The 144,179-nt window shown below is 49.1% G+C and overlaps 1 protein-coding gene across 5 annotated transcripts; it reads right to left on the bottom strand.

Moving 5' to 3' along the window:
• Nucleotides 1-66,550: 66,550 nt before the first annotated feature.
• Nucleotides 66,551-120,439, bottom strand: rpl7l1 (ribosomal protein L7-like 1). Of its 5 annotated transcripts, none has more exons than XM_085978560.1 (7): nucleotides 120,334-120,439; nucleotides 108,444-108,552; nucleotides 106,225-106,388; nucleotides 105,981-106,145; nucleotides 77,209-77,318; nucleotides 72,499-72,709; nucleotides 66,551-69,533 (listed from the first exon to the last, which is right to left on the bottom strand). In XM_085978560.1, exons 1-6 carry the CDS (start codon nucleotides 120,345-120,347, stop codon nucleotides 72,501-72,503), a joined length of 771 nt encoding a protein of 256 aa, XP_085834686.1. In that variant the 5' UTR covers nucleotides 120,348-120,439; the 3' UTR covers nucleotides 66,551-69,533; nucleotides 72,499-72,500. The 5 variants fall into 5 exon arrangements, with proteins under 5 accessions (XP_085834686.1, XP_085834669.1, XP_085834693.1 ...); XM_085978543.1 differs by lacking the exon at nucleotides 120,334-120,439 and adding an exon at nucleotides 120,206-120,322; XM_085978567.1 differs by lacking the exon at nucleotides 120,334-120,439 and adding an exon at nucleotides 120,206-120,321 and having other exon boundaries at nucleotides 105,981-106,118.
• Nucleotides 120,440-144,179: the final 23,740 nt, after the last annotated feature.

Raw genomic sequence — 144,179 nt, 5'->3', positions numbered from 1 at the left:
CAGTGCAGCACTCCCTCAGTACAGCCCCTCTCCGACAGTGCAGCACTCCCTCAGTACAGCCCCTCTCCGACAGTGCAGCACTCCCTCAGTACTGACCCTCCGACAGTGCAGCACTCCCTCAGTACTGCCCCTCCGACAGTGCAGCACTCCCTCAGTACTGCCCCTCCGACAGTGCAGCACTCCCTCAGTACTGACCCTCCGACAGTGCAGCACTCCCTCAGTACTGACCCTCCGACAGTGCAGCACTCCCTCAGTAATGACCCTCCGACAGTGCAGCACTCTCTCAGTACTGCCCCTCTCCGACAGTGCAGCGCTCCCTCAGTACTGACCCTCCGACAGTGCAGCACTCTCTCAGTACTGCCCCTCTCCGACAGTGCAGCACTCCCTCAGTACTGCCCCTCCGACAGTGCAGCACTCCCTCAGTACTGACCCTCCGACAGTGCAGCACTCTCTCAGTACTGACCCTCCGACAGTGCAGCACTCTCTCAGTACTGCCCCTCCGACAGTGCGGCGCTCCCTCAGTACTGACCCTCCGACAGTGCGGCGCTCCCTCAGTACTGCCCCTCCGACAGTGCGGCGCTCCCTCAGTACTGACCCTCCGACAGTGCGGCGCTCCCTCAGTACTGCCCCTCCGACAGTGCAGCGCTCCCTCAGTACTGACCCCTCCGACAGTGCAGCACTCACTCAGTACTGACCCTCCGACAGTGCAGCACTCCCTCAGTACTGCCCCTCCGACAGTGCAGCACTCTCTCAGTACTGACCCTCCGACAGTGCAGCACTCACTCAGTACTGCCCCTCCGACAGTGCAGCACTCCCTCAGTACTGACCCTCCGACAGTGCAGCACTCCCTCAGTACTGACCCTCCGACAGTGCAGCACTCACTCAGTACTGACCCTCCGACAGTGCAGCACTCCCTCAGTACTGACCCTCCGACAGTGCAGCACTCCCTCAGTACTGACCCTCCGACAGCGCAGCACTCCCTCAGTACTGCCCCTCTCTGACAGTGCAGCGCTCCCTCAGTACTGACCCTCCGACAGTGCAGCACTCCCTCAGTACTGCCCCTCCGACAGTGCAGCACTCCCTCAGTACTGACCCTCCGACAGTGCAGCACTCTCTCAGTACTGACCCTCCGACAGTGCAGCACTCACTCAGTACTGACCCTCCGACAGTGCAGCACTCCCTCAGTACTGCCCCTCCGACAGTGCAGCACTCCCTCAGTACTGACCCTCTGACAGTGCAGCACTCCCTCAGTACTGCCCCTCCGACAGTGCAGCACTCCCTCAGTACTGCCCCTCCGACAGTGCAGCACTCCCTCAGTACTGCCCCTCCGACAGTGCAGCACTCCCTCAGTACAGCCCCTCTCCGACAGTGCAGCACTCCCTCAGTACTGACCCTCCGACAGTGCGGTGCTCCCTCAGTACTGCCCCTCCGACAGTGCGGCTCTCCCTCAGTACTGCCCCTCCGACAGTGCGGCACTCCCTCAGTACTGACCCTCCGACAGTGCAGCACTCCCTCAGTACTGCCCCTCCGACAGTGCAGCACTCCCTCAGTACTGCCCCTCCGACAGTATAGCACTCCCTCAGTACTGACCCCTCCGACAGTGCAGCACTCCCTCAGTACTGCCCCTCTCCGACAGTGCAGCGCTCCCTCTGTACTGACCCCTCCAACAGTATAGCACTCCCTCAGTACTGCCCCTCCGACAGTGCAGCGCTCCCTCTGTACTGACCCCTCCAACAGTATAGCACTCCCTCAGTACTGCCCCTCTCCGACAGTGCAGCGCTCCCTCTGTACTGACCCCTCCAACAGTATAGCACTCCCTCAGCACTGCCCCTCCGACAGTGCAGCGCTCCCCCTGTACTGACCCCTCCAACAGTGCAGCACTCCCTCCGTACTGACCCGCCGACAGTGCAGCACTCCTTCAGTACTGCCCCTCCGACAGTGCAGCACTCCCTCAGTACTGACCCCTCCAACAGTGCAGCACTCCCTCAGTACTGCCCCTCTCCGACAGTGCAGCACTCCCTCAGTACTGACCCTCCGACAGTGCAACACTCCCTGTACTGACCCCTCCGACAGTGCAGCGCTCCCCCTGTACTGACCCCTCCAACAGTATAGCACTCCCTCAGTACTGCCCCTCCGATAGTGCAGTGCTCAAGTAGTATTGCCCCCCCCACAGTGCAGCGCTCCCTCAGTACTACCCCTCTGACAGTGCACCACTCCTTTAGTACTGACCCTCTGACAGTGCAGTGCTCCCTCAGCACTACCCCTCTGACAGTGCACCACTCCTTTAGTACTGACCCTCTGACAGTGCAGCCCTCCCTCAGTACTGATCCTCTGACAGTGCAGCATTCGCTCAGTACTGATCCTCCAACAGTGCAGCACTCCCTCAGTACTGCCCTTCGACAGTGCAGCACTCCCTCAGTACTGCCTCTCCGACAGTGCAGCACTCCCTTAGGACTGACCCTCTGACAGTGCAGCACTCCCTCAGTACTGCCCCTTCGACAGTGCAGCACGCCCTCAGTACCGACCCTCTGACAGTGCGGCACTCCTTCAGTACTGACCCTCTGAAGGTGCAGCACTCCCTCAGTACTGCCCCTTCGACAGTGCAGCACTCCCTCAGTACCAACCCTCTGACAGTGCGGCACTCCCTCAGTACTGATCCTCCGATAGTGCAGCACTCCCTCAGTACTGTCCCTCCGACAGTGCGGCACTTCCTCAGTACTGCCCTTCGACAGTGCAGCAATCCCTCAGTACTGCCCCTTCGACAGTGCAGCACTCCCTCAGTACTGACCCTCTGACAGTATGGCACTCCCTCAGTACTGACCCTCTGAAGGTGCAGCACTCCCTCAGTACTGCCCCTTCGACAGTGCAGCACTCCCTCAGTACTGACCCTCTGACAGTGCAGCATTCCCTCAGTACTGACTGTAATGTTATCTTAATAACGTAATTACGAGTCTCCCAAGCAGTTGTAGTGGACTGCCATTTATTCAGTCCTGACTCTGTGCCTCATAGTACAGTATTGCCAGCATGGCTAAGATGGCGTCGGATCTTGCCCCCGGATATGATGTCAGCCGCCAACCAGCTGTCAATCAAACCCCGCTGTCTTTACGACAGCTACGGTTATCCGTACATCTTCCCCCTTCAATGAAGACATAACACAGTAACAACATAACATAACATAACACATAGAACACTTGTTAACATCATATAGAAACAGTCAGTGTAACTACACCGTTGAACTAATTGCAGGTAGGTATAAACCTTACCCAGACCCAAGAGTCCATTAACTGTTTACAGTCTTATCAATCCCTGTCAACAGGTCAAGTTTAACTACAGGCTTTCTGGTGCATTGTGACCTGCATGGCTGAACGGGTGTTTGCTGAACCACCCCAGTTGTATCCCTTAAGTTCATGTCTGTACCACACAGGTCCCTTGTCACATTATCACTACTGTGTCCTTCATCACTTTGTGGCATTTCCCTCATCTCGTCTTCCTCTCTGTCCTCCTGAGGCTGAAAGGTCTCTGTGGTTTTTGTTAAGTCTGTGTGTTATAGTGAGAATTACTACACAGACCACAAGAGTAAATTTTAACAGGTCTTTACTAGTCGAAGGTCAGGGCTGAACTGCCCAATAAATCATTACACAGCACTTATATACCGGTGTGGTCACCACCGGTATTACAGTATACAGCAGCCAAGATAAAGTAGTGCATCTCTTAAAATAGTTCTCTTAAAGGTGGAATGGTTACATACACCACAATCCTCCCTTTTTAGCTTAACAGTATATATTCCCCATTAAACATAACATATATACACAACTTCATGTAAAAACAGTTCACAGATTCAGTCTCTCTGGAGGCTTCCTGACTCGGTCCGGATAACGCCTCGGTGGTGTAGTAGTTTTCGGTGGTGTAGTAGGTTCTTTTGGCAAGGTCGATTCGGCTTGAATGCCAGTGTCGGGTTCATCTGCTTCCAGTATCACCGGATCGGAGGTAGATACTATGGGTATCTCTGCTTCATCATTAGGCGTATAGAGTTGTGGTGTAGGTTGTCCCTTTTCGGATGACTCTATGATCTGGTCAGCATGGCGCCTTATTATGCTTTCACCAATGTCCACGGTATACATCAACGGTCCTAGTCGTGTGCAAATAGTTCCAGGCTGCCATTTCTCGGTACGGTAGTCCCGGGCCAAAACTGGTTGACCTATCTGGAAGGTTCTAGTTGGCCTTTCATTCATGCCTTGAAATTGCCGGTTCTCTACGTCCCTTCTGATGTTTGGCTTGATCAAATCCAGCCGGCATCTTAGTCTTCTATTGAAAAACATCATGGCGGGAGTTTGGTTTGTAACCACATGTGTTGCATTCCTGTACGCAAACAAGAAGTTATCTACCTTATGTTGTAGATTTATGTCTTCATTACCCATGGCCTTTATGGCCTTCTTGAAGGTCTGGACAAACCTTTCAGCTAATCCATTGGTGGCGTGATGGTATGGGGCGGACGTGTAGTGCTTAACCCCATTGTTTTTTAAGAACTTCCTGAATTCTTCGGACACAAATTGCGGTCCATTATCAGAACAGATCTGTTCCGGCAGCCCATTCCTGGCAAATATGGTCCTTAATACTGTGATGGTTTTTCCCGTGGTGGTGGAGGACATCTTTATTACCTCCGGCCACTTGGAGTGTGCATCCACCGCGATTAAGAACATTGAGTCCATAAATGGACCAGCAAAGTCGATATGTACCCTTTGCCATGGAGATGAGGGCCACTCCCATGGATGTAGAGGGGCTTGTGGTGGGGCGTTTTGGACCTTCTGGCATCCTAGACAGCTCTTGGTCATTTCTTCGATGTCTCCATCGATACCTGGCCACCACACAAACGCTCTGGCTAGGTTCTTCATTTTCACTCCACCCAGATGCCCCTCGTGAAGCTCCTTTAGCACTTTATACTGGAGTTTGGGTGGAATCACCACTCTGGATCCACACATCAAGGTTCCTCGGCACACTGACAGCTGTTCTCTTCTTTGCGAGAATGCTGGCAACAGTGGTTCGCCATGTGCTGGCCATCCCTTCACCATTAAATCGTAGACTCGTGAGAGAGTCGGGTCATTTCTCGTTTCCTTTTCAATGGTAGAATTTGTTACTGGTAGACATTCCACTATGGTTGAGTGGAACATCTCCACTGGGTCCACTGTAGGCGCCTCTTCTACCGTTGGCAACGGTAGGCGCGATAAACCGTCAGCATTCCCATGCTGTTTTGATCCTTTGTATTCTATGTCATATTGGTGTGCCCCTAGGAAAAGGGACCACCTCTGTAGCCTTTGCGCTGTCATAATGGGAACGCCCTTTTTAGGGTTGAATATGGATACCAACGGCTGGTGGTCTGTCAGCAGTGTAAACTTCTGGCCCTGCAGGTAATGATTAAACTTCTTTACTCCCCACACAAGGCTGAGAGCCTCCCTATCTATCTGAGCATAGTTGCGCTCAGCGGAGGTCAATGATCTGGATGCAAATGCGACTGGCCTTTCCAAGCCATTTGGCAACTTGTGTGAGAGTACTGCTCCAATACCATAAGGAGAAGCATCACAAACTAAACGAATAGGTAGCGTTGGGTTGAAGTGAGCCAACACTTCCTCTGAGGTGATCAATGCCTTGCTTTTGCGAAAGGCCTTCTTACAGTCCTCGCTCCACTTCCATGGTACTTCTTTCTGCAAAAGAGCATTCAGCGGGTGCAGCACCGTGGATAGATTTGGCAGAAACTTATGGTAATAGTTAATCAACCCTAGGAACAACCTCAACTGGGATACATTTTCCGGAGCGGGAGCCTTCACAACAGCTTCGATCTTGTCAGGTGACTTGTGCAGCCCCTCCTGGTCAATGACATGACCACAGTACGAGATCCGTTTCTGAAAGAACTCACATTTCTGGCGATTAACTCGAAGTCCATATTCGTTCAATCTGGTGAGCACCAGTTTCAAATTTGCAAGGTGTTCCTCATCGTCATCTCCTGTAATCAGGATATCGTCCAAGTAACATTGAGTGCTTGGAATTCCCTGTAATACCTGCTCCATGGCACTCTGCCAAATTGCCGGAGCCAAAGCCACTCCAAAAACCAGTCTATTATATCGATACAAGCCTCTGTGCGTGCTGATTGTGAGATGCTGGCGCGACTCTTCCTCAACTTCCATCTGTAAGTACGCTTGCGCCAGGTCTATCTTGGTGAAGCGTTTCCCACCAGACAATGAAGCAAAGATATCCTCAATCCACGGAAGCGGATATTGCACCGTGTGAAGCACCGGATTAACTGTGATCTTGAAGTCTCCACAGATGCGGACCTTCCCCGGTTCCCCTGGCTTGGTACTCGATGAACGCTTCATGACGGGAACAATGGGCGTGGCCCACTCACTCCAGTCCACCTTAGACAGTACTCCTGAACGTTCTAGCCCTTCCAGCTCAGCTTCCACAGCAGGTTGTATCGCATAAGGTACCGGTCTGGCTTTGAAAAATTTTGGGTTTGCATGTTCTGCAATCTTGACTTTTGCCTTAATTCCTCTCAGTGTTCCCAGTCCCTGTTGGAACACCTCTTTAGCCTCATCCAATATTCTGGACAATCGTTCAGGTTTGACATCTTTTTTTCCGGAATCTACCGTTATTGCTTTTAGGGAGTGCCAGTCCATATTTATTTTCCTGATCCACTCCCGTCCCAGAAGTGGTGGACTTCCCTCAGGTAGTACATATAAGTCCATTCCTTGGTGTTCTTTGCCCTTGTGTATCACCTTGACTTTTATCTTTCCGATGGGGTATACTCGTTGCCCCGTGTATGTCTGCAATACTATCTCCGTATCCCGTAGGGGAATATGTGTGAATAACCTTTTGTAATCTTGCTTATTCATGACCGTCAATGCCGATCCGGTGTCCAATTCCATCTTCACTTGGACTCCTGCTATCTGCAGTGTGACCCAGATAGTTTGTAGGTCAGCTTCCTTACTCACATTGTGAATTCTCAGACTACCCAGTTCCTTGCTGTTGGAGTCTGAATCCGAATTCTGTTCATCCGAACTCTTCTCAGCCACCTTATGTACCTTTCTGCACTTTTCCTGCGGTGACTTTTTGTTGCTGGTCTTCTTTCCTGACCGGCATACTTTAGCTATGTGACCAAGCTTGCCACATTTTCTACATTCCTGGTTTTTAAACCAGCATTGGTTCTGATCGTGTGTTGTCTTTCCACAACGATAACATTCCGCTGTACCCAAAGCCATTTGATCTACGCTGAGTACCGCTGCCTTCAGCTGCATTTCCGCAGTGCCTCTCGCTGCGGCTTCGTGCGATGCTGCAAGAGTGACAGCCTTATCCAGTGTAAGATCATTCTCTTCAAGCAGCCGCTTTTGTGTTCCTTCTTTCGGCAATCCACACACGAATTTGTCTCTCAGTGCCTCTGTCAGTCTTTCCCCAAACTGACAGTATTTCGCTAGCTTACGCAGTTCAATTAAATACTCCGCGTTGCTTTCCTCTTTCAGTTGCGTTCTCGCATAAAATTTAAATCGTTCCGCTAACATCAGCGGTGTGGGGTTCAAATGATTTCTCAGGACAGCAACAATATTAGCGAAAGCCTGATCCGCCAGTTTAGCTGGTGATAGAAGATGCTTCAATAGCCCGTATGTCTTCGCACCCATTGAGTTTAGTAAGGTTAGTGCTTTATCTTCATCTGATATTTTATTTGCCTTACAATAAATCTCTATGCGTTCTACATACGTGGCCCAATCTTCAACATCGGGATCGAAATCATTGATGTTACCACGCTTAGGCATCCTCGCAATCTTCTTCAGAAACAAAAAGAAATTTTTCTTTTATTTTTTTTTCAAAATGGCGGTTTCCCGCGCTTGTCTTCTTCCCCCGCCTACGAAAATGGCGGCTTCCCGCATTTGCCTTTCTCCCCCGCTGGCTGTAATGGCGATTGCCGTATTGCTGCATTCGCCCTCCCCAGTGGTTCTCAAATCGTGCCTCCCAGCCCCTCTTGCAGTCCGGTCCTTTCCCCCGGCTGCAGCTGAGTTCTCCGCGGTTTTTTAAATTTATTTTCTCCCGCGCCTTACGCTGTCCCGGTCGCTGCACCTCGCGGCCTCGGTAGCTGCCCGGCCTTTTTTTACCGGTCGCGGTCGAGCTCTCTCTCGACGCTGTTGCGTCTCCCAGCCCGCTTGCAGCCCGGTCTTTTACACTGGCTGCGTTTGCATTCACCGCGGCTCCCGTGCCTTACGCTGCCCCAGTCTCAGCACCTCTGGCCCCCACTTCTGTCCGGCTCTTTTCCCCGGCCGTGGTCGAGTTCTCTGCCCTTATATCCTCCGTTTTTCCCTCCCCTACTTCACAGCCAACGTGGCCGACTTGCTGCTCGTCGCTGATCGGCTTACCCACCACCGTGATAGAAGGGATGATCACTGCCTGTTGCTGATGGAAGGCTTCGTGTCAGGATTCTTCCTTTGCTCTTCAGACCCGCGTCTTTTCTCAGCAGGATGATGAGGGTGGATGCCTCCTCTCAACACCCGTTAAATTGCCTTGGATGTATCTCTGCTGCAGGGTAAGATCGTACTCATCGCCACTGTTAAGTCTGTGTGTTATAGTGAGAATTACTACACAGACCACAAGAGTAAATTTTAACAGGTCTTTACTAGTCGAAGGTCAGGGCTGAACTGCCCAATAAATCATTACACAGCACTTATATACCGGTGTGGTCACCACCGGTATTACAGTATACAGCAGCCAAGATAAAGTAGTGCATCTCTTAAAATAGTTCTCTTAAAGGTGGAACGGTTACATACACCACAGTTTTCAGTAGGTGCCTCCTGTTTCTGCGAAACACATTGCCGTTCTCTGTCATGACACTGTATGACCTGGGGGCGACCTGTTGTAGAACGGTGGCTCTTTTAGGCCATGACTCAGGCCCTTCAATGCGAACTATATCCTGCTCCTGTAGAGGCACTAGTGTAGTGGCTGTGCAGTCATGAAGTGTTTTTTGTTTCTGTTGTAGTTTCCGAGCCTTGTCTGCCCACACCTGATCTCTGTGGTCAGGTGTGACATAACTGGGAAGTCGTGTACGGACTTTCCGACCCAGTAAGAGCTCAGCTGGAGACTTGCCACTTGCTAGCAGGCCCGCCCTGTACGACATCAGGGCCAGATATGGGTCAGTGTTGCTGTGTGCTGCTTTCTTTAATAGTCTTTTCACAATCTGTACCCCCTTCTCCGCTTTTCCATTAGCCTGAGGATAGAGCGGACTGGAGGTTACATGATTAAACTCATACTCTGAAGCAAATGACTGAAACTCATGACTGGCATAGGGAGGGCCATTATCAGAGACCAGGGTTAGAGGGATGCCCTGCCTGGCAAAGATTGACTTCAGGTGAGTTATCACAGCTCTTGATGTGGTACTGGACAAGAGAGCCATCTCCGGATAATTGGAATAATAATCAATAACTAACAAATAGTCTTTTCCTTCATAGTGAAATATATCAGTTCCGACCTTTTCCCAAGGTTGTGATGGGAGCTCTGTGGTAATGAGGGGCTCTTTTGTTTGCTTGTAGTGATACTCCTGACATGCAGCACACTCGCTGATCAACTGGTCAATATCAGAGTTCATGTTTGGCCAGTAGAGTGCCTCACGTGCTCTCCTTTTTGACTTTTCTGCACCCAGGTGCCCTTCATGTATCCTGTTGAGCATTTCTCATCGCCTAGAGGTGGGCACTACTATCCTGTCACACTTAAGCAGTAGTCCATTGACCACAGAGAGCTCAGACTAAATGTGTATTGTTTACATGACCCTTTCTTCCAGCCCTCTTGAAGATTTCTCATTACTTTACTCAGGACTGGGTCCTTTGATGTCATAGAGTCATAGAGTCATAGAGTTATACAGCATGGATAGAGGCCCTTCGGCCCATCGTGTCCGCGCCGGCCATCACGCCCTGTCTAATCTAATCCCATATTCCAGCATTTGGTCCGTAGCCTTGTATGCTATGGCATTTCAAGTGCTCATCCAAATGCGTCTTGAATGTTGTGAGGGTTCCAGCCTCCACAACACTTCCGGGCAGTGAGTTCCAGACTCCAACCACCCTCTGGGTGAAAAAGTTCTTTCTCAAATCCCCTCTAAACCTCCCGCCCTTTACCTTGAATCTGTGCCCCCTAGTTATTGACCCTCCCTCATAATTTTGTACACCTCAATCATGTCCCCCCTCAGCCTCCTCTGCTCCAAGGAAAACAAACCCAATCTGCCCAGTCTCTCTTCATAGCTGAAGCGTTCCAGCCATGGTAGCATCCTGGTGAATCTCCTCTGCACCCTCTCCAAAGCTATCACATCCTTCCTGTAGTGTGGCGACCAGAACTGCACACAGTATTCCAGCTGTGGCCTAACCAGTGTTTTATACAGCTCCATCATAACCTCCTTGCTCATATATTCTATGCCTCGGCTAATGAAGGCAAGTATCCCATATGCCTTTTTTACCACCTTATCCACCTGTTCCGCCGCCTTCAGGGATCTGTGTACTTGCACACCCAGATCCCTCTGACCCTCCGTCTTGCCTAGGGTCTTACCATTCATTGTGTATTCCCTTGCCTCGTTAGTCCCCCCAAAGTGCATCATCTCGCACTTTTCCAGGTTAAATTCCATTTGCCACTGTTCCGCCCATCTGACCAACCCATCGGTATCGTCCTGCAGACTGAGACTACCCTCCTCGCTATTTACCACCCTACCAATTTTTGTATCATCCGCGAACTTACTGATCATACCTTTTACATTCATATCCAAGTCATTAATATAGACCACAAACAGCAAGGGACCCAGCACCGATCCCTGGGGTACCCCACTGGCCACAGGCTTCCAGTCACAAAAACAACCTTCGACCATCACCCTCTGCCTTCTGCCACTAAGCCAGTTTTGTATCCAACGTGCCAAGGCACCCTGGATTCCATGGGCTCTTACCTTCTTGACCAGTCTCCTGTGCGGGACTTTATCGAAGGCCTTACTGAAATCCATGTATACCACATCCACTGCGTTACCCTCATCCACACACCTAGTCACCCCCTCAAAAAATTCAATCAAATTAGTCAGACATGATCTTCCCTTGACAAAGCCATGTTGACTATCCCTGATTAATCCTTGCCTCTCCAAGTGGAGACTGATTTTGTCCCTCAGAATTTTTTCCAATAATTTTCCCACCACTGATGTTAGGCTCACTGGCCTGTAGTTCCCCGGTTTTTCCCTACTCCCCTTCTTGAATAATGGAACTACATTAGCGGTTCTCCAGTCCTCTGGCACATCCCCTGTGGCCAGAGAGGTTCTGAATATGTGTGTTAGAGCCCCCGCAATCTCTTCCTTTGCCTCACACAGCAGCCTGGGATACATTTCATCCGGGCCTGGGGATTTATCCATTTTTAGGCCTGCTAAAACCGCCAATACCTTCTCCCTCTCGATGTTAATGTGTTTGAGCATATCACAGTCCCCCCGCCCTATTTCTATGTCTACATCGTCCCTCTCCATAGTGAAAACAGATGCAAAAAATTCATTTAGAACCCCTCCTACATCTTCCGGCTCCACACACAGATTGCCACTTTTGTCCCTAATGGGCCCTATTTTTTCCCTAGTTATCCTCTTACCCTTAATATACTTATAAAACATCTTAGGATTTTCCTTTATTTTGCTCGCCAGTGTTATTTCATGGCCCCTCCTTGATCTCCTAATTTCTTTTTTAAGTATCCCCCTGCACTTTTTGTACTCCTCTAGGGCTTCCTCCGTCTTTAGCCTTTTGTATCTGCCATAAGCCCTCCTTTTTTTTCTAATCCATTCTCGTATATCCCCTGACATCCACGGTTCCCTGTGGTTTTTGGAACCACCCTTGACCTTTACGGGAACATGTTGCCATTGTATGATCTCAATCTCCCTTCTGAAAGCCTCCCATTGCTCCGATGCGGATTTTCCTACAAGTAGCTGATCCCAGTCCATTTTGGCCAGATCCTGCCTTATCCTATTAAAATCGGCCTTCCCCCAATTTAGAACCTTTATTTCCGGCCCATCCCTGTCCTTTTCCATGACCACCTTAAATCTCACCATATTATGGTCACTGTCACCAAAGTGCTCACCTACTAGTACTTCTTCCACTTGGCCGGCCACATTCCCTAGAATTAGGTCCAGTACCGCCCCCTCTCTTGTAGGACCTTCTACATGCTGGCTCAAAAAGCTCTCCTGGATGCACTTTGAGAATTCTACACCCTCTGTGCCTTTCACACTCTGACTATCCCAGTTAATATTGGGGAAGTTGAAATCCCCCATTATTATTACCCTATTATTTGCACATTTCTCTGAGATGTGCCTACATATCTGTTCCTCTATCTCCCCCTGACTGTTTGGAGGCCTATAGTACACTCCCAGCAAAGTGCTTGCCCCCTTCTTGTTTTTAAGCTCCACCCATATGGCCTCATTAGAGGAACCTGCTAATATGTCATCCCTCCTTACTGCAGTAATTGACTCCTTAATTAATATTGCTACACACCCTCCTCTTATACCCCCCCCATGTCTCGCCTGAAGATTCTGTACCCCGGAATATTGAGCTGCCAGTCTTGCCCCTCCCTCAACCATGCCTCCGTGATAGCAACAAAGATGTCTCTGTGACTATCACTGACAGTTGTTCCTGTGTGGCGGGCAATGCTGCGTAGACCATATCCACATGAAAAGCCACATCCTCTTCTGATTCACTGTTTTGTGTGGTGTAAGGCGCAGCCCTGGATAGTGTGTCTGCAATGAACATTTGTGTCCCTGGCATATATGTTAGCTCAAAATCGTAATGTTGAAGTCTCATCATTAGGCGTTGTATCCGTGGTGACATGTCACACAGATTCTTCTTTGCGATCCCCAGCAGTGGCTTATGGTCCATTTCTAGGATAAGAACATAAGAACATAAGAAATAGGAGCAGGAGTAGGCCAATCGGCCCCTCGAGCCTGCTCCGCCATTCAATAAGATCATGGCTGATCTGATCCTAACCACCAATCCACTATCACAGAACCATCTCCTGAATCTAACAGAATTAGACACACGAAATAGGAGCAGGATCAGGCTACACGGCCCCTGGGCCCACTCCGCTACCCACAGGGCCATGACCGATCCGAACCTAGACTCATGTCCAAATTCCTGCCCGCTCCCCGTAACCCTTAATTCCCTTTACTTCTAGGAAACTGTCTATTTCTGTTTTAAATTTATGTAATGATGTAGCTTCTACAGCTTTTTGGGGCAGCATATTCCATGGACCTACCACCCTCTGAGTGAAGTAGTTCCTCCTCATCTCAGTTTTGAAAGAGCAGCCCCTTATTCTAAGACTATGCCCCCTAGTTCTAGTTTCACCCATCATCGGGAAGATCCTCCCCGCATCCACCCGATCAAACCCCTTCACAATCTTATATGTTTCAATAAGATCGCCTCTCATTCTTCTGAACTCCAATGAGTAGAGTCCCAATCTACTCAACCTCTCCTCATATGTCCATCCCCTCATCCCCGGGATTAACCGAGTGAACCTTCTTTGTACTGACTCGAGAGCAAGTATGTCCTTTCTTAAGTATGGACACCAAAACTGTACGCAGTATTCCAGGTGCGGTCTCACCAATACCTTGTACAACTGAAGCAATACCTCCCTATTTTTATATTCTATCCCCCTAGCAATGAAAGCCAACATTCCATTGGCCTTCTTAATCACTTGCTGCACCTGCATACTAACCTTTTGAGTTTCGTGCACCAGGACCCCCAGATCCCTTTGTACTTCAGTACTTTCCAGTTTCTTGCCATTAAGATAATAACTTGCTCTACGATTTTTCCTGCCAAAGTGCATAACCTCACACTTTCCAGTATTGTATTCCATCTGCCAAATCTCTGCCCACTTACTTAGCCTGTCTATGTCCCCTTGCAGGTTTTTTATGTCCTCCTCACTCACTACTTTCCCTCCCATCTTAGTATCATCTGCAAACTTTGATATGTTACACTCGGTCCCCTCCTCCAAATCGTTAATATAGATTGTAAAGAGTTGGGGACCCAGCACTGACCCCTGCGGAACACCACTAGTTACTGATTGCCAGTCTGAGAATGAACCATTTATCCCAACTCTCTGCCTTCTGTTAGATAGCCAATCCTCTATCCATGCCAGAATATTACCCCCAATCCCGTGATTTTTTATCTTAAGCAATAATCTTTTGTGTGGCACCTTGTCAAATGCCTTTTGGAAGTCTAAATACACTACGTCCACTGGTTCCCCTTTATCCACCCTATACGTTACTTCCTCAAAGAACTCCAGCAAATTTGTCAAACATGACTTCCCCTTCATAAAACCATGCTGACTTTGTCCTATTAAATTATGATTATCCAAATGTCCTGTTACTGTCTCCTTAATAGTGGACTCCAAAATTTTACCTACCACAGATGTTAGGCTAACCGGTCTATAGTTTCCAGCCTTCTGTCTACTGCCCTTTTTAAATAAGGGTGTTACATTAGCAGTTTTCCAGTCTGCCGGGACCTTTGCCGAGTCCAGGGAGTTTTGGAAAATTATTACCAGTGCATCCACAATCCCTACCGCCACTTCCCTCAAGACCCTAGGACGTAAGCCATCAGGTCCAGGTGATTTATCCGCCTTGAGTCCCATTATTTTACCGAGTACCACTTCCTCAGTGATTTTGATCGTGTTTAGCTCCTCCCCCCCTTTAGCCCCCTGTTTGTCCAGTGTTGGGATATTCTTAGTGTCTTCTACTGTAAAGACTGATATAAAATATTCATTCAGTGTTTTTGCCATCTCCATATTTCCCACCATTAATTTCCCGGTCTCATCCTCTAAGGGACGAACATTTACTTTAGCCACCCTTTTTCTTTTTATATAACTATAAAAACTCTTACTATCTGTTTTTATATTTTTTGCTAATTTACTTTCATAATCTATCTTCCCTTTCTTAATCAATCTTTTTGTTATTTTTTGCTGTCTTTTAAAGTTTTCCCGATCCTCTATCCTCCCACTAGATTTGGCTACCTTATATGCCCTTGTTTTTAGTCGAATACTATCCTTAATTTCTTTACTTAGCCACGGATGGCTGTCTTTTCTTTTACACCCTTTTCTTCTCAGTGGAATATATTTTTTTTGGAAGTTGTAAAATAACTCCTTAAATGTACACCACTGATCATGTATCGTCTTACCCTTTAATCTATTTTCCCAATCCACTCTACTCAATTCCGCTCTCATACCTTCATAGTCTCCTTTATTCAAGCTTAGCACGCTTGTTTGAGATCCAACCTTCTCACCCTCTAATTGAATATGGAATTCAACCATGTTATGGTCACTCATTCCAAGGGGATCCTTTACTAGGACATTTTTAATTAATCCTGTCTCGTTAGGTAAGGTTCCACACAAAAGATTATCATGCAAAATTAAGGCTCATGGGATTGGGGGCAAAGTATTAACGTGGATAGAGAACTGGCTGGCGGATAGAAAACAGAGAGTTGGAATAAACGGCTCGCTTTCGGAGTGGCAGGCAGTGACCAGCGGGGTGCCGCAAGGATCTGTCCTGGGACCCCAGCTGTTCACAATATATATAAATGATCTGGATCAGGGAATTGGATGCAATATTTCCAAATTCGCTGACGACACTAAACTAGGAGGAGGGGTGGGCTCTGATGAGGATGTTAGGAGGCTACAGTGCGATTTGGACAGGTTGGGGGAATGGGCGGTTACGTGGCAGATGCACTATAATGTGGATAAATGCGAGGTTATCCACTTTGGGGGTAAAAACAGGAGGGTAGATTATTATCTAAATGGCAATAGATTGGGAGATGGGGAAGTGCAGAGGGACCTGGGTGTTCTTGTGCACCAGTCACTGAAGGAGAGCATGCAGGTGCAACAGGCGATTAAGAAGGCAAATGGTATGTTGGCCTTCATATCAAGGGGGTTCGAGTATAGGAATAGGGATACCTTACTACAGCTGTACAAGGTGCTGGTGAGACCGCATCTGGAGTATTGTGTACAGTTTTGGTCGCCCCATCTGCAGAAGGATGTTCTTGCCATGGAAAGAGTGCAGCGGCGATTCACCAGGCTGATACCTGGAATGGCGGGAATGACCTACGAGGAGAGATTGAATAGTTTGGGCTTGTACTCACTGGAGTTTAGAAGATTGAGAGGGGATCTCATCGAAACATATAAAATTATGGCAGGCCTGGACAGGCTGAATTCAGAGAGAATGTTTCCAATGGCAGGGGAGCACAGAACCAGGGGCCACAGTCTAAAAATAGCGGGCAAATCATTTAAAACAGAGATGAGGAAGAATTTCTTCACTCAAAGAGTGGTGAGCCTGTGGAATTCCCTGCCACAGAGGGCTGTGAAGGCTAATTCAATAAATATTTTCAAGAGAGAATTGGATATATTTCTGAAGGCTAAGGGGATTAAGGGTTACGGAGAAAAGGCGGGGACGGGGTACTGAACTGGTAAGATCAGCTAAGATCTCAGACGAAGATCAGCCATGATCTCATTGAATGGCGGAGCAGGCTCGAAGGGCCGAATGGCCTACTCCTGTTCCTATCTCTATGTTTCTATGTTTCTATGTTACACAGGACCAGATCTAAGGTTGCTTGCCCCCTGGTCGGTTCAGTTACATACTGCTCAAGAAACCCATCCCTAATACACTCAATGAACTCATCCTCAAGGCAGCCCTGCCCAATTTGATTTGTCCAATTAATATGATAGTTAAAATCCCCCATAATTATAGATGTTCCCTTATTACAAGCCTCAACTATTTCCTGATTGATACTCCGTCCAACAGAGTTGCCACTGTTCGGAGGCCTATAGACTACGCCCACTAGTGTTCTTTTCCCCTTATTATTCCTTACCTCCACCCAAACTGTTTCATCATCCTGATCTTTTGACCCAATATCATTTCTCTGTATTACAGTGATTCCTTCCTTTATTAACATAGCCACCCCACCTCCCCTTCCTTCCTGCCTGCCCTTCCTGATCGTTAAATAACCTGGTATGTTTAATTCCCAGGCATTGTCACCCTGCAGCCATGTTTCTGTAATGGCCACAAGATCATACCCATATGTAGTTATTTGTGCCATTAACTCGTCTATTTTGTTACGAATGCTACGTGCATTCAGATAGAGAACTTTCAAAGATGTTTTGTGACACTTAGTTCCTGCTTTTGCCCTTTCTATTACTTTACCTTTTACTCCATACCTTCTGCCCCTTCCTGACATGCTCTGGTTTTTAATTTCCCCACTGCTACCTAAGTCTATGACCTTCTCTGTTGTCATTTTTATTATTTGCTCTCTAGGAACCTCCCCCCCACTAGTTAGTTTAAAGCCCTCTCTACAGCCCTAGTGATATGATCCGCCAGGACTCTAGTCCCAGCACTGGCCAAGTGAAGCCCGTCCCAACGGAACAGCTCCCTCCTGCCCCAGTACTGGTGCCAGTGTCCCAGGAAGCAAAACCCATTTCTCCCACACCAGTCTTTCAGCCACGCATTTAACTCTCTAATTTTATTTGTCCTAGCCAAATTCGCTAGTGGCTCAGGTAATAATCCAGAGATTATTACCATTGTGGTTCTGCTTTTTAATTTGGCCCCTAGCTGCTCAAACTCCCTCAGCAGAACCTCCTTCCTTGTCCTATCTATGTCGTTGGTACCAACATGGACCATGACAACTGGATCCTCCCCCTCCCACTCCAAGTTTCTCTCCAGTTCAGAGGAGATGTCCTTAACCCTGGCACCGGGCAGGCAACACAGCCTTCGGGACTCTCGCTCTCGGCTGCAAAGAACTCTATCTATCCCCTTAATAATACTATCCCCTACCACTACAACATTTCTTTTAACTCCCCCCACTTGAATGGCCCCCTGCTCCACGGTGCTGTGGCCAGGTTGCTCATCCTCCCCGCAGTCCCTGTTCCCATCCTCACAGGGAGTAAGAGCCTCGAACCTGTTGGACAAGTGCAAGGGCTGCGACTCCTCCAACACTACCTCCTGGATCCCCGTACCTGCCTCACTTCTAGTCACACCATCCTGACCCTGGCCACGGACTACATCTGAATTAATTAATCTAATTGGTGTGAATACCTCGTGATACACAGAGTCCAGGTAACTCTCCCCCTCCCTGATGTGTCTCAGTGTTTGAAGCTCGGACTCCAGCTCTTCAACACGGAGCCGGAATTCCTCGAGCAGCCAACACTTACTGCAAATGTGATCACCGTGAGCATCAGTGGTGTCCACCAGCTCCCACATATTGCAGCAGCAACACATCACCTGATCTCCCATTCTATGTAATTAATTAAATTTATTAATATTATTCTTAAATACCCTCTGCCCCGATTCTAGATGGTGAATATCACACCTTAGAAACTATAAACCAATGAGATTTAAGCTTAAAAAGGGAGAAATACTCACCAACCAATCACTTACCCGCTTTCTGGTGACGTCACACTTGGATTACTTTTTACCTCTCTCCTTCCCTCCGAGTTCCCAGACTGGAGATTGGTTGGACTTACCTGGTCTCTGGGGCCTTTTATAGCCCCGCTCTGCCGCTCAGGATTCCCGCCGACGCTGTGAGGCCTTACCTGGTCTCTGGGGCCATTTATAGCCCCGCTCTGCCACTCGAGATTCCCGCCAACACTGTGAGGCCTTACCTGGTCTCTGGGGCCTTTTATAGCCCCGCTCTGCCACTCGAGATTCCCGCCAACACTGTGAGGACTTACCTGGTCTCTGGAGCCTTTTATAGCCCCGCTCTGCCGCTCGAGATTCCCGCCAACACTGTGAGGCCTTACCTGGTCTCTGGGGCCTTTTATAGCCCCGCTCTGCCGCTCGAGTTTCCCGCCGACACTGTGAGGCCTTACCTGGTCTCTGGGGCCTTTTATAGCCCCGCTCTGCCGCTCGAGTTTCCCGCCGACACTGGGTAACCTTGGGAAGACCATAGATGTAGGTATGAAATTTTTCACACCCAAATGCCAAGCCAAGGCACTCCTTCTCGATTTGCGCGTACCGGCACTCTGTTGCTGTCATGGAGCGTGATGCATACGCCACTGGTCGCCATTCTCCTTCATCTTCCTGTAGAAGGACAGCCCCTAATCCATTCTTAGAGGCATCTATGGACACTTTTGTCCTCTTTTTAGGGCAGAAGAACGTCAGTAGGGGTTCACTTGCTAGAATGTGTAGCAGCCCCTTCCATTCCCTCTCTTGTTCATGTCCCCATTAGAACTCTGTCTCTTGGTGCAGCAGTTTTCTCAGATGAACAGTTTTCACTGCTAGATTTGGAATGAATTTTCCTAGGTAGTTAACCATGCCAAGGGCCCGCTGAACCCCTTTCTTGTCCTTTGGTTTCTCCATGTCATGTATAGCCTTTACCTTTGATTTGTCTGGTTGAATCCCCTCTGTAGAGATCTTGTCTCCGAGGAATGTGATTTCATTGACACTGAACTGACATTTGTCTTTATTTAGTTTGAGTCCATACTGCCGTATTCTCTGAAGTGTTTTCTCCAGTCTGGTGTCGTGCTCCCCGTGAGTGGAGCCCCATACTACCAGATCATCCACGTACACCCGCACTCCCTCCAGGCCCTCGATGATTTGCTCCATTGCTCTGTGAAAGATTTCTGGAGCTAATACCAAAGGGCAGACGCTGGTAGGAGTATCGACCAAGCGGGGTGTTAAAAGTGCACAGCTTAGCACTTTCTTCATCAAGTTTCAACTGCCAGAAACCATGTGAGGCGTCCATCTTGGAGAAGACTTTCGCGTCTGTCATTTCGCTGACTATTTCCTCTCTCTTTGGAATTTGGTAGTGCTCTCTTTTGATATTGGCGTTAAGGTCCTTGGGATCCATGCAGACACACAATTTATCAGTTTTCTTTGAATTGACGCAGACCATGGAATTTACCCAGTCAGTCGGTTCCTCAATCTTCTTTATGACAGCTAGTCCCTCCATGCGGTCTAGCTCTTTCCTCAGTTTTTCACGGAGAGCCACTGGAACTCTCCTGGGTGCGTGAATCACAGGTTGTGCATCCTCTCTCAGTTTGATGGAGTATGTAAAGGGCAGTGCTCCAAAACCCTGAAATACATCTGCATATTTGTGTGCTATAGTCTCATGAGTCAGGTTTGTACTATCTTGGGGGGCACTCTGCACACAGTTCAGTTCATTAATAGTATAGACTCGCTTTACCAAGCCCAAATCCACACAGGCCTTATCCCCCAACAGTGACTCATGTCCTTCAGGCACTATAACAAAGGTCAAAGGGTGAATGTGATTTTTTACCTTAACATTCAGCCTACACGTTCCTTTTGTTTCAATGCTTTGTCCATTGTATGCATTCAAAGACACTGTCTTGTTCAGTATTTTAGGTCGCACTTTGACATTCCGTGCATCACTCCAACTTATGAGGTTTGCCTTAGCACCTGTATCTAGCTTAAAGGGAACAATGGTGCCATTTACCAGCAAGGGAGCTATCCAAACTTCAGTCTGTGGTCCTACAGAGTGCACTTCATTAGCATTTTTGCCCTGTTTTGACTCATTTTGCACCATTCCAACAAACAAAGTCTCTGCTCCTGTCTCTTCAGTCTCAATAGCATGCACTGTCTTTTTACCTTCAGTTTTCTCTTCCCAAAAACACATCTTGGCAAAGTGATTCCTGCCTTTACATTTTGCACAGTTCTTCCCATAAGCAGGACACTGTCTGGCTACGTGTTTATTACCGCACCATCTACATTCGTAAGGCATCATCATCTTGAACTCCGTGGGCCCTCTTGTGTCCCTTTTGTGTACCACATCACTGGCAGGTTTTTCAGCCCCAGGGCGCTCCCGCCCGCTGCTGTGCTGCTCCCTTCGAAAGTTTTTGTGTGCATGGCTGAGAGTTCACTAGCATGACATATTTTCACTGCTGCATCCAAATTTAGGTCATTGTCTCTAAGCATTCTCTCCCTCACCTTCTTGTCGAGTATTCCAAAAATGACTTGATCGCGTATCATCGATTCCTTCAGGTCCCTAAAGTTGCATGTTTGTGCTTTTATGTTCAAGTTCGTCAAAAAAAATCAAAGGATTCTCCTTGCTTTTGCACGCGGGAGCGAAACACGAATCTCTCATACGTTTCATTCTTTTTTGGAGTGCAGTATTCGTCGAACCGTTCTATCACCTTGTCCAGATCATTTTTATCATCTTTGGCTGCAAACGTAAATGTATTAAACAGCTTGATCGCCTGCGAGCCAGCCACTGTTAGCAACAAAGCTACGTTACGTGTTCCAGAGCTAGTCGAAGCGTCAATCGCTGTGAGGTAGAGAAGAAAGCGCTGCTTGAAGACACGCCAATTTTCATCCACATTTCCTTCTAGTTGCAGGCTAGCCGGAGGTTTTATTCCTTCCATTGTTGTAGTGTGTCCTTATCGTGAGTTCTATAAATCCTGGTACCATGTAATGTTATCTTAATAACGTAATTACGAGTCTCCCAAGCAGTTGTAGTGGAGTGCCATTTATTCAGTCCTGACTCTGTGCCTCGTAGTACAGTACTTCAAGCATGGCCAAGATGGCGTCAGATCTCGCCCCCGGATATGACGTCAGCCATCAACCAGCTGTCAATCAAACCCCGCTGTCTTTACGACAGCTACGGTTATCTGTACACTGACCCTCTGACAGTGCAGCACTCCCTCAGTACTGACCCTCTGACAGTGCACCACTCCCTCAGTACTGATCCTCCGACAGTGCAGCACTCCCTCAGTACTGACCCTCTGACAGTGCAGCACTCCCTCTCAATACTGACCCTCTGACAGTGCAGCACTCCATCAGTACTGACCCTCTGACAGTGCAGCACTCCCTCAGTACTGATCCTCTGACAGTGCAGCACTTCCTCAGTACTGACCCTCTGACAGTGCAGCACTCCCTCAGTACTGATCCTCTGACAGTGCAGCACTTCCTCAGTACTGCCACTTCAACAGTGCAGCACTCACTCAGTACTGAACCTCTCGAGTCCATCACACATACAAAACATATATTTTTATTCTTACAGATTCCCTGCCTTGAGGGGAAATATTCTTATTGACCCCTGAAATAAAGAATAGATTTGCCTTTCTAAGCTAGGCTTTATTAACTTAAAAATCCTGTAGCACATCTTCAACACCCAGTCCCAACTAAAGGCTGGAAAGAACTGAATTTAAGATGGCCACCACAAATCACATGACATCAACTACCAATGAGATTACAGCATATATCCCAAGGCAGGAAACAAACAACTAATCACAATACTTCTTACTAAACATAGAGAATAATCACCACATTCACCCCTCCTTTTAAAATATACTCCAACCTAAATAACCGTTACAATTTATAATTAATTATTTACAACTAAAACTATGCACAGACAAAATAAAACTATTCAACATGACACAATACTAAGTGAGCAACAACAAATAGTAACATTGCGCATAAGTATTAAGTATCTCTCAACTAAAACAATATAATATAATATTTCAACAATTTTAAAACATTACTATCAATTTAAAAGTCCATTTTCAATCGGTCGACCGGCTATCTTGTTCGTGTCGACCTTCTTAACCTTGGTGAAATTCCTTGCCCTCCCACACCAGGAGACACAGAAGTATCTTCTGCAGGAAGGCTATCCATATCCCGATTTTCAACGGTTTCCGGATTAGAAATCCCATCAGGAGGTAAACTGGGACGGTCATGAACATCCATCGAGGGCTGACTAATAGAAGTATAATTATCTGCAGTCGGATTGGAAATATTCGTAGTATCTGTAACAGCATCCACATTATCTGAATCATGACTATTGTTAATATCCTCAGAAGAGGGCTGGCCACCACAAGGAGCCAAGTCTTTAATTGAAACGATACTTTCTTTCCCATCTTGGAATCGAATATGAGCATATTGGGAATTTGCCTCCAACAGCTCCACCTCCTCCACTAAAGGATCGTATTTTGACAATCTAACATGGCGTCAAAGCAGCACAGGTCCCTGCATAGTAAGCCATGAAGGTACCGAATATCCCATAGTAGATCTCCGCGGATAGTTAAAGAGCCTTTCATGGGGGGTCACATTAGTAGCCGTTGAAAGCAATGATCTAATGGAATGCAGGGCATCAGGCAGTACCATTTCCCACTGTGTATTCTTAAGGTTCCGGGATGTCAAAGCCAACATAACTGCCTTCCAGATCACCCCATTGTATCGTTCGCACTGTCCATTACCCTGGGGATTATACGGGGTAGTTCTGCTAGTAGAAATTCCCCGACTCTGAAGGTATTCCTTCAACTGGGAAGACATAAAAGAACTTCCCTGATCCGAATGGATATATGCAGGCATCCCAAAGATGACAAAAAGTTGAGTCAGACATTTGATAACTGTAGCAGCTGATACATCTGCGCAAAGAAAAGCAAAAGGGAACCTTGAAAACTCATCCACAACAGTAAATATATATCGGTTTTGAGTAGTTGAAGGAAGAGGCCCCTTGAAATCGACGCTCAAACATTCAAAAGGAGAAGTAGCCTTTATAAGATGAGCTAGTTGAGGCTTAAAGAAATTCGGTTTACACCGAGCACAGATAGAACATGATGAAGTCATCCACTTGACGTCTTCAACTGAAAAGGGCAAATTCTTACTGCGTACGAAGTGTATCATCCTCGTAACCCCAGGATGGCATAAGGCATTGTGAAGATTAATAAGCGTATCTCCGTGAATCACAGAACAATAAGCCCTCGACAGCGCATCAGCAGCAACGTTATCCTTCCCCGGACGATAAACTATATCAAAATGGTAACATGCCAACTCAATCCTCCACCTCATTATTTTATCATTCTTAATCTTTCCAAAATGTTTGACATCAAACATAAAGGACACAGACTTTTGATCAGTTACCAACGTAAAATGTCGCCCCGATAAATAATGTCTCCATTTACGCAGTGCTTCTACTATTGCATACGCCTCTTTCTCTATTGAAGAATGCCTTTTTTCACTATTGTTCAAGGTACGCGAGAAAAAGGCCACAGGTCTTCCATTTTGGTTCAGAGTAGCCCCAATTGCAAAATCAGAAGCGTCCGTCTCAATCACAAAAGGAACCTGCTCATCAATAGAATGCACAACTGCTCCAAGGATATCCTTTTTAAAATTGTCAAAACACGTCCTGGCCTCCCATGATAGAGGATATGTCGTAACCCGAATAAGAGGCCGGATCTTCTGTGAAAAATTTGCAATCCAATTAGAATAGTAAGAAAACAGTCCAACAACTCATTGCAAAGCCTTAGAATTAGTAGGACAAGGTAAATCAATCAATGGTCGCAGACGTTCTGGGTCTGGTTTAATCTTGTTTCCCGAGCTGCGGGTGGATGAGTTTTGGAGCATGCGCGATGCTGAGAGGGTCGTGGATAGCACGTTTAGCGAGTTGTTCACGCCTCAGGGTAGGGCTGCACAGGGGGTGACCATCAGGCGGAGCAACAGAGGCAGGCAGGAAGTGCAGGGGCCCCCTGCGGACATCCCCCTTTCAAACAGGTATACCAAGTTGGATACTGTTGAGGGGGATGACTCACCAGGGGAAGGCAGCAGCAGCCAGCTTCCTGGCACCAGGGACGCGTCTGCTGCTCAGAAAGGGAGGAAATAGAGTGGGAGAGCAATAGTGGTAGGGGATTCTATCGTAAGGGGAACAGATAGGCGTTTCTGTGGCCGCAAACGTGACTCCAGGATGGTTTGTTGCCTCCCTGGGGCCAGGGTCATGGATGTCACTGTGCGGCTACAGGGCATTCTTAAGGGGGAGGGTGAGCAGGCAGAGGTCGTGGTCCACATTGGGACCAACGACATAGGTAGGAAGGGGGATGAGTTCCTGCATCAAGAATTTAGGGAGCTAGGTAACAGATTAAAGAGCAGGACCTCAAAGGTTGTAATCTCTGGATTACTCCCAGTGCCACGTGCTAGTGAGTATAGGAATAGGAGGATAGAGCAGATGAATGCGTGGCTAAAGAGTTGGTGTAGGGGGGAGGGTTTTACTTTCCTGGATCACTGGGCCTGCTTCTGGGGAAGGTGGGACTTGTACAAGTCGGACGGGTTGCACCTGAACCAGAGCAGGACAAATATCCTTGCGGGGAGGTTTGCTAGCACTGTTGGGGGGGATTTAAACTAACTTGGCAGGGGGATGGGATACAGAGGGGAGCTGAAATAGGGGGTGATGTGCTGCCAATTATAGAGAAAAAAACAAGTCAGCTTGGTAGACAGAGCAAATATACAAGGGCAAGGCTGGATGGCATCTATTTTAATGCAAGGAGTCTTGCAAATAAGGTGGATGAACTGAAGGTGTTGATAAACACCTGGGAGTATGATATTGTTGCTATCACGGAGACATGGTTGAGGGAGGGGCAAGACTGGCAGCTCAATATTCCGGGGTACAGAATCTTCAGGCGAGACAGAGGGGGGCGTATAAGAGGAGGGGGTGTAGCAATATTAATTAAGGAGTCAATTACTGCAGTAAGGAGGGATGACATATTAGCAGGTTCCTCTAATGAGGCCATATGGGTGGAGCTTAAAAACAAGAAGGGGGCAAGCACTTTGCTGGGAGTGTACTATAGGCCTCCAAACAGTCAGGGGGAGATAGAGGAACAGATATGTAGGCACATCTCAGAGAAATGTGCAAATAATAGGGTAATAATAATGGGGGATTTCAACTTCCCCAATATTAACTGGGATAGTCAGAGTGTGAAAGGCACAGAGGGTGTAGAATTCTTAAAGTGCATCCAGGAGAGCTTTTTGAGCCAGCATGTAGAAGGTCCTACAAGAGAGGGGGCGGTACTGGACTTAATTCTAGGGAATGTGGCCGGCCAAGTGGAAGAAGTGCTAGTAGGTGAGCACTTTGGTGACAGTGACCATAATATGGTGAGATTTAAGGTGGTCATGGAAAAGGACAGGGATGGGCCGGAAATAAAGGTTCTAAATTGGGGGAAGGCCGATTTTAATAGGATAAGGCAGGATCTGGCCAAAATGGACTGGGATCAGCTACTTGTAGGAAAATCCGCATCGGAGCAATGGGAGGCTTTCAGAAGGGAGATTGAGATCATACAATGGCAACATGTTCCCGTAAAGGTCAAGGGTGGTTCCAAAAACCACAGGGAACCTTGGATGTCAGGGGATATACGAGAATGGATTAGAAAAAAAAGGAGGGCTTTTGGCAGATACAAAAGATGTGCAGGTTAGGTTGATTGGCTATGATAAATTGACCCTTAGTGTTAGGGGGATTAAATACGTGGGGTTACGGGGATCGGGTGGGATATGTGTAGGGATTACGGGGATCGGGTGGGATATGTGTTGGTGCAGGCTCGATGGGCCGAAATGGCCTCTATCTGCACTGTGGGGTTTCTGTGATTCTGTGAAAAGGCTAAAGACGGAGGAAGCCCTAGAGGAGTACAAAAAGTGCAGGGGGATACTTAAAAAAGAAATTAGGAGATCAAGGAGGGGCCATGAAATAACACTGGCGAGCAAAATAAAGGAAAATCCTAAGATGTTTTATAAGTATATTAAGGGTAAGAGGATAACTAGGGAAGAAATAGGGCCCATTAGGGACAAAAGTGGCAATCTGTGTGTGGAGCCGGAAAATGTAGGAGGGGTTCTAAATGAATTTTTTGCATCTGTTTTCACTATGGAGAGGGACGATGTAGACATAGAAATAGGGCGGGGGGACTGTGATATGCTCAAACACATTAACATCGAGAGGGAGAAGGTATTGGCGGTTTTAGCAGGCCTAAAAATGGATAAATCCCCAGGCCCGGACGAAATGTATCCCAGGCTGCTGTGTGAGGCAAAGGAAGAGATTGCGGGGGCTCTAACACACATATTCAGAACCTCTCTGGCCACAGGGGATGTGCCAGAGGACTGGAGAACCGCTAATGTAGTTCCATTATTCAAGAAGGGGAGTAGGGAAAAACCGGGGAACTACAGGCCAGTGAGCCTAACATCAGTGGTGGGAAAATTATTGGAAAAAATTCTGAGGGACAAAATCAGTCTCCACTTGGAGAGGCAAGGATTAATCAGGGATAGTCAACATGGCTTTGTCAAGGGAAGGTCATGTCTGACTAATTTGATTGAATTTTTTGAGGGGGTGACTAGGTGTGTGGATGAGGGCAACGCAGTGGATGTGGTATACATGGATTTCAGTAAGGCCTTCGATAAAGTCCCGCACAGGAGACTGGTCAAGAAGTTAAGAGCCCATGGAATCCAGGGTGCCTTGGCACGTTGGATAAAAAACTGGCTTAGTGGTAGAAGGCAGAGGGTGATGGTCGAAGGTTGTTTTTGTGACTGGAAGCCTGTGGCCAGTGGGGTACCACAGGGATCGGTGCTGGGTCCCTTGCTGTTTGTGGTCTATATTAATGACTTGGATATGAATGTAAAAGGTATGATCAGTAAGTTCGCGGATGATACAAAAATTGGTAGGGTGGTAAATAGCGAGGAGGGTAGTCTCAGTCTGCAGGACAATATCGATGGGTTGGTCAGATGGGCGGAACAGTGGCAAATGGAATTTAACCCGGAAAAGTGCGAGGTGATGCACTTTGGGGGGACTAACAAGGCAAGGGAATACACAATGAATGGTAAGACCCTAGGCAAGACGGAGGGTCAGAGGGATCTGGGTGTGCAAGTACACAGATCCCTGAAGGCGGCGGAACAGGTGGATAAGGTGGTAAAAAAGGCATATGGGATACTTGCCTTCATTAGCCGAGGCATAGAATATAAGAGCAAGGAGGTTATGATGGAGCTGTATAAAACACTGGTTAGGCCACAGCTGGAATACTGTGTGCAGTTCTGGTCGCCACACTACAGGAAGGATGTGATAGCTTTGGAGAGGGTGCAGAGGAGATTCACCAGGATGCTGCCAGGGCTGGAACACTTCAGCTATGAAGAGAGACTGGGCAGATTGGGTTTGTTTTCCTTGGAGCAGAGGAGGCTGAGGGGGGACATGATTGAGGTGTACAAAATTATGAGGGGCATAGATAGGATGGATACTAAGGAGCTTTTTCCCTTAGTAGAAGGGTCAATAACTAGATTCAAGGTAAAGGGCGGGAGGTTTAGAGGGGATTTGAGAAAGAACCTTTTCACCCAGAGGGTGGTTGGAGTCTGGAACTCACTGCCCGAATGGGTTGTGGAGGCTGGAACCCTCACAACATTCAAGAAGCATTTGGATGAGCACTTGAAATGCCATAGCATACAAGGCTACGGACCAAATGCTGGAATATGGGATTAGATTAGACAGGGCGTGATGGCCGGCGTGGACACGATGGGCCGAAGGGCCTCTATTCGTGCTGTATAACTCTATGACTCTATGACCCCAGTAGATTTACCTCAGTGGTCGAAAAGGTAAACTTCTCTTTATTGAAAGTTAAACCAACTTTTTCCGCAGCTTGAAGGAATCTTTCTAAATTAGAATCATGCTCCACCCTTGATTTGCCACACACCGTGATGTCATCTAAGTATGAAAAGGTGTCAGAGAGAGAGTTATCACTTATAAAAGCATCCATTGCCCGTTGAAAACAAGCAACACCATTAGTAACACCAAATGGTATTCGGCAAAACTGATACAGCTTTCCACCAGCCTCAAAGGCCGTATATGGTTGATCCTTCTTAACAATAGGAATCTGATGATAAGCACTCTTTAGGTCAATAGTGCTAAAAACCTTATACTGAGATACTTTATTGATAAGCTCATCAATCTTAGGCAAAGGGTACGCATCTAATTGAGTATACCTATTAATAGTTTGGGAATAGTCTATCACCATTCGTTTCTTATGTCTCTCGTTAGTCGTGACAACTACCTGTGCCCGCCAAGGCGAACAACTAGGTTCAATGATTCCTTCCAATAAGAGACGTTGAACTTCAGAATGAATAAATTCTCTATCCTGACTGCTATACCTTCTTGACTTGGTAGCAATTGGCTTACAATCCGGCATCAAATTGGAAAAAAGTGATAATGGAGAAATGGATAAAGAGGTTAATCCACAAATAGATAAAGGTGGCTTAGTCCCTCCAAATGAAAGACTAAGAGACTCGTGTAACTGAAGCACATCATGACCAATCAAAATATCCACACAGAGATTAGGCAAAACAGATAGGCGTATATCAGTATACGTATTACCTAGAAGAATCAATTTTACACGGCAACAACCAGCTACTTGTGAAGTGAGAGTCGTCTGAGCCATACACACCTGATAGGAAACAGGCGAAATTTTCAAATGCTTCTCCTTTGCAAACTGAAGACTTATAAAACTCTCGGTACTGCCCGTATCTATAAGGGCCTTCACTTCCAACCCATTAACTTGGGCCGTAACTATAGCTTTGTTTAGGCCATGAGCAAATGCAGCAGAAATTGATGCAATAAACGCCCTATCTAAAGGCTGAATAGTCACAGAGGAGGTAATTAAACCTGATGATTTACACACACGTGCGTAATGACCTCTCTTGCCGCATTTACTACACACAGCCTCCCGAGCAGGACACTTCAGACGAGGGTGCCGGATATTCCCACAAAAATAACACTTCTGAATCCTAGAGGCAACAGCCGCTGAAGTAGAAACTGTTTCAGAATCTAGCAAACCACTCCTATTAAGTCCACATAATTCCTTTTCACCCGGAACTGCCGAAACCACAGTCACAGGCCGATTAAAAAGAGCATAAGAATCCGAACTTCTCTGAGCCACATCCAATGTAGAAGCTTGCTCAAAAGCACTTTTAGATCCAAAGTCTTATTTTCTAACAACCGCTGACGAATTGATCTAGACAGTAATCCATTAATAAAAGCATCCCGTACCGATTCTTCCTTATATTCTTCAGCCGTCACGGCCTTATAATTACAGTTAACACTAAGGCACCGAAGTGCTTGTAAATAAGTATCCAAAGATTCTCCCACCTGCTGCTTACGGGCAGATAGAAGGTGACGTGCAAATACCTCATTCTTTGGTTTAACAAAAATCTTTTCCAATGTAGAAATAGCCACTTCGTAAGTTTTACAGTCCAAAATATACTTATACACATCCGGAGCAATGTAGTTGATCAGCATATTCAGCTTATTTAGAGACTCTTGATCCAACACGCCCAAAAAGTTTTTAAATGTACAATACCAATGTTTCCATTTATCATCCACTCCTGCAGAATTAGGGTCAGCATTGAATCGTTCTGGTTGAAGATATCACTCCATTCTGACATAAAGTTAATAAATTGAAATAAAGAATAGATTTGCCTTTCTAATCTAGGCTTTATTAACTTAAAAATCCTGTAGCACATCTTCAACACCCAGTCCCAACTAAAGGCTGGAAAGAACTGAATTTAAGACGGCCACCACAAATCACATGACATGGATAAACCAGGGAATTACAGGCCAGTGAGCCTAACATCTGTGGTAGGGAAATTATTGGAAAAAATTCTGAGGGACAAAATTAGTCTCCACTTGGAGAGGCAAGGATTAATCGGGGATAGTCAGCATGGCTTTGTCAAGGGTAAATCATGTCTGACAAATCTGATTGAATTTTTCGAGGGGGTGACTAGGGAGGTGGATGAGGGAAATGCTGTGGATGTGGTTTACATGGACTTCAGTAAAGCTTTTGACAAAGTCCCGCATAGGAGACTGGTCAAGAAGGTAAGAGCCCATGGGATCCAGGGTGCCTTGGCGCATTGGATCCTAAACTGGCTGAGTGGCAGGAGGCAGAGGGTGATGGTCGAAGGTTGCTTTTGTGACTGGAAGCCTGTGTCCAGTGGGGTACCTCAGGGATCGGTGCTGGGTCCCTTGTTGTTTGTGATCTACATAAATGATTTGGATGAGAATGTAAAAGGTATGATCAGTAAGTTTGCAGATGACACGAAAATTGGTGGGGTGGTAAATTGCAAGGAGGAAAGCCTCAGGCTACAGGACGATATAGACAGGTTGGTCAGTTGGGCGCAAAAGTGGCAAATGGAATTTAACCCTGAAAAGTGCGAGGTGATGCATTTTGGACGGACAAATAAGGCAAGGGAATACACAATGAGTGGTAGGACCCTAGGAAGTACAGAGGGTCAGAGGGACCTTGGTGTACATGTACATAGATCTCTGAAGGCAGCGGAACAGGTAGATAAGGTGGTTAAAAAGGCATATGGGATACTTGCCTTCATTAGCCGAGGCATAGAATATAAGAGCAGGGAGGTTATGATGGAGCTGTACAAAACGCTGGTGAGGCCACAGCTGGAGTACTGTGTGCAGTTCTGATCGCCTCACTATAGGAAGGATGTGATTGCTTTGGAGAGGATGCAGAGAAGATTCACCAGGATGTTACCTGGGATGGAGCGCCTCAGCTATGAAGAAAGACTAAACAGGCTGGGGTTGTTTTCCTTGGAGCAAAGAAGGCTGAGGGGGGACCTGATTGAGGTGTACAAAATGATGAGGGGCATAGATAGGGTAGACAAAGAGGAACTTTTCCCCTTAGTAGGGGGGTCAATAACAAGGGGGCATAGATTCAGGGTAAGGGGCAGGAGATTTAGAGGGGATTTGAGGAGGAACTTTTTCACCCAGAGGGTGGTTGGAATGTGGAACTCAATGCCTAAAAGGGTGGTAGAGGCAGGAACCCTCACAACATTCAAGAAGCATTTGGATGAGCACTTGAAATGCCATTGCATAGAGGGCTATGGACCAAATGCTGGAAAATGGGATTAGACTGGACAGGGGTGGATGGGCGGCGCAGACACGATGGGCCGAAGGGCCTCTTTCTGTGCTGTAAAACTCTATGACTCTATGACTCTATGATCAACTACCAATGAGATTACAGCATATATCCCAAGGCAGGAAACAAACAACCAATCACAATACTTCTTACTAAACATAGAGAATAATCACCACAACCCCTCATTTGGTTTATCTGCTCAGGGCTCGCATATGATGGTTCAGATTTCTGAGGAGTTTTCTCAGGTTGCAGATCATGATGATCCCCACCAGTACAATTATGGCTTGTGCCAGTATCATAAGTATTGAGAGGGTTCTGAGCCAGGGGTTTGTCCTACATTATACATTGTTTCCCACCATGGGCTGGCTCCTAGCTTTTGTATAGCTCTGCTGTGTATGGCATTGTTCTGTGTCATCTGTATCCGTATCATGGTCCTGTGGGAGTCGAGATCAGTGTGGTATTTACTCTTTGGCAGTTTTTAACTGGTTAATATGTTACCATTTCTGGTACTTAACGCCCTTTTTCCCCGGTAACTGAATCAAATAAACCGCGGGGTACAATCGGTCTATAATCGTATGCGGTCCCCACCACCTGGGCTCAAAGACATGCTTCTTTATCCCATAATTTGGAATCATTACGGTGTCCCCCACCTGATACTCAAAGGGACGTACTTTCTTGTCAAAGTACCTTTTAATTTGTCTTTTTGACTTCCCCAATTTCGTGGCCACAAATCGATTCCTCTGATCGGTGTGATCTACCACTTGTTCCAGCCACTTGGAACTACATGGTTCCATTGTCAAGGGGCTCATCCCCGTTAGTGTTTGCTGGCCTGGCATTCTCATGAATCTCCCCGTCATGGCCTGATATAGAGTCATAGAGTTTTACAGCACAGAAAGAGGCCCTTCGGCCCATCGTGTCTGCGCCGCCCATCCATCCCTGTCCAGTCTAATCCCATTTTCCAGCATTTGGTCCATAGCCCTCTATGCAATGGCATTTCAAGTGCTCATCCAAATGCTTCTTGAATGTTGTGAGGGTTCCTGCCTCTACCACCCTTTCAGGCATTGAGTTCCACATTCCAACCACCCTCTGGGTGAAAAAGTTCCTCCTCAAATCCCCTCTAAATCTCCTGCCCCTTACCCTGAATCTATGCCCCCTTGTTATTGACCCCCCCACTAAGGGGAAAAGTTCCTCTTTATCTACCCTATCTATGCCCCTCATTATTTTGTACACCTCAATCAGGTCCCCCCTCAGCCTTCTCTGCTCCAAGGAAAACAACTCCAGCCTGTCCAGCCTCTCTTCATAGCTGAGGCGCTCCATCCCAGGTAACATCCTGGTGAATCTTCTCTGCACCCTCTCCAAAGCAATCACATCCTTCCTATAGTGAGGTGACCAGAACTGCACACAGTACTCCAGCTGTGGCCTCACCAGCGTTTTGTACAGCTCCATCATAACCTCCCTGCTCTTATATTCTATGCCTTGGCTAATGAAGGCAAGTATCCCATATGCCTTTTTAACCACCTTATCTACCTGTTCCGCTGCCTTCAGGGATCTATGTACATGTACACCAAGGTCCCTCTGACCCTCTGTACTTCCTAGGGTCCTACCACTCATTGTGTATTCCCTTGCCTTATTTGTCCGTCCAAAATGCATCACCTTGCACTTTTCAGGGTTAAATTCCATTTGCCACTTTTCCGCCCATCTGACCAACCCGTTTATATCGTCCTGTAGCCGGAGGCTTTCCTCCTCGCAATTTACCACCCCACCAATTTTCGTGTCATCTGCGAACTTACTGATCATACCTTTTACATTCTCATCCAAATCATTTATGTAGATCACAAACAATAAGGGACCCAGCACCGATCCCTGAGGTACCCCACTGGACACAGGCTTCCAGTCACAAAAGCAACCTTCGACCATCACCCTCTGCCTCCTGCCACTCAGCCAGTTTAGGATCCAACACGCCAAGGCACCCTGGATCCCATGGGCTCTTACGTTCTTGACCAGTCTCCTATGCGGGACTTTGTCAAAAGCTTTACTGAAGTCCATGTAAACCACATCCACAGCATTTCCCTCATCCACCCCACTAGTCACCACCTCGAAAAATTCGATCAGATTTGTTAGACATGATTTACCCTTGACAAAGCCATGCTGACTATCCCCGATTAATCCTTGCCTCTCCAAGTGGAGATTAATTTTGTCCCTCAGAATTTTTTCCAATAATTTCCCCACCACAGCTGTTAGACTCACTGGCCTGTAATTCCCTGGTTTATCCCTGCTACCCTTCTTGAATAATGGTACTACGTTAGCTGTTCTCCAGTCCTCTGGTACATCCCCTGTGGCCAGAGAGGTTCTGAAAATTAGTGTCAGAGCCCCTGCAATCTCCTCCCTTGCCTCCCACAGCAGCCTGGGATACATCTCGTCCGGGCCTGGGGATTTATCCACTTTTTGGCCCGCTAAAACCGCTAGCACCTCCTCCCTCTCGATGCTAATATGTTCAAGTATGTCACAGTCCCCTTGCCCGATTTCTATGTCTGCATCGTCTTTCTCCATAGTGAACACAGATGCAAAAAATTCATTTAAAACCCCGCCTACATCCTCTGGCTCTACACACAGATTGCCACTTTGGTCCCTAATGGGCCCTACCCTTTCCCTGGTTATCCTCTTGCCCTTAATATACTTATAAAACATCTTAGGATTTTCCTTTATTTTGCTCGCCAGTGTTATTTCATGGCCCCTCCTCGCCCTCCTAATTTCTTTTTTAAGTATGCCCCTGCACTTTTTATACTCCTCTAGGGCTTCTTCTGTCTTTAGTCTTTTGTAACTGCCAAAAGCCCCCCTTTTATTTCTAATGCATTTTTGTATATCCCTTGTCATCCAAGGTTCCCTTTGCTTGTTGGTCCCACCCTTGACCTTTACAGGAACATGTTGGCGTTGTACTCTCTCTATTTCCCTTCTGAAAGTCTCCCACTGTTTTGATGTGGATTTTCCTATAAGCAGCTGCTCCCAGTCCACTTTGGCCAGATCCTGCCTTATCATATTAAAATCGGCCTTCCCCCAATTTAGAACCATTATTTCCGGGCCGTCTTTGTCTGTTTCCATGACCACCTTAAATCTCACCGAATTATGGTCACTGTCGCCAAAATGCTCTCCTACTGACACTTCCACCACTTGCCCGGCTACATTCCCCAGAATTAGGTCCAGTACCACCCCCTCTCTTGTAGGACTTTCTACATGTTGGCTCAAAAAGCTCTCCTGGATGCACTTTAAGAATTCTGCACCCTCTAAGCCTTTCACACTCTGACTGTCCCAATTTATATTGGGGAAGTTGAAATCCCCCACTATTATTACCCTATTATTTTCACACTTCTCTGAGATTTGCCTACATATCTGTTCCTCTATCTCCCCCTGACTGTTTGGGGGCCTATAGTACACTCCCAGCAAAGTGCTTGACCCTTTTTGTTTTTAAGTTCTACCCATATGGCCTCATTAGAGGAACCCGCTAATAATAAAGCGGCGGCAGATTCAAATCGGCGGCAGTTGAGAGGTGAGGCCCGATCAGAGCATCGGACCTGTGAAGGGGCAGTGACCGGCGGCAGTTAAAAGCGGCGGCAGATTCAAATCGGTGGCAGTTGAGAGGTGAGGCCCGATCAGAGCATCGGACCTGTGAAGGGGCAGTGACCGGCGGCAGTTAAAAGCGGCGGCAGATTCAAATCGGCGGCAGTTGAGAGGTGAGGCCCGATCAGAGCATCGGACCTGTGAAGGGGCAGTGACCGGCGGCAGTTAAAAGCGGCGGCAGATTCAAATCGGCGGCAGTTGAGAGGTGAGGCCCGATCAGAGCATCGGACCTGTGAAGGGGCAGTGACCGGCGGCAATTAAAAGCGGCGGCAGATTCAAATCGGCGGCAGTTGAGAGGTGAGGCCCGATCAGAGCATCGGACCTGTGAAGGGGCAGTGACCGGCGGCAGTTAAAAGCGGCGGCAGATTCAAATCGGCGGCAGTTGAGAGGTGAGGCCCGATCAGAGCATCGGACCTGTGAAGGGGCAGTGACCGGCGGCAGTTAAAAGCGGCGGCAGATTCAAATCGGCGGCAGTTGAGAGGTGAGGCCCGATCAGAGCATCGGACCTGTGAAGGGGCAGTGACCGGCGGCAGTTAAAAGCGGCGGCAGATTCAAATCGGCGGCAGTTGAGAGGTGAGGCCCGATCAGAGCATCGGACCTGTGAAGGGGCAGTGACCGGCGGCAGTTAAAAGCGGCGGCAGATTCAAATCGGCGGCAGTTGAGAGGTGAGGCCCGATCAGAGCATCGGACCTGTGAAGGGGCAGTGACCGGCGGCAGTTAAAAGCGGCGGCAGATTCAAATCGGCGGCAGTTGAGAGGTGAGGCCCGATCAGAGCATCGGACCTGTGAAGGGGCAGTGACCGGCGGCAGTTAAAAGCGGCGGCAGATTCAAATCGGCGGCAGTTGAGAGCTGGTGCAGTCGGGAGAGCAGGAGGCCAGTAACTCTTATATAGGTGGAGCTGTTGCTAAACCCGAAACACTACAGTGTAGTGTCTCCCACCCTTCCACCTCCTCTAACCTTTTAGGGGTTAGGGGAAGTTGAAAAGGTAGGTTCAATTTATTTTATTTCAGGAGCCTAACCTAGGTGGAAAAGGTTCCAGGACAGGAGGCGGCAGTGAAAATACAACACCAGAAAACAGGTAGGTGACTGGTTGGTGAGTACTTTCACAAACTTATTCTAAGTAGAATTCAATAATTAAGCTAAATCGTAGTAAATAAAAGGGTATTGTAAGGGTTAAGTCATGGAAGGGCAGCTCGGACCCGTGTCATGCTCCTCCTGTGCCATGTGGGAAATCAGGGACACTGTCCCTGACAACTATGTGTGCAGGAAGTGTGTCCAGCTGCAGCTCCTAGCGGACCGCATGGCGGCGCTGGAGCTGCGAATGGACTCACTCTGGAGCATACGCGATGCTGAGGATCTTGTGGATAGCACATTCAGTGAGTTGGTCACACCGCAGGTAAAGGCTAGCTCAGACAGTAAATGGGTGACCAAAAGGCAGGGTAAAGGCAGGAAGGTAGTGCAGGAGTCACCTGCGGTCATCTCCCTCCAAAACAGGTTTACCGTTTTGGGTACTGTTGGGGGAGATGACTTATCAGGGGAAGGCACCAGCAGCCAGGTTCAGGGCACCATGACTGGCTCTGCTGCACAGAAGGGCGGGAAAAAGAGGGATAGGGCTATAGTGATAGGGGATTCAATTGTAAGGGGGATAGATAGGAGTTTCTGTGGCCGAGACCGAGACTCCAAGATGGTATGTTGCCTCCCTGGTGCAAGGGTCAAGGATGTCTCGGAGCGGGTGCAGAGCATTCTGAAGGGGGAGGGGGATCAGCCAGTTGTCGTGGTACATGTAGGTACCAACGATGTAGGTAAAAAGAGGGAGGAGGTCCTACAAGCTGAATTTAGGGAGTTAGGAGCTAAATTGAAAAGTAGGACCTCAAAGGTAGTAATCTCTGGATTGCTACCAGTGCCACGAGCTAATAAGTTTAGAGAGAGTAAGATAGATAAGCTAAATACGTGGCTTGAGCAGTGGTGCAAGGGAGAGGGATTTAAATTCTTGAGGCATTGGAACCAGTTCTTGGGGAGGAGTGACCTGTACCAAGGGGACGGTCTACACCTGAACTGTGAGGGAGCCGATGTCCTCGGGGTAATATTTTCTAGGGCGGTTCGGGAGGATTTAAACTAATTTGGCAGGGGGATGGGAACCTAGGTAGTGGAAAAGAGGGAAGTCATATGAAGTCAGAAATAGATGGTAGAAAGGTGAGAAGCAATAAGCAAAGGAGAGAAACACAAAGGGCCAAACTAATTCACAATGAGAGTGTGAAAAAAGCAAGCCTGAAGGCTTTGTATCTTAATGCTAGAAGCATTAGGAACAAGGTGGATGAATTAGTTGTGGAAATAGAGGTAAACAAGTATGATTTGATTGGGATTACAGAAACGTGGCTGCAGGGTGGGCAAGGCTGGGAACTTAACATCCAGGGATATACAATATTTAGGAAGGATCGCCAAAAAGGTAGGGGAGGTGGGGTAGCATTGCTGGTAAAGGAGGGGATTAATGCAATGGAAAGGAAGGATATTAACTCGGATGAAACGGAATCTGTATGGGTAGAAATGAGAAATAGCAAGGGGAGGAAAACGTTAGTGGGTGTGATATATAGGCCTCCAAATAGTAATATGGAGGTGAGGGAAGGCATAAAAAGGGAAATTAGAGAAGCGTGCGATAAGAGCACAGCTGTCATCATGGGTGACTTTAATTTACATATTGATTGGACTACCCAAATTAGTAAAAATTCTGAGGAGGAGGAATTCCTGGAATGTTTTCGGGACGGTTATCTGGACCAATATGTCGAGGAGCCAACTCGAGATCCGGCCATTTTAGACTGGGTATTGTGCAATGAGAAGGGACTTATCAGCAATCTTCTTGTACGAGGCCCCTTGGGTCAGAGCGATCATAATATGATCGAGCTCTCAGTCGAGATGGAGAGTGAGGAAATTGAATCAGAGACTAAGGTCCAGAACTTAAATAAAGGGAATTACGAGGGTATGAGACGGGAATTGGGTAAGATTGATTGGGTGGTGTTTCTGGGGGGATTGACAGTGGATAGACAATGGCAAGCATTCAAAGATAGAATGGAAGAATCCCAGAACATGTTTATACCGGTTTGGCATAAAAATAAACCTAAAAAGGTGACTCAACCGTGGATAATGAGGGAAATTAGGGACAGCATAAAATCAAAAAAAAGGGCATATCAACTGGCAAAAAAAAGCACCAGACCGGAAGATTGGGGGCAGTACAGGATACAGCAAAAGAGGACAAAGGGATTAATCAGGAAGGGGAAAATAGAATACGAAAGTAAACTTGCAGCAAACATAAAGACAGACTGCAAAAGCTTTTATCGGTATATCAGGAGGAAAAGACTGGTAAAATCCCAAGTCGGTCCCTTGCAGTCCGATTCGGGAGAATATATAATGGAGAATAAGGAAATGGCAGACCAATTAAACTCATACTTTGGCTCTGTATTCACAAAGGAGGACACAAATAACCTCCCAGGAATATCGGCAAACATAGGGACTAATGAGAGGGAGGAGCTGACAGAAATTAGTATCTCTAGGGATATGGTGTTGGGTAAGTTGAGGGGACTGAAGGCCGACAAATCCCCGGGGCCTGATAAACTACATCCTAGGGTACTTAAGGAGGTGGCCCTGGAGATAGCAGATGCTCTAAGGATCATCTTCCGGAACTCCATTGACTCGGGAACAGTACCCGTGGATTGGAGGGTAGCTAATGTTACCCCAATATTTAAAAAGGGGGGTAGAGAGAAAGCAGGGAATTATAGACCAGTAAGCCTTACATCGGTTGTGGGCAAAATGCTAGAGTCCATTATTAAGGATAAAATAGCGGAGCACTTGACAAATGGGGAAAGGATCGGACAGAGTCAACATGGATTTACAAAGGGTAAATCGTGTTTGACTAATCTGCTGGAATTTTTTGAGGAAGTAACTGGTAAAATAGATGGGGGAGAGCCAGTGGATGTGGTGTACCTTGACTTCCAGAAAGCCTTCGATAAGGTTCCACACAAAAGATTATCATGCAAAATTAAGGCTCATGGGATTGGGGGCAAAGTATTAACGTGGATAGAGAACTGGCTGGCGGATAGAAAACAGAGAGTTGGAATAAACGGCTCGTTTTCGGAGTGGCAGGCAGTGACCAGCGGGGTGCCGCAAGGATCTGTCCTGGGACCCCAGCTGTTCACAATATATATAAATGATCTGGATCAGGGAATTGGATGCAATATTTCCAAATTCGCTGACGACACTAAACTAGGAGGAGGGGTGGGCTCTGATGAGGATGTCAGGAGGCTACAGTGCGATTTGGACAGGTTGGGGGAATGGGCGGATACGTGGCAGATGCACTATAATGTGGATAAATGCGAGGTTATCCACTTTGGGGGTAAAAACAGGAGGGTAGATTATTATCTAAATGGCAATAGATTGGGAGATGGGGAAGTGCAGAGGGACCTGGGTGTTCTTGTGCACCAGTCACTGAAGGAGAGCATGCAGGTGCAACAGGCGATTAAGAAGGCAAATGGTATGTTGGCCTTCATATCAAGGGGGTTCGAGTATAGGAATAGGGATACCTTACTACAGCTGTACAAGGTGCTGGTGAGACCGCATCTGGAGTATTGTGTACAGTTTTGGTCGCCCCATCTGCGGAAGGATGTTCTTGCCATGGAAAGAGTGCAACGGCGATTCACCAGGCTGATACCTGGAATGGCGGGAATGACCTACGAGGAGAGATTGAGTGGTTTGGGCTTGTACTCACTGGAGTTTAGAAGATTGAGAGGGGATCTCATCGAAACATATAAAATTATGGCAGGCCTGGACAGGCTGAATTCAGAGAGAATGTTTCCAATGGCCGGGGAGCACAGAACCAGGGGCCACAGTCTAAAAATAGCGGGCAAATCATTTAAAACAGAGATGAGGAAGAATTTCTTCACTCAAAGAGTGGTGAGCCTGTGGAATTCCCTGCCACAGAGGGCTGTGAAGGCTAATTCAATAAATATTTTCAAGAGAGAATTGGATATATTTCTGAAGGCTAAGGGGATTAAGGGTTACGGAGAAAAGGCGGGGACGGGGTACTGAACTGGTAAGATCAGCTATGATCTCAGACGAAGATCAGCCATGATCTCATTGAATGGCGGAGCAGGCTCGAAGGGCCGAATGGCCTACTCCTGTTCCTATCTCTATGTTTCTATGTTTCTATATCATCCCTCCTTACAGCAGTAATTGACTCCTTAATTAATATTGCAACACCCCCTCCCCTTTTACACCCCCCTCTGTCTCGCCTGAAGATTCTATACCCCGGAATATTGAGCTGCCCGTCCTGACCCTCCCTCAACCATGTCTCCGTGATAGCAACAATATCGTACTCCCATGTGTTCAACAACAACTTCAGTTCATCCACCTTATTTGCAAGACTCCTTGCATTAAAATAAATGCCTTCCAGCCCTGCCATATTCTCTTTTGCCTTCACATATTTGCTCTGCCTTCCCAGCTGACTTGTTTTTCCCTCTGTATTTGGCCGTAAATCACCCCCTACTATAGCTCCACTCTGTACCCCAACCCCCTGCCAAGTTAGTTTAAACCCTCCCCAGCAGTGCTAGCAAACCTCCCCGCAAGGATATTGGTTCCCCCCTGGTTCAGGTGTAAACCGTCCGACTTGTACAAGTCCCACCTTTCCCAGAAGCAGACCCAGTGATCCAGGAAACTAAAGCCCTCCCCCCTGCACCATCCCTTTAGCCACGCATTCATCTGTTCTATCTTCCTATTCCTATACTTACTAGCACGTGGCACCGGGAGTAATCCAGAGATTACAACCTTTGAGGTCCTGCTCCTTAATCCTTCACCTAGCTCCCTAAATTCTTGCTGCAGGACCTCATCCCTCTTTTTACCTATGTCGTTGGTACCAATGTGGACCACGACCACTGGCTGTTCTCCCTCCCCCTCCAGAATGCCCTGCAGCCGCTCAGGGCATATGGGGAGACTCCTGTTGTTTTATGAGGTGTGGACCACATTGTCATTAAGCACATTGGCAGCATGTTAGCCCATTGAGTGGGGTGGTCCACACACAATTTTCCGGACGACTAGGGGTGGTGAGCAATATGTAGTTTGTGTTTTATCCCCAACATTTCCTGCAGATGGGTAAAAATCTTACCGGTAAAGTGTGAACCTTGATCACTGTCCACTTGTACCGGTACTCCCCACCTACAAAACACATGATTTAATAGTGTTTTGTCTGCCGTGATTGCAGTGTTGGAGCGGCAGGGGAATGCTTCGATCCATTTAGTGAATTGATCCATCACCACTAGGGCATGCTGAAAATTGCCTTGCGCCTGTGGAAGTGGCCCAATGAAGTATATTTTGAGGTGAGTCGTGGCCCTTGAGGTGGGGGCGCGCTTTGAAGCAAGGATCGGTTAGTGAACGTGGGAGGATTGTGCTGCAGGCACGGTAGGCATGGTGCCACATATAGGTTCATGGAAGGCCACCAAGCTGTGGATGCTACCCTATAGAAGGTCACCAGGGCCGAATAGTGCCCTGCCTTGGGGTGGGAGTGAAAGAGGGAGAGCAGTTCCTGACCCACCTCTGGTGGAACATACACCACTGGGCAGGCGTGTGGCTTTCTTTAGAACATCAGCAACTGCTCCACTGAGTCAGGGGCAGTGTCTAGTGTGGTATTGGGGGCCCAGGCTGGTGGTTGGGGAAGGGGTCTGTCAGGGGCAGTGTCTAGTGTGGTATTGGGGGCCCAGGCTGGTGGTTGGGGAAGGGGTCTGTCAGGGGCAGTGTCTAGTGTGGTATTGGGGGCCCAGGCTGGTGGTTGGGGAAGGGCTCTGTCAGGGGCAGTGTCCAGTGTGGTATTGGGGGCCCAGGCTGGTGGTTGAGGAAGGGCTCTGTCAGGGGCAGTGTCTAGTGTGGTATTGGGGGCCCAGGCTGGTGGTTGAGGAAGGGGTCTGTCAGGGGCAGTGTCTAGTGTGGTATTGGGGGCCCAGGCTGGTGGTTGAGGAAGGGGTCTGTCAGGGGCAGTGTCTAGTGTGGTATTGGGGGCCCAGGCTGGTGGTTGAGGAAGGGGTCTGTCAGGGGCAGTGTCTAGTGTGGTATTGGGGGCCCAGGCTGGTGGCTGAGGAAGGGGTCTGTCAGGGGCAGTGTCTAGTGTGGTATTGGGGGCCCAGGCTGGTGGTTGAGGAAGGGGTCTGTCAGGGGCAGTGTCTAGTGTGGTATTGGGGGCCCAGGCTGGTGGTTGAGGAAGGGGTCTGTCAGGGGCAGTGTCTAGTGTGGTATTGGGGGCCCAGGCTGGTGGTTGGGGAAGGGGTCTGTCAGGGGCAGTGTCTAGTGTGGTATTGGGGGCCCAGGCTGGTGGTTGAGGAAGGGGTCTGTCAGGGGCAGTGTCTAGTGTGGTATTGGGGGCCCAGGCTCTCGGTGGAGGAAGGGGTCTGTCAGGGGCAGTGTCTAGTGTGGTATTGGGGGCCCAGGCTGGCGGTTGAGGAAGGGGTCTGTCAGGGGCAGTGTCCAGTGTGGTATTGGGGGCCCAGGCTGGTGGTTGAGGAAGGGCTCTGTCAGGGGCAGTGTCTAGTGTGGTATTGGGGGCCCAGGCTGGTGGTTGAGGAAGGGGTCTGTCAGGGGCAGTGTCTAGTGTGGTATTGGGGGCCCAGGCTGGTGGTTGAGGAAGGGGTCTGTCAGGGGCAGTGTCTAGTGTGGTATTGGGGGCCCAGGCTGGTGGTTGAGGAAGGGGTCTGTCAGGGGCAGTGTCTAGTGTGGTATTGGGGGCCCAGGCTGGTGGCTGAGGAAGGGGTCTGTCAGGGGCAGTGTCTAGTGTGGTATTGGGGGCCCAGGCTGGTGGTTGAGGAAGGGGTCTGTCAGGGGCAGTGTCTAGTGTGGTATTGGGGGCCCAGGCTGGTGGTTGAGGAAGGGGTCTGTCAGGGGCAGTGTCTAGTGTGGTATTGGGGGCCCAGGCTGGTGGTTGGGGAAGGGGTCTGTCAGGGGCAGTGTCTAGTGTGGTATTGGGGGCCCAGGCTGGTGGTTGAGGAAGGGGTCTGTCAGGGGCAGTGTCTAGTGTGGTATTGGGGGCCCAGGCTCTCGGTGGAGGAAGGGGTCTGTCAGGGGCAGTGTCTAGTGTGGTATTGGGGGCCCAGGCTGGCGGTTGAGGAAGGGGTCTGTCAGGGGCAGTGTCCAGTGTGGTATTGGGGGCCCAGGCTGGTGGTTGAGGAAGGGCTCTGTCAGGGGCAGTGTCTAGTGTGGTATTGGGGGCCCAGGCTGTTGGTTGAGGAAGGGCTCTGTCAGGGGCAGTGTCTAGTGTGGTATTGGGGGCCCAGGCTGTCGGTTGGGGAAGGGGTCTGTCAGGGGCAGTGCCTAGTGTGGTATTGGGGGCCCAGGCTGGCGGTTGAGGAAGGGGTCTGTCAGGGGCAGTGTCTAGTGTGGTATTGGGGGCCCAGGCTGTTGGTTGGGGAAGGGGTCTGTCAGGGGCAGTGCCTAGTGTGGTATTGGGGGCCCAGGTTGTCGGTTGGGGAAGGGGTCTGTCAGGGGCAGTGCCTAGTGTGGTATTGGGGGCCCAGGTTGGTGGTTGAGGAAGGGCTCTGTCAGGGGCAGTGTCTAGTGTGGTATTGGGGGCCCAGGCTGTTGGTTGGGGAAGGGGTCTGTCAGGGGCAGTGTCTAGTGTGGTATTGGGGGCCCAGACTGTCGGTTGAGGACGGGGTCTGTCAGGGGCAGTGTCTAGTGTGGTATTGGGGGCCCAGGCTCTCGGTTGGGGACGGGGTCTGTCAGGGGCAGTGTCTAGTGTGGTATTGGGGGCCCAGGCTGTCGGTTGAGGACGGGGTCTGTCAGGGGCAGTGTCTGGTGTGGTATTGGGGGCCCAGGCTGTCGGTTGAGGAAGTGGTCTGTCAGGGGCAGTGCCTAGTGTGGTATTGGGGGCCCAGGCTGTTGGTTGAGGAAGGGGTCTGTCAGGGGCAGTGTCTAGTGTGGTATTGGGGGCCCAGGCTGTTGGTTGGGGAAGGGGTCTGTCAGGGGCAGTGTCTAGTGTGGTATTGGGGGCCCAGACTGTCAGTTGAGGACGGGGTCTGTCAGGGGCAGTGTCTAGTGTGGTATTGGGGGCCCAGGCTCTCGGTTGGGGACGGGTCTGTCAGGGGCAGTGTCTAGTGTGGTATTGGGGGCCCAGGCTCTCGGTTGGGGACGGGGTCTGTCAGGGGCAGTGTCTAGTGTGGTATTGGGGGCCCAGGCTGTCGGTTGAGGACGGGGTCTGTCAGGGGCAGTGTCTGGTGTGGTATTGGGGGCCCAGGCTGTCGGTTGAGGAAGTGGTCTGTCAGGGGCAGTGCCTAGTGTGGTATTGGGGGCCCAGGCTGTTGGTTGAGGAAGGGGTCTGTCAGGGGCAGTGTCTAGTGTGGTATTGGGGGCCCAGGTTGTTGGTTGAGGAAGGGGTCTGTCAGGGGCAGTGTCTAGTGTGGTATTGGGGGCCCAGGCTGTTGGTTGAGGAAGGGGTCTGTCAGGGCCAGTGTCTAGTGTGGTATTGGGGGCCCAGGCTGTCGGTTGGGGACGGGGTCTGCCTTCCTCGTGCCAGGCGCTTACAATGGCGTATGGCCAGTATTGCTGCTGCAGGGATTTTAAATCTAGGTGAACAAGCAAAGGAACCAATGATAGTAGCTGACATACCCTCTGTGCTGAGAAGATCCACACGTGAAGTAAAAAAGCCCAATAGACTTAATCTTTGAGTACAAAGAAAACTACATTGAAAATGTATTGACTGTTGAAGATGTTTATGTTGTTATTGATTGATACTGATTTTGTTTAACCTCAAAGAAAGGGGGATGTAATGATCAGTAACCTGTCATTCTGGAATGGTACACTAGGTGGTGCTGTATGTATATAAGAGTGGGCTACCCACGATGCACTAGGCTACCCACAAGGCAGCAGTCAAGATGGAGGCCTCTACAGATACTGTACCTAGTCCACATGTGCTCAATAAAGTGTCTAGCAAAAGCTAGCTGTTCTTAATAAAAACGACTAGTTATTACTGAACATAACAGATTGGGCTTGTACTCGCTGGAGTTTAGAAGAATGAGAGGGGATCTCATTGAAACTTATAAAATTCTAACAGGACTAGACAGACTAGATGCAGGAAGGATGTTCCCGGTGGTCGGGGAGTCCAGAACCAGGGGTCACAGTCTAAGGATAAGGGGTAAGCCATTTAGGACAGAGATGAGGAGGAATTTCTTCACCCAGAGAGTGGTGAACCTGTGGAATTCTCTACCACAGAAGGCAGTAGAGGCCAATTCATTAAATATATTCAAGAAGGAGTTGGATATATTTCTTAAGGCTAAAGGGATGAAGAGATATGGGGAGAAAGCAGGGACAGGGTACTGAATTTGGATGATCAGCCATGATCGCATTGAATGGCGGAGCAGGCTCGAGGGGCCGAATGGCCTACTCCTGCTCCTATCTTCTATGTTTCTATGTTTCTATGATTTCTGCATATTGTGAGGACTGTCGGTTGCATCGTCGCTGGATGGTTCTCTCTGGCAACACCACAGCAGACCTGGTGTGGGGGGATCCCTCGATGTGATATGAGGACCCATCAGTGTAGACATCTGGGGCTCCCTGTATGGGCTCTTTCTGCATTGGATGGGTCTCAAAGTTAATCAGGGATAGCAGACATTCATGCGGTTCCCCCTCATAAACCAGAAATTGTGGCAGCAATGTGGTGAGTTTGGAGATACCAATGTCTCTTTCCATAAATTCCAATGTCCATTTGCTGAGGTGCTGCGAGAAAACTAGCGAATCTCCAGGTTTCATTAGTAGGTTCAGAGGCGAGTGAGCGATGTGAAGGATGGTCGCTTGTAGCCCAGAAATTAAGATAAAATGTACCGCCCAGAAGATGGCCAGCAGGATTGGAGCCGCCTGTGCAATGGGCTGTAGTCGATCAGCTCACTTTTGGCTCAGAACTGCGGCGAGGCTTTGTTCTGTGGCCCGACCTCCAAATGGAAGGGCTGCGTGGGATCCGGAGGAATCAGACATGCGGCCTGTATCACTGCAGTTTTTAATTTGGCCACGGACTGGGTGTGAGCATCAGTCCATGCCGGGCGTATGTCATCACCCTGCAGTTTTATCAAATCATTCTGGGGCTTTGCGAACTCTGGGATAAAGTTCCTCTGGTCCCCCACCAAACCCAAGAATGATTGTAGGGCTGTTTTGGAAGTGGGTAATGGTAGTCGCTGTGTTATCTCCACCTTGTGGGAGTCGGGGGATGATCCCTCTGGAGAAATGGACACTTCCAGAAAGTTGACCCGTTCTTATACCAACTGAACCTTGCGGGGATTCACCTTTAGTCCCGCCTGAGCCAACAATGTCAACAGTTGGTGCAAAAGGGACAGATGCTCCTCCATGTTAGCGGTTGCCAGCAGTAGATCATCTCCGTACTGTAGCAAGCAGGTAGAGCAGGAAAAGTCTTTTAAAACTACAGCCATTCTTTTGTGGAAGATGGTGGGGGCATTGTGGAACCCCTGAGGCAGGCATGTCCAGGTGTAGCTCTGGTCCTCAAATGTGAACACAAATTTGTCCTGGTCCTCCCTTTTAACAGGGATACTCCAGAATCCATTGGCGATGTCGAGGGTCGAGAAGTACTTTGGAACCAGCAGGAATTTGAGATTGTTAAGTCTGTGTGTTATAATGAGAATTACTACACAGGCCACAAGAGTAAACTTTAACAGGTCTTTACTAGTTGAAGGTCAGGGCGGAACTGCCCAATAAATCATTACACAGCACTTATATACCGGTGTGGTCACCACCGGTATTACAGTATACAGCAGCCAAGATAAAGTAGTGCAACCCTTAAAATAGTTCTCTTAAAGGTGGAACGGTTACATACACTACAATCCTCCCTTTTTAGCTTAACAGTATATATTCCCATTAAACATAACATCATAACATATATACACAACTTAATGTAAAAACAGTTCACAGATTCAGTCTCTCTGGAGGCTTCCTGACTCGGTCCGGATAACGCCTCGGTGGTGTAGTAGTTTTCGGTGGTGTAGTAGGTTCTGTTGGCAAGGTCGATTCGGCTTGAATGTCAGTGTCGGGTTCATCTGGTTCCAGTATCACCGGATCGGAGGTAGATACTATGGGTATCTCTGCTTCATCATTAGGCGTATAGAGTTGTGGTGTAGGTTGTCCCTTTTCGGGTGACGCTATGATCTGGTCAGCATGGCGCCTTATTATGCTTTCACCAATGTCCACGGTATACATCAGCGGTCCTAGTCGTGTGCAAATAGTTCCAGGCTGCCATTTCTCGGTACGGTAGTCCCGGGCCAAAACTTGTTGACCTATCTGGAAGGTTCTAGTTGGCCTTTCATTCATGCCTTGAAATTGCCGGTTCTCTACGTCCCTTCTGATGTTTGGCTTGATCAAATCCAGCCGGCATCTTAGTCTTCTATTGAAAAACATCATGGCGGGAGTTTGGTTTGTGACCGCATGTGTTGCATTCCTGTACGCCAACAAGAAGTTATCTACCTTATGTTGTAGATTTATGTCTTCATTACCCATGGCCTTTATGGCCTTCTTGAAGGTCTGGACAAACCTTTCAGCTAATCCATTGGTGGCGGGATGGTATGGGGCGGACGTGTAGTGCTTAACCCCATTGTTTTTTAAGAACTTCCTGAATTCTTCGGACACAAATTGCGGTCCATTATCAGAACAGATCTGTTCCGGCAGCCCATTCCTGGCAAATATGGTCCTTAATACTGTGATGGTTTTTTCCGTGGTGGTGGAGGACATCTTTATTACCTCCAGCCACTTGGAGTGTGCAGCCACCGCGATTAAGAACATTGAGTCCATAAATGGACCAGCAAAGTCGATATGTACCCTTTGCCATGGAGATGAGGGCCACTCCCATGGATGTAGAGGAGCTTGTGGTGGGGCGTTTTGGACCTTCTGGCATCCTAAACAGCTCTTGGTCATTTCTTCGATGTCTCCATCGATACCTGGCCACCACACGAACGCTCTGGCTAGGTTCTTCATTTTCACTCCACCCAGATGCCCCTCGTGAAGCTCCTTTAGCACTTTATGCTGGAGTTTGGGTGGAATCACCACTCTGGATCCACACATCAAAGTTCCTCGGCACACTGACAGCTGTTCTCTTCTTTGCGAAAATGCTGGCAACAGTGGTTCGCCATGTGCTGGCCATCCCTTCACCATTAAATCGTAGACTCGTGAGAGAGTCGGGTCATTTCTTGTTTCCTTTTCGATCGTAGAATTTGTTACTGGTAGACATTCCACTATGGTTGAGTGGAACATCTCCACTGGGTCCACTGTAGGCGCCTCTTCTACCGTTGGCAACGGTAGGCATGATAAACTGTCAGCATTCCCATGCTGTTTTGATCCTTTGTATTCTATGTCATATTGGTGTGCCCCTAGGAAAAGGGACCACCTCTGTAGCCTTTGCGCTGTCATAATGGAAACGCCCTTTTTAGGGTTGAATATGGATACCAACGGCTGGTGGTCTGTCAGCAGTGTAAACTTCTGGCCCTGCAGGTAATGATTAAACTTCTTTACTCCCCACACCAGGCTGAGAGCCTCCCTATCTATCTGAGCATAGTTGCGCTCAGCGGAGGTCAATGATCTGGATGCAAATGCGACTGGCCTTTCTGAGCCATTTGGCAACTTGTGTGAGAGTACTGCTCCAATACCATAAGGAGAAGCATCACAAGCTAAACGAATAGGTAGCGTTGGGTTGAAGTGAGCCAACACTTCCTCTGAGGTGATCAATGTCTTGCTTTTGCGAAAGGCCTTCTTACAGTCCTCGCTCCACTTCCATGGTACTTCTTTCTGCAAAAGAGCATTCAGCGGGTGCAGCACCGTGGATAGATTTGGCAGAAACTTATGGTAATAGTTAATCAACCCTAGGAACGATCTCAACTGGGATACATTTTCCGGAGCGGGAGCCTTCACAACAGCTTTGATCTTGTCAGGTGACTTGTGCAGCCCCTCCTGGTCAATGACATGACCACAGTACGAGATCCGTTTCTGAAAGAACTCACATTTCTGGCGATTAACTCGAAGGCCATATTCCTTCAACCTGGTGAGCACCAGTTTCAAATTTGCAAGGTGTTCCTCATCGTCATCTCCTGTAATCAGGATATCGTCCAAGTAACATTGAGTGCTTGGAATTCCCTGTAATACCTGCTCCATGGCCCTCTGCCAAATTGCCGGAGCCAAAGCCACTCCAAAAACCAGTCTATTATATCGATACAAGCCTCTGTGCGTGCTGATTGTGAGATACTGGCGCGACTCTTCCTCAACTTCCATCTGTAAGTACGCTTGCGCCAGGTCTATCTTGGTGAAGCATTTCCCACCAGACAATGAAGCAAAGATATCCTCAATCCGCGGAAGCGGATATTGCACCGTGTGAAGCACCGGATTAACTGTGATCTTGAAGTCTCCACAGATGCGGACCTTCCCCGGTTCCCCTGGCTTGTTACTCGATGAATGCTTCATGACGGGAACAATGGGCGTGGCCCACTCACTCCAGTCCACCTTAGACAGTACTCCTGAACGTTCCAGCCCTTCCAGCTCAGCTTCCACAGCAGGTCGTATCGCATACGGTACCGGTCTGGCTTTGAAAAATTTTGGGTTTGCATGTTCTGCAATCTTGATTTTTGCCTTAATTCCTCTCAGTGTTCCCAGTCCCTGTTGGAACACCTCTTTAGCCTCATCCAATATTCTGGACAATCGTTCAGGTTTGACATCTTTTTTCCGGAATCTACCGTTATTGCGTTTAGGGAGTGCCAGTCCATATTTATTTTCATGATCCACTCCCATCCCAGAAGTGGTGGACCTCCCTCAGGTAGTACATATAAGTCCATTCCTTGGTGTTCTTTGCCCTTGTGTATCACCTTGACTTTTATCTTTCCGATGGGGTATACTTTTTGCCCCGTGTATGTCTGCAATACTATCTCCGTATCCCGTAGGGGAATATGTTTGAATAACTTTTTGTAATCTTGCTTTTTCATGACCGTCAACGCCGATCCGGTGTCCAATTCCATCTTCACTTGGACTCCTGCTATCTGCAGTGTGACCCAGATAGTTTGTCGGTCAGCTTCCTTACTCACGTTGTGAATTCTCAGACTACCCAGTTCCTTGCTGTTGGAGTCTGAATCCGAATTCTGTTCATCCGAACTCTTCTCAGCCACCTTAAGTACATTTCTGCACTTTTCCTGTGGTGACTTTTTGTTGCTGGTCTTCTTTCCTGACCGGCATACTTTAGCTATGTGACCAAGCTTGCCACATTTTCTACATTCCTGGTTTTTAAACCAGCATTGGTTCTGATCGTGTGTTGTCTTCGCACAACGATAACATTTCGTTGTACCCGAAGCCATTTGATCTACGCTGAGTACCGCTGCCTTCAGCTGCATTTCCGCGGTGCCTCTCGCTGCGGCTTCGTGCGATGCTGCAATAGTGACAGCCTTATCAAGTGTAAGATCATTCTCTTCAAGCAACTGCTTTTGTGTTCCTTCTTTCGACAATCCACACACGAATTTGTCTCTCAGTGCCTCTGTCAGGCTTTCCCCAAACTGACAGTATTTCGCTAGCTTACGCAGTTCAATTAAATACTCCGCGTTGCTTTCCTCTTTCAGTTGCGTTCTCGCATAAAATTTAAATCGTTCCGCTAACATCAGCGGTGTGGGGTTCAAATGATTCTTCAGGACAGCAACAATATTAGCGAAAGTCTGATCTGCCGGTTTAGCTGGTGATAGAAGATGCTTCACTAGCCCGTATGTCTTCGCACCCATTGAGTTTAGTAAGGTTAGTGCTTTATCTTCATCTGATATTTTATTTGCCTTACAATATATCTCTATGCGTTCTACATACGTGGCCCAATCTTCCACATCGGGATTGAAATCGTTGATGTTACCACGCTTAGGCATCCTCGCGATCTTGAGAAACAAAAGAATTATTTTTTTTTCTTTTACAAAATGGCGGTTTCCCGCGCTTGTCTTCTTCCCCCGCCTCCGAAAATGGCGGCTTCCCGCGTTTGCCTTTCTCCCCCGCTGGCTGTAATGGCGATTGCTGATTTGCTGCGTTCGCCCTCCCCCAGCGGTTTTCAAATCGTGCCTCCCAGCCCCTCTTGCAGTCCGGTCCTTTCCCCCCGGCTGCGGCTGAGTTCTCCGCGTTTTTTTAAAATTTTCTCCCGCGCCTTACGCTGACCCGGTCGCTGCGCCTCGCGGCCTCGGTAGCTGCCCGGCCTTTTTCACCGGTCGCGGTCGAGCTGTCTCTCGACGCTGCTGCGTCTCCCAGCCCGCTTGCAGCCCGGTCTTTCGCACCGGCTGCGTTTGCATTCACCGCGGCTTCCGTGCCTTATGCTGCCCCAGTCTCAGCGCCTCTGGCCCCGACTTCTGTCCGGCTCCTTTCCCCGGCCATGGTCGAGTTCTCCGCCCTTATATCCTCCGTTTTATTTAATTTTTCTCCCCTACTCACAGTCAACGTGGCCGACTTGCTGCTCGTCGCTGATCGGCTTACCCACCACCGTGATAGAAGGGATGATCACTGCCTGTTGCTGATGGAAGGCTTTGTGTCAGAATTCTTCCTTTGCTCTGCAGACTCGAGTCTTCTCTCAGCAGAATGATGAGGGCGGATGCCTCCTCTCGACGCCCGTTAAACTGCCTTGGATGTATCTCTGCCGCAGGGTAAGATCGTACTCGTCGCCACTGTTAAGTCTGTGTGTTATATTGAGAATTACTACACAGACCACAAGAGTAAATTTTAACAGGTCTTTACTAGTTGAAGGTCAGGGCGGAACTGCCCAATAAATCATTACACAGCACTTATATACCGGTGTGGTCACCACCGGTATTACAGTATACAGCAGCCAAGATAAAGTAGTGCAACCCTTAAAATAGTTCTCTTAAAGGTGGAACGGTTACATACACTACAGAGATAATATAGTTGGAGCTTCTCTTGCTACCGGTGAGCAGGCTGGCGTTACAGAATTTAACTTTCTGTAATCAATAGCCAGTCGCCAGCTGCTATCAGGCTTTTTAACCGGCCATGTGAGTGAATTGGTTGTGAAAGTGCCTGTCCTAACAACACCCTGCTCGACTAGGGATCTGATGGTGCCTCGGATGTAAGGGTGACTCTCCCTTGGATTGGGGTACTGTTTGGTCAATGAGTTGGGGGTCCCTCAATACTGTTTGGTCAATGAGTGGGGGGTCCCTCAATAGACTCTTCACCTGCCATTTTTCCACAATCGTGCTTGCACGTGGCAAACACCGCTAGCTGTTCCTGAATTAGTTTTGCCACAGCTTCATTTTCGCTCCCCGGAGGGTCATACTCGGATGGCTTTTTAATAGCAAAAACCGAGTGAGCATCTGAAATTTCTATCACTTTTGCATTATTTCTCAATCCCATCCAAACACAGTCCTGATTGTAATCTGTTACCGCGCCATACTGATCCAACACATCAGTCCCTAAAATTCCCCTTCCGTCGGGGGTGGTCATCAGCCTCGGCGCTGGGACCTTACAGGTGAGGCCTCCCAACTGAGGTTCAGAGGCCTTCCCTGTATACGCGGGGGTTGTATCACCATTAAACCCTTTAAGGGCCGTACAACCCTTGCCTGCCGCTGCATGGTGTTCAGGGTATGGTGTGTGGATGATGGTAACGGCTGAGCCAGAGTCTATCAGCATAATCTGCTGTCGGCCCCCTTTTAAGACAACAAGGACTACTGGTCTCCCGCTACCATCACGTCGACACCCCACTTCTGACCAATCTTTGGGGGCCAAACCCCGTCATAGGGTGGATCCTTGGAGGGGTCCCTCCAATGGGTGTGCATTGACGATAGGATTGTCCATTCCCAATGGGTGTGCATTGACGATAGGATTGTCCATTCCCAATGGGTGTGCATTGACGATAGGATTGTCCATTCCCAATGGGTGTGCATTGACGATAGGATTGTCCATTCCCAATGGGTGTGCATTGACGATAGGATTGTCCATTCCCAATGGGTGTGCATTGATGATAGGATTGTCCATTCCCAATGGGTGTGCATTGGCGATTGCGTGCACCAGTAAATTATTTTGCTTCCCCCCCCCCACCCCGTGACAATTTGGGCTTTCATGAGGGTTATCAACTGGTCCAAACGTTGATCTGTCCCAGAGGGTTTGGATTCATCTTTTTTTAGAAGGGTAACTAACTGAGCCAATTGTTGTTCCATCCCAGAGGGTTTGGGTTCGTCCCTCAGGAGGTATCTATGTGTTGCCTCGTGGGTGTGTGTGTCTGGGTCTCCTGCAGTGTTTTGCCGGGTGACCTTCCTCCTTACAATTAAAGCACTGTCCCCTAAAGGGGTAGTACCTCGATCCCTCCACCGCTGACACTGGTTTCTTTGCGGTGGGTGGTGACTTCACCTTTAACTGGTCTTTTACCATCTCCCAGGCTCTTTGAACGTTAGTCTCTATATTTGTCCACTGATCGGCGGGCCTCACGGCTATGCCCAGGGTGGTTTTAACTAAAGAGTGGAGTTGGGTCAGGAACATCGTTTTGAATTGTTCCTGATTCTTTCCTGCTGCAGCATTTGCGGCTGCCTGGTTCTGGGTACGTTCATAGATATCGTACAGGCGATTACTGAAGGCTCTAGGGCTCTCATCTGTTTGGTCTGACTAAGCACAGCCACTAAGTTAAGTTTTGGATCCCTAAATGGTTTAGGATCTCGGTCACAACTGCATCGGTCACTGTGCTATGTTGGAGGATCGCGTCTGGCAGATGGCCAAGAGGAGGACTTGTGTTAAGTCTCCCTCTTCTAACTTGGAGTGACCCCTCCTGAAATCTGCCTACTTCCTATTAACTACCAGTGGGTCATCCCCATCATTAATGGGCCCCAACTCGTGGCTACACGCCGTGGCGTCAGCACCAGATATGGGCTGAGTCAGTATGGTTACTAGTGATGTGACCATGCACATTACGCCGTAAAGTGGTGGTCACTATTGCTATGGTGGGCCCTTGTGTCTCCAATGTATCCCATCCTTTACCGCCCTCCTGGGGATTATACTGACTGCCTTCCTCTTCCCAATCTGTCTCCCCCTCCTGTTGTCTCTGTTATGGCTCCCCGAGTTACTGCGGATATTAGAGCCTGTTGCTGCCCTAATTTACTCTTTAGCTGCACTATTTCGAGGTGGCACCGGGGAGTGGTCCGCCTCCCTATCTGGCTTCTTAATTGCTCCCCTAAAGTCCTCTACTTCCTGCCGGAGCCCCAGGTTTTCCAATTTATATTTCTTGAGCTCTAACCTCGTTTCATTTGCTGCAGCGATGGCAGCTCCTGCATTTACATTTGAGAGGCTTTGTTGCTGTAGCAACTAAGCTGCCTGCTCAGCTCCTCTTTCTGGTTGCCTGATACTGTGGCTTAATCGATCGATTTCTTGTCTCAAATGCTGGATTTCTCCCTCTAACTGCCAAACAAGCTGGATGCCTTCCTCTTTCTGTTCTTTCATACTTTGAATCTCTTTTTCTTTTAGTTGAATCTCTTTGACTTTTAGTTCTTTTAAATCTTGTATCTCTCCCGTTAAATCTCGAATCTCTTTTGCATCCTGCCTCATTAATTCCTCATCTCTCCAAGCACAGTAATGTGCCCTGAATGCCAAGAGACCGGTTTGCCTGTTTGGGCCTTAGCTTTCCCTCATCTACCCTCTCCTGGATAAATGCCACGAGCTCCCCAAAGGACGCATGTTACATAGAAACATAGAAGATAGGAGCAGGAGTAGGCCATTCGGCCCCTCGAGCCTGCTCCGCCATTCAATGAGATCATGGCTGATCAACCAAATTCAGTACCGTGTCCCTGCTTTCTCTCCATATCCCTTGATCCATTTAGCCTTAAGAAATATATCCAACTCCTTCTTGAATATATTTAATGAATTGGCTTCAACTGCCTTCTGTGGTAGAGAATGCCACAGGTTCACCACTCTCTGTGTGAAGAAATTCCTCCTCATCTCTGTCCTAAATGGCTTACCCCTTATCCTTAGACTGTGACCCCTGGTTCTGGACTCCCCAACCATCGGGAACATCCTTCCTGCATCTAGTCTGTCTAGTCCTGTTAGAATTTTATAAGTTTCAATGAGATCCCCTCTCATTCTTCTAAACTCCAGCGAGTACAAGCCCAATCGACCCAATCTCTCCTCATACGTCATTCCTGCCATCCCAGGTATCAGCCTGGTGCATCTTCGCTGCACTCCTTCCATGGCAAGAACATCCTTCCATAGAAACATAGAAGATAGGAGCAGGAGTAGGCCATTCGGCCCTTCGAGCCTGCTCCGCCATTCAATGCGATCATGGCTGATCATCCAAATTCAGTACCCTGTCCCTGCTTTCTCCCCATATCCCTTGATCCCTTTAGCCTCAAGAAATATATCCAACTCCTTCTTGAATATATTTAATGAATTGGCCTCTACTGCCTTCTGTGATAGAGAATTCCACAGGTTCACCACTCTCTGGGTGAAGAAATTCCTCCTCATCTCTGTCCTAAATGGCTTACCCGTTATCCTTAGACTGTGACCCCTGGTTCTGGACTCCCTGACCATTGGGAGCATCCTTCCTGCATCTAGTCTGTCTAGTCCTGTTAGAATTTTATAAGTTTCAATGAGATCCCCTCGCATTCTTCTAAACTCCAGCGAGACAAGCCCAATCTCTCCTCATACATCATTCCTGCCATCCCAGGTATCAGCCTGGTGAATCTTCGCTGCACTTCCTCCATGGCAAGAACATCCTTCCTCAGATAAGGCGACCAAAACTGCACACAATACTCAAGATGTGGTCTCACCAAGGCCCTGTACAACTGCAGCAAGACATCCTTGTTCCTGTACTCAAACTCTCTCACTACGAAGGCCAACATACCATTTGCCTTCTTAACCGCCTGCTTACCTTCAGCGACTGGTGCACAAGGAAGCCCAGGTCTCATTGCACTTCCCCTTCTCCCAATCTATTGCCATTCAGATAATAATCTGCCTTCTTGTTTTTATCACCAAAGTGGATAATCTCGCATTTATCCACGTTATATTGCATCTGCTATGTTTCTGCCCAATCACCCAACCTGTCCAAATCATACTGGAGTTTCTCGGCATCCTCCTCACAGCACACACGCCCACCCAGCTTTGTGTCGTCTGCAAACTTGGAGATATTACATCGAGTTCCCTCGCCCAGATCATTAATATATATTGTGAATAGCTGGGGTCCAAGGACCGATCCCTGCGGTACCCCACTAGTCACTGCCTGCCACTCAGAAAAAGAGCCGTTTCTTCCAACTCTTTGCTTTCTGTCTACCAACCAGTTATCTATCCAAGTCAATACCTTGCCCCCAATCCCATGTGCCTTAACTTTACACGCTAATCTCTTATGTGGGACCTTATCGAAAGCCTTTCGAAAGTCCAAATACACCACATCCACTGGTTCTCCCTTATCTATTTTACCAGTTACATCCTCAAAAAATTCCAGTAGATTAGTCAAGCATGATTTACCTTTTGTAAATCCATGTTGACTTTGTCCGATCCGGTCACTGTTTTCCAAGTGCTCTGCTATTACATCTTTTATAATGGACTCTAGCATTTTCCCCACTACCGATGTCAGGCTTACCAGTCTGTAATTCCCTGTTTTCTCTCTACCACCTTTTTTGAACAGTGGGTTAACATTAGCTACCTGCCAATCCATGGGTACTGTTCCAGAGTCTATCGAATTTTGGAAGATGACCAGTAATGCATCTACTATTTCTAGGGCCACTTTCTTTAGTACCCTAGGATGTAGACCCATCAGGCCCTGGGGATTTATCGGCCTTCAATCCCATCAATTTCTCTAACACCATTTCCCTACAAATACTGATTTCTATCAGTTCCTCCCTTTCATTAGACCCTATGTTCCCCGACATCACTGGGAGGTTATTTGTGTCCTCCTTTGTGAAGACAGAACCAAAGTATGTATTTAATTAATTGGTCAGCCATTTCTTTGTGCCCCGTTATAAATTCCCCTGATTCTGACTGCAAGGGACATACGCTTGACTTCACCAATCTTTTTCTCTTCACATATCATATATCTGACGTATGAGGAGAGATTGGGTCGATTGGGCTTGTACTCGCTGGAGTTTAGAAGAATGAGAGGGGATCTCATTGAAACTTATAAAATTCTGGCAGGACTGGACAGACTAGATGCACGGAGGATGTTCCCGATGGTCGGGGAACCCAGAACCAGGGGTCACAGTCTAAGGAAAAGGGGTAGGCCTTTGAGGACAGAAATGAGGAGGAATTTCTTCACCCAGAGAGTGGTGAACCTGTGGAATTCTCTACCACAGAAGGCAGTAGAGGCCAATTCATTAAATATATTCAAGAAGGAGTTGGATATATTTCTTAAGGCTAAAGGGATCAAGGGGTATGCGGAGAAAGCAGGGACCGGGTACTGAACTTGGATGATCAGCCATGATCGCATTGAATGGCGGAGCAGGCTCGAGGGGCCGAATAGCCTACTTCTTCTCCTATCTTCTATGTAAAGCTTTTACAGTCAGTTTTTATGTTCCCTGAAAGCTTACTCTCATACTCTATTTTCCCCCTCTTAATTAATCCCTTTGTCTTCCTTTGTTGAATCCTGAACTGCTCCCATTCCTCAGGTTTACTGCTTTTTCTGGCCAATTTATATGTCCTCTCCTTGGATCTTATGCTATCCCTAATTTCCCTTGTTAGTCACGGTTGAGTCACCTTTTTTGTTTTATTTTTATGCCAAACTGGGATGAACAAATTGTGTAGTTCATCCATGCGATCTTTGAATGTTTGCCATTGCCTATCCACCGTCAACCCTTTGAGTGACATTCCCCAATCAATCCTACCCAACACGTGCCTCAGACCATCGTAGTTTCCTTTATTTAAATTCAGGACCCTAGTCTCTTGAGTCAACTACTTCACTCTCCATCTTCATGAAGAATTCTATCATATTATGATCGCTCCGACCCAAGGGGCCTCGCACAACAAGATTGCTAATTAATCCTTTCTCATTACATAATACCCAGTCTAAGATGGCCTGATCTCTAGTTGGTTCCTCGACATATTGGTCCAGGAAACCAGCCCGTATACACTCCTGGAATTCCTCCTCCACAGTATTGTTACTAATTTGGTTAGCCCAATCTATATGTAGATTAAAGTCACCCATTATAACTGCTCTGCCCTTATTGCACGCTTCTCTAATTTCCCTTTTAATGCCATCCCCGACCTCTGCATTACTGTTTGGAGGTCTATATACCACTCCCACTAACGTTTTCTGCCCCTTGGTATTTCTCAGTTCTACCCATACAGTTTCCACATCATCAGAGCTAATATCCTTCCTTACAATTATGTTAATGCCCTCTTTAACCAGCAATGCTACCCCACCTACTTTTCCTTTTTGCCTACCTTTCCTGAATATTGAATACCCCTGGATGTTGAGTTCCCAGCCTCGGCCACCCTGGAGCCATGTTTTCGTAATCCGAATCATATCATATTCGTTTACCTCTATTTGCGCAGCTAATTCATCCACCTTATTACGAATGCTCCTCGCATTAAGACACAAAGGCCTAGAAATTGGGTATAGCCCCGCTTGGGGCGTTAGAATTGGCGGAGCGCAAATTTTATAGCCAGACGCAACTTATCGACACCTCGTGCGATATTGGGTTGCAGCGCCCCAAAGGTGATTGAGGCACGAGTTCAGGCGTTACACGGGGCTCCTAAGGCGCTAACATGCCAGCGCAACCCAATATCGGGGCGTCCAGCCGCAGCGCAGGTGCTCTCAATTACCGATGACCACGAGACTTCCAGGCGCCGGCCAGCTCTTAAAGGGGTGGGTCAGGCAGCTCCAGCATCCACACTCTGCGCCTTGTAGGCCTGCAAATCGGCGCAGGCCCTTCTCTGGCGCAAAAAACTTGGGAGCATATGGAGAGGGTGAGGCAGAGAGCAGAGCGCTTCACCAATGAGTCTCTGGAGGAATTGGTGGCCGCAGTGGAGTGCCGGCGAGATGTCCTCTACCCCGACAATGGCAGGAGGCCTAATCATAAGGACTACCGATGAGCTTGGAGGGATGTTTCTCAGAGGGTCAACTCCAGTAGCATGGCGACCAGGAGCCCTGTGCAGTGCAGGAAGAAATTCAACGACCTCACTTGGGTCGTGAGGTTGAGTGGTGTTTATGTCAACTCATGCATCCCTCCATTAGAACCTGACTTTATGGCTACAGGGTGCGCAATGCCCCAATGGCCATCTGTCAGCAAGCACCCATGGCCCTTTCTGGTCACACACACGCACGTTTAACTCAGGGCATCATGTAAGGGCTGTTCCGCCATGGGGGGCATGAGATGATAACTCAGGGCATCATGTAAGGGCTGTTCCACCATGGGGGGCATGAGATGATAACTCAGGGCATCATGTAAGGGCTGTTCCGCCATGGGGGGCATGAGATGATAACTCAGGGCATCATGTAACATCACTTCCCGTCCTTTCCCCTGCAGGCCAAGCTGGCGAGAAACTGCAAGCAACAGCTTCGCACTGGAGGAGGAAATCCTCAACTGGAGCCTCTGACGGATCTCGAGGGGAGAGTCCACCAGATTGTGGGAGGACGTCTGAGTGGTCCTGTCACCACTGCAGCTGCCGACCCCATTGTCCACAGCGATGGTAAGGTTCTCAACTATTACAGCTGTCACCCTCCAGTTGTTTCCCCCCCCAGCATGCTTTCTCAATGTGGACCCATGTCATAGCATTGCCGCACTGTTGCATCCCTTGCTGCCAAACTGTCCTTTTGCTAAAGCCACTCTTCAACCTCACTGCTTTCAGATGCTGCATCACCAGCTCGAGAGCCGGCCCCTCAAGCTGCCAGTGCCAGTGCCTCCGGAGGCGACGAGCAGGAGGAAGCCGGACCATCCATGGCAGCCTCAGGGGAGCCACCGCATCTGGAGACTGGGGCTAGTAGTTCCCTTGAGGGGAGGGGGGGATGCTTTGATGAGGAGCCAGCTGCAGGAACCAGCGGCCTGCAGCAACGCGCGGGGGGTAGGGACGCTCGTGGGACGTCTCCCCGGAGGGCCAGGCAGGCCACCATGACTGCTGCACAGAGTGCAGAGGAGGTGCATTGCCTTGCCGAAATGAGCGCCCAGGCCCGGCTCAGGCACACTGAGCTTATGGCTGCAGTGGGGAGGATGCCTGAGTTGATCGACACACTGGCAAAGAGTGTGCTGGACTTTGGGGCAGCAATGGAAAGGACTGTCCAGGGCTTCGGGGCAGCAATGGAAAGGTCTGTCCAGGGCTTCGGGGCAGCAATGGAAAGGTCTGTCCAGGGCTTGTCCGAAGCAGTGGAAAGGACTGTTCCGGCCTTGTCCAAAACAGTGGAAAAGACTGTTCCGGCCTTGTCCAAAGCAGTGGAAAGGACTGTCCATGGCTTCTCCGAAGCACTGGATCCAGCCATGCAGGTCCTCACTGCTGCCACGCAGTCACTTGCTGGCCTCGTCCACACACAAATTGAGGCCATGCGAACACTCACTGCTGCCACCCTAGCTGCATCAGGCAGGATCACCCCAGGCCCTTGCAGCACCACAGCAGGCCATGAATCTGTGGAACAGTCGATTGTGGCGGATGATCTGGTGTGGCCCCGTCAGAGTGTTAGTGTGTTGGCCGACCACGGTGCAGGTGTCCTCTCTCTGCATGTGAGCAATCCTGATGCCACCGCTGGCACGTCAGCAGTGCAGCTGCCACCACCTGCGCGGCAGACTGCTACCAGACATGCCCAGTTGGAGCAGCCAGCTTGCGGGCCCTCCAAGCCCAGAGGTCGTCCAGACCATCCCTCAGGGGCTTCAGCGTTTCCAGACACTCAGCAGGCGTCCCCCAGCCTTGACGCTGCCACTGAGGTCCAATTACGGAGGAGCTGCAGGGAGGGAAGGGGCCGACCTGGTAAGAGGAGTTGGTCTCCATCAAGGGGTCACCAGTAGAGGGAGGTGCTAAAATGTCTCTTTTTTCGGATTTAAGGCCGTCCACACCTGCTGTGTTTGTTTGTTATGGTGTGGAGATGCCGGAGTTGGACTGGGGTGGACAAATGTAAAAAGTCACACAACACCAGGTTATAGTCCAACAGCTTTATTTGAAATCACAAGCTTTCGGAGCGCTGCTCCTTCTTCAGGTGAAGTGGAGAAATGCATAAAGACACAGCTTATATAGTCAGAGAATCATGTCAGATGTTTACAGGTAACCTTTCCAACTGCCATTAATCACACCTCGGCAGAGAGATAATCACAGCAGTCAAAGGTGTGAATGGTGTCCAAACAGGTCAGTCAGGGAAACATTACATCAAAGAACAATGAGGTGGGGTCACAAGGGGTCGACCGCTTGTGACCCCACCTCATTGTTCTTTGATGTAGTGTTTCCCTGACTGACCTGTTTGGACACCATTCACACCTTTGACTGCTGTGATTATCTCTCTGCCGAGGTGTGATTAATGGCAGTTGGAAAGGTTACCTGTAAACATCTGACATGATTCTCTGACTATATAAGCTGTGTCTTTATGCATTTCTCCACTTCACCTGAAGAAGGAGCAGCGCTCCGAAAGCTTGTGATTTCAAATAAAGCTGTTGGACTATAACCTGGTGTTGTGTGACTTTTTACATTTGTTTGTTATGGTTTGGTTAGTTTCGCCGGGTTGCCAGACAGTTATCTGTTAGTTTGTTAGTTATGACTTCTGTTACCATTACGTTGTCATGCTGGAAGGAAGCACTTGTTTGAAAATAAAGAAAACTTTTTATTTACAATGGAGCTGTAGACTATTTACAATCATCATGTCCCTCATAGGCTTACTGTGAACCGAAGGGCGCTGTTCGAATCACAGCCACCATTCTGTCCGAGGGGCCTAGAACCGAGTCCTTGTGAGCCTCTGATGAACGGCCCTTCCAGTTTCTGGAGCACTCGCATCTTCCTCCTCCTCCTCCTCCTCCTCGTCCGCATGCTCCTCCTCCTCCTCGTCCGCCTGCTCTGCTGGACCTTGAGGGTCGGCTGGCATTGGCTGGGTGCGTCGAATGGCCAGGTTGTGGAGCATGCAGCAGACAATGACGATGCGCGCCACATGCTCCAGCGAGTACTGTAGGGCGCCCCCCAATTGGTCTAGACAACGGAAACGCTGCTTCAGCACACCAATTGTGTGCTCCACAATGTTCCTGGTCGCCTGATGGCTGTTGTTGTAATGCTCTTCTGCCGGGGTGCTGGGCAAACGGAGCGGGGTCATGAGCCATGGGCAGAGAGGATAGCCCTTGTCGCCAAGAAGCCAGCCTCGTGGGTGAGCCGGGGCCTCAAAAAGGTCAGCCACTGAGGTCTACCGCAGGATGAAGGCGTCATGGCTGCTGCCAAGGAATTGTGCGTTGACCGCCATGATCATCTGCCGGTGATCACAGACCAGCTGCACATTAAGGGAGTGGAACCCCTTGCTGTTGCGGAACTCCTCAGGATTCTGTAATGGCGCCCGCAAAGCCACGTGTGCAATCAATGGCCCCCTGCACCATGCGGAAGTCTGCAATAGCCGCGAAGCCCTGCGCGTGCTCCCCCTGCTTCTCCAAGGTCACAGGGAAGGTGATTAATTCGCGCCTCCTTCTATAGAGGGCAGCTGTCACTTGCTGGATGCAGCAATGCACCGCGAATTGTGAGATATTTGAGATGTCCCCAGTTGCCGCCTGAAACGAGCCGCTGGCGTAAAAGTTGAGGGCAACAGTGACTTTCACGGCCACCGACAGAGAGGTCCTGTACCGTACCCGTGGCTGCAGATCCCCAGCAAGCAGGTGGCACAGCTCAGTCACAACATCCTTACCGAATCTGAGCCTTCGCAGACACTGCTCCTCTGACATGGCAAGGTATGAGACCTGCTGCCTGAAAACCCTGGCAGCGTATGGTCGGATTTGGCGACGTCCATTGGCCCTCCTCCTTCTGGCCAATCCCGGCCCTCTCTCCCTCCGTCTCTGTGCCCTTGCCAGTTGTTCAGCCAGGATGACGTTCCCCTCCAAAGCAGCTCCCATTATTCTGTCAGACGAGTAAGACGCAGTTATCTCGCTGGATGCAACTGTTCTGGACAGGGCTGAAGGTCCCACGGCTCCTCTGGCTCAATGAGAACAACTCTCTGCAACTGAAGGCCTGCAACTCTCTCCAGCAGCAAGCAGGATGGCCAGGCCAAATGGCTGCCGCTTTTATACTAGTGCTGTCCCCTTTAAAGAGCGCCCCCCCGAGTCCGAGAAGGACCTGGTAACGTTCCATGCAACTGTCACTAATAGCGCCAGGCGGGACGGAGGGGGGCGCCAAAAAGGCGTTGCACAATGAAATGACGTCATGATCTGGCTGCGCCCGCTCGCGGGTGCAAAGAGTTAGCGCCGGCGCTAACAGGCTACTCAATATGGCAGGAAACGCTAGGATCACTGTGCCCGGCCAAAAATTGGGTAACGCCCCAAATCTTGGCCTCATTAGGCACTAATCGCTGGCGCAACCAACCGAATTTCTAGGCCAAAGCCTTCAGGTTTGTTTTTTTAACGCTCTTCGACCTTTTAGAATTATTATTTACTGTGGCCATGTTTGATTTAAACCCTTCATTTCTCTGTCTGCCACTTTTCTTTTTCTCCTTCCTGTGTTTTGCTTCTATCCTTGTTTCCCTTTCCTGTCTCCCCGCTCAGGTTCCCAACCCCCCGCTCAGGTTCCCAACCCCCTGCCATTTTAGTTTAAACCCTCCCCCAGAGCACTAGCAAACACTCCCCCTAGGACATTGGTCACGGTCCTGCCCAGGTGCAAACCGTCCGGTTTGTACTGGTCCCACCTCCCCCAGAACCGGTTCCAATGTCCCAGGAATTTGAATCCCTCCCCCTTGCACCATTCCTCTAGCCACGTATTCATCTGAAATATCCTTCTATTTCTACTCTGACTAGCACATGGCACTGGTAGCAATCCTGAGATTACTACCTTTGAGGTCCTATTTTTTAATTTACCTCTTAACTCCCTATATTCAGCTTTTAGGACCTCATCCCGGTTTTTTACCTATATCGTTGGTACCTATATGCACCACGACAACTGGCTGTTCAGCCTCCCCTCTCAAAATTTTCGGCAGCCGCTCTGAGACATCCTTGACCCTTGCACCAGGGAGGCAACACACCATCCTGGAGTCTCGTTTGCAGCCACAGAAATGCCTATCTATTCCCCTTAGAATAGAATCCCCTATTACTATAGCTCTACCCCTCTTTTTCCTCCCGTCCTGTGCAGCAGAACCACCCCTGGTGCCAGGAAGTTGGCTGCTGCTGCCTTCCCCTGGTAAGCCATCCCCCCCATCAGAATCCAAAGTGGTATATCTGTTTGAGAGGGGAATGGCCACAGGGGACCCCTGCACTACCTGCCTGCGCCTACTACTCTGCCTGGTGGTCACCCATTCCCTTTTTGCCTGTGCAACCTTTACCTGCGGTGTGACCAACTGTTTAAGCGTGTTATCTACGATGTCCTCAGCTTCGCGAATGCTCCAGTATGTACCCATTCGCAGCTCCAGCACCGCAATGCGGTCTGTCAGAAGCTGCAGCTGGATACACTTCCTGCACACATGGTCGTCAGAGACACTTGAAGTGTCCCTGATTTCCCACATAGCGCAGGAGCATACCACGGGGCCGAGCTCTCCTGCCATGACTTACCCTTAAATTAATTCAAATCAATACCACCAATTACACTATACTTAAATGCTATATTCAAGGGCCCTTTTTTTTAAACCAGCAGTCCCCGCTACACCACAGAGAGCTTAGAAACTATAAACCAGAATTTAAGTTTGGAAAAAAGGAGAAATACTCACCAACCAATCACTTACCTGCTTTCTGGTGACATCACACTTCGATTACTTTTTACTTCTCTCCCGCTGATTGGTAAACCTACCTGGTCTGCTGCTGCTTTTAACCCCGCCGCTCCCTGTGGGGCCTACCTGGTCTGCTGCTGCCGCTTTTAACCCCGCCGCTCCCTGTGGGGCCTACCTGGTCTGCCGCTCCCTCTGTGGGACCTACCTGGTCTGCTGCTGCCGCTTTTAACCCCGCCGCTCCCTGTGGGGCCTACCTGGTCTACTGCTGCCGCTTTTAACACCGCTGCTCCCTGTGGGGCCTACCTGGTCTACTGCTGCCGCTTTTAACACCGCTGCTCCCTGTGGGGCCTACCTGGTCTACTGCTGCCGCTTTTAACCCCGCCGCTCCCTGTGGGGCCTACCTGGTCTACTGCTGCCGCTTTTAACCCCGCCGCTCCCTGTGGGGCCTACCTGGTCTACTGCTGCCGCTTTTAACACCGCTGCTCCCTGTGGGGCCTACCTGGTCTACTGCTGCTGCTTTTAACACCGCCGCTCCCTGTGGGGCCTACCTGGTCTGCCGCTCCCTGTGGGGCCTACCTGGTCTGCCGCTCCCTCTGTGGGGCCTACCTGGTCTGCTGCTGCTGCTTTTAACAACGCCGCTGCCTCACCCAGGTCCGCCGCCGTTGGCCCTTACAGATGCATCGTGCCCGTAACTCTTGTAAGTCCCTTATGGACACCTTTTCATATATTTTCTCGTGGTAGGCTACAGCTACATCTTTTGCTGGCTTTTGTATGCCCCGATCCCTTCATCCTGTCTTTTGAATTTACTTTTAAACTCCGCACCAAAGGTTAGAATCACAACTCCCGGACTTTCCAATTGTTTAAAAGAATGATCTAAAGCTGTCTCGCCAGATCCCAGACGAGCCCCCAGTTTTGTAAGCTTTTTATTTCAACTGGCATTGAATTGACAGCAAGACCAATTCTTTTGAAACAATTTGGAATAAGTTTATTAAACACACACACTTATGCACATCAAAACAATAGCCTACTGGTATTTATGGACTCTACTCAATTACAACAGGTAAGGTAATGGGTTATATTTACAGACTTGTGCTTCCCCGAGTCAAGCAATGCACGTGGCCTTTTCCCTTACTTCTTGGTCGGGTCTCTAGAGGGAGGGCTTCTTGTTTTTCCATGTGTTCATCCAAAAAAAGAGCAAGCCTTTGGGTTTCTTATTTCATATCTTAAGTCCATTGTCTCTAGTCTAAATTGCTAAGACCCCAAGATTGGGTCTTCGTTTCATGGCAGTGATTGATTGGCTTTCCTTTGAACATGTGTCTGTCTGCAGTGGCTGGTGCCATTTCTTGATTAAGTTAATTGTTTAACACCTTTTAGTGGCTCTTGAGTTTCGATGGTGAGTCTCTGTGGGACTTATCCTGTTATGCAGGTTTCCTTTAAGTTTCACACCGTTGCCTTGAGCAGGGAGATCCATACACATCAAATTCATCTTTATTACATGCATCTTATATTAGTAGTCTCGAGTTCATCACATACAAAACATATATTTTTATTCTTACACAAGGTATTTGTTCAATTTCTCTGCCATTTCCTTATACCCCATTATAATTTCTCCTGTCTCAACCTGTAAGGGACCCACATTTACTTTCGCTAATCTTTTTCTTTTTACATACCTATAGAAGCTTTTAGTCTGTTTTTGTGTCTCTCGCTAGTTTACTCTTATATTCTATTTTCCCTTTCTTTATCAATTTCTTGGTCCTCCTTTGCTGAATTCTAAAATCCTCCCACCTCAGGCTTACAAATCTTTGTCCCTTTATCAATTTTGTTTGATATCATGTTCAGTAATGGGCACCACACTTTAAGAAGGATGTCAAGGTCTTGGAGAGGGTGCAGAAGAGATTTACTTCAATGGTACCAGGGTTGAAAGACATCAGCTATGTGGATGAAGCTAGGATTGTTCTCCTTAGAGCAGAGAAGGTTAAGGAGAGATTTGATGGACGTATTCAAAATCATGAATGGTTTTGATCAGAGTAAATAAGGAGAAACTGTTTCCAGTGACAGAAGGGTCGGTTACCAGAGGACACAGATTTAAGGTCATTGGCAAAAGAACCAGAGGGGACGGAGAATTTTTTTTTAATGCAGCGAGTTATGGTGATCTGGAATGCCTGAAAGGGTGGTGGAAGCAGATTCAATAGTAATTTTCAAAAGGGAATTGGAGAAATACATAAAAAGGAAAACAAATTGCAGTAATATGGCGAAAGAACAGGTGAGTGGGACTAATTGGAGAGCTCTTTTTAAGAGCAGGCACGATTGGCCAAATGACCTCCTCCTGTGGTGTACGATTCTACATCTCAACCTTCTGTTCCAGTGAGAATTTACATAATTGCTCCTCACATTCCAATCCCTCAATCATTCTGGTTGCTCTTCTGTATCCTTTCAATAGCTGCAATATCTTTCTTGTACTGTGGCAACCAGAACTGTACACAGGGAACGGTAGCATAGTGGTTATCACAGAAACCTCACAGTGCAGATAGAGGCCATTTCGGCCCATCGAGCCTGCACCGGCACATATCCCACCCGATCCCCGTAACCCCTACACCAACACATATCCCACCCGATCCCCGTAACCCCTACACCAACACATATCCCACCCTATCCCCGTAACCCCACGTATTTAATCCCCCTAACACTAAGGGTCAATTTATCATAGCCAATCAACCTAACCCGCACATCTTTGGACTGTGGGAGGAAACCGGAGCACCCGGAGGAAACCCACGCAAACACGGGGAGAATGTGCAAACTCCACACAGACAGTCGCCCGAGGCCGGATTTGAACCCGGGTCCCTGGCGCTGTGAGGCAACAGTGCTAACCACTATGTGTCACTGGATTAGTAATCCAGAGGCCCGGATTGGCATAAAAACCCATGATTCACTAATGTCCTTTAGGGAAGGAAATCTGCAGTCTGGTCTATGTGACTCTTAACTGCCCCCTGAAATGGCCTAGCAAGCCACTCAATGGTACCAAACTACTACGGCAAAGTCACTGTGGGAGTACCTTCACAGACTGCAGCGGTTCAAGAAGACGGCCACCACCACCTTCTGAAGGACAATTAGGGATGGGCAATAAATGCTGGCCAGCGACGCCCACATCCCGTGAAGGAATAAAAAAGTGCGGTCACACCAATGATTTATAAAGTGGTAGAGCTACCTCACGGTTTACCTTTATTGCCCAATGTCTCGTCATGCGATAGTGTGCCCCAGGAGCTCCAACACTAAGACCACTCGTGCGCTGGGCACTGCCCCCTATCTCTGGAAGTTGAACTGATCACTTTATTAAGAGGCCATTGTAAACAACAAGTGGTTTATTTTACATGTAATATATAAATGAACATAATGGGTTTGCTCATTGTAATATCAAAAAATAACAAACACTTTACTGCTAACAGGCTAAATTCACTTTATAGACGAGTCACCCCTAAAAGTAACCCGTGCTAATCTTTCTTCCACAAGATATGCATGTTCATCTCAGCCACGACTCTCCATAGTTCAAGGGCTGGTAAGACAGCAGAGCTTTCTGCCCCCGTCCCAAACATGTTCAGACATTCCTCTTCTCCAGCCAGGCAGGAAGCCAAAGATTTGACCGATGGTTAAACAATGACACTTCAGATAACCCGCGTTGACTTCCTGGCTTTCCATTGAAAAACTGCTTTCTGTGACTTTGGTGTTAACCCCTTACAAGCTGTTTCTAGCAATACTAAAATAGAAGTGAAAAATTCAACACGGGCAAAGATACATTTAGAGTAAGCTGGTTGTTTAGTTTAGGTACGCGGGGATATTAGCACAAGTTCTTTGTGGAGTTTCTGGGTTGTTTGGCTGTTGGGTTTATGGCGTCCGCGCTGTCTAGCCTTTAAGGGTTCAGTGCCATTGGGTTGTTTAATGTTCTACTCTACTAATCAATGGATAAATCATTTGAAATAATTGGACTGGGATCAGCTCCTGTGTGGATTTACCTCACCAGACTCTGAAATCTACTCATTGAATCCTGCCAAGCCTGAATTCTACACCTTTAACCATATCTGCACCAAACCAGCCAAGACCCAGTATCAGCCAATGATAGAGGTCCCAATCTATTGGTAATAATCCAAGCCTGAATCTCAATTCATTTAATTACCAAAACAATTGGGAGATTGCCAACCTCCATCTATTTGGAAGTGAATATCAGATTTTAACCAAACACCAAATTGACATTTAACAGAAATCCAAGTCCATTATCAGATTCGATACAAATCTCATATAATCAGAATTTGCTTCCAACAGTTCCAGATTGTAAATTCTTCCATTCCCATATGGTCGGCCCCCCCACCCAAGGCACGGATCACGACCCCCGTTCCCTGGTCTTCAGGTGTTGGTCAGTGAGTGATAGGGTGTCGTCTGATGATCTTGCGTTCCAGTATTGCTGAGATAGAAACATTTTAAAGCTGAATATCAGTCTGTAGAAGTTTACTATACACAGTATAGACAAACAAATCCCATACCAGGTCATTTATTCACACAGGACCTGCAAAAAAAATATATACATCAGGAGCAGTGCTGGATACCCAAGTGGCAGATGGGGGGGGATCAGTGTCAAATGGTTAGTATGGGAGCAAAGGACCAAAAAGAGGACATTTAATTTTTTTTAAACAATTCATTCTTGGGATGTGGGCGTCACAGGCAAGGCCAGCATGTATTGCCCATCCCAAGTTGTCCCGAGCAGGTGGTGGTTAGCCTTGAATTGCTGCAGCGGTTTGATATATTTGAGTGGCCACTTCAAAGGGCAGTTAAAAAGTCAACCACATTGGTGTGGGACTGGAGTCATGCAAGAACCAGGTGAGGGCAACAGGTTTCCTTCCCATAAAGGACATTAGTGAACCAGTCCGGTTTTTACAACAATCAGAAAGCTTCGTGGTCGCTTTTACTGATTCCAGATTTTTAGAAAAAAACAGAATTCAAATTCTCAAACTGCCCATGGCGATTTGTACTGATGTGCTCTGCATTATTAGTCCAGTGTCCACACTACTAGTTAGGATCTGCCCCAAGTCCCCACAGATCTTAAAATCGTGCAGCACAGGAGGCCATTGAAAGAGCTTTCCAATTAGTCCCACTCCTCCTGCTCTTTCCCCAGTCCTGCAAATTTCTACTTTTTCAGTATTTATCCAATTCCCTTTTGAAAGTTACTATTGAATCTGCTTCCACCGCCCTTTCAGACAGCGCATTCCAGATCACAACAACTCGCTGAGTAAAAACTCATCTCACCTCGTTTCTTTTGCCAATCACCATAACTCTGTGTCCTCTGGTTACCGACCCTCCTGCCAGTGGAAACAGTTTCTCCTTATTTACTCCATCAAAACCCTTCATGATTTTGAACACCTCTGTCAAATCTCCTCTTAACCACCTCTGCTGAGAACGACCCAGCTTCTCCACATAACTGAAGTCCCTCATCCCCGATACCATTCTAGTAAATGTTCTCTGCACCCTCTCTAAGGTCTTGGCATCCTTCCTAAAATGTGATAACCAGAATTGAACACAATATTCCAGCTGAGGCCTAACCAGTGTTTTAGAAAGGTTTAGCATAACTTCCTTGCTTTTGCACTCTATGCCTCGATTAATAAAGCCAAGGGTTAGGGTATGTTTTTTTAACAGCCTTCTCAACTTGTCCTGCCACCTTCAAAGATTTGTGTACGTACACCCCCATGTTCCTGCACCCCCTTTAAAATTGTACCATTTAGTTTATATTGCCTCTCCTCATTCTTCCTAACGAAATGTATCACTTCACACTTCTCAATCTTTTACTGTATCTGTCTGTCTATGTCCTCCTGAAGTCTGTTACTATCCTCCACATGGTTTACTACATTTCCAAGTTTTGTGTCATCTGCAAACTTTGAAATTATACCCTGTAAACACAAGTGCACGCCATTAATATATATCAAAAAGAGCAGTGGTCCCAACACCGGCCCCTGGGGAACACCACTGTACACCTCCCTCCAGTCTGAAAAACCACCGTTTACCACTACTCTCTGCTTTCTATCCCTTAACCAATTTCGTATCCACGCAGCCACTGCCCCTTTAATCCCATGGGCGTCAATCAGTGAGGTGGGTCAGAGTCAGAATCAGCTCCGAGTCCCTGGAGGTGGGTCAGAGTCAGAATCAGCTCCGAGTCCCTGGAGGTGGGCAAGAGTCAGAATCAGCTCCGAGTCCCCGGAGGTGGGTCAGAGTCAGAATCAGCTCCGAGTCCCCGGAGGTGGGTCAGAATCAGCTCCGAGTCCCCGGAGGTGGGTCAGAGTCAGAATCAGCTCCGAGTCCCCGGAGGTGGGTCAGAGTCAGAATCAGCTCCGAGTCCCCGGAGGTGGGTCAGAGTCAGAATCAGCTCCGAGTCCCTGGAGGTGGGTCAGAGTCAGAATCAGCTCCGAGTCCCCGGAGGTGGGTCAGAGTCAGAGTCAGAATCAGCTCCGAGTCCCCGGAGGTGGGTCAGAGCCAGAATCAGCTCCGAGTCCCCGGAGGTGGGTCAGAATCAGCTCCGAGTCCCCGGAGGTGGGTCAGAGTCAGAATCAGCTCCGAGTCCCCAGAGGTGGGTCAGAGTCAGAATCAGCTCCGAGTCCCCGGAGGTGGGTCAGAGTCAGAATCAGCTCCGAGTCCCCGGAGGTGGGTCAGAGTCAGAATCAGCTCCGAGTCCCTGGAGGTGGGTCAGAGTCAGAATCAGCTCCGAGTCCCCGGAGGTGGGTCAGAGTCAGAATCAGCTCCGAGTCCCCGGAGGTGAGTCAGAGTCAGAATCAGCTCCGAGTCCCCGGAGGTGGGTCAGAGTCAGAATCAGCTCCGAGTCCCCGGAGGTGAGTCAGAGTCAGAATCAGCTCCGAGTCCCCGGAGGTGGGTAAGAGTCAGAATCAGCTCCGAGTCCCCGGAGGTGGGTCAGAATCAGCTCCGAGTCCCCGGAGGTGGGTCAGAGTCAGAATCAGCTCCGAGTCCCCGGAGGTGAGTCAGAGCCAGAATCAGCTCCGAGTCCCCGGAGGTGGGTCAGAATCAGCTCCGAGTCCCCGGAGGTGGGTCAGAGTCAGAATCAGCTCCGAGTCCCCGGAGGTGAGTCAGAGCCAGAATCAGCTCCGAGTCCCCGGAGGTGAGTCAGAATCAGAATCAGCTCCGAGTCCCCGGAGGTGAGTCAGAATCAGAATCAGCTCCGAGTCCCCGGAGGTGAGTCAGAGTCAGAATCAGCTCCGAGTCCCTGGAGGTGGGTCAGAATCAGCTCCGAGTCCCCGGAGGTGAGTCAGAGTCAGAATCAGCTCAGAGTCCCCGGAGGTGGGTCAGAATCAGCTCCGAGTCCCCGGAGGTGGGTCAGAGTCAGAATCAGCTCCGAGTCCCCGGAGGTGGGTCAGAGTCAGCCCCATTACCTTTAATTGAGCTGCCGGATGAGTTTGTTGATCCCTTCTCCACGGTTGCCAGTCTCTCCGAAGTCGTTGAGAAATCCCACTTTGTTCCTCGCTGCATGTCGAGCCACGGACAGCCTGAAGGGCCAGAGGAAGTTGCTGGCCTCCTTAAAGGATTTTCCCACAGAGTAGATCTCATAGATCAGGTCCTCAAGACAGATCATTCCCCATTTTCCTGTAGGCATAAAGTAAGCCGGTAAAACTGGGCAGAGGGAGGTGTCCAGTGTGTGACTGCCACTAGTTTAAGGTACTGGAGTGCATGTATAGGCTGCAGAAACACAGGCAGTGCCTTCATGAGGGATAGGGACAGGAGAAAAAACTGAAAAGTCTCCAGTGCAGACAGCAGTTCCAATTTAACACCTCCCATGGTGTTTGATCCTCTAGGTTTAAAGTTAGCTTTATAATCTTCAATTTCATTCTTCCACCCCCTTTATTTTGTCAATTTTCTCACTTCCACCCTGCACACCTCCCGAAGGCATTTATTCCTGCTGGGCTACAGGCTCCACAAGAAGTGGCCATTACTGACCGGTGAACCCACATTGAGAGTCAGCCAGCTAGTCAATTCCGGGATGCATAACAGAACCGGATCCCATTCTCATAAATGTCTGAGCGTGTGCAAACACACAGACACACACTCCAGCAGCAGTCACTGCACAGTGATCAGGAACCCTGGCTGATTTCCCCTCTCTCTAACCCAGGGGACACTGGACAGTTGGACTATAACCTGGTGTTGTGTGATTTCTTACATTTGTCCACCCCAGTCCAACTCCGGCATCCCCACACCATCTAACCCAGGGGTCACTGGACAGTGATCAGGAGCAGGAACCCTGACTGATTTCCTCTCTCTCTAACCCAGGGGTCACTGGACAGTGATCAGGAGCAGGAACCCTGGCTGATTCCCCCTCTCTCTAACCCAGGGGTCACTGGACAGTGATCAGGAGCAGGAACCCTGACTGATTTCCCCCTCTCTCTGACCCAGGGGTCACTGGGCAGTGATCAGGAGCAGGAACCCTGGCTGATTTCCTCTCTCTCTAACCCAGGGGTCACTGGACAGTGATCAGGAGCAGGAACCCTGACTGATTTCCCCCTCTCTCTGACCCAGGGGACACTGGACAGTGATCAGGAGCAGGAACCCTGGCTGATTTCCCCTCTCTCTCTAACCCAGGGGTCACTGGGCAGTGATCAGGAGCAGGAACCCTGGCTGATTTCCTCTCTCTCTAACCCAGGGGTCACTGGACAGTGATCAGGAGCAGGAACCCTGGCTGATTTCCTCGCTCTCTAACCCAGGGGTCACTGGACAGTGATCAGGAGCAGGAACCCTGGCTGATTCCCCCTCTCTCTAACCCAGGGGTCACTGGACAGTGATCCAGAGCAGGAACCCTGGCTGATTTCCTCTCTCTCTAACCCAGGGGTCACTGGACAGTGATCAGGAGCAGGAACCCTGGCTGATTTCCTCTCTCTCTAACCCAGGGGTCACTGGACAGTGATCAGGAGCAGGAACCCTGGCTGATTTCCTCTCTCTCTAACCCAGGGGTCACTGGACAGTGATCAGGAGCAGGAACCCTGACTGATTTCCCCCTCTCTCTGACCCAGGGGACACTGGACAGTGATCAGGAGCAGGAACCCTGGCTGATTTCCTCGCTCTCTAACCCAGGGGTCACTGGACAGTGATCAGGAGCAGGAACCCTGGCTGATTCCCCCTCTCTCTAACCCAGGGGTCACTGGACAGTGATCCGGAGCAGAAACCCTGGCTGATTTCCTCTCTCTCTAACCCAGGGGTCACTGGACAGTGATCAGGAGCAGGAACCCTGGCTGATTTCCTCTCTCTCTAACCCAGGGGTCACTGGACAGTGATCAGGAGCAGGAACCCTGGCTGATTCCCCCTCTCTCTAACCCAGGGGTCACTGGACAGTGATCAGGAGCAGGAACCCTGGCTGATTTCCCCTCTCTCTAACCCAGGGCTCACTGGACAGTGATCAGGAGCAGGAACCCTGGCTGATTCCCCCTCTCTCTAACCCAGGGGTCACTGGACAGTGGTCAGGAGCAGGAACCCTGGCTGATTTCCCCTCTCTCTAACCCAGGGGTCACTGGACAGTGATCAGGAGCAGGAACCCTGGCTGATTTCCTCTCTCTCTAACCCAGGGGTCACTGGACAGTGATCAGGAGCAGGAACCCTGGCTGATTTCCCCTCTCTCTAACCCAGGGGTCACTGGGCAGTGATCAGGAGCAGGAACCCTGGCTGATTTCCTCTCTCTCTAACCCAGGGGTCACTGGACAGTGATCAGGAGCAGGAACCCTGGCTGATTTCCTCTCTCTCTAACCCAGGGGTCAGTGGACAGTGATCAGGAGCAGGAACCCTGGCTGATTCCCCCTCTCTCTAACCCAGGGGTCACTGGACAGTGATCAGGAGCAGGAACCCTGGCTGATTTCCCCTCTCTCTAACCCAGGGGTCACTGGACAGTGATCAGGAGCAGGAACCCTGGCTGATTCCCCCTCTCTCTAACCCAGGGGTCACTGGACAGTGATCAGGAGCAGGAACCCTGGCTGATTCCCCCTCTCTCTAACTCAGGAATCACTGGATAGTGATCAGGAGCAGGAATTTTCCCTCTTTAACCCTCGGACACCAAAGCCAATTGTAGAGCCACGAAGTCAGGTAACTTAGCACAGGCCGGGGATGGAGCCTGGGCCTTTCTTGCTCCGAGTAGCCGAGTTACCAGCTAAGTCATCAGAGGAGTCCTTTAATTTCACTCTTAACCAGATAATTGCACGACTCCTTTTCAAAAAAGTTTATGAATGGAACATTCGAGCCGATAGCCGTGTATTGCCACCGGGGGTGGGGCTATGTCCGGGGAACCCAACGCAGGATCACTAACATCCCACAACGAGCATAGAATCTTACAATCATTCGGCCTGTCGTGCCTGTGCCGGCTCATTGAAAGAGCTGTCCAGTTAGTCCCACTCCCCAGCCTTTCCCCAAACCCTGCAAATTAGTCCTTTTCAAGTACATGTCCAATTGCCTTTTGAAAGTTCCTATGAAATCTGATTTCACCGCCCTTTCAAGTAGTGCGTTCCAGATCTTAACAACCCTCTAAGAAAAAACCCCATCTCCTCTCTAGTTCTTTTGCCAATTATTTTAAATCTCTGACCTCTGGTTACTGACCCACTTGCCAGAGGAATCAGTTTCTCCCAATTGCTCCTTCAAAACCCCTCATAATTTTGAGCACGTCTATTAGATCTCCCCATAACCTTCTTGGCTCCAAGGAGAACAATCCCAGCTACTCTAATCTCTCCACATAACTGAACTCCCTCAGATTTATTTATAAATGTCCTGGACTTGGGTATAGGGAGTACAATTTTGAAGTTTGCAGATCATACAAAACTTGGCAGTGTAGTAAATAGTCAGCAGGATAGTGGCAGACTTCAGGAGGACATCGACAGACTGGTGAAATGGACAGACACATGGCAGATGAAATTTAATGCGGATAAGTGAAGTGATGCACTTTGGGAGAAACAACATAGAATCGTAGAACAGTCTAGCACAGAAGGAGGCCATTCACCCCATCCAGTCTGCGCCGGCTCTTTCGAAGAGTAATCCAGTTAGTCCCACTCCCCCGCTTTTTCCCCCCATATCCCTGCAAGTTTTTCTCCTTCAATTAATTATTAACTCAATCAAGTTAGTCAGATACAAATCTGTGCTGGCTGTACCTTATTAACCTGTGCTTCTCCAAATGAGAATTAGTTTTGTCCTTAATAATGGTCTCTAATAGTTTTCCCACCACTGACGTAGTACCAGGTTTATCCCCCTATTTGAACAGGGGTGTAACATTTGCAATACTCCAGTCCTCTGGCTCCACCCCCATATCTAAGGAGAACTGAAAGATTGTGGTCAGAGCTTCTGCCATCTCCACCCTAGCTTCCCTCAGCAACCCAGGATGCATCCCAACTGGACCGGGTGACTTGTTAACTTTGAATGATGACAACCTATTTAGCACCTCCTTTCTATCTATTTTTACCTATCCAATATCTCTACTCCCCCTCGATGATGGGATTACATTAATGGTGTCGATATTTACCCAGGTGTTGCACGATGATGGATTACATATTACACATGGGATATACAGCACAGAAACAGGCCATTCAGCTCAACCAGTCCATGCTCCACTCAAGCCTCTTCCCGTCTTTACTCATCTAAATCTATCAGCATAACTCTCTATTCCCTTCTCCCTCATACGCTTATCTAGCCTCTGTTTAAATGCATCTATACTATTTGCTTCAACCACTCTCTGTGGTAGCGCATTCCACATTCTCACCACTCTCTGGGTAACGAGGTTTCTTCTGAGTTCCCTATTGGATTTCTTGGTGACTAATTTTATATTGATGGCCTCTATTTCTGCTCTTCCCAAACACACTCTCTGTATCCACTCTATCAAAATCTTTCATAATTTTAAAGACCTCTATTAGGTCACCCCTCAGCCTTCTCTTTTCAAGAGAAGAGACTCAAGCCTGTTCATCCTTTCCTGATGTGTACCCTCACGTCTGGTATCATCCTTGTAAATCTTCTCTGCACCCTCTCCAGTGCCTCTATATCCTTTTTATATGGTGACCAGAATTGTACGCAGTACTCCAAGCGTGGTCTAACCAAGGTTCGGGATTATGTTAACTGTCGATATTTACCCAGGTGCTGCTCGATGATCGCGTTATCAGTTAGAGCTACACGCTTCTTGTTGACTTTCGCTTGGCCTCGTTTCAGAATCAGTTCACGAGTGGATTTCAAATTGGGAAACCTGCGAGGAGGAGAAGGCAAGAGCTATAAACTGATCTACATTGATGCAGCGGACACCGCGTGCACACATCGACGTTATCACATTACTGTGCTGACGTACGGAGCGTTGTCCACCCCACACTACTCTTCCCAGCGCGATACAAAGTCCATGCCTTGCTCATTAGGAGCGCACCCCCAAAACTCTAATCGTCATGTCCGTTGTCCGGGCATCATTCCCAAGTTCCCCTTCCTGCAGTTTGACCATGTGCCTCCACCCTATTGTCACGGTTTACTTTGAAGTGGTATTCTGGATTTCCCATCTCTACATGGTCGTCCATGGCTCAGTCAGTAGCACTCTCGCCCGAGTCAGATGGTCGTCGGTGCAAGTCCCATTTCACAGACTTGAGCCCATAATCAACAACAACAACTTGCATTGATATAGCGCTTTTAACATTGGAAAACATCCCAAGGTGCTTCACAGGAACTTTATCAGACAAAATTGGACACCGAGCCACATGGGGAGATATTAGGACAGGAACCTTGGTCAACGAGGTAGGTTTTAAGGAGTGTCTTAAAAGAGGCAGAGGTGTTTAGGCAGGGAATTCCAGAGCTTAGGGCCCAGACAACAGAAGGCACGGCCACCAATGGTGGAGCGATTAAAATCGGGGGGGGGGGGGGGGGGGGGGGAGGCAGTGCGTAAGAGGCCAGAATTGGAGGAGTGCAGAGTTCTTGGAGGGTTGTGGTGCTGGAGGAGGTTACAGAGATAGGGAGGGGCAAGGCCATGGAGGAATTTGAAAACAAGGATGAGAATTTTAATATTGAGGCGTTGCCGGAATGGGAGGCAATGTAGGTCAGCGAGCACAGGGGTGATGGGTGAACGGGACTTGGTGCGAGGTAGGATACGGGCAGCCGAGTTCTGGATGACCTCAAATTTATGGAGGGTGGAAGAAGGGAGGCCGGCCAGGAGAGCATTACCGAGGGAGCGCCGCACTGTCGGAGGGGCAGTACTGAGGGAGCGCTGCACTGTCGGAGGGGCAGTACTGAGGGAGCGCCGCACTGTCGGAGGGGCAGTACTGAGGGAGCGCCGCACTGTCGGAGGGGCAGTACTGAGGGAGCGCCGCACTGTCGGAGCGTCAGTACTGAGGGAGCGCCGCACTGTCGGAGGGGCAGTACTGAGGGGGCGCTGCACTGTCGGAGGGTCAGTACTGAGGGAGCGCCGCACTGTCGGAGGGGCAGTACTGAGGGAGCGCTGCACTGTCGGAGGGGCAGTACTGAGGGAGCGCTGCACTGTCGGAGGGGCAGTACTGAGGGAGGGCTGTACTGTCGGAGGGGCAGTACTGAGGGAGCGCTGCACTGTCGGAGGGGCAGTACGGAGGGAGCGCTGCACTGTCGGAGGGGCAGTACTGAGGGAGGGCTGTGGCACTTTGTCAAACGTCTTTTGGAAATCCATGTACACCACGTCAACTGCATTGTCCTCATCAACCCTCTATCAAGTTGGTTAAACATGACTTGCCTTTAACAAATCTGTGCTGGCTTTTCTTAATTAATCCACAATTGTCCAAGTGACTGTTAATTTTGTCCCCGATTATCGTTTCTAAAAGCTTCCCCACTCCTGAGGTTAAACTGACTGGCCTGTAGTTGCTGGGGTTATCCTTACACCCATTTTTGAACAAGGGTACAGCCAGCCTTTCTAGTACCTTCTCTTTCAATTTTTATCCCATTCAGTATCTCCTCTTTCACTATGTCTATGGCAGCAGCTTCTTCCTTGGTGAAAACAGATGCAAAGTACACATTTAGCACCTCAGCCATACCCTCTGCCTCCATGCGTAGGTCTCCTTTTTGGTCCCTAATCAGCCCCACCCCTCCTCTTAGAACATAAGAAATAGGAGTAGGCCATTTGGCCCCTCGAGCCTGCTCTGCCATTTAATGAGATCATGGCTGATCTGATCTTGGGCTCAGCTCCATTTCCCTGCCCGCTCCCCATAACTCCCTTATTGTTCAAAAATCTGTCTATCTCCACCTTAAATATATTCAATAACCCAGCCTCCACAGCGCTCTGGGGCAGAGAATTCCACAGATTTAAGACCCTCAGAGAAGAAATTGCTCCTCATCTCAGTTTTAAATGGGCGACCCCTTATTCTGAAACTATGCCCCCGAGTTCTAGATTCCCCCATGAGGAGAAACATCTTCTCTGCATCTACCTTGTCGAGCCCCCTCGGTATCTTCTTTGTTTCATAAAGATCACCTCTTATTCTTCTAAACTCCAATGAGTATCGGCCTAACCTGCTTAACCTTTCTTCATAAGTCAACCCCTTCATCTCAGGAATCAACCTGGTGAACCTTCTCTGAACTGCCTCCAATGCAGGTATATCCCTCCTTAAATAAGGAGACCAAAACTGTACGCAGTACTCCAGGTGTGGTCTCACCAGCGCCCTGTACAGTTGTAGCAGGACTTCCCTACTTTTATACTCCAACCACTTTGCAATAAAGGCCAACATTCCATTTGCCGCCCTGATTACTTGCTGTACCTACATGCTAACTTTTTGTGTTTCATGCACAAGGACCCCCAGGTCCCTCTGTACTGCAGCATTTTGTAATCTCTCTACATTTAAATAATAATTTGCTTTTTTATTTTTCTTACCAAAGTGGATAACCTTGCACTTTCCCACATTATACTCCATCTGCCAAATGTTTGCCCACTCACTTAACCTGTATATATTCCTTTACAGGTTCTTTGAGTCCTCCGCACAACTTGCTTTCCCACACATCTTTGTATCATCAGCAAATCTGGCTACATTACACTCGGTCCCGTCATCCAAGTCATTAATGTAGATTGTAAATAGTTGAGGCCCCAGCACCGATCCCTGTGGCACCCCACTAGTTACCGTTTGCCAACCAGAAAATGACCCATTTATCCCGACTCTCTGTTTTCTGTTAGTTAGTCAATCCTCTATCCATGCTAATATATTACCCCCAACCCCGTGAGCTCTTATCTTGCGCAGTAACCTTTTATGTGGCACCTTATCGAATGCCTTCTGGAAATCCAAATACCCTGCTCGTTACATCCTCAAAGAACTCCAGTAAATTTGTCAAACATGATTTCCCTTTCATAAAACCATGTTGACTCTGCTTGATTGTATTATGATTTTCTAAATGTCCTGCTACCACTTCCTTAATGATGGACTCCAGCATTTTCCCAATGACAGATGTTAGGCTAACTGGTCGATAGTTGCCTGCTTTCTGTCTCCCTCCCTTCTTAAATAGGGGAGTTACATTTGCGGTTTTCCAAGCCGCTGGGATCTCTCCAGAATCCAGGGAATTTTGGTAGATTGCAACCAATGCATCCACTATCTCTGCAGCCACTTCTTTTAAGACCCTAGGATGCAGGCCATCAGGTCCAGGGGACTTGTCCACCTTTAGTCCCATTATTTTACCGAGTACTTTTTCTTTAGTGATAGTGATTGTTTTAAGTTCCCCCCCCTCCCTATAGCCCCTTGATTATGTGTTATTGGGATGGTTTTAGTGTCTTCTACCGTGAAGACTGATACAAAATATTTGTTCAAAGTCTCTGCCATTTCCCTGTTCCCCATGATTAATTCCCCAGTCTCATCCTCTAAGGGATCAACGTTAACTTTAGCTACTCTCTTCCTTTTTAAATACCTGTAGAAGCTCTTACTATCTGTTTTTATATATTTCTTGCTAGTTTATTCTCGTAATCCATCTTCTTTCTCTATTATTTTTTTAGCCGTCCTTTGCTGGTTTTTAAAAATTTCCCAATCCTCTGGCCTTCCACTAATCTTGGCAACATTGTATGCCTTTGTTTTCAATTTGATACTATCCTTTACTTCCTTAGTTAGCCACGGATGGTTCTCCCTTCTCTAAGTCTTTCCTTCTCACTGGAATATATTTTTGTTGAAAGTTATGAAATATCTCCTTAAATGTTTGCCATTGCTTATCAACCGTCTTACCCTTTAATCTATTTTCCCAGTCCACTTTAGCCAACTCTGCCTTCATACCTTTGTAATTGCCTTTATTTAAGATCAGGACACTGGTTTGAGGCCCAACTTTCTCACCCTCCAATTGAATCTGAAATTCAACCATGCTATGATTACTCTTTCCTAGAGGATCCTTTACTATGAGATCATTTATTAATCCTGTCTCATTACACAGTACCAGATCTAAGATAGCCTGCTCCCTGGTTGGTTCCACAACGTATTGTTCTCGGAAACCATCCCGGATACTCTCCATGAACTCTTCCTCGAGGCTACCGTGGCCAATTTGATTTGTCTAATCAATATGAAGATTAAAATCTCCCATGATTATTGCTGTACCTTTCTTACAAGCCTCCATTATTTCTTGATTTATACTCTGTCCTACAGTGTAGTTATTGTTTGGGGGCCTATAGACTACGCCCATCAGTGACTTCTTTCCCTTATTATTTCTTATCTCCACCCAAACTGATTCTACATCTTGCTCTTCTGAGCCAATATCATTCCTCACTGCTGCACTGATCTCATCCTTCATTAACAGAGCTACACCACCTCCTTTTCCTTTCTGCCTATTCTTCCGAAATGTTAAATATCCCGGAATATTCAATTCCCAGCCTTGGTCACCTTGCAACCACGTCTCTGTAATGGCGATCAGATCATAACCATTTGTATCTATTTGTGCCGTCAACTCATCTATCTTGTTACGAATGCTGCGTGCATTCAGATAAAGAGCTTTTAATTTTGTCTTTTTACTATTTTTCCGTGCTTTGATCCCACTTTCTGATGCACTCTTATTTTTATACATTCTGTCCCTTCCTGTCACACTCTGGTTACCATTACCCCCATCGCTACCCTGCTCTATTGCCTTCTCCTTTCTCTGACTTTTTAAATTCCTGCTCTCTTACTACCCGTTTACTATTTATATGCCTATAGAAGACTTTTGGATTACCTTTTATGTTAGCTGCCATTCTATTTTCATACCCTCTCTTTGCCCCTCTTATTTTCTTTTTCACTTCTCTGAACTTTCTATTTTAGCCTGATTCTCAGATGTATTCTCGATCTGACATCCGTCATATGCGCTCCTTTTCTACTTCATCTTACTCTTGATCTCTTTCGTCATCCAGGGAGCTCTGACTTTAGTTGCCCAGTGGAAATGTACCGCGACTGTACCCTATTTAAAGGCAGCCCATTGTTCCATTCATGTTTTTCCTGCCAATCTTTGATTCCAATTTACCCGGGCAAGATCCGTTCTCATCCCATTGAAACTGGCCTTCCTCGCTCCAATTAAGTATTTTTACTCTAGATTGCTCTCTGTCCTTTTCCATAGCTAATCTAAACCTTATGATACTATGATCACTGTTATCTAAATGTTCACCTACTGACACTTGCTCCACGTGACCTACCTTATTCCCCAGAACCAGATCCAGCAATGCCTCCTCCCTCGTTGGGCTGGAAACATACTGATCCAGAAAGTTCTTCTGAACACACTTCAGAAATTCTTCTCCCTCTCTGCCCTTTACACTATTACTATCCCAGTCTATATTAGGAAAGTTGAAATCCCCCATTATCACTACTCTATAGTTCTTGCATCTCTCTGTAATTTCTCTACAAATTTGCTTCTCCATATTTTTCCCACTCATTGGTGGCCTATAGAATACACCTAGTAATGGCACCTCTATTGCTTCTTAACTCTAACCATATAGATTCTGCCCTTCTACTCCTACTCTCTGCTTTCTGTCTTGAAGCCAGCTTGCTATCCATTCTGCTACTTGTCCCCTGACCTTATTCATTAGTCTATTATGTGGTACCTTATCGAAGGCCTTTTGATAATCTAGATAAAGTACATCTACTACATTACCGTTGTCTACTCTCTCCGTTACCTCTTCTAAAAATTCAATTAGGTTGGTCAAGCAAGACTTTCCCTTTTGAAATCTATGCTGACTATTTATTATTATATTTTTGGTTTCTAGATGTTCTTCTATTTTCTCCTTTAGTAGGGATTCCATTATTTTTACCACCGATGTAAAGCTGACTGGTCTATAGTTCCCTGGACATGTTCTATCTCCATTAAAAAAAGGTATTACGTTAACTATCCGCCAGTCCTCTGGCACTACACCTTTTGCTAACAATATGCGTAGTAATGCCTCTGACATGCCAGTGTCAACTGTGGCTCAGTGGGTAGCATACTCGCCTCTGAGTTAGAAGGTTGTGGGTTCAAGTCCCACTCCAGGGACTTAAGCACATAAAGCTAGGCTGTCACTCCAGTGCAGCGCTGAGGGAGCGCTGCACTGTCGGAGGTGCCATCTTGTGGATGAGACGTTAAACCGAGGCCCCGTCTGCTCTCTCAGGTGAACGTAAAAGATCCCATGGCACTATTTTGAAGAGCAGGGGAGTTATCCCCAGTGCCCTGGCCAATACTTATCCCTCAACCAACATCACTAAAACAGATTATCTGGCCATTATCACATAGCTGTTTGTGGGAGCTTGCTGTGTGCAAATTGGCTGCCGCGTTTCCCACATTACAACAGTGACTACACTTCAAAAAGTACTTCATTGGCTGTAAAGTGCTTTGAGATGGCTGGTGGTCGTAAAAGGCGCTGTAGAAATGCAAGTCTTTCTTTCTTTTTTCTTTTGCTATCTCTTCCCTAGATTCTTTTAAAATGCGCGGATGTAATCCGTCCGGACCAGGGTTTTTATCCTGTTTGAGTTTAATTAGTTTGTTTGATATATTTCCTCGCTTTATTTTAAATGCAGTTATCTCATCATCCGATGTCATGTCCACCTGTTCTATCTCCCTGGTAAATACTGAAGCAAAGTAATTATTTAATATCTCTGCCATCTCTCTATCGCTGCCTGATATTATCCTGCCCATCCCTTAGTGGCCCTATTCCCATCCCAACCTTCCTTTTTTTAAAAAAATTTCTGAGCCTGCAAAATATTTTACTATTTTGTTTTATGTTCCTTGATAATTTAATTTCATAGTTCCTCTTTGTCATCCTAATTGTTTTTTTGACTTCTCTCCTAATCTCTTTGCATTCTCCCTTATCATGCTCACCCCTGCTGTCCATGTACTTAATATATGCTGCTTTCCTTACCCCCAATTTTTCCCTTTTGACTTTATTAATCCACGGTGTCTCATTAGTGTTTAGCTGTAATAAACTACAACTAACATAGCAAACCATCTGGGGGAGGACACCGAGCAAACCAGATACAGCACCTTCGGTCTGCACATAGCGGAATTAAACAAAGTGCATGTAAACAGAGTGTTTCATTTGGGAATTTGGAGAAGAGGGGGGAAGGAGTTGCTGCTTTTTGCCTACACTACTTGTAATGCTTTGTGTTACAGGTAGATATTTATTTTCATTACCCATAACTTAATCTAGAACAATTAAGTAGTTAAGAAACTAAACTGTAAACTAAGTTACTTAAATACAAATTTAATTAAATAGAACAAGGTCTTATAAGGATGGCAGTGCAGATGGTGTGCCTCAACTGCAGCATGTGGGAGTTTGTGGAGAGCATTGTGATCCCGGACAACCACGTTTGCAGCAAGTGCCTGCATCTTGAGGAACTTCAGCTCAGAGTTGTTGAGCTGGAGTCTGAGGTGCAGACATTGTGGGGCATCAGGGATGGAGAGAGTTACCTGGACACTTTGATTCAGGAGGCAGTCACACCCCTTAGGTTAGGTAGTAGTACAGGTCTGGTTAGTGGTCAGGGACAGGAGGGTGTGACTGTAACTCAGGCAGGTAAGGGGACCCCAGGTGCAGTGCTGGAGGAACCTCGGCATTTGTCCTTATCCAACAGGTATGAGGTTCTTGCTGCCTGTGTGGATGAGGGAAAAGCCTGCAGGATGGATGAGCAAGCTGACCACAGCACCATAGCGCAGGAGGCCATTCAAGTGGGGGGACGGAAAGGGAATGTAGCTGTGGTAGGAGACAGTATACAGGGGGATAGATACTGTTCTCTGCAGACATGACCGAGAGTTCTGAAGGTTGTGTTGCCAGGATTAAAGACATCTCCTCGCGGCTGGAGAAAAACTTGGAGTGGGAAGGGGAGGATCCAGTTATCGTGGTCCATGTAGGAGCCAACGACATAGGTAGAACTAGGATTGAGGTTCTGCTGAGAGAGTTTGAGGAGTTGGGGTCCAAATTAAAAAGCAGAACCTCAAAGGTAATAATCTCTGGATTGTTACCTGAGCCACGCGCCAATTGGCATAGGGATAAGGAGATGCATGGCTCAAAGAGTGGTGTGGGAGGCAGGGGTTTTGCTTCATGGGGCACTGGCGCCAGTACTGGGGAAAGAGGGAGCTGTTCCGTTGGGATGGGCTCCACTTAAACCAGGCTGGAATCAGTGTCTTGGCGATTCGAATAACTAAGGCAGTAGACAGGGCTTTAAACTAATGAAGGGGGTGGGGGGAGGATTCAGGAGAGAGTAAATCTAAAAGCAGCGAGAGAAATGTCAAAGCTCTCGAGCAGAGTTTTGGGTAAAAATAAGCAGAGTGGGTCAGGAAGGGACAGAGAGAGTAACAAAGGTCATAGGGCATCAGTGACTGAGGTGACATCAGGGAAAAATAGAAAAAAGTCGAAGCTAAAGGCACGATATCTGAATGCACGAAGCATTCGCAACAAAATAGATGAATTAATATCGGAGATAGAAATAGGTTTGATGTAATAGCCATTACGGAGACGTGGTTGCAAATTGACCACAGTTGGGAACTAAATATTCCAGGATATTTAACTTTTAGAAGAGATAGAGGAGAGGGGATTCTATAGTAAGGGGAACAGATAGGCGTTTCTGTGGCCGTAGACGTGAATCCAGGATGGTTTGTTGCCTCCCTGGTGCCAGGGTCAAGGATATCACTGAGCGGCTGCAGGGCATTCTGGAGGGGGAGGGTGAACAGCCAGAGGTCGTGGTCCACATTGGTACCAACGACATAGGTAAAAAGAGGGATGAGGTCCTGCAGCAAGAATTTAGGGAGCTAGGTGAAGGATTAAAGAGCAGGACCTCAAAGGTTGTAATCTCTGGATTACTCCCGGTGCCACGTGCTAGTGGGTATAGGAATAGGAAGATAGAACAGATGAATGCGTGGCTAAAGGGATGGTGCAGGAGGGAGGGCTTTAGTTTCCTGGATCACTGGGTCTGCTTCTGGGAAAGGTGGGACTTGTACAAGTCGGACGGTTTACACCTGAACCAGAGGGGAACCAATATCCTTGCGGGGAGGTTTGCTAGCACTGCTGGGGGGGGTTTAAACTAACTTGGCAGGGGGTTGGGGTACAGAGTGGAGCTATAGCAGGGGGTGATTTACAGCCAAATACAGAGCGAAAAACAAGTCAGCTGGGAAGGCAGAGCAAATATGTGAAAGCAAAAGGGAATATGGCAGGGCTGGAAGGCATATATTTTAATGCAAGGAGTCTTACAAATAAGGTGGATGAACTGAAGTTGTTGTTGAACACATGGGAGTACGATATTGTTGCTACCACGGAGACATGGTTGAGGGAGGGTCAGGACTGGCAGCTCAATATTCCGGGGTATAGAATCTTCAGGCGAGACAGAGGGGGGTGTAAAAGGGGAGGGGGTGTTGCAATATTAATTAAGGAGTCAATTACTGCTGTAAGGAGGGACGATATATTAGCGGGTTCCTCTAATGAGGCCATATGGGTAGAACTTAAAAACAAAAAGGGGGCAAGCACTTTGCTGGGAGTGTACTATAGGCCCCCAAACAGTCAGGGGGAGATAGAGGAACAGATATGTAGGCAAATCTCAGAGAAGTGCGAAAATAATAGGGTAATAATAGTGGGGGATTTCAACTTCCCCAATATAAATTGGGATAGTCAGAGTGTGAAAGGCTTAGAGGGTGCAGAATTCTTAAAGTGCATCCAGGAGAGCTTTTTGAGCCAACATGTAGAAAGTCCTACAAGAGAGGGGGCGGTACTGGACCTAATTCTGGGGAATGTAGCCGGGCAAGTGGTGGAAGTATCAGTAGGAGAGCATTTTGGCGACAGTGACCATAATTCGGTGAGATTTAAGGTGGTCATGGAAAAAGACAAAGACGGCCCGGAAATAAGAGTACTAAATTGGGGGAAGGCCGATTTTAATATGATAAGGCAGGATCTGGCCAAAGTGGACTGGGAGCAGCTACTTATAGGAAAATCCACATCAAAACAGTGGGAGACTTTCAGAAGGGAAATAGAGAGAGTACAACACCAACATGTTCCTGTAAAGGTCAAGGGTGGGACCAACAAGCAAAGGGAACCTTGGATGACAAGGGATATACAAAAATGCATTAGAAATAAAAGGGGGGCTTTTGGCAGTTACAAAAGACTAAAGACAGAAGAAGCCCTAGAGGAGTATAAAAAGTGCAGGGGCATACTTAAAAAAGAAATTAGGAGGGCGAGGAGGGGCCATGAAATAACACTGGCGAGCAAAATAAAGGAAAATCCTAAGATGTTTTATAAGTATATTAAGGGCAAGAGGATAACCAGGGAAAGGGTAGGGCCCATTAGGGACCAAAGTGGCAATCTGTGTGTAGAGCTAGATGATGTAGGCGGGGTTTTAAATGAATTTTTTGCATCTGTGTTCACTATGGAGAAAGACGATGCAGACATAGAAATCGGGCAAGGGGACTGTGACATACTTGAACATATTGGCATCGAGAGGGAGGAGGTGGTAGCGGTTTTAGCAGGCCAAAAAGTGGATAAATCCCCAGGCCCGGACGAGATGTATCCCAGGCTGCTGTGGGAGGCAAAGGAGGAGATTGCAGGGGCTCTGACACAAATTTTCAGAACCTCTCTGGCCACAGGGGATGTACCAGAGGACTGGAGAACAGCTAATGTAGTACCATTATACAAGAAGGGTAGCAGGGATAAACCAGGGAATTACAGGCCAGTGAGCCTAACATCTGTGGTAGGGAAATTATTGGAAAAAATTCTGAGGGACAAAATTAGTCTCCACTTGGAGAGGCAAGGATTAATCGGGGATAGTCAGCATGGCTTTGTCAAGGGTAAATCATGTCTGACAAATCTGATTGAATTTTCGAGGGGGTGACTAGGGAGGTGGATGAGGGAAATGCTGTGGATGTGGTTTACATGGACTTCAGTAAAGCTTTTGACAAAGTCCCGCATAGGAGACTGGTCAAGAAGGTAAGAGCCCATGGGATCCAGGGTGCCTTGGCGCGTTGGATCCTAAACTGGCTGAGTGGCAGGAGGCAGAGGGTGATGGTCGAAGGATGCTTTTGTGACTGGAAGCCTGTGTCCAGTAGGGTACCTCAGGGATCGGTGCTGGGTCCCTTGTTGTTTGTGATCTACATAAATGATTTGGATGAGAATGTGAAAGGTATGATCAGTAAGTTCGCAGATGACACGAAAATTGGTGGGGTGGTAAATTGCGAGGAGGAAAGCCTCAGGCTACAGGACGATATAAACGGGTTGGTCAGATGGGCGGAAAAGTGGCAAATGGAATTAAACCCTGAAAAGTGCGAGATGATGCATTTTGGACGGACAAATAAGGCAAGGGAATACACAATGAGTGGTAGGACCCTAGGAAGTACAGAGGGTCAGAGGGACCTTGGTGTACATGTACATAGATCCCTGAAGGCAGCGGAGCAGGTAGATAAGGTGGTTAAAAAGGCATATGGGATACTTGCCTTCATTAGCCGAGGCATAGAATATAAGAGCAGGGAGGTTATGATGGAGCGGTACAAAACGCTGGTGAGGCCACAGCTGGAGTACTGTGTGCAGTTCTGGTCGCCTCACTATAGGAAGGATGTGATTGCCTTGGAGAGGGTGCAGAGAAGATTCACCAGGATGTTACCTGGGATGGAGCGCCTCAGCTATGAAGAAAGACTAAACAGGCTGGGGTTGTTTTCCTTGGAGCAAAGAAGGCTGAGGGGGGACCTGATTGAGGTGTACAAAATGATGAGGGGCATAGATAGGGTAGACAAAGAGGAACTTTTCCCCTTAGTAGGGGGGTCAATAACAAGGGGGCATAGATTCAGGGTAAGGGGCAGGAGATTTAGAGGGGATTTGAGGAGGAACTTTTTCACCCAGAGGGTCGTTGGAATGTGGAACTCAATGCCTAAAAGGGTGGTAGAGGCAGGAACCCTCAGAACATTCAAGAAGCATTTGGATGAGCACTTGAAATGCCATTGCATACAAGGCTATGGACCAAATGCTGGAAAATGGGATTAGACTGGACAGGGATGGATGGGCGGCGCAGACACGATGGGCCGAAGGGCCTCTTTCTGTGCTGTAAAACTCTATGACTCTATGTGAAAAATGGAAAAGGAGGAGGGGTAGCCCTGATACAGGATGGGATAAAGACAGTAGGGAGAAAGGATCTTAGCTCTGAAAATCAAGAAGAATCAGTTTGGGTGGAGCTAAGAAACAGTAAGGGGCAGAAAACATTGGTGTGAGTTGTTTATAGGCCCCCAAACAGTAGTTGTAATGTAGGGCAGAGTATAAATCAGGAAATTATAGAGGCGCATGTAACAAGGGTAATACGGTAATCATGGGGGACTTGAATCTACGTATAGACTGCGCAAACCAAATTGCAGTAATAGTGTGGAGGATGAATTCATGGAATGTATACAAGATAGTTTTCTAGATCAGTATGTTCAGGAACCAATTAGGGAACAGGCTATTTTTGATCTAGTATTGTGCAATGAGAAAGGGTTAATTAATAACCTTGTAGTAAAGGGGCCCTTACAGAAGAGTAACCATATAATAGAATTCTATATTAAGTTTGAAAGCGATTTAGTCAAATCCGAAAGTAGGGTCTTAAATCTAAACAAAGCAAACTATGTAGGTATGAGGGGCGAGTTAGCCAAGGTAGATTGGGAAACTAGATTAGAAGGTATGACGGTAGACAAGCAATGGCTAGTATTTAAAGAATACATAATTTACAACAAATATACATTCCTTTAAGGCACAAAAACCCCACAGGAAAAGTGTTCCAACCGTGGCTAACAAGAGAAGTTAAAGATAGTATTAGATCAAAGAGGCTTATAATGTTGCCAAAAAAAGCAGTAAGCCTGAGGATTGGGAGAATTAGAATTCAGCAAAGGAGGACAAAGAAATTGATAAAGAAAGGGAAAATAGAATATACGCGTAAACTAGCGAGAGACATAAAAACAGACTGTAAAAGCTTCTATCTATAGGTATATAAAAAGGAAAAGATTAGTGAAAGTAATTGTGGGTCCCTTACAGGCTGAGACTGGGGAAATTACAATGGGGAGTAAGGAAATGGCAGAAAATTAAACAAATACTTTGTGTCTGTCTTCATGGAAGACAGAAAAAACCTCCCGGAAATAGAATCATAGAAAGTTACAGCACGGAAGGAGGCCATTTGGCCCATTGTGTCCGCGCCGGCCAACAAAGAGCTCTCCAGCCTAATCCCACTTCCCAGCTCTCGGTCCGTAGCCCTGCAGGTTACAGCATCCCAAGTGCACATCCAAGTACTTCTTAAATATGGTTAGGGTTCCTGCCTCTACCACCCTTTCAGGCAGTGAGTTCCAGACCCCCACAGCCCTCTGGGTGAGGAAATTTCCCCTCAAATCTCCTCTAAACCTTCCACCAATTACTTTAAATGCCCCCTGGTTTTTGACCCCTCTGCTAAGGGAAATAGGTCCTTTCTATCCACTTTATCTATGCCCCATATAATTTTATACATCTCAATAAGGTCTCCCCTCAGCCTCCGCTGTTCCAAGGAAAACAGACCCAGCCTATCCAGTCTTTCCTCATAGCTAAGATTCTCTACTCCCAGCAACATCCTTGTAAATCTCCTCTGTACCCTCTCTAGTGCAATCACATCTTTCCTGTAATGTGGTGACCAGAACTGCACGCAGTACTCTAGCTGAGGCCTAACTAGTGTTTTATACAGTTGAAGCATAACCCCCCCCCCCCCTGCTCTTGTATTCTATGCCACAGCTAATAAAGGCAAGCATTCCATATAGTGGAGAACCAAGGGTCTAGCGAGAATGAGGAACTGAAAGAAATTAGTATTAGTAAAAAAAATAGTACTGGAGAAATTAATGGGACTTAAAGCTGATAAATCCCCTGGACCTGATGGCCTACATCCTAGGGTTTTGAAAGAGGTGGCTATAGATGTATGGATGTATTAGTTGTAATCTTCCAAAATTCCATTGATTCTAGAACGGTTCCCACGGATTGGAAGGTAGCAAATGTAACATAGAAACATAGAAGATAGCAGGAGTAGGCCATTCGGCCCCTCGAGCCTGCTCCACCATTCAATGAGATCATGGCTGATCATCCAAATTCAGTACCCTGTTCCTGCCTTCTCTCCATATCCCTTTAGCCTTAAAAAATTTATCCAACTCCTTCTTGAATATATTTAATGAATTGGCCTCTACTGCCTTCTTTGGCAGAGAATTCCACAGGTTCACCACTCTCTGGGTGAAGAAATTCCTCCTCATCTCTGTCCTAAATGGCTTACCCCTTATCCTTAGACTGTGACCCCTGGTTCTGGACTCCCCGACCATCAGGAACATCCTTCCAGCATCTAGTCTGTCTAGTCCTGTTAGAATTTTATAAGATGGTCCCGGTGGTCAGGGAGTCCAGAGCCAGGGGTCACAGTCTAAGGATAAGGGGTAAGCCATTTAGGAGAGATGAGGAGGAATTTCTTCACCCAGAGAGTGGTGAACCTGTGGAATTCTCTGCCAAAGGCAAGGGAAGTGCAAAGAGACCTGGGTGTTCTTGTGCACCAGTCGCTGAAGGTAAGCATGCAGGTGCAGCAGGCGGTTAAGAAGGCAAATGGTATGTTGGCCTTCGTAGCAAGAGGGTTCGAGTACAGGAGCAAGGATGTCTTGCTGCAGTTGTACAGGGCCTTGGTGAGACCACATCTTGAGTATTGTGTGCAGTTTTGGTCACCTTACCTGAGGAAGGACGTTCTTGCCATGGAAGGAGTGCAGCAAAGATTCACCAGGTTGATACCTGGGATGGCAGGGATGACGTATGAGGAGAGATTGTGTCGATTGGGCTTATACTCACTGGAATTTAGAAGATTGAGAGGGGATCTCATCGAAACCTATAAAATTCTGTCAGGCCTGTCAGGGTCATAGTCTAAGGATAAGGGGTAAGCCATTTAGGACTGAAATGAGGAGGAATTTCTTCACCCAGAGAGTGGTGAACCTGTGGAATTCTCTGCCACAGAGGGCGGTGGAGGCCAGTTCATTAAATATATTCAAGAAAGAGTTGGATATATTTCTTAAGGCTAAAGGGATCAAGGGCTATGGGGAGAAGGCAGGGGCAGGGTACTGAATTTGGATAATCAGCCATGATCTCATTGAATGGTGGAGCAGGCTCAAAGGGCCGAATGGCCTACTCCTGCTCCTATCTTCTATGTAGATCCCACCTCATTCTTCTAAACTCCAGCGAGTACAAGCCCAATTGACCCAATCTCTCCTTATACGTCATTCCTGCCATCCCAGGTATCAGCCTGGTGAATCTTCACTGCATTCCTTCCATGGCAAGAACATCCTTCCTCAGATAAGGTGACCAAAACTGCACACAATACTCAAGATGTGGCCTCACCAAGGCCCTGTACAACTGCAGCAAGACAGCCTTGTTCCTGTACTCAAACCCTCTCGCTACGAAGGCCAACATACCATTTGCCTTCTTAACCGCCTGCTGCACCTGCATGCTTACTTTCAGCGACTGGTGCACAAGGACACCCAGGTCTCGATAGCAAAATACTGCAGATGTTGGAAATCCGAAATAACAACAGAAAATGCTGGAAAAACTCAGCAAGTCAGGCAACATCCGTGGAGAGAAATTTGAGTTGACGTTTCGGGTTTGACCCTTCTTCAAAACTGGAGAGAAAAGGAACTAGATCGAAGGCAGGGCTGCGATCAGACAAAAGAATAAAAGAACCAAAAGAAGTAAAAGAGATTAGAAGCTAGACGGGATGGTAATAGGCTGTGATTAGGTGTAAAGTGTACTGGCAGGGTAAAAGATAGCTGCCAGGTGTGAGAGAGAAACAAAAGGAAAGGGGGGGGGGGAGGGGAAAGGAAAGGAGTGGAAAAATATAAGTGAAAATGAAATAGGGGCCGAGGTTATGATCTGAAATTGTTGAACTCGATATTGAGACCAGAAGGCTGCAGAGTGCCTAATCGGAAGATGAGGTGCTGTTCCTCGAGTTTACGTTGAGCTTCCGTGGACACCCAGGTCTCGTTGCACTTCCCCTTCTCCCAATCTATTGCCATTCAGATAATAATCTGCCTTCCTGTTTTTGACACCAAAGTGGATAACCTCGCATTTATCCATGTTATATTGCATCTGCCATGCTTCTGCCCAATCACCCAACCTGTCCAAATCATACTGGAGTTTCTCGGCATCCTCCTCACAGCACACACGCCCACCCAGCTTTGTGTCATCTGCAAACTTGGAGATATTACATCTAACCCCAATATTTAAGAAAGGAGGGAGAGAGAAAACGAAGATTTTCAGAAGGCATTCGATAAGGTGCCACACAAGAGGTTATTAAACAAAATGTCTAAAAATGTTAAAAAGACAAATCTAAAGGCACTGTATCTGAATGCACGAAGCATTCGTAATAAGGTAGACAAATTAACAGCGCAAATAGATGTAAACGGATACGATATAATTGCGATTACGGAGACATGGCTGCAGGGTGACCAAGGCTGGGAGCTGAATATCCAAGGATATTCGATATTTAGGAAGGACAGGCAAAAAGGAAAAGGAGGTGAGGTGGCTTGTTAGTAAAGGACGAAATCAGAGCAATAGTGAGAAAGGATATTGGCTCAGAAAAATCAAGATGTAGAATCAGTCTGAGCGGAGCTAAGAAACACCAAGGGGCAGAAAACATTGGTGGGAGTTGTCTATAGGCCTGCAAACAGTAATGGTAATGTAGGGGATGGCATCAAACAGGAAATTAGAGATACATGTAACAAGGGTACCACAGTAATCATGGGTGACTTTAATCTACATATAGACTGGCCAAACCAAATTAGCAATAATACTGTGGAGGATCAATTCCTGGAGTGTGTACGAGATGGTTTTTAAGACCAGTACGTTGAGGAGCCAACTAGGGAACAGGCTATCCTAGATTGGGTATTGTGCAATGAGAAGGGGTTAATTAATAATCTTGTGTGGGGTCCTTTAGGGAAGAGTGACCATAACATGATAGAATTCTTCATTAAGATGGAAAGTGAAGTAGTCCAATTCGAAACTAGGGTCCTAAATCTAAACAAAGGAAACTACGAAGGTATGAGGAGTGAGTTGGCTATGACAGATTAGGGAGCTTCATTAAAAGGAATGACGGTGGATAGGCAATGGCTAACATTTAAGAAACAAATGCATGAATTGCAACAGTTATAGATTCCTTTCTGGCACAAAAACACAATAGGAAAAGCGGCCCATCCATGGCTAACAAAAGAAATTAAGGATAGTATTAGATCCAAAGAGTCATATAAAGTTGCCAGAAAAAGTAGCAAGCCTGAGGATTGGGAGCAGTTTAGAGTTTAGCAAAAAAGGACCAAGAGATTGATGAAGAGGGGAAAAATAGAGTATGAGAGTAAACTTGCAAGGAACATAAAAGCGGACTGTAAAAGCTTCTACAAGCATGTAAAAAGAAAAAGATTAGTGGAGACACATGTAGGTCCCTTAGTCAGAAACGGGAGAATTTATAATGGGGAAACAAGGAAATGGCAGAGCAATTAAACAAATACTTTGGTTCTGTCTTCACGGAAGAGGACACAAATAACTTCCCAGAAATGCTAGGGAACCAAGGGTCTAGTGAGAAGGAGGAATTAAAGGAAATTAGTATTAGTAAAAAAAAGAGTGCTGGAGAAATTAATGGGACTGAAAGCTAATAAATCCCCAGGACCTGATAATCTGCATACTAAAAGAGGTAGCCATGGAAATAGTGGATGCATTGGTTATCATCTTCCAAAAGTCTATAGATCATGGAACAGTTCCTGCAGATTGGACAGTGGCAGATGTAACCCCACTATTTAAAAAAGGAGGGAGAGAAAACAGGGAACTACCGACCGGTTAGCCTAACATCAGTACAGGAAACTTTGAGTTATCCGGAAGCGAACCATCCAGCAAGCTGGAGCCACCGGCAAAAATCAGGAGCCATTTTTTATTCTTTTCGTTTGTTTTCTTTGCTTTTTTCCCCCCAGTCAGCCACTGCAAGATCTGTAGCTACAGCAACAGCTTTAGCTACAGACGCTTGCAGCTGCACCCGACTGTTTAGAAGCTGTTGCTGAGCAACAGTGTTTGTTGTCAGATATGGAGATAAGAATCTCTGTATCTTTCAACATTAACTCTGGAGTGTCCGGCAGTTTTGAGGGAACGGCAGCAGCTCGGTCCCGTCGGTGCCGGATAGCATAAAGTTTCCTGTAGTAGGGAAAATGCTAGAGTCTATTATAAAGGATGTGATAACAGGACACTTAGAAAATATCAACGGGATTAGACAAAGTCAACATGGATTTATGAAAGGGAAATCGTGTTTGACAAACCTACTGGAGTTTTTTTTTGAGGATGTAACTGGTAGAATAGATAAGGGAGAACCAGTGGATGTGGTGTATTTGGATTTTCAGAAGGCCTTTGCTGAAGTCCCACATAAGAGGTTAATGTGCAAAATTAAAGCACATGGGATTGGGGGCAATATACTGGCATGGATTGAAAATTGGTTAACAGAGTAGGAATAAATGGGTCTTTTTCAGGATGGCAGGCAGTGACTAGTGGGGTACCGCAAAGATCAGTGCTTGGGCCCCAGCTATTCACGATATATTATCAATGATTTGGATGAGGGAACCAAATGTAATATTTCCAAGTTTGCTGACAACACGAAACTAGGTTGTATTGCGAGTTGTGAGGAGGATGCAAAGAGGCTTCAAGGCAATTTAGACAAGTTGAGCGAGTGGGCAAATACATGGCAGATGCAGTATAACGTGGATAAATGTGAAGTTATCCACTTCGGTAGGAAAAACAGAAAGGCAGAGTATTATTTAAATGGTGATAGATTGGGAAATGTTGATGTACAAAAGGAACCTGGGTGTCCTTGTACACCAGTCACTGAAAGCAAACATGCAGGTGCAGCAAGCAGTTAGGAAGGCAAATGGTATGTTGGCCTTCATTGCAAGAGGATTTGAGTACAGGAGCAAGGATGTCTTACTATAGTTATACAGGGCCTTGGTGAGACCACACCTGGAGTACTGTGTGCAGTTTTGGTCTCCTTACCTAAGAAAGGATATACTTGCCATAGAGGGAGTGCAGCGAAGGTTCACCAGACCCTGGGTCCATCTCCCTCTCCAACAGATTTTCCGTTTTGGATACTGCTGGAGGAGATGGTTTCTCAGGGGAATGCAGCAAGAGCCAAGTCCGTGGCACTACGAGTGGCTCAGCTGCACATGAGGGGAGGAAAAAGAGTGGGAGAGCAATAGTGATCGGGGATTCTATCGTAGGGGGGAACAGATAGACGTTTCTGTGGCAGCAGACGTGACTCCAGGATGGTATGTTACCTCCCTGGTGCCAGGGTCAAGGATGTCACTGAACGGCTGCAGGGCATTCTGAAGGGGGAGGGCGAACAGTCAGAGGTCATGGTTCACATTGGTACCAACGACATAGGTAGAAAGAGGGATGAGGTCCTGCAACAAGAATTTAGAGAGCTAGGTAGCAGATTAAAAAGCAGGACCTCAAAGGCTGCAATCTCTGGATTACTCCCGGTGCCACGTGTTAGTGAGTATAGGAATAGGCTTTAGTTTCCTGGATCACTGGGTCTGCTTCTGGGGAAGGTGGGACCTGTACAAGTCAGACAGGTTGCAACTGAACCGGAATGGGACCAACATCCTTGCGGGGAGGTTTGCTAGTACTGTTGGGGGGGGGGGGGGGGGGGGGGGGTTTAAACTAACTTGGCAGGGGGATGGGATACGGAGTGGAGCTATAGTAGGGGGTGATGCACAGCCAAATATAGAGGAAAAAACAAGTCAGCCTGGAAGACAGAGCAAATATGTAACGGCACAAGGGAGTATGGCAAGGCTGGAGGGCATTTATTTTAATGCAAGGAGTCTTGCGAGTAAGGCAGATGAATTGTAGGTGTTGATGAACACATGGGAGTATGATATTGTTGCGATCACGGAGACATGGTTGAGGGAGGGGCAGGACTGGCAGCTCAATATTCCGGGGTACAGAATCTTCAGGCGAGACAGACGGGGGTGTAAAAGAGGGGGTGTCGCAATATTAATCAAGGAGTCAATTACTGCTGTAAGGAGGGATGATATCTTAGCAGGTTCCTCCAATGAGGCCATATGGGTAGAACTTAAAAACAAAAAGGGGGCAAGCACTTTGCTGGGAGTGTACTATAGGCCCCCAAACAGTCAGAGGAAGATAGAGGAACAGATATGTAGGCAAATCTCAGAGAAGTGTAGAAATAATAGGGTAATAATAGTGGGGGATTTCAACTTCCCTAATATTAACTGGGATAGTCAGAGTGTGAAAGGCTTAGAGGGTGCGAAATTCTTAAACTGCATCCAGGAGAGCTTTTTGAGCCAGCATGTAGAAAGTCCTACAAGAGAGGGGGCGATACTGGACCTAATTCTAGGGAATGTAGCCGGGCAAGTGGTAGAAGTGTCAGTAGGAGAGCATTTTGGTGATAGTGACCATAATTCGGTGAGATTTAAGGTAGTCATGGAAAAGGACAACGATGGACTGGAAATAAAGGTTCTAAATTGGGGGAAGGCCGATTTTAATATGATAAGGCAGGATCTGGCCAAAGTGGATTGGGATCAGCTACTTGTAGGAAAATCCACATCAGAGCAGTGGGAGTCTTTCAGAAAGGAAATAGAGAGAGTACAACGCCAACATGTTCCCGTAAAGGTCAAGGGTGGGACCAACAAGCCCAGGGAACCCTGGATGTCAAGGGATATACAAGAATGGATTAGGAAAAAAGGGAGGCTTTTGGCAGATACAAAGGACTAAAAACAGTGGAAGCCCTAGAGGAGTATAGAAAGTGCAGAGGGGTACTTAAAGAAATTAGGAGAGCGAAGAGGGGGCATGAAAAAACACTGGCGGGCAAAATAAAGGAAAATCCCAAGGTGTTTTATAAGTATATTAAGGGCAAGAGGAGTGTTTGCTAGTGCTCTGGGGGAGGGTTTAAACTAAAATGGCAGGGGGTTCGGAACCTGAGCAAAGGGACAGAGGAAAGGGAAACAAGGATAAAAGAAAAAGATAGGAAGGAGAAAAACAAAAGTGGCAGTCAGAGAAATCAACAGTTTAAATCAAACATGGCCACAGTAATTAATAATTCTAATAGGTCTAAGAGCGTTAAAAAAACAAGCTTGAAGGCTTTGTGTCTTAATGCGAGGAGCATTCGTAATAAGGTGGATGAATTAGCTGCGCAAATAGAGGTAAACGATTATGATTTGATTGGGATTACGGAAACATGGCCCCAGGGTGGCCAAGGCTGGGAACTCAACATCCAGGGGTATTCAATATTCAGGAAAGATAGGCAAAAAGGAAAGGGAGGTGGGGTAGCATTGCTGGTTAAAGAAGGGATTAACACAATTGTAAGGAAGGATATTAGCTCTGATGATGTGGAATCTGTATGGGTAGAACTGAGAAATACCAAGGGGCAGAAAACGTTAGTGGGAGTGGTATATAGACCTCCAAACAGTAATGCGGAGGTTGGGGATGGCATTAAAAGGGAAATTAGAGGAGCGTGCAGTAAGGGCACAACAGTCATCATGGGTAACTTTAATCTATATATATAAATCGGTACTTCTGTCATTCTGTCTATCTGTCTGTCATCGCGTGTGCGTTGCGGGTATGCACTCGAAAGTTACAGGGCGTACCTATGCGCGCGTTACCTCCAAAGAAAGCTTACGCTTCCGAGACGGTTTTAAGCATATTTACGTTTCGGCCGGGCTAAAATTGCGCCCGCGGTATCCCAAAAACCTTCAACATTCCACTCATTAGCATCTCATTATCCGCTCATTAGCGACAGAGTGACCTCGAGCTCGACCAATCGTACGCCGGGTTGTTGGTGTGTGCCGCTGGGCCAATCGGTGCGCGTGTGGCCGGGCTTTATCGTTCTGAACCGAGGTGAGTCGCCGCCATCTTGATTCCAAACTTTTCCTTTCTTTTTCCCGCTTTCTGCGTCTTAAAAAAAAACGTTGCTTTTAAAACACATATTGTTTTTTAAAAAAATGATTTAGAAAGTAATTAACTTATCTAATCTCATTAATTTTCCTACCTTTCCCCGTTTTTCCAGGTAGGCCTAGAAGCCTCGGCGTCTCCTCCGCACCCACGCCCGAGCTAGGCACCTCCCGGCCCCACTCGAAGGCTGGAGGGCCGAGCCTCAGCCCAGCGCTGCTAGGGTGCGCGCGCAGCAGGAGCTGAGACGTCTCTCTCTGCCGGGGCTTGCTGAGCGTCCAGCTTTACCCTGGCAACGGGCGCAATCGGCGGTCTTCACCTCGGGGGGAGGGGGGGGGGCGGCCACGACCCTCGGGGGGGGGGGGGGGGGGCGCGCGCGCAGCAGGAGCAGCTGAGACGCGGCGTCTCTCTCTCTGGCTTGGTCAGCGTCACGGTTGCCCTGGCAACTGGGCCCGCCGGCCGAGAGAGATGCCGCGTCTCAGCTCCTGCTGCGCGCGCAATCGGCGGTCTTCACCTCCGGGGGGGGGGGGGGGCGCGACCCTCGGGGGGGGGGGCGCCCACCGCCCTCCCTCCCCTCCGCCCTCCATCCCCCCCTCTCCTCCCCCGCCCTCCCTCCCCCTCCCCCCCGCCCTCCCTTCCCCTCCCCCGCCCTCCCTTCCCCCCCCCGCCCTCCCTTCCCCCCTCCCTCCCTTCCTTCCCCCCTCCCTCCCTTCCCCGCCCTCCCCCCCCTCCCTCTCTTCCCCCCACCCCTCCCCTCCCTCTCTTCCCCCCAGTCGCTCTCTCTCTTCCCCCAGTCGCTCCCTCTCTCTCTTCCAACAACAACATGCCCTCGAAAAAGCCTCGGCACCGCCGGGCACTTCAGCTAGTCTACATATAAATTGGGCTAAACAAATTAGTAACAATATTGTGGAGGAGGAATTCCTGGAGTGTTACGGGATGGTTTCCTGGACCAATATGTCAAGGAACCAACCAGGGATCAGGCAATCTTAGACTGGGTATTATGTAACGAGAAAGGATTAATTAACAATCTTGTTGAACGAGGCCCCTTGGGTCGGAGCGATCATATGATAGAATTCTTCATTAAGATGGAGAATGAAGTTGTTGACTCAGAGACTAGGGTCCTGAATTTAAATAAAGGAAACTACGATGGTCTGAGGCGCACGTTGGGTAGGATTGATTGGGGAATGTCACTCAAAGGGTTGACGGTGGATAGGCAATGGCAAACATTCAAAGACCGCATGGATGAACTCCAGAATTTGTTCATCCCAGTTTGGCATAAAAATAAAACAAAAAAGGTGACTCAACCGTGGCTAACAAGGGAAATTAGAGATAGCATAAGATCCAAGGAGAGGACATATAAATTGGCCAGAAAAAGCAGTAAACCTGAGGATTGGGAGCAGTTTAGGATTCAACAAAGGAGGACAAAGGGATTAATTAAGAAGGGGAAAATAGAATATGAGAGTAAACTTTCAGGGAACATAAAAACTGACTGTAAAAGCTTTTATAGATATGTGAAGAGAAAAAGATTGGTGAAGTCAAGCGTAGGTCCCTTGCAGTCAGAATCAGGGGAATTTATAATGGGCAACAAAGAAATGGCAGACCAATTAAATATATATTTTGGTTCTGTCTTCAGAAAGGAGGACACAAATAACCTCCCAGAGATGTCGGGGAACATAGGGTCTGATGAGAGGGAGGAACATAAGAGATTAGCGTGTAAAGTTAAGGCACATGGGATTGGGGGCAAGGTATTGACTTGGATAGAGAACTGGTTGGCAGACAGAAAGCAAAGAGTTGGAATAAACGGGTCTTTTTCTGAGTGGCAGGCAGTGACTAGTGGGGTGCCGCAGGGATCGGTGCTAGGACCCTAGCTATTCACAATATATATTAATGATCTGGACGAGGGAATTGGATGTAATATCTCCAAATTTGCAGATGACACAAAGCTGGGTGGACGTGTATGCTGTGAGGAGGATGCCAAGAAACTACAGGATGATTTGGACAGGTTGTGTGATTGGGCATAAGCATGGCAGATGCAATATATAACGTGGATAAATGTGAAGTCATCCACTTTGGTGTCAAAAACAGGAAGGCAGATTATCTGAATGGCAATAGATTGGGAGAAGGGGAAGTGCAACGAGACCTGGGTGTCCTTGTGCACCAGTCGCTAAAGGTAAGCATGCAGGTGCAGCAGGCGGTTAAGAAGGCAAATGGTATGTTGGCCTTCATAGCGAGAGGGTTTCAGTACAGGAACAAGGATGTCTTGCTACAGTTGTACAAGCCTTGGTGAGACCACATCTTGAGTATTGTGTGCAGTTTTGGTCACCTTATCTGAGGAAGGATATTCTTGCCATGGAAGGAGTGCAGTGAAGATTCACCAGGCTGATACCTGGGATGGCACGAATGACGTATGAGGAGAGATTGGGCCGATTGGGCTTGTACTCGCTGGAGTTTAAGAATGAGAGGGGATCTCATTGAAACTTATAAAATTCTGACAGGACTGGACAGACTACAGACTAGATGCAGGGAGGGTGTTCCCGATGGTCGGGGAATCCAGAACCAGGGGTCACAGTCTAAGGATAAGGGGTAGGCCTTTTAGGACAGAAATGAGGAGGAATTTCTTCACCCAGAGAGTGGTGAACCTGTGGAATTCTCTACCACAGAAGGCAGTGGAGGCCAATTCATTAAATATATTCAAGAAGGAGTTGGATATATTTCTCAAGGCTAAAGGGATCAAGGGGTATGGGGAGAAAGCAGGGACAGGGTACTGAATTTGGATGATCAGCCATGATCGCATTGAATGGCGGAGCAGGCTCGAGGGGCCGAATGGCCTACTCCTGCTCCTATCTTCTATGTTTCCATGTTAAGAGGAAAACCAGGGAAAGAGTAGGGCCCATTAGGGACCAAAGTGGCAATCTATGTGTAGAGCCGGAAGATGTGGGTGAGGTTTTAAATGAATATTTTGCATCTGTGTTCACTATGGAGGAGGACAATATAGGCATAGAAATCAGGTAGAGGGATTGTGATATACTTGAACAAATTAGTATTGATAGGGAGGTACTAGCGGTTTTAGTGGGCTTAAAAGTGGATAAACCCCCAGGCCCTGACGAGATGTATCCCAGGCTGCTGTGTGAGTCAAGGGAGGAGATTGCAGGGGCTCTGACACAAATTTTCAGAACCTCTCTGGCCACAGGGGAGATGCCAGAGGACTGGAGGACAGCTAATGTAGTACCATTATACAAGAAGGGTAGTAGGGATAAATCAGGGAATTACAGGCCAGTGAGTCTAACATCAGTGGTAGGGAAATTATTGGAAAAAATTCTGAGGGACAGAATTAGTCTCCACTTGGAGAAGCAAGGATTAATCAAAGATAGTCAGCATGGCCTTGTCAGGGGGAGATCATGTCTAACCAATTTGATGGAATTTTTTGAGGGGGTGACTAGGTGTGTGGATGAGGACTAACAAGGCAAGGGAATACACAATGAATGGTAGGATCCTAGGAAGGACAGAGGATCAGTGGGACCTTGGTGTGCATGTACATAGATCCCTGAAGGCAGCAGGACAGCTAGATAAGGTGATTAAAAAGGCATGTGGGATACTTGCCTTCATTAGCTGAGGCATAGAATATAAGAGCAGGGAGGTTATGATGGAGCTGTACAAAACGCTACTTAGGCCACAGCTGGAATACTGTGTGCAGTTCTGGTCACCACACTATAGGAAAGATGTGATTGCATTGGAGAGGGTGCAGAGGAGATTCACCAGGATGTTACCTGGGCTGGAGCACTTCAGCTATGAAGAGACTGGACAGGGTGGGGTTGTTTTCCTTAGAGCAGAGAAGGCTGAGGGGGGATCTGATTGAGGTGTACAAAATTATGAGGGGCATAGATATAAACGAACTTTTCCCCTTAGTAGAGGGGTCAATAACCAGGGGGCATAGTTTCAAGGTAAGGGGCAGGAGGTTTAGAGGGGATTTGAGGAAAAGCTTTTTCACCCAGAGGGTGGTTGGAATCTGGAACTCACTGCCTGAAAGGGTGGTAGAGGCAGGAACCTTCACAACATTCAAGAAGCATTTAGATGAGCACTTGAAACGCCATAGCATACAAGGCTACGGACCAAGTGCTGGAAAATGGGATTAGACAGGGCTTGATGGCCGGCACGGACACGATGGGCCGAAGGGCCTCTTTCTGTGCTGTATAACTCTATGACTCCTGGGATAGGACTGTCGTATGAGGAGAGATTGGGTCGACTAGGCCTGTATTCACTAGAGTTTAGAAGAATGAGAGGGGATCTCATTCAAACACATAAAATTCTGACAGGGCTAGATAGACTAGATGCAGGAAGGATGTTTCCCCTGGCTGGGGGCTCTAGAATGAGGGGTCACAGTCTCAGGATACGGGGTAGGACATTTAGGGCTGAGATGAGGAGAAATGTCTTCACTCAGAGGGTGGTGAACCTGTGGAATTCTCTACCACAGAGGGCTGTGGAGGCCAAGCCCTGTTCCTGGGACTAGGGACAGGGTCACTGGCAAGGCTTGGAAGCTAAGCAGAGCCAGGCCTGTTTAGTACCTGGAGGGGTGACCATCAGGGAAGACCAGGTGCAGAAGGTCACGGAAGGAGCCCCGAGGAGGGGCGGTTGGTGAGAAGGTCACGGAAGGAGGAGCGGCTGGTGAGCAGGCCCGGGCGTTGGGCTGAAGATTGTCGGACAGGAGGAATGGTGGAAATGGAATGGCGGCGCGCACCGACGCAGTGGCTTTGCTTCTCCCAGTCATGGGAGCTTGCAAGATCACATTTCGTTGTTCATATACTTGTGCAATGACAATAAAGTTGAATTATTATTATTATTAAGTCACTGAATATATCTAAGAAGGAGATAGATAGATTTCTAGACACAAAAGACATCAAGGGGTATGGGAAAGAGCGGGAATATGGTATTGAGATAGAGGATCAGCCATGATCATATTGAATGGCGGAGCAGGCTCGAAGGCCGAATGGCCTATTCCTGCTCCTATTTTTCTATGTTTCTAATTAGGACTCATGTGATTGGGGGTAATATACTAGCATGGAATGAGGTTTGGTTAACGGACAGAAAATAGAGAATAGGAATAAACGGGTAATTTTCGGGTTGGCAGGCTGTAACTAGTGGGGTACCACAAGGATCAGTGCTTGGGCCTCAGCTATTCACAATCTATATCAATGATTTGGATGAGGGGACCAAATGTAATATATCCAAGTTTGCTGATGATACAAAGCTGGGTGGGAATGTAAGTTGTGAGGAGGATGCAGAGAGGCTTCAAGGGGATATAGACAGGCTAAGTGAGTGGGCAAGAACATGGCAAATTGGAATATAATGTGGAGAAATGTGAAGTTATCCACTTTGGTAGGATAAATAGAAAAGCAGAGTATTTTTAAATGGTGAGAGATTGGGAAATGTTGGTGTTGAGGGACCTGGGTGTCCTTGTACACGAATCACTAAAAGTTAACATGCAGGTACAGCAAGCAATTAGGAAATCAAATGTATGTTGGCCTTTATTACAGGATTTGAGTATAAGAGTAAAGATGTCTCACTGCAATTATATAGGGCCCTGGTGAGACCACACCTGGAGTATTGTGCACAGTTTTGGTCTCCTTCCCTAAGGAAGGAGATACTTGCCATAGAGGGAGTGCAACAAAGGTTCACCAGACTGGTTCCTGGGATGGGGGGGATTGTCCTAGGAGAGATTGAGAAGACTAGGCCGATATTCTCTGGAGTTTGAGAGGTGATCTCATTGAAACATACACAATTTTTACAAGGCTTGACAGCATAGATGCAGGGAGGATGTTTCCCCTGGCTGGGAACCAGGAGTGTCAGTCTCAGAATAAGGGGTCGGCCATTTAGGACTGAGATGAGGAGACATTTCTTCACACAGAGGGTGGTGAATCTTTGGAATTCTCTACCCCAGAGGCCTGTGGAGGCTCAGTTGTGGAGTATATTCAAGACAGAGATCGCTAGATTTTTGGATATTAAGAGAATCAAAGGATATGGGGATAGTGCAGGAAAGTGAAGTTGAGGTACAAGATCAGCCATGATCTTATTGAATGGCAGAGCAGGCCCGAAGGGACGAATGGCCTACTCCTGCTCCTATTTCTTAGAACTTAAGAGTGATGGGGGTAAAGGCGACACCGAGCAAACAAAGCACCTGGTGCTGCTCTGTATTGTCCACTTTGTCAGGTTAAGAAAAATGCTTTTTATGCACACATTTCTGACCCAAGTGATGGCTAGAAGCAAGCAGTCAGTTACACAACTTTCAATCCTCTGGGTAGTGACTCAATTGGACACCAATTCATAGACAAAAGGTTACTGTGATTGCAGTATGCGATATGTCTGCACGCAGGGTTGCACGCATCACCTCGGCCAATCCTGTCTGCAATTAACCAACTGCAGGTTTTCTTCTATTCTTGAAGAACGGTCTTACACTGATCCAAATAGAACATTCTTCAGGCGATGGGTCCGCGCTACAGTTACCATGGAATCTGCAACAGCTCATGAGTAAAGCGATCAGCAAGGTGTCAGACTGATGGTCATCCTTACCCCCAGGCAACGTAGGGCTCCACCATCTTCAGCATCTTCAACGATGTCTTGTTCAATTTCACAAAGGTCCCACTGTATAGTTTGCGGAGCCGCAGCATCTGAACAACTTTCCGTACCTTCGGACTGACCCCGTGAATCCTGCACAAACCAAGCAGACTTTGCTGACTGATTTCAAGATTGGGCATTATTCACTAAAATCTAGAATGGCTTTGCAGCTCCTGCCTGTGACAGATGTGATACTCACGGTCTAATCCGCACTGCAAATGCCAGCTTCTGTCCCACAGGCACTTCTCTCTCACCCGGCTTCTTCGCCATGCGAATGAACCGCACTTCATCGCGGTATTTCCGCCTGGAGTCTCGTATAAAATTCTCAACTCGCTTAAAGCGAATCTGCTTCCCCTTCTGAAGCTAAAATCAAAAAGGGATAACTCAGAGATCAGTCTGAATGTGCAGACTACCAGCTCAGAAGAAAATTTTAACTATCGACCCATAAACTTCAGTTAGAATTCATTAATGATATTTTAAAAAGTTGTGTATTGCGCACAAACACATCCTGTACAATTTTAGACAATACTCTGACACAGGCAAATTTTACCACACCCAATTGATCACTCTCACCACGTCTTACACCCGATTGGACACTCTTGCCACATCTTACACCTGATTGGCCACTCTCACCACGTCTTACACCCAATTGGTCAGTGTAATAGCAGAGCACTTGGAAAACAGTGGCAGGATCGGACAAAGTCAACATGGATTTACAAAAGGTAAATCGTGCTTGACTAATCTACTGGAATTTTTTGAGGATGTAACTGGTATAATAGATAAGGGAGAACCAGCGGATGTGGTGTATTTGGACTTTCAGAAGGCTTTCGATAAGGTCCCGCATAAGAGATTAGCGTGTAAAGTTAAGGCACATGGGATTGGGGGCAAGGTACTGACTTGGATAGAGAACTGGTTGGCAGACAGGAAGCAAAGAGTTGGAATAAACGGGTCTTTTTCCGAGTGGCAGGCAGCGACTAGTGGGGTACCGCAGGGATCGGTGCTAGGACCTCAGCTATTCACAATATTATATATATAAATGATCTAGACGAGGGAACTAGATGTAATATCTCCAGGTTTGCAGACGACACAAAGCTGGGTGGGCGTGTGTGCTGTGAGGAGGATGCCGAGAAACTCCAGTATGATTTGGACAGGTTGGGTGATTGGGCAGAAGCATGGCAGATGCACTATAATGTGGATAAATGCGAAGTTGTCCACTTTGGTGGCAAAAACAGGAAGGCAGATTATTATTTGAATGGCAATAGATTGGGAAAAGGGGAAGTGCAACGAGACCTGGGTGTCCTTGTGCACCAGTCGCTGAAGGTAAGCATGTAGGTGCAGCAGGCGGTTAAGGCGGCAAATGGTATGTTGGCCTTCGTAGCGAGAGGATTCGAGTACAAGAACAAGAATGTCTTGCTGCAGTTGTACAGGGCCTTAGTGAGACCACACCTTGAGTATTGTGTGCAGTTTTGGTTGCCTTATCTGAGGAAGGATGTTCTTGCCATGGAGGGAGTGCAGCGAAGATTCACCAGACTGACATCTGGGATGGCAGGAATGACGTACGAGGAGAGATTGGGCTTATACTCGCTGGAGTTTAGAAGAATGAGAGGGGATCTCATTGAAACTTATAAAATTCTAACAGGACTAGACAGACTGGATGCAGGAAGGATGTTCCCGATGGCCAGGGAGTCCAGAACCAGGGGTCACAGTCTAAGGATAAGGGGTAGGCCATTTAAGACAGAGATGAGGAGGAATTTCTTCACCCAGAGAGTGGTGAACCTGTGAAATTCTCTACCACAGAAGGCAGTTGAGGCCAATTCATTAAATATATTCAAGAAGGAGTTGGATATATTTCTTAAGGCTAAAGGGATGAAGGGGTATGGGAGAAAGCAGGGACCAGGTACTGAATTTGGATGATCAGCCATGATCGCATTGAATGGCGGAGCAGGCTTGAGGGGCCGAATGGCCTACTCCTGCTCCTATCTTCTATGTTTCTCCCAGACAGCCGGAAAGGGGCTTCCTTTAACGCCTCATCTGAAAGGCAGCACCTCGAACAATGCAGCACACCCATAACACTGTGCTGGCGTCAGTCACAATCTGACTCGGAGGAAAGAGTGCTGCCATTGAGACACAGAATTGGAAACAGCAATCTTAAGCATCTTCAAATAGACTGGAATAAAGGCAACACATGCGAACAAATTGGGAAACACTTGTTAGAATCTGTCCAGGACTGGAAGAAGACAGGGACAGGAGACGACCATTCAGCCCCTCGAGCCTGCTTCGTCGATCAGTCTGTTTCTAGTCCAACAATGAAAGAAGCATTAATGTAAAAAGGTGGGGGGGGGGGGGAAGAGGGTTCTGCAGGGAGCTAATCAGATCAGTATAACGCAGGATTATCTGTGCCGTCAAAGTACTCCAGACCTTTCTCTTTTCCTGCAAGGCCTGCTTGGCCTGTGTGGCTTTAATGGCCTGGTAAGCCTTCCTTTTCTTCAGCAGGTTCTCTGGGACAAGTGGTAGCTTCCTCCTCTCCCTGAAAAACAAAAGCAGAGTTAACATAGAAGATAGGAGCAGGAGTAGGCCATTCGGCCCCTCTAGCCTGCTCCGCCATTCAATGCGATCATGGCTGATCATCCAAATTCAGTACCCTGTCCCTGCTTTCTCCCCATATCCCTTCATCCCTTTAGCCTTAAGAAATATATCCAACTCCTTCTTGAACATATTTAATGAATTGGCCTCAACTGCCTTCTGTGGTAGAGAATTCCACAGGTTCACCACTCTCTGGGTGAAGAAATTCCTCCTCATCTCTGTCCTAAATGGCTTACCCCTTATCCTTAGACTGTGACCCCTGGTTCTGGACTCCCCGACCATCGGGAACATCCTTCCTGCATCTAGTCTGTCTAGTCCTGTTAGAATTTTATAAGTTTCAATGAGATCCCCTCTCATTCTTCTAAATTCCAGTGAGTATAAGCCCAATCGACCCAATCTCTCCTCATACATCATTCCTGCCATCCCAGGTATCAGCCTGGTGAATCTTCACTGCACTCCCTCCATGGCAAGAACATCCTTCCTCAGATAAGGCGACCAAAACTGCACACAATACTCAAGGTGTGGTCTCACCAAGGCCCTGTACAACTGCAGCAAGACACCCTTGTTCCTGTACTCGAATTCTCTCGCTACGAAGGCCAACATACCATTTGCCTTCTTAACCGCCTGCTGCACCTGCACGCTTACCTTCAGTGACTGGTGCACAAGGACACCCAGGTCTCGTTGCACTTCCCCTTTTCCCAATCTATTGCCGTTCAGATAATAATCTGCCTTCCTGTTTTTGCCACCAAAGTGGATAACCTCGCATTTATCCACATTATACTGCATCTGCCATGTCGCCCAACCTGTCTAAATCGTACTAGAGTTTCTTGGCATCTTCCTCACAGCATACACGCCCACCCAGCTTTGTGTCGTCTGCAAACTTGGAGATATTACATCTAGTTCCCTCGTCTAGATCATTAATATATATTGTGAATTATTGGGGTCCTAACACCGATCCCTGTGAGAATATAGAATGCAAAAATAAGGTAACAACTCGCTCCGCATGGCCAAGGACCCTGCCAACCTAAAATGGAGGACCCTGTTAGCCTAAAATGGTGGTGCAATGTCGACATCGCTGAGTCACTTGCATATTGTGAGAGATGATCATGTTAATTCAAGAAACTGAAGGCAGCAAGAAGTAAAATGCTAATATGGCTGGCACCCACGATGTCACACCTTGCTGGTGGAACAATGTAGGGTGGAGTGCAAAGGGTATACTGACAAAAGGCGATCCGAAAACACATTACCATGCATTACCATAATGATTAGGTGATCGTGAAACCATTACCTGCATATTTTCTATATTATAAACCATTCAGTGAACTGTGACTTCTTTATTTCAAACTGCCAGGCCAGGACATCACTTTAAACTGTGTACATGCCTCGCTCGGGATTGGTGTAGAATGTACGATGTGTTAATGTCTTTTCAAAAGTAAAGTATAATAATGTGACCCACTGTATGAAAGATTGCTTGCTCTGGTGGAACCTGTCGAGACTCTGCTGGAGTCAGAACTGTGCTGTATCAGAGTAAGTCTCCCGGGACAACAGAATAAAACAACTGTTGAACTAAACCAGTATTCGACTCAGTGTTTGTACTGAACCAGATTGAGGACCAAAAAATCCGTTTCAACACCTGCGGTACCCCACTAGTCACTGCCTTCCACTCGGAAAAAGACCTGTTTATTCCAACTCTTTGCTTCATGTCTGCCAACCAGTTTTCTATCCAAGTCAGTACCTTACCCCCAATCCCATGTGCTTTAACTTTACACGCTAGTCTCTTATGCGGGACCTTATCGAAAGCCTTCTGAAAGTCCAAATACACCACATCCACTGGTTCTCCCTTATCTATTTTACCAGTTACATCCTCAAAAAATTCCAGATTAGTCAAGCATGATTTACCTTTTGTAAATCCATGTTGACTTTGTCGATTCTGTCAGTTTTTTAAGTGCTCTGCTATTACATCTTTTATAATGGACTCTAGCATTTTCCCCACTACCGATGTCAGGCTTACCGGTCTATAATTCCCCGTTTTTTCTCTACCACCTTTTTTAAATAGTGGGGTAACATTAGCTATCCTCCAATCCATGGGAACTGTTCCAGAGTCTATAGAATTTTGGAAGATGACCAGCAATGCATCTACTATTTCTAGGGCCACTTCCTTAAGTACCCTAGGATGTAGATTATCAGGCCCTGGGGATTTATCGGCCTTCAATCCCGTCAATTTCCCTAACACCATTTCCCTACAAATACTGATTTCATTCAATTCCTCCCTCTCATTAGACCCCATGTTCCCCGACATCTTTGGGAGTTTATTTGTGTCCTCCTTTGTGAAGACAGAACCAAAGTATGTATTTACAACAGACAGCAAGTTCATCAGCAAAACTGCAGAGCCTCAAACTAAAGCACATTCAAAAGTGAGAAAGAGCAAAGGGCTGAAGACACCGGGTGTACTCAAGGTTTCAGAGGCCTTATTCGTACCGAAAAGCTTTGGGATCCATGAGGAAATCTAGTACTCGGCCTTTGTATTAAATGTTTGTGTGGTTCCCTCAGCATTGATTCCACCCTCCTCAGTCTTTATTACCTGCTCACTGGTAGAGTCCTACCTCCATACTGCCAGGAACTCACTACACGATCCCAGGTCATTGATTGGATGGGTCATGAGATAACGGCAGTGGAAGAGTGACAAACTGTCCTGTGTAATGGCTAATATCGACATTCTAACAGATTCCATCCTTGCGCATGTCGCTAACTTCCATTTAAACAGCTCCCCTAACATAGAAACAAATCTCAAGGCACCTCACAGGGGTGTAAACAGAAAAAAATGGACATGGAGCCAAAGGAGATACTGAGAGGGGCGGCCAAAAGCTTGGTCAACATATGGGTTTTAAAGGTGAGGCTGAGGGTTCCAGAGCGTGCGGCCTAAGTGACAGAAGGACAGGCACCAATAGTGGGGCGAAGGGCTAACAGAAGGAACAGAGTTCAGGGGCGTGGGAGGGGTTGGAAGCAGAATCAGGACATCACAACCTCAAGAGTCGCAAAACGCTTCAGTCAATCAAGTGCAATGGGATCTTATACGTCCACCTGAGGGGGCAGACGGAGCCTCGGTTTAACGTCACAACCGTTAAGACGGCACCTCCGACAGTGCGGCGCTCCCTCAGTACTGCCCCTCCGACAGTGCGGCGCTCCCTCAGTACTGCCCCTCCGACAGTGCGGCGCTCCCTCAGTACTGCCCCTCCGACAGTGCGGCGCTCCCTCAGTACTGCCCCTCCGACAGTGCGGCGCTCCCTCAGTACTGCCCCTCCGACAGTGCGGTGCTCCCTCAGTACTGCCCCTCCGACAGTGCGGCGCTCCCTCAGTACTGCCCCTCCGACAGTGCGGCGCTCCCTCAGTACTGCCCCTCCGACAGTGCAGCTCTCCCTCAGTACTGCCCCTCCGACAGTGCAGCGCTCCCTCAGTACTGCCCCTCCGACAGTGCAGCGCTCCCTCAGTACTGCCCCTCCGACAGTGCAGCTCTCCCTCAGTACTGCCCCTCCGACAGTGCGGCGCTCCCTCAGTACTGACCCTCCGACAGTGCGGCGCTCCCTCAGTACCGCCCCTCCGACAGTGCGGCGCCCCCTCAGTACTGACCCTCCGAGAGTGCGGCGCCCCCTCAGTACCGCCCCTCCGACAGTGCGGCGCTCCCTCAGTACTGACCCTCCGACAGTGCGGCGCTCCCTCAGTACCGCCCCTCCGACAGTGCGGCGCTCCCTCAGTACTGCCCCTCCGACAGTGCAGCTCTCCCTCAGTACCGCCCCTCCGACAGTGCGGCGCTCCCTCAGTACTGACCCTCCGACAGTGCGGCGCTCCCTCAGTACTGACCCTCCGACAGTGCGGCACTCCCTCAGTACTGCCCCTCTGACAGTGCAGCTCTCCCTCAGTACTGACCCTCCGACAGTGCGGCGCCCCCTCAGTACTGCCCCTCCGACAGTGCGGCGCTCCCTCAGTACTGACCCTCCGACAGTGCGGCGCTCCCTCAGTACTGACCCACCCACAGTGCGGCGCTCCCTCAGTACTGACCCTCCGACAGTGCAGCTCTCCCTCAGTACTGCCCCTCCGACAGTGCGGCGCTCCCTCAGTACTGACCCTCCGACAGTGCGGCGCTCCCTCAGTACCGCCCCTCCGACAGTGCGGCGCCCCCTCAGTACTGACCCTCCGAGAGTGCGGCGCCCCCTCAGTACCGCCCCTCCGACAGTGCGACGCTCCCTCAGTACTGCCCCTCTGACAGTGCAGCTCTCCCTCAGTACTGACCCTCCGACAGTGCGGCGCTCCCTCAGTACTGCCCCTCCGACAGTGCGGCGCTCCCTCAGTACTGACCCTCCGACAGTGCGGCGCTCCCTCAGTACTGACCCTCCGACAGTGCAGCTCTCCCTCAGTACTGCCCCTCCGACAGTGCGGCGCTCCCTCAGTACTGACCCTCCGACAGTGCGGCGCTCCCTCAGTACTGACCCTCCGACAGTGCGGCGCTCCCTCAGTACTGCCCCTCCGACAGTGCAGCTCTCCCTCAGTACTGCCCCTCCGACAGTGCGGCGCTCCCTCAGTACTGACCCTCCGACAGTGCGGCACTCCCTCAGTACTGCCCCTCCGACAGTGCGGCGCTCCCTCAGTACTGCCCCTCCGACAGTGCGGCGCTCCCTCAGTACTGACCCTCCGACAGTGCGGCGCTCCCTCAGTACTGACCCTCCGACAGTGCGGTGCTCCCTCAGTACTGCCCCTCTGACAGTGCGGCGCTCCCTCAGTACTGCCCCTCCGACAGTGCGACGCTCCCTCAGTACTGCCCCTCCGACAGTGCAGCGCTCCCTCAGTACTGCCCCTCTGACAGTGCGGCGCCCCCTCAGTACCGCCCCTCCGACAGTGCAGCGCTCCCTCAGTACTGCCCCTCCGACAGTGCGGCGCTCCCTCAGTACTGACCCTCCGACAGTGCAGCCCTCCCTCAGTACTGCCCCTCCGACAGTGCAGCGCTCCCTCAGTACTGACCCCTCCGACAGTGCAGCCCTCCCTCAGTACTGCCCCTCCGACAGTGCAGCGCTCCCTCAGTACCGCCCCTCCGACAGTGCAGCGCTCTCTCAGTACTGACCCTCCGACAGTGCAGCGCTCTCTCAGTACTGACCCTCCGACAGTGCAGCGCTCCCTCAGTACTGCCCCTCCGACAGTGCAGCGCTCCCTCAGTACTGCCCCTCCGACAGTGCGGTGCTCCCTCAGTACTGCCCCTCTGACAGTGCGGCGCTCCCTCAGTACTGCCCCTCCGACAGTGCGGCGCTCCCTCAGTACCGCCCCTCCGACAGTGCGGTACTCCCTCAGTACTGCCCCTCCGACAGTGCGGCACTCCCTCAGTACTGCCCCTCCGACAGTGCGGTGCTCCCTCAGTACTGCCCCTCCGACAGTGCGGCGCTCCCTCAGTACTGCCCCTCCGACAGTACGGCGCTCCCTCAGTACTGCCCCTCCGACAGTGCGGCGCTCCCTCAGTACTGCCCCTCCGACAGTGCGGTGCTCCCTCAGTACTGCCCCTCCGACAGTGCGGCGCTCCCTCAGTACTGCCCCTCTGACAGTGCGGCGCTCCCTCAGTACTGCCCCTCTGACAGTGCGGCGCTCCCTCAGTACTGCCCCTCTGACAGTGCGGTGCTCCCTCAGTACTGCCCCTCTGACAGTGCAGCCCTCCCTCAGTACTGCCCCTCTGACAGTGCGGCGCTCCCTCAGCACTGCCCCTCCGACAGTGCGGCGCTCCCTCAGCACTGCCCCTCCGACAGTGCGGCGCTCCCTCAGTACTGACCCTCCGACAGTGCGGCACTCCCTCAGTACTCCCCCTCCGACAGTGCAGCGCTCCCTCAGTACTGCCCCTCTGACAGTGCAGCGCTCCCTCAGTACTCCCCCTCCGACAGTGCAGCGCTCCCTCAGTACTGACCCTCCGACAGTGCGGCACTCCCTCAGTACTGCCCCTCTGACAGTGCAGCGCTCCCTCAGTACTCCCCCTCCGACAGTGCAGCGCTCCCTCAGTACTCCCCCTCCGACAGTGCAGCGCTCCCTCAGTACTGCCCCTCTGACAGTGCGGCACTCCCTCAGTACTCCCCCTCCGACAGTGCAGCGCTCCCTCAGTACTGCCCCTCCGACAGTGCGACGCTCCCTCAGTACTGCCCCTCTGACAGTGCAGCTCTCCCTCAGTACTGCCCCTCCGACAGTGCGGCGCTCCCTCAGTACTGCCCCTCTGACAGTGCAGCTCTCCCTCAGTACTGCCCCTCCGACAGTGCGGCGCTCCCTCAGTACTGCCCCTCTGACAGTGCAGCTCTCCCTCAGTACTGCCCCTCCGACAGTGCGGTGCTCCCTCAGTACTGCCCCTCCGACAGTGCGGCACTCCCTCAGTACTGCCCCTCTGACAGTGCGGCGCTCCCTCAGTACTGTCCCTCCGACAGTGCAGCGCTCCCTCAGTACCGCCCCTCCGACAGTGCGGCGCTCCCTCAGTACTGACCCTCCGACAGTGCAGCACTCCCTCAGTACTGCCCCTCCGACAGTGCGGCGCTCCCTCAGTACTGCCCCTCTGACAGTGCGGCGCTCCCTCAGTACTGACCCTCCGACAGTGCAGCGCCCAGTCAGTACTGCCCCTCCGACAGTGCAGCGCTCCCTCAGTACTGCCCCTCCGACAGTGCGGCACTCCCTCAGTACTGCCCCTCCGACAGTGCGGCGCTCCCTCAGTACTGCCCCTCCGACAGTGCGGCGCTCCCTCAGTACTGCCCCTCCGACAGTGCGGCGCTCCCTCAGTACTGCCCCTCCGACAGTGCGGCGCTCCCTCAGTACCGCCCCTCCGACAGTGCGGCGCTCCCTCAGTACTGCCCCTCCGACAGTGCGGCGCTCCCTCAGTACCGCCCCTCCGACAGTGCGGCGCTCTCTCAGTACTGACCCTCCGACAGTGCAGCGCTCCCTCAGTACTGCCCCTCCGACAGTGCGGCGCTCCCTCAGTACTGCCCATCCGACAGTGCAGCACTCCCTCAGTACTGCCCCTCCGACAGTGCGGCGCTCCCTCAGTACCGCCCCTCCGACAGTGCATCTGTCCCTCAGTACTGACCCTCCGACAGTGCAGCACTCCCTCAGTACTGCCCCTCCGACAGTGCGGCGCTCTCTCAGTACTGACCCTCCGACAGTGCAGCACTCCCTCAGTACTGCCCCTCCGACAGTGCGGCGCTCCCTCAGTACCGCCCCTCCGACAGTGCATCTGTCCCTCAGTACTGACCCTCCGACAGTGCAGCACTCCCTCAGTACTGCCCATCCGACAGTGCAGCACTCCCTCAGTACTGCCCCTCCGACAGTGCGGCGCTCCCTCAGTACCGCCCCTCCGACAGTGCGGCGCTCTCTCAGTACGGCCCCTCCGACAGTGCAGCACTCCCTCAGTACTGCCCCTCCGACAGTGCGGCGCTCCCTCAGTACTGCCCCTCCGACAGTGCGGCGCTCCCTCAGTACTGCCCCTCCGACAGTGCAGCGCTCCCTCAGTACTGCCCCTCCAACAGTGCGGCGCTCCCTCAGTACTGCCCCTCCGACAGTGCGGCGCTCTCTCAGTACTGCCCCTCCGACAGTGCGGCGCTCCCTCAGTACTGCCTCACCGACAGTGCGGCGCTCCCTCAGTACTGCCCCTCTGACAGTGCAGCGCTCCCTCAGTACTGCCCCTCCGACAGTGCGGCGCTCCCTCAGTACTGCCCCTCCGACAGTGCAGCGCTCTCTCAGTACGGCCCCTCCGACAGTGCGGCCCTCCCTCAGTACTGCCCCTCCGACAGTGCGGCACTCCCTCAGTACTGACCCTCCGACAGTGCGGCACTCCCTCAGTACTGACCCTCCGACAGTGCAGCGCTCCCTCAGTACGGCCCCTCCGACAGTGCAGCGCTCCCTCAGTACTGCCCCTCCGACAGTGCGGCACTCCCTCAGTACTGACCCTCCGACAGTGCGGCACTCCCTCAGTACGGCCCCTCCGACAGTGCGGCACTCCCTCAGTACTGACCCTCCGACAGTGCGGCACTCCCTCAGTACTGCCCCTCCGACAGTGCAGCACTCCCTCAGTACTGACCCTCCGACAGTGTAGCGCTCCCTCAGTACTGCCCCTCCGACAGTGCGGCCCTCCCTCAGTACGGCCCCTCCGACAGTGCGGCGCTCCCTCAGTACTGCCCCTCTGACAGTGCGGCGCTCCCTCAGTACTGACCCTCCGACAGTGCGGCACTCCCTCAGTACTGCCCCTCCGACAGTGCGGCGCTCCCTCAGTACTGCCCCTCCGACAGTGCGGCGCTCCCTCAGTACCGCCCCTCCGACAGTGCGGCACTCCCTCAGTACTGCCCCTCTGACAGTGCGGCGCTCCCTCAGTACTGCCCCTCTGACAGTGCGGCGCTCCCTCAGTACCGCCCCTCCGACAGTGCGGCGCTCCCTCAGTACTGCCCCTCTGACAGTGCGGCGCTCCCTCAGTACTGCCCCTCCGACAGTGCGGCGCTGCCTCAGTACTGCCCCTCTGACAGTGCAGCGCTCCCTCAGTACTGCCCCTCCGACAGTGCGGCGCTCCCTCAGTACTGCCCCTCCGACAGTGCGGCGCTGCCTCAGTACGGCCCCTCCGACAGTGCGGCGCTCCCTCAGTACTGCCCCTCCGACAGTGCGGCGCTCCCTCAGTACTGACCCTCCGACAGTGCGGCGCACCCTCAGTACTGCCCCTCCGACAGTGCGGCGCTCCCTCAGTACTGACCCTCCGACAGTGCGGCGCTCCCTCAGTACTGCCCCTCCGACAGTGCGGCGCTCCCTCAGTACTGCCCCTCCGACAGTGCGGCGCTCCCTCAGTACTGCCCCTCCGACAGTGCGGCGCTCCCTCAGTACCGCCCCTCTGACAGTGCCGCGCTCCCTCAGTACTGACCCTCCGACAGTGCAGCGCTCCCTCAGTACTGCCCCTCCGACAGTGCGGCGCTCCCTCAGTACCGCCCCTCTGACAGTGCGGCGCTCCCTCAGTACCGCCCCTCCGACAGTGCGGCGCTCCCTCAGTACCGCCCCTCCGACAGTGCGGCACTCCCTCAGTACCGCCCCTCTGACAGTGCGGCGCTCCCTCAGTACTGCCCCTCCGACAGTGCGGCGCTCCCTCAGTACCGCCCCTCCGACAGTGCGGCGCTCCCTCAGTACCGCCCCTCTGACAGTGCCGCGCTCCCTCAGTACTGCCCCTCTGACAGTGCCGCGCTCCCTCAGTACTGCCCCTGCAATAGTGCAGCGCTCCCTCAGTACTGCCCCTGCAATAGTGCAGCACTCCCTCAGTCCTGACCCTCCGACAGTGCGGCTCTCCCTCAGTACCGCCCCTCCGACAGTGCGGCACTCCCTCAGTACTGCCCCTCTGACAGTGCGGCGCTCCCTCAGTACTGCCCCTCCGACAGTGCGGCACTCCCTCAGTACCGTCCCTCCGACAGTGCGGCACTCCCTCAGTCCTGACCCTCCGACAGTGCGGCACTCCCTCAGTACTGCCCCTCTGACAGTGCGGCGCTCCCTCAGTACTGCCCCTCCGACAGTGCGGCGCTCCCTCAGTACTGACCCACCCACAGTGCGGCGCTCCCTCAGTCCTGACCCTCCGACAGTGCGGCTCTCCCTCAGTACCGCCCCTCCGACAGTGCGGCACTCCCTCAGTACTGCCCCTCTGACAGTGCGGCGCTCCCTCAGTACTGCCCCTCCGACAGTGCGGCGCTCCCTCAGTACTGACCCTCCGACAGTGCGGCACTCCCTCAGTACTGACCCTCCGACAGTGCGGCGCTCCCTCAGTACTGACCCTCCGACAGTGCAGCACTCCCTCAGTACTGCCCCTCCGACAGTGCAGCGCTCTCTCAGTACTGCCCCTCCGACAGTGCGGCGCTCCCTCAGTACTGCCCCTCCGACAGTGCAGCGCTCCCTCAGTACTGACCCTCCGACAGTGCGGCGCTCCCTCAGTACTGCCCCTCCGACAGTGCGGCGCTCTCTCAGTACTGCCCCTCCGACAGTGCGGCGCTCTCTCAGTACTGCCTCTCCGACAGTGCGGCGCTCCCTCAGTACTGACCCTCCGACAGTGCAGCGCTCTCTCAGTACTGCCCCTCCGACAGTGCGGCGCTCCCTCAGTACTGACCCTCCGACAGTGCAGCGCTCTCTCAGTACTGCCCCTCCGACAGTGCGGCGCTCCCTCAGTACTGACCCTCCGACAGTGCAGCGCTCTCTCAGTACTGCTCCTCCGACAGTGCGGTGCTCCCTCAGTACTGCCCCTCCGACAGTGCAGCGCTCTCTCAGTACTGCCCCTCCGACAGTGCAGCGCTCTCTCAGTACTGCTCCTCCGACAGTGCAGCGCTCTCTCAGTACTGCCCCTCCGACAGTGCAGCGCTCTCTCAGTACTGCTCCTCCGACAGTGCGGTGCTCCCTCAGTACTGCCCCTCCGACAGTGCAGCGCTCTCTCAGTACTGCCCCTCCGACAGTGCGGCGCTCCCTCAGTACTGACCCTCCGACAGTGCAGTGCTCTCTCAGTACTGCCCCTCCGACAGTGCGGCGCTCCCTCAGTACTGACCCTCCGACAGTGCAGCGCTCTCTCAGTACTGCTCCTCCGACAGTGCGGTGCTCCCTCAGTACTGCCCCTCCGACAGTGCAGCGCTCTCTCAGTACTGCTCCTCCGACAGTGCAGCGCTCTCTCAGTACTGCCCCTCCGACAGTGCGGCGCTCCCTCAGTACTGACCCTCCGACAGTGCAGCGCTCTCTCAGTACTGCTCCTCCGACAGTGCGGCGCTCCCTCAGTACTGACCCTCCGACAGTGCAGCGCTCTCTCAGTACTGCTCCTCCGACAGTGCGGTGCTCCCTCAGTACTGCCCCTCCGACAGTGCGGCGCTCCCTCAGTACTGACCCTCCGACAGTGCAGCGCTCTCTCAGTACTGCCCCTCCGACAGTGCGGCGCTCCCTCAGTACTGCCCCTCCGACAGTGCGGCACTCCCTCAGTACTGACCCTCCGACAGTGCAGCGCTCTCTCAGTACTGCTCCTCCGACAGTGCGGCGCTCCCTCAGTACTGCCCCTCCGACAGTGCGGCACTCCCTCAGTACTGCCCCTCCGACAGTGCGGTGCTCCCTCAGTACTGACCCACCCACAGTGCAGCACTCCCTCAGTACTGCCCCACCCACAGTGCGGCACTCCCTCAGTACTGCCCCTCCGACAGTGCGGCGCTCCCTCAGTACTGACCCTCCGACAGTGCGGCGCTCCCTCAGTACTGACCCTCCGACATGCGGCGCTCCCTCAGTACTGCCCCTCCGACAGTGCGGCGCCCCCTCAGTACTGCCTCTGACAGTGCGGCGCTCCCTCAGTACTGCCCCTCCGACAGTGCGGCGCTCCCTCAGTACTGCCCCTCCGACAGTGCGGCGCTCCCTCAGTACTGACCCTCCGACAGTGCGGCGCTCCCTCAGTACTGACCCTCCGACATGCGGCGCTCCCTCAGTACTGCCCCTGCAATAGTGCAGCGCTCCCTCAGTACTGACCCTCAGGGCCCTATGGGGAGAATCGGCCTCCACCGCCTCATCCCCAATTTGCCGGGCCGACTTTCACCCACATCCTGCTCCCTTACTGTAGTAAAAGGGCCTGATCCAGCGCCATCCGGCCCCCCTCCAGCTCCGCCGCCCCAGCGGGCTCACGCCCGGCGCCTCTGGTGGGCGGATGGCGGCGGATTGTCGTTCAACCCATTCCCTCACTCACCCGCTCGCCTCCATGACAGCCGCGCCAGCCTTACACGCATGCGCAACCAACAAGCGCCAGCGCGACAAGATGGTCCACCCTCGGCAGGCGCGGTGCTGCTGCCCCCTGCCGCACAGCAGAGTAACTGCTGCCCCCGGCCGCGCAGGAGTGTAACTGCTGCCCCCTGCCGCACAGGAGTGTAACTGCTGCCCCCTGCCGCACAGGAGTGTAACTGCTGCCCCCTTCCGCACAGCAGTTACTCTGCTGCCCCCTGCCGCACAGCAGAGTAACTGCAGCACTTGTGTAGACAGGATGCAGACACGCGTGAAGATGGGCTGCTGAATTTTTTAGTGTTTTTTTAGTGTTTAAAGTGGGGAAAAAAGTTACATTTCAAGTTTTAAAAGGTTTAAAATTTAAAGTTAAATTTAATTTTAGTTAAGTTAGTTCAGTTTAGTTTAGTTTAAGTTTAAGGTTAGTTTAGCTTAGTTTAAGTACGGAAGAAAAGACCGCCAAAAAGACCGCCAAAGACGGGACCCGAAAGAGGGAAAAATAATCCCGAGGAAAGCAGAAGCAAAAGGACAGAAGAAAGAGAGGAATAAACCCGGGGAAGAACCGGGAGAGCGAGGCACCAAGGCGAAGCCCGAGCGGCGGCCGGAACACGGGGCCAAGCGGCGGCTGGAGCGCGAAGCCCGAGCGGCGGCCGGAACACGGGGCCGAGCGGCGGCCAGAACACGGGGCTGAGCGGTGGCCGGAACACGGGCCCGAACGTCGGCCGGAGCGCGAAGCCCGAAAGGCGGCCGGAACACGGGCCCGAAAGGCAGCCGGAACACGGGGCCGGAACGCAGAGCTGGAAGCCAGGGAAAGGCCCGAGGAGCCGGGCTGAGACAGAGGCTCAGAGACCTCTGAGGGGGAGGGGAGCAGCCGGGAGACACCGGGAAACAGCGGCTCCCAGACACAGACCAGGACAGTGAGTACGGGGCCTGGGGGGGGCCCGGAGAGTGAGCGAGTCCGGGAGAGGGAAAGTTCACGAGCCGGGAGAGGGAAACACCAAACCCGGGGCCCCAGAAAAGTTTATTCTAAGGTCAACAATATTTTTGACCTCTACACTAAAAAAATGAGCGAATCAGAGGAGCCGCAGCAGCTCCCGGGGCGCACTGAGAGCAACCTCTTCCAGATTCCCCCTGACACCAAAAAAAATGCCAAAAAATCGCTGAAGCAACAGCAGTTGAGAGCAAAACCAGAAACTCTTTTTGCTGACTGGTACAAAAATGGGAAAAGGTGTAATCTCATTTTTTACTCAGATCAGTCAGCGGCTTGGATCAAAGCAATAAACATACACTATCCCAGGGTTAAGCATGAAAGAACCGCTAATGGGTCCAAACTGAAAATAAGGAAATCAGGGGACCCTAATAGTGAAACCACGACTGTCAACATGTACAGTAACGGAACAATATTGGTGCAAGGCAACCTCGACGACTTTGAAACAGCCTTCATGACGCTGAAAGAAATAATTGAGAGGGGAAGGAACAGCCCCAGGGTGACTAACAGGGAAAAAGCGACACACACTCCCCCCACCATTTACAACTCACCAGGAGTAAATCAGCCTGGTCAGGAGGTGAGTGAGCCACACAGTTCTAACCAGACACTCACCCCGGGGCCCCACAGCCCCATGGTACAGTTGAAAAGCCCCAGCGTAAATACCAGGGAGGAAGCCACACACACTCCCCCTACCACTTCCAGCTCACCAAGAGAAGAGCAGCCTAGCCAGGAAGTGAGTGAGCCCTCCAGCTCCGACCAGACACACACCCTGGGATCCCACAGCCACATACAACTAAAGGAGAAATTTAACCAGCTGGAGACAGAGCTGGTTAAACTTATAAGAACATAAGAAATAGGAGCAGGAGTAGGCCAATCGGCCCCTCGAGCCTGCTCCGCCATTCAATAAGATCATGGCTGATCTGATCCTAACCGCCAATCCACTATGACAGGACTATCTCCTGAATCTAACAGAATTAGACACACGAAACAGGAGCAGGATCAGGCTACACGGTCCCTGGGCCCGCTGCGCTACCCACAGGGCCATGACCGATCCGCACCTAAACTCATGTCCAAATTCCTGCCCGCTCCCCGTAACCCTTAATTCCCTTTTCTTCTAGGAAACTGTCTATTTCTGTTTTAAATTTATGTAATGATGTAGCTTCGACAGCTTTTTGGGGCAGCATATTCCATGGACCTACCACCCTCTGAGTGAAGTAGTTCCTCCTCATCTCAGTTTTGAAAGAGCAGCCCCTTATTCTAAGACTATGCCCCCTAGTTCTAGTTTCACCCATCATCTGGAACATCCTCCCCGCATCCACCCGATCCAACCCCTTCACAATCTTATATGTTTCAATAAGATCGCCTCTCATTCTTCTGAACTCCAATGAGTAGAGTCCCAATCTACTCAACCTCTCCTCATATGTCCATCCCCTCATCCCCGGGATTAACCGAGTGAACCTTCTTTGTACTGACTCGAGAGCAAGTATGTCTTTTCTTAAGTATGGACACCAAAACTGTATGCAGTATTCCAGGTGCGGTCTCACCAATACCTTGTACAACTGAAGCAATACCTCCCTATTTTTATATTCTATCCCCCTAGCAATGAAAGCCAACATTCCATTGGCCTTCTTAATCACTTGCTGCACCTGCATACTAACCTTTTGAGTTTCGTGCACCAGGACCCCCAGATCCCTTTGTACTTCAGTACTTTCCAGTTTCTTGCCTTTAAGATAATAACTTGCTCTACGATTTTTCCTGCCAAAGTGCATAACCTCACACTTTCCAGTATTGTATTCCATCTGCCAAGTCTCTGCCCACTTACTTAGCCTGTCGATGTCCCCTTGCAGGTTTTTTATGTCCTCCTCTCTCACTACTTTCCCTCCCATCTTAGTATCATCTGCAAACTTTGATATGTTACACTCGGTCCCCTCCTCCAAATCGTTAATATAGATTGTAAAGAGTTGGGGACCCAGCACTGACCCCTGCGGAACACCACTGGTTACTGATTGCCAGTCTGAGAATGAACCATTTATCCCAACTCTCTGCCTTCTGTTAGATAGCCAATCCTCTATCCATGCCAGAATATTACCCCCAATCCCGTGATTTTTTATCTTAAGCAATAATCTTTTGTGTGGCACCTTGTCAAATGCCTTTTGGAAGTCTAAATACACTACGTCCACTGGTTCACCTTTATCCACCCTGTATGTTACTTCCTCAAAGAACTCCAGCAAATTTGTCAAACATGACTTCCCCTTCATAAAACCATGCTGACTTTGTCTTATTAAACTATGATTATCCAAATGTCCTGTTACTGTCTCCTTAATAATGGACTCCAAAATTTTACCTACCACAGATGTTAGGCTAACCGGTCTATAGTTTCCAGCCTTCTGTCTACTGCCCTTTTTAAATAAGGGTGTTACATTAGCAGTTTTCCAGTCTGCTGGGACCTTTGCTGAGTCCAGGGAGTTTTGGAAGATTATTACCAATGCATCCACAATCCCTACCGCCACTTCCCTCAAGACCCTTGGATGTAAGCCATCAGGTCCAGGCGATTTATCCGCCTTGAGTCCCATTATTTTACCGAGTACCACTTCCTTAGTGATTTTGATCGTGTTTATCTCCTCCCCCCCTATAGCCCCCTGCTTGTCCAGTGTTGGGATATTCTTGGTGTCTTCTACTGTAAAGACTGATACAAAATATTCATTCAGTGTTTTTGCCATCTCCATATTTCCCACCATTAATTTCCCGGTCTCATCCTCTAAGGGACCAACATTTACTTTAGCCACCCTTTTTCTTTTTATATAACTACTAGCTGGGGAGCCCCGCGTTGCGAGGGCAATTTGGGGCGCGAGGGCAATTTTGGGGCGTTTGGTCTCCCTGCCCCTGTGTGTCCCCCCTCTCCCTGTCATGTCCTCTCCCTGTCCTATCCCTCCCTCCCCTCTCTCCCTCCCCTCCCCTCTCTCCCTCCCCTCTCTCCCTCCCTCCCCTCCCCTCTCTCCCTCCCTCCCCTCCCCTCTCTCCCTCCCCTCCCTCCCCTCCCCTCCCCGTCTCCCTCTCCCCCCCACCCCTCCCCCGCTCCCCCACTCCCACCCCTCCCCCACTCCCACCCCTCCCCCACTCTCCCTCTCGCCGGCCCCTCCCCCTGCCTAGCGAGCCCCGCGTTGCGAGGGCAATTTTGGGGCGCGAGGGCAATTTTGGGGCGTTTGGTCTCCCTGCCCCTGTGTGTCCCCCCTCTCCCTGTCATGTCCTCTCCCTGTCCTATCCCGCCCCTCCCCTCTCTCCCTCCCCCACTCCCCTCTGTCCCTCTCTCCGGCCCCTCCCCCTGCCTAGCGCCTGAGGTCCGGTGCCGTTGCTGAGGTCCCCCGCGTATCGCGCGGCTGATGGACGGCCGCTGCGTGCGGGCGGGCGGCGCATGCGCGGTGAGTGCAGGCGGCGCATGTGCGGTGAGTGCGGGCGGCGCATGCGCGGTCAGTGCGAGCGGCCCGCGGGAGCCGGCAAGGCCGTTAGCGAGCGGGAAACTTCGGGCGGTGCGCCCGGGCTCCGTCCGCGACACCTGAGAGGGGGAAGTAGAGAGAGACAGAGAGGGAAGAGGAGAAGGAGAGAGAGGGAAGAGGAGAGAGGGAAGAGGAGAAGGAGAGAGAGGGAAGAGGAGAAGGAGAGAGAGAGAGGGAAGAAAGAGTGAGAGAGAGAAATTTTTTCAGCTTCAGGCCCCGAGTCCCCCCTGCGCGAGGGTGAGGAGGAGATGGGGAGGGGGTTGCTAAACACAATATAAAACTCAAATAAATTGTTAATTAATTGCCTAACACATAATTGAAATATTTACCTTAGTTCCCTAACACACAGAAAGTGTGGGGGGAAAAATCGTGGAAAATCAAGATGGCGGCCACTCACCTCGGTTCAGAAGGATAAGGCCCGCCCACACACGCACCGATTGGTCGACCGGTCAGGTCACCGAAGCGTAGGATTGGTCAATCGTCGAGTCACTCGACACTCAACTGTAGGAAGACCTCGACGTCACACGGTCGCTAATGAGATGCTAATGAGCGGAACGCTGAACGTTTTTGGGATACCGCGGGCGGGATTTTTGTCCGGCCGAAATGTAAATACGCCTATGACCGGTCCGGAATCGCAAGCTTTCTTTTGAGGCGACGCGCGCGTCGGTACGCTCTGTAACTTCCAAACGTATAGAGACCAGGCGGACAGACAGACAGACAGACAGACAGACAGACAGAAGAGCCGCTTTATATATATAGATAAAAACTCTTATTATCTGTTTTTATATTTTTTGCTAATTTACTTTCATAATCTATCTTCCCTTTCCTAATCAATCTTTTTGTTATTTTTTGCTGTCTTTTAAAGTTTTCCCAATCCTCTATCCTCCCACTAGATTTGGCTACCTTATATGCCCTTGTTTTTAGTTGAATACTATCCTTAATTTCTTTACTTAGCCACGGATGGCTGTCTTTTCTTTTACACCCTTTTCTTCTCAGTGGAATATACTTTTTTTGGAAGTTGTAAAATAACTCCTTAAATGTACACCACTGATCATGTATCGTCTTACCCTTTAATCTATTTTCCCAATCCACTTTGCTCAATTGTGCTCTCATACCTTCATAGTCTCCTTTATTCAAGCTTAGCACGCTTGTTTGAGATACAACCTCCTCACCCTCGAATTGAACATGGAATTCAACCATGTTATGGTCACTCATTCCAAGGGGATCCTTTACTAGGACATTTTTAATTAATCCTGTCTCGTTACACAGGACCAGATCTAAGGTTGCTTGCCCCCTGGTCGGTTCAGTTACATACTGCTCAAGAAACCCATCCCTAATACACTCAATGAACTCATCCTCAAGGCAGCCCTGCCCAATTTGATTTGTCCAGTTAATATGATAGTTAAAATCCCCCATAATTATAGATGTTCCCTTATTACAAGCCTCAACTATTTCCTGATTGATACTCCGTCCAACCGAGTTGCAACTGTTCGGAGGCCTATAGACTATGCCCACTAGTGTTTTTTTCCCCTTATTATTCCTTATCTCCACCCAAACTGTTTCATTATCCTGATCTTTTGACCCAATATCATTTCTCTGTATTACAGTGATTCCTTCCTTTATTAACATAGCCACCCCACCTCCCCTTCCTTCCTGCCTGTCCTTCCTGATCGTTAAATAACCTGGTATGTTTAATTCCCAGGCATTGTCACCCTGCAGCCATGTTTCTGTAATGGCCACAAGATCATACCCATATGTAGCTATTTGTGCCATTAACTCATCTATTTTGTTACGAATGCTACGTGCATTCAGATAGAGAACTTTCGAATGTGTTTTTTGACACTTAGTTCCTGCTTTTGCCCTTTTTATTACTTTACCTTTTACTCCATACCTTCTGCCCCTTCCTGACACGCTCTGGTTTTTCATTTCCCCACTGCTACCTAAGTCTATGACCTTCTCTGTTGTCATTTTTATTATTTGTTCTCTAGGAACCTCCCCCCCACTAGTTAGTTTAAAGCCCTCTCTACAGCCCTAGTTATATGATCCACCAGGACCCTAGTCCCAGCACTGGCCAAGTGAAGCCCGTCCCAACGGAACAGCTCCCTCCTGCCCCAGTACTGGTGCCAGTGTCCCAGGAAGCAAAACCCATTTCTCCCACACCAGTCTTTCAGCCACGCATTTAACTCTCTGATTTTATTTGTCCTAGCCAAATTCGCTCGTGGCTCAGGTAATAATCCAGAGATTATTACCCTTGAGGTTCTGTTTTTTAATTTGACCCCTAGCTGCTCATACTCCTTTAACAGAACCGGCTTCCTAGTCCTATCTATGTCGTTTGTACCAACATGGACCACGACGACTGGATCCACCCCCTCCCACTGCAAGTTTCTTTCCAGCCCAGAGGAGATGTCCTTAACCCTGGCACCGGGTAGGCAACACAGCCTACGGGACTCTCGCTCTTGGCTGCAGAGAACTCTATCTATCCCCCTAATAATACTATCCCCTACCACTACAACATTTCTATTTACTCCCCCCTCTTGAATGGCCCCCTGTTCCACGGTGCTGTGGCCAGGTTGCTCATCCTCCCTGCAGCCCCTGCTCCCGTCCCCACAGGGAGTAAGAACCTCGAACCTGTTGGTCAAGAGCAAGGGTTGCGGCTCCTCCAACACTACCTCCTGGTTCCCCGTACCTGCCTCACTCGTAGTCACACCGTCCTGACCCTGGCCATGGGCTACATCTGAATTAATTAACTTCATAGGTGTGACCACCTCCTGATACACAGAGTCCAGGTACTTCTCCCCCTCCCTGATGTGTCCTCCCTAGAGGAGGTCCTTAAACTGAAAACCGACCAAGAAAACAGCATTTCAGCAATGAAGCATGAACAAAAGCAAGAGAGGGAGAGATACAGGAGAGAGCTGAATTTACTTGGGAACCAGGTGAAAGAGCTGCAGAAAAACAAAGAGAGCCATAGGGGAGAGATAGCGCCATTAGCCCAGCAGCCAGAGGCTAGAGATAAGACAGTGCAGAGCCCGACTGAACAGCTGCACTCTCACACTGAACAACAGCAGCAGACACACAATACAGGGGGAGCCACACAGACCGACCAGCACACTGAAGCCCAGTCTACCCCCACCACTGTGGAACAACAGGCGAGCCGCTCACAAGAGGAGCGCACACACCAGACACGACCACCCCAGTCCAACACACAACCTATGAGTCCAGGCAAAAGCCACCAGCCAGTAAACACCAACAAGGCTGACATCGTAATACTCATAGACTCAAATGGGAAATTTCTATGGGAAAAAAAGCTCTTCCCTAGACATAAAGTAAAAAAGTGCCCAACAACAGACAGAGCCCTGGAATGGCTGACCAAACCCCGATTAGACTCCCCCCAACACATAATAATACACACTGGCACAAATGACCTAAAGGCCCAGCAGAAAAGGGGTAGCAACATCACTCGGATCAGTGATTGAGAAGGCAAGCAATACCTTCCCAAACACTAGAATCACTGTTTCCACACTATTGCCGAGAACAGACTTTAACAACAAAACAATTCATGAGATAAATGCCAGCATAGCAAGAGACTGTGAATTAAAACACAACGTGCACCTGGCCCAACACCCCACCCTCGATGTGGAATGTCTTCATGACCACGTCCATATCCACAGGAGGCGAATATCGGTCTTTGCTAAAGCTCTGAAGGACATCGCTTTTAACCGGGTCCATACCCAGACTCCAGGAGGACCCCCCTCCGACAACCAGAGACCAGCAGGGTACAGACCAGGACTACTACAGAGACCACCACCACACCAAACGGGACCAGAGAGGATCCCCATGCACAACAACAATGTCGGACCTGCACCACTCCTGTCCTACAGGGGAACAGGACCGCCCCCAGCCAGACAGAGGGAGAGATGCTCAGGGCGTACGCAATACCTCAGGCAGAGACAATCCATTAAGAGACATAATGCAGACGCGCAGCAGCATCTACTTCCGCCTTATGGATCAGAAAAAAAATAAGGACTAGTTGCTAGAAAGAGTTGTAACCTATTAGAATCAGCATTTATAGACAATTGAAATGTTCTTTTTTTTCCCCATTTAGACACGACAAACACATATCATATTTTAACCAATCATAGTAAAAGATCAAACTTAACATGAAGTCCTTATATATCTCAACCTGGAATATCCAAGGTCGACGCTCTTCTGTGCGTGGCATGAAGAGTAGGACCCCAGAGTTCCTAGATGAAACTAAAGATCTGGATATTATCTTTTTACAGGAAACTTGGTGTAGAGGAGAAGGACACACTGGCCGTCCCCATGGGTACACAGAGCTGGTGGTCCCCTCCAATAAATTGCCAGGAGTAACCCAGGGCAGAGACTCTGGAGGCATACTGATTTGGTTTAAAACAGAGCTTAGGAATTGCATCAAATTTATAAAAAAGGGCAAAAACCACATATGGCTCAAAATTAAGAGGGGCGTCATCTCTAACATGCAAGATGTTTTCATTTGCGCACTCTATATCCCCCCAATGGAATCCCCGTACTTTAAAGAGGACACCTTCTCCAACATTGAGAGGGAGATTATCCAATTCCAGGCCAAGGGGAACGTGTTGATCTGTGGTGACCTCAATTCAAGAACTGGCGAAGAACCAGACTTCACCAATAATCAGAGGAACAACTACATATTCAGGAATAACCACTTCGATATCCCTTCCCATCCATATAGGCATAACTGCGACAAACAGACAAATGCTAACGGAAAACAGCTCCTGCAGCTCTGTCGAAGCCTGGGTCTGTACATTGTCAATGGTAGGTTCATGGGAGACTCCCTAGGAAGATCGACCTATTGCTCACCTCTTGGCTGCAGCACCGTAGACTATATGATTACAGATTTGGACCCATCCTCTTTCAGAGCATTCACAGTCAAACCACAAACAACACTGTCAGACCACAGTCAAATTACTGTGTATCTTAAAAGGACAGAAACAACCAACACAGAAACACAACCCAGTAAGCTGTACAACATCAAAAAATCCTACAGATGGGCCAAAAACAGCACGGAAAAATACCAGAAAGCAATTAGCAATCAATCAACTCAAGCTCTCTTGGACACCTTTCTGGAAAACATATACACTCACAATAAAGAAGGCGTAAACTGGGCAGTGAATAACCTAAATAATATTTTTGATAATTTGGCAACAATGTTGTGCTGTCTCTCCCTCTAACATAACCTACTTATATATGTATAACTTACCTGTTAGGGCCGTTGCCCCTTTAACTCACCGTTTAGGGCCATTGCCCCTTTAAGACGCGCCTTAGCGTGCTGACGTCACGTCACGTACGACGTGACGTGCGTGAGGCGGCTGCCGGCCCGACTCGGCTCTCCAGAAAGGCTGCCGGCACAGCCCGGCCCAGCGTCTTCGGCCGCATCGATCAGCCGCCGGGAGCGCCGCTATCTTCCGCTCCCGCGGCAAGCACCGGCCCAGCCTGGCCTCCAGCTCCTGCTCCCGACCTAGGCCCCAACGGCCAGCGACGCAACTACCGGCAAACGCGACGACGTCACGACCCCGAGCGTGATGAGGTCACCACGCTCCCCACGGCACTGCAAGTTCATTCCTCGTGGAGCTGCCGCCGGAACAAGACCTGCGCCACGGTGCTCCTCGGTTGTATTGTCCCCATGCTTCAGTCTTGGAAATTGTTTGTCTGTGAGTACTTAGAATGCTATAGACGATTAGCGTACACTGTATGTTGTAGAAAATGTTTAGTTGTAACTTTCTCTGTCTAGCTGGTTAACTAGCAACAGTATCTGATACACTATGTACAGGGCTAATTTAAAGAGAATGTCTTCCAGTTTGCTAAATGTAATTCGTTGCCAGACGTACCGTGTTGCCCAGACGTACCTAAATTTGTGTATACATATCAATTATGCGTCTGTACACTAATGTGTCCTTCCATTTCTGTGTTGTATTTCAGTTTTACAGTAAGAATCTTTCAGTAAAGCGTTACAAGAAAAGTCAAGCCTTGTGATTTTATTGGAAGATATCGAGTTGTTCGCTATCTGTCTAGCTCTGCACAGGATCGCGTTGCGAGGGCAGAACAAATGTCAAACTTGAAAGTTCACAAGAATAAACCCAAAACAAAAAACTATGAAAAATGGTTTGACCCAGATTGCCATAACATGAGGAAAAAACTCAGAAAAATATCAAACCAAAAACACAGACAGCCAGAAAACGAGGAATTACGCCTTACTTATTGTCAGGCACTAACACAATACAAAAACACACTCAGAACCAAAAAAGAGCAGTATTTTAAGAATACACTCAGCTCCATTGAGGAATCCATTGATTCCAATTGTTTCTGGGACAACTGGAATACATTACACAAAAAACAACACGACGAATTGGTCATTCAAAATGGAGACACATGGGAAAACCATTTTGAAAAATTATACCAGAAAAACACACTAAGCCCAGAGCAATACCAAATATGCAAAAAACTGGAAAAGCTCGAATTGGTCATAAAAGATAACCAAAACCCGCTAGACCCCATAATAACTGAAAAAGAGCTATTTGAAAAACTCAAGGACCTGCGACCAGGAAAAGCTTGCGGTGCAGATGGCATCCTAAGCGAGATGATTAAACACACAGACGATAAAATGAAATTGGCTATCCTAAAACTCTTCAACTTGGTTCTGAGTGTCGGTCACTTCCCTGATATCTGGAACATAGGACTCATAACGCCCATAGACAAAGTTGACCCAAATAACTATCGAGGCATCTGTGTAAACAGTAACCTGGGGAAGGTATTCTGTAGTATCATAAACAAAAGACTTATAAACTTCCTTGAGGAGCACAATGTCTTGAGTAAAAGCCAAATTGGATTCCTACCAAACTATAGAACATCAGATCATATCTTCACCCTACAGACCCTAATTGACAAACATGTTCATCAAAACAAAAGCAAAATTTTTGTCTGCTTTATAGATTTCCAGAAGGCTTTCGATTCCATCTGGCACGACGGTCTATTCTTGAAACTTATTGAAAGAGGTGTAGGGGGAAAAACATATGATGTAATTAAATCAATGTATACAAACAATAAATCCAGGAGGTAGTGTTGGAGGAGCCGCAGCCCTTGCACTTGTCCAACAGGTTCGAGGCTCTTACTCCCTGTGGGGACAGGAGCAGGGACTGCAGGGAGGATGAGCAACCTGGCCACAGCACCGTGGAGCAGGGGGCCATTCAAGTGGGGGGAGTTAAAAGAAATATTGTAGTGGTAGGGGATAGTATCGTTAGGGGGATAGATAGAGTTCTTTGCAGCCGAGAGCGAGAGTCCCGAAGGCTGTGTTGCCTGCCCGGTGCCAGGGTTAAGGACATCTCCTCTGGACTGGAGAGAAACTTGGAGTGGGAGGGGGAGGATCCAGTTGTCGTGTGATATACCTATCAATTCCTCCAATAAAAGGCGAAGAGTTACGAAGGTGACTAAAGGTTTTTATTGACTAAATAACAGCCCACTCTCGTGGGTGATCCGATCCAAGCAGGAGGAATACCAGCCAGTCGCTCACCTTTATACCTGGCCTGGTGGGTGGAGCCAAGGCGGAGTCGGCAGTGGTCATCCCAGGTATAGCAGTGTGGCAAGAGGCGACCTCGTACCGTGATACAATAGTGGTCAGTGATACAGTTATAACGAACAGTGGTGAACAGTGCTAACTACTAACAGTGATACGATAGTGAACGTGGTTTACCACATTCACCCCTTGTTTAGAATTAAGTCCGGCGGGGTGAAGTGTACTACCAATTCTGGTAGGTCAGTCTGTCCGGAGGCTTCGTAAGCCTCTCCGATCGCCGCAGCGGTGGTGTTGCCTTATCCGGTGCTGGTGCCTTATCCGGTGTTGATGCTGGTGTTTGCGTGGTCGGCGAGGGCTCGTGGGGTTCCGGCATGCCGTCTACCTGGACTGAGGTTGGGGGGGGTGGTGGCGGTGTTTCCGGATCGGCTGAGGGTGCGAGGTCTCGTAGGGAGACAGTGTCCTCCCGCCCGTCTGGGTACGCCACGTAGGCGTACTGGGGGTTGGCGTGCAGGAGGTTCACCCTCTCGACCAGGGGGTCCGTTTTATGGGTCCTCACGTGTTTCCGCAGCCAGACCGGCCCCGGGGCGGTCAGCCAGGTTGGTAGAGTGGTTCCCGTAGTCGACTTCCTGGGGAAAACGAACATTCGTTCATGGGGGGTGGTGTTAGTGGCCGTGCAAAGTAATGACCGGATGGAGTGCAGCGCTGTCGGGAGGACTTCTTGCCAGCGGGAGGTTGGGAGGCCCTTAGACTTTAAGGCTAAGAGGACGGCCTTCCATACCGTCGCGTTCTCTCTTTCCACCTGACCGTTACCTCTGGGGTTGTAGCTGGTGGTCCTGCTTGCTGCAATACCTCTCTCTAGGAGGAATTGCCGGAGTTCCTCGCTCATGAAGGAGGAGCCCCGGTCGCTGTGTATATAGTTCGGGAACCCGAACAAGGCGAAGAGGGCATTCAGGCACTTAATGACCGTGCTACTGGTCATGTCGGGGCAGGGGAAGGCAAAGGGGAAACGGGAGTACTCATCAACGATGTTGAGGAAGTACACATTACGGTCAGAGGACGGGAGGGGCCCCTTAAAGTCGATGCTCAGGCGCTCGAAGGGGCGGGTGGCCTTGATCAGGCTTGCTCGGTCCGGCCTATAGAAGTGCGGTTTGCACTCCGCACAGGTCTGGCAGTTCCTGGTCATGGTCCTGACCTCCTCGATGGAGTAGGTCAGGTTGCGGGCCTTAATGAAATGGTAGAGTCTGGTGACTCCGGGGTGGCAGAGCTGGTCGTGGAGGGTCTGAAGCCTATCGATATGCGCGCTGGCGCATGTCATTCGTGAAAGGGCATCAGGGGATTCGTTCAGCTTGCCTGGCCGGTACAAGATCTCATAATCGTAGGTGGAGAGCTCGATTCTCCATCTCAAAATCTTGTCATTCTTGATTTTGCCCTTCAGCTTGTTATTAAACATGAAAGCCACCGAACGCTGGTCGGTGAGGAGGGTAAATCGTTTGCCTGCCAGGTAGTGCCTCCAGCGCCGTACTGCCTCCACGATCGCCTGGGCCTCTTTCTCGACCGACGAATGTCGGATCTCGGGGCCCTGTAGGGTCCTTGAGAAGAAGGCCACTGGCCTCCCCTCCTGGTTTAGGGTGGCGGCTAAGGCGAAGTCGGATGCGTCGCTCTCCACCTGAAAGGGGATGGACTCGTCCACTGCGTGCATCGTGGCCTTGGCTATGTCTCCCTTAATGAGGGAGAAGGCCGCGCACGCCTCCTCCGTGAGGGGGAAGGAAGTGGCTTTCAGGAGGGGTCTGGCTTTGTCCGCGTAATTGGGTACCCATTGGGCATAGTAGGCGAAAAGCCCCAGGGTTCTCCTAAGTGCTTTAGGGCAGTGGGGGAGGGGTAGCTCCATGAGGGGGCGCATTCTTTCTGGGTCGGGGCCGATGATTCCGTTCTCCACTACGCAGCCGAGGATGGCAAGGCGCGTGGTGTTAAACACGCATTTCTCCTTATTGTAGGTGAGGTTCAGCCGTTGGGCCGTACGGAGGAATTTCTCCAGATTCGCGTCATGTTCCTGCTGGTCGCGGCCGCAGATAGTGACGTTATCTAGGTAGGGGAATGTAGCCTGCAGTTCGTTCTGGTCAACCATCTGGTCCATCTCCCTTTGGAAGACCGAGACCCCATTAGTGACACCGAAGGGGACCCTAAGGAAGTGGTATAGGCGCCCATTCGCCTCGAAGGCGGTATACTGGCGGTCCTCAGGGTGGATAGGGAGTTGGTGGTAGGCCGACTTCAGGTCGATGGTCGAGAATACTTTATACTGTGCAATCTGATTGACCATGTCAGATATGCGGGGGAGGGGGTATGCGTCCAGCTGGGTATATCTGTTTATGGTCTGGCTGTAGTCGATGACCAGGCGGTTTTTATCGCCGGTCTTTACGACTACGACCTGGGCACGCCAGGGGCTGCTGCTCCCCTCGATAATGCCCTCTTTCAGGAGGCGCCGCACCTCAGAGCTAATGAAGGCTCTGTCCCCGGCGCTATACCGCCTGCTTTTGGTAGCGACGGGTTTGCAGTCAGGGGTAAGGTTAGCAAACAGAGAGGGTGGCGGGACCTTGAGGGTGGAGAGGCTGCAGGTGTTACGCGGTGGGCGGTTTAACGTTTGCTGGTTGTTGACTGTGAGTGGGGGGAGGGGTCCACCGTATGCTAGGGTTACGCTTTGGAGGTGGGATTGGAAGTCCAGCCCTAGTAGGACGGCAGCGCAGAGATGGGGGAGGACGAGGAGTTTAAAGTTTTTATACTCCGTGCCCTTAACCGACAGGGTCACGACACAGTAGCCGCTGATGTCCGTGGCGTGGGACCTCGATGCCATCGAGATTCGGCTGCGCGTTGGTAGGACAGAGAGGGAGTAGTGGCTCACCGTGTCTGGGTGGATGAAGCTCTCCGTGCTTCCGCTGTCGAACAGGCAGGTCGTGGCGTGGCCGTTCACTTTGATGTCCATCATTGACTTGGACAGATGGTGCGGGCGGGCTTGGTCCAGGGTGACGGAAGCTAGTGTGTAGCTGAGCGAGTCGTTGTCATCTGCGGGCGAGGCGGTCGGGCGTGGTGAGTAAAATGGCGTCTCCCACGAGGTAGGGCCCCATGAGGCACGATTGGGGTCGGTTGCCTTAATCAAAGATGGCCGCCCCCATGACTCATGTGTGGGGGTGCTGGCCTCAGTTGCCCTAAACAAAGATGGCCGCCCCATGACTCATGTGTGGGGATGCTGGCCTCAGTTGCCCTAAACGAAGATGGCCGCCCCCATAGTTCGCATGCGGCACTGCTGGCCTCTGAGGATCCGCTCCTGCAGGCCTTGGAGAAGTGGCCTTTCTTCAGGCAGGTTTTACATATGGAGTTCTTGGCTGGGCAGCGCGACCTCGGGTGCTTCTCCTGGCCACAAAAAAAACAGCCGGCGGCCCGATCGCGGATGCCCGATGTCGGGGCCGGTGCCGGGGGTGGCGGGGCCGGTCGGGTCCGGGACGCCGACGCAGAGGTAGGTCCCGGGGGCGGCGCTGGGAAGGGTGCTGTGGTAGGGGTCGGGCCCGAGTCCCAGGGTCGCGAGCAGTACCTGGTGAATGCTTCCTGATCTTGGTGGGCCACTTCCAGGGAGATAGCGAGGGCTTCAGCTTTTTCCATGCTGAGGTCTTTAGCTTCCAGCAGTCTTTGCCGTGAGTACTCGGACCGTAGGCCTTTCAGGAATGCGTCGCGGATATTATCTTCAGTATTTTCGGCTGCCGACACCGATTTAAAGTCACAGTTCCTGGCGAGTGCATATAGCGCCTGTGAGAATTCGGCTACTGATTCTCCTGGCTGTTGCGGCCGTGATCTTAGGAGGTGCCTAGCGTACATGTAGTTTACCGGGGTCCGGTACTTCTGTTTCAGCAGGTTGATGGCGGTCTCGTAGGTAGTCATGTCCTCGATGAGAGTGTATACTCTCGGGCTCAGTTGTGCCTGCAGGACACTTAGTTTGGATGCCTGAGGGACGCTGGATTCTCTCAGGTATGATTCGAAGCAGACCAGCCAGTGTTTAAAGTCTGCGGCTGAGTTTGCTGCTCGTGGGTTCAGGTCCAGGTACGGCGGTCTGAGGGCTCGCAGCCAAGCTGGCTGGTGTGGCTGTGCTCCTGGGAGCTGCGCTGGTGGCTCCTCCGCCGGTTGTGACTCGTTGTCGGACATCATTAAATTTAGTCAATAAAATTGATATACCTATCAATTCCTCCAATAAAAGGCGAAGAGTTACGAAGGTGACTAAAGGTTTTTATTGACTAAATAACAGCCCACTCTCGTGGGTGATCCGATCCAAGCAGGAGGAATACCAGCCAGTCGCTCACCTTTATACCTGGCCTGGTGGGTGGAGCCAAGGCGGAGTCGGCAGTGGTCATCCCAGGTATAGCAGTGTGGCAAGAGGCGACCTCGTACCGTGATACAATAGTGGTCAGTGATACAGTTATAACGAACAGTGGTGAACAGTGCTAACTACTAACAGTGATACGATAGTGAACGTGGTTTACCACATCGTGATCCATGTTGGTACCAATGACATAGATAGGACAAGGAAGGAGGTTCTGCTGAGGGAGTTTGAGCAGCTAGGGGCCAAATTAAAAAGCAGAACCACAAGGGTAATAATCTCTGGATTATTACCTGAGCCACGAGCGAATTTGGCTAGGACAAATAAAATTAGAGAGTTAAATGCGTGGCTCAAAGACTGGTGTGGGAGAAATGGGTTTTGCTTCCTGGGACACTGGCACCAGTACTGGGGCAGGAGGGAGCTGTTCCGTTGGGACGGGCTTCACTTGGCCAGTGCTGGGACTAGAGTCCTGGCGGATCATATAACTAGGGCTGTAGAGAGGGCTTTAAACTAACTAGTGGGGGGGAGGTTCCTAGAGAGCAAATAATAAAAATGACAACAGAGAAGGTAATAGACTTAGGTAGCAGTGGGGAAATTAAAAACCAGAGCGTGTCAGGAAGGGGCAGAAGGTATGGAGTAAAAGGTAAAGTAATAAAAAGGGCAAAAGCAGGAACTAAGTGTCACAAAACATCTTTGAAAGTTCTCTATCTGAATGCATGTAGCATTCGTAACAAAATAGATGAGTTAATGGCACAAATAACTACATATGGGTATGATCTTGTGGCCATTACAGAAACATGGCTGCAGGGTGACAATGCCTGGGAATTAAACATACCAGGTTATTTAACGATCAGGAAGGACAGGCAGGAAGGAAGGGGAGGTGGGGTGGCTATGTTAATAAAGGAAGGAATCACTGTAATACAGAGAAATGATATTGGGTCAAAAGATCAGGATAATGAAACAGTTTGGGTGGAGGTAAGGAATAATAAGGGGAAAAGAACACTAGTGGGCGTAGTCTATAGGCCTCCGAACAGTGGCAACTCTGTTGGACGGAGTATCAATCAGGAAATAGTTGAGGCTTGTAATAAGGGAACATCTATAATTATGGGGGATTTAGCTATCATATTAATTGGACAAATCAAATTGGGCAGAGCAGCCTTGAGGATGAGTTCATTGAGTGTATTAGGGATGGGTTTCTTGAGCAGTATGTAACTGAACCGACCAGGGGGCAAGCAACCTTAGATCTGGTCCTGTGTAATGAGACGGGATTAATTAAAAATGTCCTAGTAAAGGATCCCCTTGGAATGAGTGACCATAACATGGTTGAATTCCATATTCAATTCGAGGGTGAGAAGGTTGGATCTCAAACAAGCGTGCTAAGCTTGAATAAAGGAGACTGTGAAGGTATGAGAGCGGAATTGAGTAAACATAGAAACATAGAAACATAGAGATAGGAACAGGAGTAGGCCATTTGGCCCTTCGAGCCTGCTCCGCCATTCAATGAGATCATGGCTGATCTTCGTCTGAGATCATAGCTGATCTTACCAGTTCAGTACCCCGTCCCCGCCTTTTCTCCGTAACCCTTAATCCCCTTAGCCTTCAGAAATATATCCAATTCTCTCTTGAAAATATTTATTGAATTAGCCTTCACAGCCCTCTGTGGCAGGGAATTCCACAGGCTCACCACTCTTTGAGTGAAGAAATTCTTCCTCATCTCTGTTTTAAATGATTTGCCCGCTATTTTTAGACTGTGGCCCCTGGTTCTGTGCTCCCCGGCCATTGGAAACATTCTCTCTGAATTCAGCCTGTCCAGGCCTGCCATAATTTTATATGTTTCGATGAGATCCCCTCTCAATCTTCTAAACTCCAGTGAGTACAAGCCCAAACTATTTAATCTCTCTTCGTAGGTCATTCCCGCCATTCCAGGTATCAGCCTGGTGAATCGCCGTTGCACTCTTTCCATGGCAAGAACATCCTTCCGCAGATGGGGCGACCAAAACTGTACACAATACTCCAGATGCGGTCTCACCAGCACCTTGTACAGCTGTAGTAAGGTATCCCTATTCCTATACTCGAACCCCCTTGATATGAAGGCCAACATACCATTTGCCTTCTTAATCGCCTGTTGCACCTGCATGCTCTCCTTCAGTGACTGGTGCACAAGAACACCCAGGTCCCTCTGCACTTCCCCATCTCCCAATCTATTGCCATTTAGATAATAATCTACCCTCCTGTTTTTACCCCCAAAGTGGATAACCTCGCATTTATCCACATTATAGTGCATCTGCCACGTATCCGCCCATTCCCCCAACCTGTCCAAATCGCACTGTAGCCTCCTGACATCCTCATCAGAGCCCACCCCTCCTCCTAGTTTAGTGTCGTCAGCGAATTTGGAAATATTGCATCCAATTCCCTGATCCAGATCATTTATATATATTGTGAACAGCTGGGGTCCCAGGACAGATCCTTGCGGCACCCCGCTGGTCACTGCCTGCCACTCCGAAAACGAGCCGTTTATTCCAACTCTCTGTTTTCTATCCGCCAGCCAGTTCTCTATCCACGTTAATACTTTGCCCCCAATTCCACGAGCCTTAATTTTGCATGATAATCTTTTGTGTGGAACCTTATCGAAGGCTTTCTGGAAGTCAAGGTACACCACATCCACTGGCTCACCCCCATCTATTTTACCAGTTACTTCCTCAAAAAATTCCAGCAGATTAGTCAAACACGATTTACCCTTTGTAAATCCATGTTGACTCTGTCCGATCCTTTCCCCATTTGTCAAGTGCTCCGCTATTTTATCCTTAATAATGGACTCTAGCATTTTGCCCACAACCGATGTAAGGCTTACTGGTCTATAATTCCCTGCTTTCTCTCTACCCCCCTTTTTAAATATTGGGGTAACATTAGCTACCCTCCAATCCACGGGTACTGTTCCCGAGTCAATGGAGTTCCGGAAGATGATCCTTAGAGCATCTGCTATCTCCAGGGCCACCTCCTTAAGTACCCTAGGATGTAGTTTATCAGGCCCCGGGGATTTGTCGGCCTTCAGTCCCCTCAACTTACCCAACACCATATCCCTAGAGATACTAATTTCTGTCAGCTCCTCCCTCTCATTAGTCCCTATGTTTGCCGATATTCCTGGGAGGTTATTTGTGTCCTCCTTTGTGAATACAGAACCAAAGTATGAGTTTAATTGGTCTGCCATTTCCTTATTCTCCATTATATATTCTCCCGAATCGGACTGCAAGGGACCGACTTGGGATTTTACCAGTCTTTTCCTCCTGATATACCGATAAAAGCTTTTGCAGTCTGTCTTTATGTTTGCTGCAAGTTTACTTTCGTATTCTATTTTCCCCTTCCTGATTAATCCCTTTGTCCTCTTTTGCTGTATCCTGTACTGCCCCCAATCTTCCGGTCTGGTGCTTTTTTTTGCCAGTTGATATGCCCTTTTTTTTGATTTTATGCTGTCCCTAATTTCCCTCGTTATCCACGGTTGAGTCACCTTTTTAGGTTTATTTTTATGCCAAACCGGTATAAACATGTTCTGGAATTCTTCCATTCTATCTTTGAATGCTTGCCATTGTCTATCCACTGTCAATCCCCCCAGAAACACCACCCAATCAATCTTACCCAATTCCCGTCTCATACCCTCGTAATTCCCTTTATTTAAGTTCTGGACCTTAGTCTCTGATTCAATTTCCTCACTCTCCATCTCGACTGAGAGCTCGATCATATTATGATCGTTCTGACCCAAGGGGCCTCGTACAAGAAGATTGCTGATAAGTCCCTTCTCATTGCACAATACCCAGTCTAAAATGGCCTGATCTCGAGTCGGCTCCTCGACATATTGGTCCAGATAACCGTCCCGAAAACATTCCAGGAATTCCTCCTCCTCAGAATTTTTACTAATTTGGGTAGTCCAATCAATATGTAAATTAAAGTCACCCATGATGACAGCTGTGCTCTTATCGCACGCTTCTCTAATTTCCCTTTTTATGCCTTCCCTCACCTCCATATTACTATTTGGAGGCCTATATATCACACCCACTAACGTTTTCCTCCCCTTGCTATTTCTCATTTCTACCCATACAGATTCCGTTTCATCCGAGTTAATATCCTTCCTTTCCATTGCATTAATCCCCTCCTTTACCAGCAATGCTACCCCACCTCCCCTACCTTTTTGCCGATCCTTCCTAAATATTGTATATCCCTGGATGTTAAGTTCCCAGCCTTGCCCACCCTGCAGCCACGTTTCTGTAATCCCAATCAAATCATACTTGTTTACCTCTATTTCCACAACTAATTCATCCACCTTGTTCCTAATGCTTCTAGCATTAAGATACAAAGCCTTCAGGCTTGCTTTTTTCACACTCTCATTATGAATTAGTTTGGCCCTTTGTGTTTCTCTCCTTTGCTAATTGCTTCTCACCTTTCTACCATCTATTTCTGACTTCTTATGACTTCCCTCTTTTCCACTACCTAGGTTTCCATCCCCCTGCCAAATTAGTTTAAATCCTCCCGAACCGCCCTAGAAAATATTACCCCGAGGACATCGGCTCCCTCACAGTTCAGGTGTAGACCGTCCCCTTGGTACAGGTCACTCCTCCCCAAGAACTGGTTCCAATGCCTCAAGAATTTAAATCCCTCTCCCTTGCACCACTGCTCAAGCCACGTATTTAGCTTATCTATCTTACTCTCTCTAAACTTATTAGCTCGTGGCACTGGTAGCAATCCAGAGATTACTACCTTTGAGGTCCTACTTTTCAATTTAGCTCCTAACTCCCTAAATTCAGCTTGTAGGACCTCCTCCCTCTTTTTAGAGTGGATTGGGAAAATAGATTAAAGGGTAAGACGATACATGATCAGTGGTGTACATTCAAGGAGTTATTTTACAACTTCCAAAAAAAATATGTTCCACTGAGAAGAAAAGGGTGTAAAAGAAAAGACAGCCATCCGTGGCTAAGTAAAGAAATTAAGGATAGTATTCGACTAAAAACAAGGGCATATAAGGTAGCCAAATCTAGCGGGAGGATAGAGGATGGGGAAAACTTTAAAAGACAGCAAAAAATAACAAAAAGATTGATTAAGAAAGGGAAGTTAGATTATGAAAGTAAATTAGCAAAAAATATAAAAACAGATAGTAAGAGTTTTTATAGTTATATAAAAAGAAAAAGGGTGGCTAAAGTAAATGTTTGTCCCTTAGAGGATGAGACCGGGAAATTAATGGTGGGAAATATGGAGATGGCAAAAACACTGAATGAATATTTTGCATCAGTCTTTACAGTAGAAGACACTAAGAATATCCCAACACTGGACAAACAGGGGGCTAATGGGGGGGAGGAGCTAAACACGATCAAAATCACTAAGGAAGTGGTACTCGGTAAAATAATGGGACTCAAGGCGGATAAATCACCTGGACCTGATGGCTTACATCCTAGGGTCTTGAGGGAAGTGGCGGTAGGGATTGTGGATGCATTGGTAATAATTTTCCAAAATTCCCTGGACTCGGCAAAGGTCCCGGCAGACTGGAAAACTGCTAATGTAACACCCTTATTTAAAAAGGGCAGTAGACAGAAGGCTGGAAACTATAGACCGGTTAGCCTAACATCTGTGGTAGGTAAAATTTTGGAGTCCATTATTAAGGAGACAGTAACAGGACATTTGGATAATCATAATTTAATAGGACAAAGTCAGCATGGTTTTATGAAGGGGAAGTCATGTTTGACAAATTTGCTGGAGTTCTTTGAGGAAGTAACGTATAGGGTGGATAAAGGGGAACCAGTGGACGTAGTGTATTTAGACTTCCAAAAGGCATTTGACAAGGTGCCACACAAAAGATTATTGCTTAAGATAAAAAATCACGGGATTGGGGGTAATATTCTGGCATGGATAGAGGATTGGCTATCTAACAGAAGGCAGAGAGTTGGGATAAATGGTTCATTCTCAGACTGGCAATCAGTAACTAGTGGTGTTCCGTAGGGGTCAGTGCTGGGTCCCCAACTCTTTACAATCTATATTAACGATTTGGAGGAGGGGACCGAGTGTAACATATCAAAGTTTGCAGATGATACTAAGATGGGAGGGAAAGTAGTGAGTGAGGAGGACATAAAAAACCTGCAAGGGGACATCGACAGGCTAAGTAAGTGGGCAGAGATTTGGCAGATGGAATACAATACTGGAAAGTGTGAGGTTATGCACTTTGGCAGGAAAAATCGTAGAGCAAGTTATTATCTTAATGGCAAGAAACTGGAAAGTACTGAAGTACAAAGGGATCTGGGGGTCCTGGTGCACGAAACTCAAAAGGTTAGTATGCAAGTGCAGCAAGTGATTAAGAAGGCCAATGGAATGTTGGCTTTCATTGCTAGGGGGATAGAATATAAAAATAGGGAGGTATTGCTTCAGTTGTACAAGGTATTGGTGAGGCCGCACCTGGAATACTGCATACAGTTTTGGTGTCCATACTTAAGAAAGGACATATTTGCTCTCGAGTCAGTACAAAGAAGGTTCACTCGGTTAATCCCGGGGATGAGGGGATGGACATATGAGGAGAGGTTGAGTAGATTGGGACTCTACTCATTGGAGTTCAGAAGAATGAGAGGCGATCTTATTGAAACATATAAGATTGTGAAGGGGTCGGATCGGGTGGATGCGGGGAAGATGTTCCCGATGATGGGTGAAACTAGAACTAGGGGGCATAGTCTTAGAATAAGGGGCTGCTCTTTCAAAACTGAGATGAGGAGGAACTACTTCACTCAGAGGGTGGTAGGTCCATGGAATATGCTGCCCCAAAAAGCTGTAGAAGCTACATCATTACATAAATTTAAAACAGAAATAGACAGTTTCCTAGAAGTAAAGGGAATTAAGGGTTACGGGGAGCGGGCAGGAATTTGGACATGAGTCTAGGTTCAGATCGGACATGGCCCTGTGGGTAGCGGAGCGGGCCCAGGGGCCGTGTAGCCTGATCCTGCTCCTATTTCATGTGTCTAATTCGGTTAGATTCAGGAGATGGTTCTGTGATAGTGGATTGGCGGTTAGGATCAGATCAGCCATGATCTTATTGAATGGCGGAGCAGGCTCGAGGGGCCGATTGGCCTACTCCTGCTCCTATTTCTTATGTTCTTATGTTCTTATGTGCAGTTAAAATTGGAGACAAACAAACAAAATACTTCCCACAGGGGCGTGGTGTGACGCAGGGCTCGCCCATCTCACCGACACTCTTTAATATTTACATAAATGAATTGGCAAAACTACTTGAACAATCTACAGCACCCGGCCTCACCCTATATGAATCCAAGGTTAAATTCCTCCTCTATGCAGATGACCTGGTTCTGCTGTCACCAACTAAGGAGGGTCTACAGCAGAACCTAGATCTGCTAGAGTCATACTGTCAGACCTGGGCCCTGAC

The sequence above is a fragment of the Somniosus microcephalus genome, chromosome 3 (assembly GCF_052327205.1).
Source record: "Somniosus microcephalus isolate GS21.2 chromosome 3, FLI_Smic_1.0, whole genome shotgun sequence".
NCBI lineage: Eukaryota > Metazoa > Chordata > Chondrichthyes > Squaliformes > Somniosidae > Somniosus > Somniosus microcephalus.
This window is presented reverse-complemented; position numbering and strand designations above follow the sequence as displayed.

Excerpts from the sequence above, each read along its gene's own strand:
- rpl7l1 (XM_085978543.1), bottom strand. The coding sequence starts at position 120,234 with ATGGCGCTGGATCAGGCCCTTTTACTACA. Across the intron at positions 108,553-120,205 it reads GATCAGGCCCTTTTACTACA|GGAGAGGAGGAAGCTACCAC; the intron begins GTAAGGGAGCAG and ends TTTGTTTTTCAG. Across the intron at positions 106,146-106,224 it reads TTTGCAGTGCGGATTAGACC|TCAGCAAAGTCTGCTTGGTT; the intron begins GTGAGTATCACA and ends TCTTGAAATCAG.